General features: G+C 37.2%; 3 protein-coding genes, 1 non-coding gene and 2 pseudogenes across 4 annotated transcripts; 5 read left to right on the forward strand and 1 right to left on the reverse strand.

Annotated features, from left to right (window-relative positions):
- Positions 1 to 4,522: 4,522 nt before the first annotated feature.
- On the reverse strand, positions 4,523 to 4,629 carry LOC140497864 (U6 spliceosomal RNA). Its single transcript, XR_011964875.1, has one exon. It is a non-coding gene; the product is annotated as a U6 spliceosomal RNA (small nuclear RNA).
- A 20,476-nt stretch (positions 4,630 to 25,105) lies between these two features.
- LOC140531984 (olfactory receptor 6C2-like) lies at positions 25,106 to 26,048 on the forward strand (annotated as a pseudogene).
- An 8,403-nt stretch (positions 26,049 to 34,451) lies between these two features.
- LOC140534195 (olfactory receptor 6C2-like) lies at positions 34,452 to 106,561 on the forward strand (annotated as a pseudogene).
- Positions 39,958 to 40,551, forward strand: LOC140531985 (olfactory receptor 6C2-like). Its single transcript, XM_072650581.1, has one exon. It carries the CDS (start codon positions 39,958 to 39,960, stop codon positions 40,549 to 40,551), a length of 594 nt encoding a protein of 197 aa, XP_072506682.1.
- On the forward strand, positions 63,568 to 64,549 carry LOC140531412 (olfactory receptor 6C2-like). The gene has a single exon (XM_072650365.1). It carries the CDS (start codon positions 63,611 to 63,613, stop codon positions 64,547 to 64,549), a length of 939 nt encoding a protein of 312 aa, XP_072506466.1. The 5' UTR covers positions 63,568 to 63,610.
- An 18,913-nt stretch (positions 106,562 to 125,474) lies between the features above and the next one.
- On the forward strand, positions 125,475 to 126,413 carry LOC140531413 (olfactory receptor 6C2-like). The gene has a single exon (XM_072650366.1). It carries the CDS (start codon positions 125,475 to 125,477, stop codon positions 126,411 to 126,413), a length of 939 nt encoding a protein of 312 aa, XP_072506467.1.
- Positions 126,414 to 144,179: the final 17,766 nt, after the last annotated feature.

Here is a 144,179-nt window from a genome sequence, read left to right on the forward strand (position 1 = left end):
GGTGTGATGTGGCACCTCAGAGTTGTTTTGATTTGCATCTCTCTAATCAATAGTGAGTTATAGCATTTTTATATGACTATAGACAGCATTAATTTCTTCCTTTGAAAACTGCCTGTTCATATCCTTTGACCATTTATCAATTAGGGAATGACTTGTATTCTTGTAAATTTGATTTAGTTCTCCATATATTTTAGATATGACACCTTTACCACAGATATTAGCTGTAAAAATTCTTTTTCAGTTTTCTGCTTCCCTCCTAATTTTGGCTGCACTGTGTTTGTTTGTGCAAAAACTTTTCCATCTAATGTAATTAAAATTATCCATTTTGCACTTCATAATGTCCTCTATCTCTTATTTGGTCATAAATTTCTCTATTCTCCATCAATCTGACAAATACATTATCTCTTGTTCCCCTAATTTGCTTATAGTACCAGTCTTTATACATACATCATGTACCCATTTGTACTTTATTCTTGTGTATGGTGTCAACCATTGGTCTATGACTAGTTTCTGCAGCACTCTTATTCAGCTTTCCCAGCAGTTTTTGTCAGTGAGTTCTTATCCAAGAAGATGGGACCTTTGAGTTAATCAAACAGTAGAATGTTATACGTGTTTACTACTGTGTCTTGAGTTTGTAACATATTCCACTGATCTACCCAATATTACTGAGTCCGTACCAAGTTGTTTTGATGATTGCTGCTTTAATAATACAATTTGAGATCCGGTAAGGCTAGGCCACCTTCCTAGCATTTCTTTTCATTAATTCCATTGGTACACTAGATCTTTTCTTCTTCTAGATGAATTTTGATATTATTTTGTCTAGCACTAGAAAATAATTTTCTGGTAGGTTGATGGGTATGACACTGAATTAGTAAATTAATTTCAATAGAATTGTTATTTTTATTAAATTATCTCAGACTACCCATTAGCAACTGATGTTTTTCCAGTTACTTAGATCTGACTTTTTTACATGAGAAGTGTTTTGTAATCGTGTTCATATAATCCCTGGGTTTGTTTTGGCAGGTAGACTCCTAAATATTTGATAGTGTCTGCCATAACTTTAAATGAGATGTCTCTTTCTATCTCTTTCTGTTGGGCTTTGCTAGTAATATATAGAAATGTAGATTATTTATTTGGGTTTACTTTGTAACCTGAAACTTTTCCAAAGTTGTTTATTTCAGGTAACTTTTTACTTGAATCTCTTAGATTCTCTAAGTATATCATCATATTATCTGAAAAGAGTGATAACTTAATTTCTTTTTTGTCTATTCTAATTCTTTCAATTTCTTCTTCTTTTCTTATTACTAAAGGTAAAATTTCTAATACCATATTGAATAACAGTGGTGATATTTGAAATCCTTGTTTCACCCCTGATCTTATTGGAAATACATCTACTTTGTCCCCATTACGTATAATGTTTGCTGATGGTTTTAGGTACATACTCCATATTTTAAGAAAGGCTACATTTTTTCCTATGCTCTCCAGTGTTTGCAGTAGGAGTAGGGGTTGTATTTTCTCAAAAGTTTTTATGCATCTATTGAGATAATCATATTATTTCTGCTAGTTTTGTTGTTGAAATGATCAATAATGCTGACAGTTTTCCTCATGTGAAAACAGCCCTGCATTCCTGGTATAAATTCTACCTGATCACAATGTATTATTCTCATGATAATTTGCTTTAATATTTTTGCTATTATCTTATTTAAATTTTTGCAACTATATTCATTAGGGAAATGGGTCTATAATTTTGTTTCTCTGTTTTGACTCTGCCCAGTTTAGGAATTAGAACCATATTTGAGTCATAAAAAGAATTTGGTAGGACTCCTTCACCAATTTTCCAAAATAGTCTATAGAGTACTGGAATTAACTCTTGTTTAAGTGTTTGATAGAATTCACTTGTAAATCCATCTGGCCCTGGAGATTTTTTCCTAGAGAGTTCATTGATGGCTTGTTGAAATTCCTTTTCTGAGACGAAGTTATTTAAGTTTCTTACTTTTTCTTCTGTTAATCTGAGCAATTTAAAATTTTTTTAAAATATTCGTCCATTTCACTTAGATTGCCAAATTTATGGGCATACAGTTGGGCAAAGTAATTTATAATTATTATCTTAATTTCCTCTCCATTGGAGATGTGTTCACCCTTCTCATTTTTGATATTGGCAATTTGGTTTTCTTATTTCTTTTTTTAATCAAATTGACCAAAGGCTTGTCAATTTTATTGTTTTTTTCATAAAACCAATTCTTAGTTTTATTTATTAGTTCAATAGTTTTCTTAATTTCAATTTTGTTAATCTCTCCTGTGGTGTTCAGTATTTCTAATTTGGTATTTACTTGGGGATTTTCAACTTGTTCTTTTTCTAAGTTTTTCACTTGCATGCCCAATTCTTTGATCTCCTCTTTCTCTATTTTATTCATGTAAGCACTCAATGACATAAAATTTCCCCTAAGAATTGCTTTCACAGAATCACATAAGTTTGGTAGGTTGTCTCATCATTGTCATTCTCTTGAATGAAATTGTTGATTGTTTCTACAATATGTTGTTTAACCCACTAATTCTTTTGTAATAGATGAACTAGTTTTTAATTAATTTTTGATCTATCTTTCCATGACCCTGTATTATATATAATTTTTGTTGCATTATAATCTGCAAAGGATGCATTTACCATCTCTTCCTTTGTGCAGTGGACTGTGAAGTATTTATGCCCTAGTACATGGTCAATATTTGTGTAGGTGCCGTGTACCACTGAGAAAAAGATATATTCCCTTCTATCCCTATTTATTTTTCTCCAGACACACTATCATATATACCTCATCCAGAATTCTATTCACCTCCTTTTCTACTTTACGCTTTATTTTGAGGTTAGATTTATCAAGTTCAGAGATGGGGAGACTGAGGTCCCCCACTAGTATAGTTTTGCTTTCTATTTCTTTCTGTAACTCCCTTAACTTCTCCTCCTAAAATCTGCATGCTATAACACTTGATGCATGTATATTTAGTAATGAAATTACTGCATTGTCTATGGTGCCTTTTAGTAGGATATAATTCCCTTTCTTATCTCTTTTGATTAGTTTTATTTCTGCTTTTGCTTTGTCTGAGATTAGGATGGCTACCCTTGCTTTTTATACATCAGCTGAAACATAATATATTCTGTTCCAAAGGTTTACCTTCACCTTTTATGTATCCCCCCATTTTCAATGTGTTTCTTGTAAACAACATATAGTAGAATTATGGTTTTTAATCCATTGTGCTATCCACCTTCATTTTATGGAAGTGTTCATTCCATTCACATTCACAGTAATGATTACTATCTGTGTCTTTCTCTCCATCATATATCCCCCTGTTTATACTTTCTTTTCTCCCTTCTCTCTTCCCCTCCGTGATAGTTATATTTTTTACCACTGCTTCCCTCAGTCCTCCCTCGTCTCTATAAACACCCTCCCTTTGATTCCCTTTTTCCCTTACTACATCTTCCATCCCTTTTAACTGTCCCTCGCTTTTCTTTCCCCTTCCCCTCCTACAGCCTATAGGGCAAGTTAGATTTCTATACCTAACTATTTTGTTCCCTTCTTGTTCCTCTCCTCTCTTCTCCTCTTCTCTCCTCTCCTCTGTCCTGTCCTATCCTCCCCCAAAATCTTAAACCTACTGTACTCTGAAACTGGGACTCCAATGGGCCCCTGCCTAAAGGCTCCTCTGGACCTTCCTAGCTTTAGAGTAACTATCAATAATAACTGTTGCTGTTTCCCACCCAGCCTGATGTCTTTCTTTTTCTTGACCTCATTAAAGAGACCATGCCTTGGCTACTTCTTAAACAGACCTATTCAATGAATGGGTGTTGCCTTACCTTAAGTTAGTACTTCCAAAGACCTTGGCCTAAAGGGCCCAAGGTCTCCCAGTGCTTCCTGGGTCATCTTCAATCATCCTGAGGAATATCAGGTCATTGGATTTAGATGGCTCTGGAGGAGAAGCACAGCCTTCCCTCACTCAAAACAAAGTCAAATGCAAGTCATGTCATCATTTCTCTGATGGCATGGGCTTCTTCAGCAACGCAGGATGAACACAGTCCTTCCTTGAACCACATCAGGTGAGAGTAATTCTCAAACAGTGCTCATCTCTCTTCCATCTTTCCCTTGACTATAATATGTTTTTGTGCTTCTTCCTGTGATGTAATTTAGCTTTTCTTCCTCCTTCCTTCTTTTCTTTTCTCTCATTACAATCCTTTCTTACCCTTTAATCACATTTTTATCATCACATCAGTTAATTTATACCCATTTCCTCTATGTATATCCCTTTTAAATGTCATAATAAATACATAATTCTTAAGGTTAGCAAGTATCATCCTACCATACAGGGATGTAAACTGTTTTTCCATATTGAATAATAAGTTTCTTTCCCCGTTTACCTTTTTCTGCCTCTCTTGATTCTTGTTTTGAAGATCAAGTTTTCTATTGAGCTCTGGTCTTTCCTCAGGAAGGTCTGGAAAGGACTTATTTTATTGAATATCAATCTCCTTGTCTGAAATATTAAAAATATGGGATGCTTCATAAATTTGAGTGTACTCTTTGCACAGGGGCCATACTGATCTTCTTTGTATTATTCTAATTTTAGTATATGTGCTGCTGAAGTGAGCACCAATTCACCTAGCATTACATTCAGTATAGCAATAACCTCAGAATCTGTCAGGTACCTTGTGAAAATAATTCACTGCACCTTCATAGTTGAGTTTATTAGATTTCTTTATAAGCATGTATGACTGATAGGTGTCTACTTCAGTGGCCTCTAAAGAAGAGAGACTACCACTACTAGTTGAAGAAAGTCTATGTCTCAGAAATAGATATTGTAAGTGAAGATGAAGATGAAGTAAAGTACTAAAATAAACAGCAGTTCAAAAATGGAAAGAGAATTAAACCCATATGCAGCATCTTCTCCTAGAACTTCGGCTTCAGAGATTACTAGAGTACAGACACAGTGAACAGATCATATGAAAGCTACTCTCTGTCCTGGGTCCACCACAAGGTCAAGTTTAGGGAAACGATTATAGCTCAGATAGTTCTGACTACCCATACCAGCAAATTAGTCAATAGGTCTCAGAGAGTTAGGATTATTAGACTGACAATCAGGCTAAGTTATCATTTTACAGGGAACTCTGTAAGTAGATGATAGTACTCATGTAATATGCTCTCTTGTATGTAACTCCACATGATAACTAAAGTATGTGCTAATTGCTGTATTTTTGAGTATGCTGAAAAATTATTTTAATGTTCATATTCATATCTATTTGCTTATATTTAAATATATATAATGTAAGTATATATATATATATATATATATATATATGTCCTATAAATACATAGCAGGTTCACCTGTTTATAGTTATGTATAGCTCTGATAGTTATTTTAGAGCAGCTATTTCAGTTTTGGTATTTATAACCTCTCTATTTAGCACAGTGCCTAACATAGAATAGGAGCCAAGTAAATATTTTTTCATTGTTTTGCATAAACACTGCTGTTTCTGCGTGTTGTCTGGGACTACTAAGATGATTATTTCTTTGATTTTGCTTTTTCTCTCTGCTAGGATAGATGTTGGCCAGTTCAGTAATTCAGACTTGGAGTGACAGAGTAACAAAATACAGTAAATACAACCTTATGATAAGATTAAAAAGGATACAATTCTTAATTTAATTCAAATAAAACATTACTCCATTTCATGTCTGCATTCCTCATTGCAATGGAAAATACTTAAGAATATGTCACTAAATTCAATTTATTTCCTTCCTTCTGATTGTTTTTACTTCTTTGGATTTATTTGTGCAAAAACTTTTAAATTTTATATAAAAACATTTTGGTCATTTTATTTTGTGGAATCCCCTCTATGACTTACTTAATCTTGAACTTGTCCTTTAGTCATAGATAGGAAAGGTTATTTCTTCTTTTCTTATCCAGTTCAAGACATGACTTCTCCTGTCTAGCTCCTGTATCCATTTTGAACTTACCTTGGTGTGTAGTGAAAGGTACTGGTCTAGTGAGAGCTTGGGAGAAAAGAATTGTCTTTCATTTCTTGTTATTAACGAATTGGAGCATTTTGACGTGGCTGTTGATGACTTGGATTTATTCCCTTGATAATGATCATTCTGAATTCTATTACTATTTTTACTTTGGTGATGGTAGTTCTATTTTTACTGTATTTGACCTAAGGTTTTTTAATATATCTTAGCTATCAAAGATTTATCAGAGAAACTATTATAAAGGTTTTCTTTTTCCAACTGGTTGATTGTTTCCTTATTAATGATGCAGAAACTTTTCACTTTTATGTAATCAAATTGGACCATTTTATCTTTTTCAACCTTTCCTATCCTTTTTTTAGTCATGAACTCTCCCTACCCACAATTTCTGTGATTGTTCTATAATATCACTTGAAAATATTTAGATAATGTTAGAATTTGAAACTTATTGTGATATATAAAGTGAGATCTTTGTCTAAGCCTAATTTCTTTCAGACTGGTTTCCATTGTGTCCTCCCCAACCCCGTAGTTTATTTGGAAGAATGGGTCATTCTAGTAATTGTACTTAATTGTCCTTAAAAAATATGATAATTTACAAATTGCATTCCTATATTGTATAACTAATTTTTTCTACTGATCAGATTTTCTAATTTTCAGCCAGTACCAAAGGGGTTTTTTACTTATCTCCTTACATTATTGTTTGAAATATAGTAATGCTATATCTCTTTCCCACTTTTTCATTATTTCTCTTGAGGTTTTGGCTTTTTTAGGGGACTAAATCAATATAATTCACTTCTGTCATCTTTTCTCTGAGTAGAGCACTCAGCATCAGATGCCCATCTCCCACCTTCCCTCTTGAGTGGAATCAAATTTTGTCTTGGAGAAGGGTGATTGGAGGAAACTCTAAAGCTATCTATTTATGCCTCTATGGGAACCACATTTAGACAGCTCCATATGAACACATAACCTGTTGTTGTTGTTGTTGTTGTTGTTGCTGTGTTTGTCCGTTCTCAAAGAGGACCATGACATCGAGATGATGACATGACTTGCAAATGACTGATTTGAGGGAGGGAGGGCTATGCAAGGTCACCAGCCTCACTTTCTTCTCCTGAGTCATCTGGGTCCAGTGGTCTGATATTCTGACTTTGACTTTGACCCTATCTTCATGTATTTCTTTGGGGAACTAAACTTTTGAACTCCCAACTCTATGACTTTCTGTGTAACTTTAAATCTCTCTCTATCCACAATCTATGTCACTGATGCATTAAAATTATGTGTGCCTTTCCTCCCTTTCACAGTTTTTCATACTGAGTCTATAGAAAGCCATGTACAGCCATTGTTATACACTTCCTCTCCTTCCATTAATTTTTGAGTCCCTTACAATCTTGCTTTAGGCTTCACTACTCAACTGAAATTAGTTGCCTTTCTAGGGATACTGATGAACTTATGACTCTATCATGCTGAATTTGAGTTTTTCAAAATTGATAGTTTCATAGTTATTATGTTTACTTGTGTCTTTTAATGAAACTCCTCTGCATGTTTGTGTGTTTGTTTTTGGAGTTGGGAGGCAAGGTAATCAGAGTTAAATGACTTGCCTAAGGTCATACATCTAGTAAATGTCAAGTGTCTGAGCATTATTAACTCAGGTGCTCTTGACTCCTGGACCAGTACTCTATTCACATAGCTTCACCATATGCATGTACAAAACAGGCAGCCATAGGGCCAATAACACAAGGAATGGAAAAGCAGGAATAGCATCAGAAAGTGACTTGGTACATGGCAGTGAGCCAGGTGATGAAGGAAGAGGGACATCTCTTTGCTTCTTCCCACACAGTCTAAGATAGTGGCCTCCAAAATTCTTTGATCTTCCATCTCCCTCAGTTAAAAAAATGAGTATGCACTCCACATGCACACATACGTATACTCATTTATATTATATATTACGTGATCTACTAAATTATTAATCTATTAAAATCACTCAAATAGAATAGTTTTTGTCTTTTGCCAAAGTTGATTGTACCATAAATACTTTAATATTTTAATTGAATCATTATATAAATATGACATAATATAAAAATAAATAATTGTAAAATATAAAAATAAACTAAATAAAAAAATAATTAAAGCTGTACTGAAGGATTTTGGAGAGATGTCAGGCTAGTCCCTGTCTTTACAATGTCATCTTACTCTACTTCATTTGGGATCTTTTTTTATTGGTTTTTCTCTTTTTTTCAAATTTATTCAGTTATTTATTTTCAATTTTTTAAATTCCCTCCCTCTCTTTCCCCTTTTCCTCAGCACTGTATGCAATCTTATATGGCCTCTACACATGCATTCTTATTAATCACATTTTCACATTAGTCACATTGCAGAGAGAAGTTGAAATGAATGGTAAACTGCATGAGTAAAACTAAACAAAACCACACATAACAAAAGATAAAATAGTCTAAGTCATTCTGTACTTAGTTCATAGCTGTTTCTGTGGATGTGGATAGTATGTTGCACCATGAATCCTTTGGAAATGTTTTAAGTCCTTGCCTTGCTATGGAGGATTAAGTATATCCTAACACCCTGTGGCTGTTACTGACATACAGTAACGTTTTCCTGGTTCTGTTCACTTCATTCAGCAATAGTTTATGTAATTCTATCCAGGTTTTTTCTAAAGTCTGATGTGCTCATCATTTCCTATAGCATAATAGTATTCCATTACATTCATATACCGCAACTTGCTAAGCTATTCCCAAATTGATGAGCGTTCCCCTGATTTTCAGTTATTGGCTATAAACAAAATGAGCTGCTATAAATTTTGTTGTACATGTGGGTCCTTTCCCCCTTTTAGTGATCTGTTTGGGATACAACCCTAGAAGTGGTATTGCTAAGTGAAAGGGGATGCACAATTATAGCCCTTTAGCCTTAGTTCCAAATTTTTCTCCATAATGGTTGGATCAGTAAACAGCTCCACCAACAACAAATTAGTGTTCCAACTCTCCCATGTTTTGTCTACTATTTTTCATTTTCTGGGTTTTTGACATGCTGACCAATATGATAGATGTGATGTGGTACCTCAGTGTTGTTTTGATTTTTATCTCTCTCTTCAATAGTGATTCAAAGGTTTTTTTTCATATAACTATAGATAGCATTAATTTCTTCCCCTGAAAACTGCCTGTTTATATCTTGCGACCATTTACCAATTTAGGGAATGACTTGTGTACTTGCAAATTTGACTCAGTTCTTTATATATTTTAGAAATGAGGCCTTTATCACAGACACTAGTCTGAAAGAAAAATTCTTTCCCAGTTTTCTGTTTCCCTCCTAATCTTAGTTGCATTGCCTTTGTGCAAAAACTTTCAATATAATATAATGAAATGTAATGAATTACTATTCAATGTAATAAAAATAATCCATTTTGCATTTTAAAATGTTCTTGTTGTGATGACCATTGTTAAGCCATCAGTTTGGGGATATATTTTAAAGAGATTATTTTTTTGGTTTTTTGTTAAGATCATCTAATAAAAAGTTTCAAAATGCTTATAAGGTCTTCTGCCCATTCATATACATATATGATTGGCCAGGGCCAAACAACTGGCATCTGGCTAGTGTCTGAGACTGGATTGAGCTCAGGATGTGCTGATTCCAAGGAGGATGTTCTATTCACAGTGCCACCTAGCTGCTGCAGTTCAGTAATATATATATATATATATATATATATATATATATATATATATATATATATATATATATGTATACATATATATATATATATATATGTATATATATATATATATATATATTGCTAACAATCTTAAAGAAAAAAATAATGGGATGGAGCCAAGATGGTGGAGTAGAAGGAGGGACCTGCTCTAGCTTTGCTCCCCATAACCCTTAAAATACCTGTAAAAATGACTAAACAAATTCTAGAACACCAGCTTCTATATCCAAAGCCTCCAAAAAAGAAGATGGAATGGCCTCAGGCCATGAAAGAACTCAAAAGTATTTTGAAAATCAAGTAAGAGAGCTGGAGGAAAAATTGAGAAGAGAAATGAGAACAATGCAAAAAAAATCATAAAAAGGGAGTGAATGGCTTGGAAAAGGAGACCCAAAGAAATGCTGAAGAAAATAACACCTTTAAAAATAGACTAACCCAAATGGTAAAAAACGTCCAAAAAAGTCAATGAGGTGAAGAATGCTTTAAAAAGCAGAATTAGCCAAATGGAAAAGGAGGTTATAAAGCTCAGTAAACAAAACAATTCTTTAAAATTTAGAATGTAGCAGGTGGAAGCTAATGACTTTATGAGAAACCAAGAAATTATAAAAAAAAAATAGAAGACAATGTGCAATACCTCACTGGAAAAACAACTGACCTGGAAAAGAGATCCCGGAGAGATAATTTGAAAATTATTCTCAACATTTGCTCCTAAGGCTTTGAGTTCCAACGTCTCTTCCTTCCTCCCTCCCCACCCATATCCACTGAGAAGACAAACAATCCAATATAGGCTATATATGTGTAGTTTTACAAATGACTTTCATGATAGTTATGTTGTATAAGACTAACTATATTTCCCTCCATCCTATCCTGTCCCTCATTTCTTCTGTTCTTTCTTTTGAGCTTGTCCTTCTGCAAGAGTGGTTACTTCTAATTGCTCCCTCCTCCCATTTGCCATCCCTTCCATCATCCCCCCTCCACCCTGTTTATCTCCTTCTGCAGTGCTTTCCTGTAGTGTAAGGTAGATTTTCATTCCAAATTGAATGTGCATGTTATTCCTTCGATGAGTGAAATATGATGAGAGTAAACTTTACTTTTTCCCTCTCACTTTCCCCCTTTTACCCTCCATTGAAAAATTTTTTTCTTTACCTTTTTATGACAGATAATTTGCCCCATTCCACTTCTCCTTTTCTCCTCCCAATATATTTCACTATCACCCCTTAATTTTATTTTTAAAATGTGATCCCTTCTTATTCAACTCACCCTGTGCTCTCTGTCTATATGTGTGTTTGTGTGTGTGTGTGTGTGTGTGTGTGTGTGTGTATAATCACTCCAACTACCTGAATACTGGGAAAAGTTTCAAGAGTTACAAATACTATCTTTCCATGTAGCAATGTAAACAGTTCAACTTAGTAAGTCCCTTATGATTTCTCTTTCATATTCATCTTTTCATGCTTCTCTTGATTCTTGTGTTTGAAAGTCAAATTTTCTTTTCAGCTCTGGTCTTTTGAGCAAGAATGCTTGAAAGTCCTCTGTTTCATTGAATGACCCTTTCTCTCCTAAAGTATTATACTCAGTTTTGCTGGAAAGGTGATTCTTGGTTTTAATCCTAGTTCTTTTGACTTCTGGAATATCATATTCTGCTCTCTTCAGTCCCTTAATGTAGAAGATGCTAGATCTTGTGTTATCCTGATTGTATTTCCACAGTACTAGAGTTGTTTCTTTCTATTTGCTCACAATATTTTCTTCTTGACCTGGGAACTCTGGAATTTGGCTACAATATTCCTAGGAAGTTCCCTTTTGGATCTCTCTCAGGAGGTGATTGGTGGATTCTTTCAATATTTATTTTGCCCCCTGGTTCTAGAATATGAGGGCAGTATTCCTTGATAATTTCATGAAAGATGATATCTAGGTTTTTTTTTTTTTTTTGATCATGCCTTTCAGGTAGTCCCATAATTTTTAAATTGTCTCTGCTGGATCTATTTTTCAGGTCAGTTGTTTTTCCAATGAGCTATTTAACAATATATTCTATTTTTACATTCTTTTAGTTTTGTAGCTTCTTGGTTTCTCATAAAATCATCAGCTTCCATTTGCTCCATTCTAATTTTTAAAGAACTATTTTCTTCAGTGAGCTTTTGAACCTCCTTTTCCATTTGGTTAATTCTGCTTTTTAAAGCATTCTTCTCCTCATTGACATTTTGTACCTCTTTTGCCAATTGAGTTAGCCTATTTTTCAAGGTGTTATTTTCTTCAGTATTTTTTTGGGTCTCCTTTAGCAAGCTGTTGACTCCCTTTTAATTATTTTCTTGCATTTCTCTTCCCAATTTTTCCTCCGCCTCTTTTACTTGATTTTCAAAATCCTCTTTGAGCTCTTCTATGGCCTGAGACCATTGCATATTTACTTTGGAGATTTTGGAAAACTCTAAAAAGTATGCATTGTTCTTCCTCATCCAAAAGAATGGACGAAAATACCTGTTCATGAAGAAAGAAACCTTCTATAGTCTTTTTTTTCCCTTTTTTGGGGGCATTTTCCCAGCCAGTTCCTTGACTTTTGAATCCTTTGTCAGGATGAGGGTATACTCTGGGGACCTGTAAGTTCTCAGTTCCTCCAAAGTGACACAATCAGGGGAGAGGAGTTTACTCCTTTCCTGGCCTGCACACTGGTCTTGGAGAAACCAACAACTTTTCTACCCAGAATAGTAGTAAAAGTAGTAGTAGTAAAATTCCCTCTGCACTACCACCTCCAGCTCCACCACACTAGCCTTTTTCCTGTAGAAGTGTTCCCAGGACCATGCTCAGGGCTGAGATTCAGATCAGCTGCTCAATTTCCCCAGGTGCTTTAGGTGGAGGGCATGACCTACCACTCAGGGCTGAGGTATGGATCAGCTGCTCAATTCCCCCAGAGGCATTAGGCTGAGTGCTGCACAAATGGACACCTCTGCTGCCGCCTCTTCCTCTGTCACCACCAAGGACTGGGGCTAGGAGAGGACCTTGCTCCCTTCTCACCCAGTTGGAAAAGCCCTTTCTCTGACCTTTGAAGCTGCTTTTGGTGTTTGTGGCTTGAGGGATCTGAGAACATCTACCTCTGCTGGAGATCCCACTCCCAAGGGCTATTCTGGTCGTGTTCCTCCTGATGCCATGTGACCAAGTCTGGGATGTGCTCCTCTCCGTGTCCAGCGCAACAGACCTTTCCTGTCGTTCTTCCAGGTTACCTATGGCTGGAAATCTCTTTCACTCTGCCATTCTGTGGCTTCTGCTGCTCTAGAATTTCTTGAGAGTCATTTTTTACAGGTATTTTATAGGCTATGGAGGAAGAACTAGAGTATGTGTGTCTTTTTACTCCACTATCTTCCATTTAGGACATTTTTAATTTGCCATTCACATAACATAAGTAATTTGAGGTGTCAAACAAAAATTGCAAATGGAAGTCTAGACTGGGAAGTAGTCTGACAATAGATGTAACTGGACTCATGGAACCTGATGAGATTGAGAGAGGCTGTTAAGAGAGAGTTGATGAAGACATAGGACAGATCCTTATGAAAAACCTAAAGGTAGAGAATAACAAGGCAATAAAAAACACTCCACATATTTTAAGAGGTGATAAGGAAAGAGAAAGCCTCGGGGCAATGAGTATTTTTAGGGACATATGGTCAACAATGTCAAATACTAAAGTGATGTTAAGAAGGCTCAATATGGTCAACAGTTTTAGCACTGAAAACATCATTGAAATGCTTCCATTTAGATGACCACTTGGTAGATGACATAGCAATTCACCTTTCCCACTTTTTCCTCCTTTAGTCACATAGAAGGAGCACCAGATTAAATGATGATTAAGAAATCCAAAGAAAAACCTCAGTAAGGTTATTCATCCTATCCAGGACTGAAAAAATAAAAAATCCCAGACAAAAGCTATAGACAAAATGGAAGCATAGTTCTATCAGAGAAGTATCAGAAGTGCAAGTAACCAAACTGGAAACTTGAAGCCCCAGAAAGTAGAGAAACCACCCACTATCCTAATAGTGGAAACCATAGCACTAGAGTAATAAAAGTAACAATCTACTTAAATAGATGAGTCACAGAAGAGAATGAATGACCAAACAGCACCCTGATGTTCGAAGACTTGACTCATAGTACAATTACTAGCAAAACTTCAAAGGAGACAGAAGATGCAACAAATCTAGGGAAACATTAGTTATGAGAAGCAATCTACCCAGGACTATAAGGAAGGCAACCTTGAAAAGAATGTGGCACCCTGATCAAAGAAGACTCATTGGAACCAGAAACCACTCTGGACAAAGGAACCTTCAGAATTTTGTTCAGTGGTTTTTCATACATGTCTCACTCTTAAAGATCCCTTTGGGGATATTCTTGGCAAAGATGCAAGAATGGTATGCCCTTTTATTATCCAGCTCATTTTAAAGGTGAATAACCTGAGGTAAAAAAGGTTAAGTGATTTGTCCAAGGTCACACAGCTAATAAATGTCTGAGGTAGAATTTAAAACTCAGGTATACCTGACTCCTAGCTAAGTAGTCTATTCACTATCCAATCTACTTTTCTGGTCCTCAGAATAAAGTCTGTAAAATGTCCTTATCTAGGAACACTCCATGCAGACAGAAGACAAAGTAGTGCCCTGAATCAAGAATAGCAAATTGCACAGCACTAAATGAGATATTGATGCCTGACAGTTCTTTGTAAGCAGACAATTGGAAGGAAGGAGAAACCAATAGCAAGAAAAGAGAAAAACAAAATCAAGGCCAAATAGAACTTGACAATATCATGAAAAATATTTTAAAAGATTGCACATCATGACCAGATTTTACTTAGAAAGGGAATGAAGAGTTGGTTCAATATGAGAAAATTCTAAACATAATATACAATATTAGTAACAAAAAACAACAAAAAGTAAAAAAATTCTGTCAACAGATGCAGAAAAAGTTTTTCTCAAAACATGGAACTTATTTATACATTTAAAAAACATGAGAACAAGTGAAATATTTATTAATATGGCAAAACCAAGAGGTAACATTACATGTAATGGAGAAAAGTTAGGCTTTCTCATAACATCAGAGATAAAGCAAGTGTCCATTTATCATTATTATATGACATATTTTCAGAAATCCTATCTGCAGCAATGTAATGATTAAGAATATATATTTGTAATGACATTATATTGCCAAAGAGGGAATAATCACTTACAAAGAGATAAAGAAATTGACATATTTTATAAAAATGATGGTCTACTTCAGAAATGCTAGAAATTCAACTAAAAATTCATTAAAAAAACAGCTTTAACAAAGTAGGAGGATATAAATAAAAACAAAATTCATCAGTTTTTTCATACATTAGGAACAAAATGTTCTATTCAAACAACTGCAAAATGTATAACATATTTGAGAGTCCACCTACCTTGAGACAAAGGAACTAGGTGAATACACCTACAAAATACTCTTCACAGAAATAAACAGATCTAAATAATTGGAGAAATATAATTGCTGAGCCTTGGGTCATGTGAATATAATTAAAATGACAAAACTTCCTAAATTAACTTATTTACTCAGTTGCATAGTGATCAAGGTAACCGAGAATTATTTTGGAAACTAAGAAAATAATAATAACAAAATGAATCTGGATAAACAAAAAGTCAAAATCTCGAAGGAAATAATGATTTTAAAAAAATGTGAACGAGACAAAAGTAGTGCCAGATCTCAAATTATAATTCAAGGAAATAAGCATCAAAACTACTTGGTATTGACTAAAATGTAGAAAAACTTATCCCCGGAAGAGATTAGTTACAATGTAAATCAGATTAATAACTTGATCTTTGATAGGTACATTTTCCCACAGAAACTGTTAGTGGTGGAGACCATAGAACAAAAAGCATTCTGACACAAGTTAGATTTAGGATAAGATAAAATACTATTAAATGGGGAAAAATAAAATATAGAAGACCCAAAAAAATAAGTAAGAAATTAGGCTTAGACTAAGATTTCACTTCATATATTACAATAAACTCCAAATTCAAACGTGATCTAAATATTTCTAATCACATTAAAGATAAATCAAAGAAACTGTGGGTAGGGGAAGAGTTCATAAAAAAAAAAAACAAGGGGGAGAGAGGATTGCAAGAGATAAAATGGTACAATTTGATTATATAAAATTGAAAGAGGAAAAAAAATCTTTGTGGGAGTTTTTCTGACTAATGCCTGATAGGTAAGACAGACAAGAAATGAGGCAAAATACAGCAAAACAAGAACCACCACCACCAAAGAAAAAATAGTAAAAGAATAGAAAATGGTAATTTGCAAGGGAATAAATCCAAGTCATCAATAGCATGTCAAAATGCTCCAAATCATTGAGAACAAGAGAAGATGAAACTAAAACCATCTCTGAAGTATTTTTTTTCTTCTTATACCTATTCAACTGTAAAATATAACTAAAAGAAGAAAAAAGACAATTGTTGGGGAGACTATAAGAATTGTTGGAGGAATAGAATATTTTGTTATGGTGCTATGAATTTTTGCAGTGATTCTAAAAGAAATTTGGAAGTGTAACCAAAATATCACTGAACTTTAACCCAACAGTAGCTCAAATTATAGCAGTATCTTTATGTTGTAACAAAAAAATTAAAAGAATGTTCATTAATTGGTAAGGGTTGAACAATTATGGTATCTAAAAGTAGTGGAAATTATAATACTCTAAGAAATCAGAAAAAATATTAATAAAAATGAGAAGTATAGAATAATGGAAAGTGAAATAAGCTGATTCAGAAGAAAAGTTTTACTACTGACATTGCAAAGAAAACAACTTTGAAAGACTTCAGATCTCTAATCAATGCAATTGAAAAATGAAATTCTATCCCCAGAAATCCACTTTTGAAGCATGCTTCTCACGCCTCTCAGAGAGTTGACAGAGACCATGTGCAGAAGAGAACATTCATTTTTCAGAGATATCCAATGTGTGAATATATTCTGCTGGATTAGTCTCACTTGTCAAATGGGAGGATAATATTCATGCCAGAATTTTGAGAGGTTTGAAGAAGGTGAAAGAGAGGGTGGAGGGAAGGAGGAAGAAGGGAGGGACACAAAGAGGAAGACACCTGAGAAAAAACATGAAAAATAAGAAAAAAGAATAGAAAATCACTAAAACTTTTTTAAAAATGCAAATAGGGTAGCTTGGTCATCCAGTGAATAGAGTCCCAACACTGGAGTTAGGGGATTCAAATACAGCTTCAGAGACTTGACACTTACTAGCTGGGTGACCTTGGGAAAGTCACTTAACCCTGATTGCCTTGCCACTCCTTACAAAAATTGAAAATTTAAAAAAAAAAAAAAAGCTCAAATGTTGAGCGTTCTGTTCTACTCAGAAAAAAAAAGAAAAACATGATAGGCCTGAATTATACTGATTTAATTCCATAAAGATCAATAGTTTAGGAGATTAGGTTCAAGATGGATTCCTGATTGTTATCCCTTAATAGAGAAGTACTCTAAACCAAAGTTGGAATTCCTTCCTATCAAATACCAGACTTAAAATAAACATACATATAAAAAATAACAAATCATTTATCAAAGCTAATGGCAAATAAAAACAGTGAAGGTGGATAGATGAGAATAAACCAGAAAATACAGAGTGAATGAACTCTGTGATGGAGAGAGATATCTCAGTTCAACCAAGAGACTTCCAAATCTCACTCAAAGGGAAATTCTAAAAATGTCTCTGTTGAGATAACCTGGGAATGAGGACATGACTAATATTCTACCTCCGCTACATGTTGACTTCTTCCTAAAGTATTTCTTGCCCTTTATTAACTTGAAAAGAATCTGCAAACATGTCTTGTTTTTCAAGCCAGAAGAAGAGTTCTCTTCTCCCAAGCTCTCACCAACTTGTTCCTTCATGAGGCATAGAATATTGAGTAATTCCTAGAGTTCAGACACGTTGTATAGATATGCCAAGAAGTTAATAAATGCTAGGTGACTAACTTTCTAAGACATTAGTAAAGCAGCACATTGTGTAACATATAATATATAAATAAGTATATGTGTGTGTGTGTGTTTGTGGAGTGCATACTGTTAGAGACGAACTTGACTGTTTGTCAAAAGAGGTATCAAGAAAAATTTATCAAAAATGGAGTTCGCAGGAGGGAAGGCTATTTAAAGTTCCCCCCCTTAAGGAACGAGTAGCTTCCAGCATGGCTACCAGAAGAATTATGACCAGGTCACAACGAGGAACCTTATATATTTCCAAACTTTTGATCTCCCGTGATACTGTCCCCTGGACATGTGACTTCATGTTCTCCTCTGATAGAATTTCCTTCAAACAACTTATTAAGCATGCACAGCAGTTTTCTCACCTTCACCTCACTGTACTAGGTCACACACACACACACACACACACACACACACACACACCTTCTATCAATGGGAAGTGTGGAAATAAAACTCACTCACTGTTTTCCACCCATATTCATTTTTTTTAACTGATGGAAGTGGAAGATTCAAAAATTTTGGAGGCCAGCATCTTAACCAATGTGGGGAAGAGCAATGAGATGTCCGTCTACCTCCATTACCAGACTCACTGCCATGTACCAAGCCCCTCTCTGATGCTATACTCACTTTTCTACTCCTTGTGGTACTGGCCCAGCAGCTGCCTACATTATGTCTTTTGCCAAAATAGATTACAATAGAGATTCATTAGTAACTTTTGAAATTAGGTTCCCCAAGGGTCCTTTCATTGTGAACTCAGTTGATCCCCATGCACCTGCAGCACACTGGACAGATGAAAAAAATATCCTCAGCTGTTAGTGTACAGTTTGGAAGGAAAGCTGTATCTCTGCCCATACAGGTCAGATCATGACATCCATATAAATTTAAGATGTGAGAGGCCATTCTTTTTCCAAAGTTTCAGTCATTCTTTAAGCAATATACAGCTCATCAAAATATTTCCTGCATTTATAATACAGGACAGGATATCTGATTCTGCCTCATTTTAGAGTTGGTAGTGAGAAAAAGAATTGGTATATTTCAGAAGATGAGAACCTAGGAAGAACTCCATTACACCTGTTATTGTGATGTTATGGGTTTGTGAGATAAAGTGGCCAGAAGTAGCTATATCTTCTTTCATCAATTTGTGACTGATCAACTTTGAGGAATTCCAGGGAAAATTGGACAAAAAGTGCTCACTGAGACCTGAAGTATGGACAAGAATGTAAGTAAAATAGTGGATGGTAATATCACTACTTCCCACCCTTTTTTTAAAGTTGTGTTGTTAGAATAGGTGTGACAGGTTCCCTATAGAGGAACACAGAAATAAGATCTGTCAAAACAAAGAATGAAAGGAAGGAAGGAAGGAAGGAAGGAAGGAAGTAAGGAAGGAAGGAAGGAAGGAAGGAAGGAAGGAAGGAACGAAAAAAAGAAGGAAGGAAGGAAGGACACAAAGAACAATGGAGTGAAAGAAGGAAGGGAGGGAGGGGGAAGAAAGGAAGAACAAACAATAAAAGAAACCTATCATATATATTTTATGGTTCAGATAGAAAATGAATAGTCATTTCTGAGATGCTAAGTTTATTGTGTATGATGTGAACTTTGACCTGTACTCTGTGTGGAGAGTACTTTCATAGCACCAGCTTCATTACTGCATGTCTTTACAATTTGACGGGTGTATGAGAGGCTCCCACCAAAAGCTATCTCCCCACTCTCATGGTGCACACATTCAAAAATTTCACATTATTATTATTTCCTTTGAATGAACAAGCATCTTCACTGAAAAAATAAGCATCCCTAAGAGGACTGAAATATAAAGTAGTTTGTTAATTGCACAGAAGAATGAACTAGCTAAAAGATACTTTTTAGCCAGTATCTAGTTAGAAACAAAGCTCAGAGAGAAAGAAGGAATGGAAGGAGGGAAGGTAACTTTGAAAGTGGGGGAAATTGGGTAGGGTCCACAGTGGGCAGGATGAGGTGACTAGGCTCCAGGAAATGGGGCTTACAGAAGAAAGGGGTAAGCAGGACCAGAGATAAACCTCTTGAAGGCTAGAGTTTTGCACAGGTGGCCTCTATGTGATCTTCCTTTGAAGCAGTACTGTTGGGGGAATAATTCATCTTTCATCTCATCATAGCTCTAGTCTACCAAAGTCAGATCACCTTGCTTGTGAGGGTGCCTTGAACTTTGGATCCCGCATTATGTGACATGAACACTTACCCTTAGGTGATCCCAATATCTTAGCTTCAAGGGTCAAGGTCCATTTCACCAAGTTCAGGGGAAAAATCCCTCAAGGTTCTTGGTGGGTAATATATTATCACAGTCACGGAAAACCTATCCCTATAAACTAATTGAGATCTCCTGAGGAAACCTATTCCAATGCAGAATGGAAGGAAATTATCTGAGCAGCAGCTGGAAAATCTTTGTTTAGCTACTGAATGTCATAAATTAGTGATTATTGAAAAACAGTTGTGGGGTATCCTGGAGCACTGGCTCAGGAGTCAAAAGCATCCGAGTTGAAATCCAGCCGCAGACACATACTCACTGTATGACCTTCAGGAAGTCATTTTACCCTGTTTGTTTCACATGCAAAAAAGAAAAAAAGAAAAGAAAACCATTGTGACCAGATCCTATACCAAATGGAGGGACAAGTTCTGTCCTCTGGCCTTAGAATCCATGTCCATACAAACTGAACACAGGCAACACCATGAAAAAGACAAAATCATTGCTGAAAGGTGATGCCTAACTATCTCTGTGGCCAATTACAATGCCAACAGTAATGGAACAGATGAGTCCATTCTGCCTTAGAACAGGATAGAAAATACAGTTATAAGATAGAGTGACCCAAAGCACAAAAATCAGTACAAACTTCCAGAATTCCCTTTCTTATACCACATACAAGACATCCTGGAACTCTGCAAAAGAAAAAGAGGAACTCCATGCTTAGGACAAAAAGGACATTTTAAAAATCTAACAAATACTATGCATTTTCCAGAATGAAATTCAGCATCATTATCTAAGATGTTTTTTGGAATTGCATGGACATTAACTCCTGCCCTTTGATGGAAGCTGGGTCAGGCTTAGAACTTCATAGTTAGATGGGTTTTCAGTAAGATGTCAGTGGTGCAGGGAGCTTCCTGTTTTACCATGAGCTACACATTTCTTGAGCTTCCTCTACTATAGTTATTTCCTTTGAATGAAAGTTTCCTTACAGAAAAGGGAAGCAGCCCTAAGAGACATTAAACACAAGGGTAATTTTTAAGTTTGTTTTTTACTGAGAAGGGAATATGTTGAAGGAAGAAGGAAGCACAATGCTCCTCAGAGGAGAAAGAATTGTTAAAGGGCACAGTGAACCCCAGGGGTCAAAGGACTGAGTTTGATAAACTCAAAGACAAATTTCTACTGGACCTCAATTTTTTTTCCAGAAGTCACTCTGTGTGGAATCTTTCCTACAGAGCCTAAGCAAAAGAGAAATTACCTCTCCAATAATCATGGATTCAAGAATCCCAGGTCATTTTGCTAGGCTTTGTTGGTGTCTGCACACTGAATTCCACACTACATGAATTGGTGATTCTTGGATACAGAATTCTCACTTCTCCAAACTCAGGAGAAATTCCCCTATGGGATCTTTGTGGGGAATGTTTTACAGCAACACAACTAATTAGGTTTACCAAAGGAAGCCTAATCCAGGAAAGTTGGGAAACATTTGTATAACAACTTAATAGAAATAACATATGATTAATGAGGAACAATTGTGACTGATCCTGCTTAAAGCAAATTAGATTGCTCTTCCTTAACCCTGGAACCACAGGGACAGAGTGATTTGGTAGAGATGGTAATTATGAAAATGCCAAGCATCACTGGAAAAGGTGATGCTGGACCATAGATACTTCTCATTGCAAAGCTACACTGAGATGGAGCAAATAGCATGTTCCTCTCTGAAAGGAAGCTACAAAATACAATGATCACAAAAAGGATCTTGTAATACAGACAGAACCCCACTGGGAACCTTTTTACAACACACAAGATGCCACCACTAAATAGAGAAAGAGAGAATGCTAGGTTTTATTCTCCAATATCCAGAGATTTTGCAGAAATAAGTAAACCTCAGCTTCTCTCTCCTACAAAGCTAAAGACACAAAGATGTATGTATCCTATATGGCTAACAGTCTCATCATCATACATAGAAATTGGTTAACATTCAGTTACTTTAAATGATAGCAAAAGAGTTAATTGGGGAGAAATATCCATTAGTCAGTATTCCCCACTAAGGCCAAGCTTCTGCTGAAAAAAAGTAGATAGCAGTTTTAGAAGTTTCCACTTCTAAAAACTTCAGTGAACTTACAAATCATAATAACATGTCGCCTTCTCAAAGTTAAGCTATTTTTTGGAAATGGTCATTATCAGCTATCTATTACTTACTGTGCTTTCCTTTATTAGGTCTAGGAAAGAAAGAATTAAAGAGTGCAGTGCCAGGATGTAGTGGAGATGCTGGTAGAGGGAAAGAGGAAAAAGCAAAAGAAGACTGGAGAAATCCTTAGGAGGCAGCGTGGAGACTGGAGAGAAGTCCCCTTAAAACTCTAATGGAAACCTTTGGTAATTGCAATTTTTCTTAAGCAAAAGCTTCCCTTTAGTTTTTTGAAAGGACTCAGAAATTAAATAAGTCCAGAGGACATCCAGGAAGTACAGAACAGGGCAACTGATGAGCTAAGGTAATAGAGATGCTAGTCAGTCATATTCAACTCTTCAGAACTCAATGGATCATACTGTCAAAAGTGTTCTATTAAAAAATGAACTTGAAATGATTTGCCATTTCCTTCCCTAGTCGAGCCTTTTCTCAAGAAAATAGAGGTTAAGTGACTTTTCCAGGGTCACAAAGCTAGGAAGAGTCAGAGGATGGATTTGAACTCAGTTCTTTCTGATTCCAGGCCCAGCTCTTCATCCACTGACCCACCAACTTCCTCTAAGGTAAGAGAGAAGCATGCAGAAGAGTTGGTTCACAATCAAAATGATATGGCAACTAGACATGAGGGGAAAAAAGAAGAATAGTGTTAGTTGCAGCTGTGGGTGGAGATTCAATGGCTGTGTACTTGTCCAGAGGAGAGTAATTTTCTTCATTCTCAATGGAAAAAATATCAAAGGTAACTAGCAAACCACCTTAGTGATTGTGGATGCCTTATGAATGTAATTGAGAGTGGAGAGATGCATTCTATTGAGGCTGACTTAGACAGAATGGCCTCAAAACAAATGTGCCTGTACCCTGGGATGTCCTCATCTGGGATGGATGTGTTGGGAACAGGTGGGGTCCCTCCTTTGTTGTGGGTAGCTCCTTTCTAGGAGATTGGGTTTCATCTCAGAAAAAATGACTGTCCCCTCCATCACTTTTTCCTCCTCTAGCAACAAGCTGAACACCTGGACCCCCCCCCTTCCTCAGTCCTATTAACATTTTCCCCTTTCCTAAGTGTTCTTTCCTCTCTCATACTTCATTGACCTAATTCTCAAAGCATTTGATGATTTAACCTTCCATAGGAAGCCTTTCCCCTCCATTCACACCAGCAGCATTTGTAAGACAGACCTCTGCTCCACCATCACTCCTTCCAATGACAAATTTGCATCAAATACTATAATGGTTCTGCTTCCCATTATAGAACCAGATAATAGATTTGCTGTGACTATGCTTGCTAGTCTGGGACTGTAAGGTCTTGTCTTGGTGAAATATTTTGTGAGAAAATATGTGTTCAGATAGAGTAGAAAGATAAAAGGAGATCAGGTCTCCTAGGGATTAGACAAGACAACAATGAGCATGGATGAAAGATTGTACATGGTAGACTCAGTCAGGTGCAGGTGGCTTAAGGTAGCTATTTCTAGTGGACTTCTGTTACTTTAGTTACATGCACCTAAAGGATATTGGAATGTGGAGAGAATGGTTGCTGGGGCTGGTGGGAACTGATGCTTTCCTCTAAGATTTAAATGTCAACATTTACTATTTCTCTAAGTCCTAGCCCTGATTTCCTGTTGCATCACTACCCCACCCCAACAATCCCAGCATTGCCTGGGTTATAATAGATAAACCCTGGACAGATAATATGTCTGTGATGCACTTTTCTGAGCTATGCCACCTTATGAAGAGATATAGTCTCTTCAAGGAGAAGGTATAACAACTTAGAGGATGTGTGGTCAGTTTGAATAGCAGCCTGATTTTATGACAGAGAAAAGAGCCCATAGGTGGTGGGAAGTTAAGGAGAAAAAACTGGGCATTTGGAGGAGATGAACAGAAGCACAGAATTACTCATGGAACAAGTTAGCCAAGTTCAAGGTGAGGAAATATATAAAACACCAAAAAGCATTTTCCTGTTTCAATAATAGTTCACATGCTAACAATTGAATACTAACAATAACAATTAAAATGCTAAAAAAATTAAATAAAAGATTTTCAAATTAATAGAACTTATTGAGACTCTGAGACTTGATTTCACAGAGTACATTTAGTGCCAAAGATAAAAAAAATAAACTACCTAATTTAGAAGGGATCTGGAAAAACAATTACACTAAGGTTTGAATGCTATAAGTAAAGGTTGGTTGGAAAAATCTATAAAACAATTTCAAATTTTCTGCCAAAAGTGAAAAAAATATTCATAGTCTGTGAAGCAGTGACCTCACCATTGTACATATATCCAAAGGAGGTCAAAAACAGAAAGAGTCACCACATATATTCCAAGATATCATGGCATTTTCTGTGGTACCAACGAAGTGGATACGCAGTGAGTGTCTGATTGAATGGCTGAGAACGTTGTGGCATGTGAACAGAAGTGTATTTGGCATACACTGTCATAGATGATCACTGCATTGGTGTTGTTAAACTATTTTTCTGGTTCTCAAAGAGATTCAGTGAAGGAGGTATATCTGCAAGTAAGTACTGTAGGAAAATGAAAGGAATCAACAAAATCTTTTAGAAAATACAAAGTACAGTTGAGGAAGATTTGGAGTGGAAGAAAGGAACTGGGATGGGGGAAAAGACAGGTAGGGGAAAAAAGTTTTTACAAAAATGGCAAGCTCAGTGCCTGTTATACAAGTCAAAACCATCCCAGATAAAAGAATCATGTGGATATGATCATTTTTTAATCACTAAATGAAAAAACGGACCAAGAGGGAGTGAATTCTGAGCATTTATATACAAATTGAATTGACAACTTATTTAATTATGGCTCTTCTCAGTTGCAATCTCTCTCTCTCTCTCTCTCTCTCTCTCTCTCTCTCTCTCTCTCTCTGTCTCTCAGTTTCTCTTTGTGCCTCTCACTTTCCTTCTGGCTCTCTGTCTCTATTTTTCTCTCTCTCTACCTTTCTCTGTCTCTCTCTCTTTCTGTCTCACTCTCTTTCTCCATGTTCTTCTGTCTTACCTACAGATCCATCAAAAGACAGAGGTAAAAAATGAGAAACCATACAGGAATAACATTTTTCATTTTGGGGGGATTGACAGATGACCCATAGCTTCGAGTTCTGCTTTTTATCTTTCTGCTTCTGACCTATATGCTGAGTGTAACTGCGAACCTGACTATCATCACCCTCACCTGGGTGGACCCTCACCTTAAAACACCCATGTATTTTTTCCTTAGAAACTATTCCTACTTAGAAGTGTCATTCACAACTGCCTGTATTCCCAGATTCTTATACCATATGTCAACTGGGGACTATACTGTGACCTATAATGCATGTTTCACTCAATTATTTTTTGCTATTCTCCTTGGAGTCTCAGAATTTTTTTCTCTTAGCTGCCATGTCTTATGACCATTATGTAGCCATCTGTAAACCCTTGTACTATGCAACCATTATAAACAGCAGAGTCTGTAACCAGCTTCTCCTTGGCTGTTGGTTACCTGGGTTGATGATAGTCCTTCCAATACTTGGTGGGGGTCTTAAACTAGAATTCTGTGACTCCAATATTATTGACAATTTTGTCTGTGATATAACACTATTGCTGGAGATCACATGCTCTGATATACAGGTGCAAGAAAGAATAATTTTAGTATGTGCTGTGTTGTCACTCATCATCACCTTAATGTTAGTGGTTCTGTCTTATGCCTTTATTGTCAGGACAATCCTCAGATTCCCCTCGGCTAAGCAAAGGAAAAAAGCCTTTTCCACTTGTTCCTCCCACATGATTGTCGTCTTCATGACTTATGGCACCTGCATCTTCATTTACATCAAGCCTTCTGCAAAAGAAGGGGGGACTTTGAATAAGGTGGTGTTATTGCTGACAATTTCAGTGGCACCAGTAATGAACCCCTTTATTTACACCCTGAGGAATAAACAAGTGATACAGGCTTTTAGAGACACATTCAAAAGGATTGTACTTGTATTCTTGTACATTTGACTCAGTTCTCTAGATATTTTAGAAGTGAGGCCTTTATCATTGACACTACTTGTAAAAATTCTTTCACAGTTTTTACTTCTCTTCTAATCTTGGTTGCATTGGTTTTGTTTGTGCAAAAACTTTTCCATTTGATATAATCTAGATTACCCATTTTGCATTTCATTATGTTTATCTCTTGTTTGGTCATAAATTTTTGGAGACTATTTCTTCCTTTTTGGCTAAACTGACCTTATAAAAAGTTTAAAAAATGATTATAAGCTCCTTTTGCCCAGTGGTAGATATAGATATATGTGTGTGTTTGTACATACATATGTGTGCGTGTGTGTGTGTGTGTATATATATATATATATATGTACACACATAGTATATATACATATTCACACACACACACACACACACACACACACACACATAATTGCCCAGGGTCAAACAGCTGGTGTGAAACTAGTATCTGAGAGTACTTCAGGTTGATCTGACTCCAGCAAAGGTGTTCTATCCACTGAGTCACCTAGGTGGCCCTGCTCAGTGATATATTTTGCTAACAATCTTTAAGAGAAAAAATAGATTTCCTAATAACTACTATGCAACTACATTTCTTGAATTTTATTGGTGTTGCCATGTTGTTAGTTAGGGTACTTCAAGATTTAGTTAATTACCAGGCAACTTGATACAGAAACCAACTGAATAATTCTCCTTGTCACCCTGGGCCAATATGCAGAGAAGAATATTTTTACATAAGAAAAAGAAAGGCAAAGTGATGGATATAATAGGAATTCTAAAGGAAATCAAGAAAATTTTCAAGTTGATGAATAGTGACAGAGAAAGGACAGAGAAGACCAAAAGGTAACTCCAAAATCATGAACGTAGTGACTATAAAATGAAAAATCCCATGAAAAGAAATGTAAACATCTGGAAAAGAGATAGATTTAGGGAAGAAAAGAATTATCCATTTGGGTAATTTTTATTTTGACATTCCTGTAAGATAGGTACTCTAAGCTGAAGTTGGAATTCCTACTCATTAAATGCCAGACCTACAAAAAATACACATGTATTAAATAAGAAATAAATCATTTATCCAAGCTAATGGCAAATAGAAATCAGTGAAGGTGGATAGATAAGAATAAACAAGAAAATACAGAGTGAATGAACTCTGTGATGGAGAGACATACCTCAGTTCAACCAAGAGACATCCAAATCTCACTCAAAGGGAAATTCTAAAAATGTCTCTGGTGAGATAACCTGGGAATGAGGACATGACTAATATTCCACCTCCTCTACATAATTGACTTCTTCCTAAAATATTTCTTTCCCTTTATGAACTTGAAGAGAATCTGCAAATATGTCTTCTTCTTCAAGCCAGAAGAATTCTCTTCTCCCAAGCTCTCACTAACTTATTCTTTCAGGAGGCACAGAACACTGAGTAATCAATCTGCACCAATAAGAAGAGTTCCATAAACATGAACTCTGAGCTTCATTGTAAATGTGGAATAATTTGTGGTTCCTCTAAAGATGAATGATTTTGTACTTTTTAAAAAGAGATCAGTCAGTGGAATAGATTGTGTATACAACATACAGAAGTGAGCAAACACAGTAGCAAAATGTTCAGTAAACTCAACGACCTCAGTTACTGGAAGATGTATTCAGTAATTGACAATAACTGCTGGGAAAACTGACAAAAACAAGATTTCAAGGAGTACTTTACATCATATATTAAGGTAAGTTCTAAATGGATACATGTTAGACAGGAAAAGTCATACAAACAAATTCAAAGAGGAAAGAACAAATTACCTTTCAGATTTATGACTAAAGGAAGAGTTTGTGATTAATTAAATGATAGAGGGTATCACACAAGACAAAATGGACAAAACTCTTATGTAAAATTTAAATGTTTTGCATAAATAAATCCAAAGAGTTAAAATGAGAAGGGAGGCAAGTAAATGGACTTTGGTAACATATTCCTGAGTGTTGCCCACTGCAATGATGAATACAGACATAAAGTGGAGTAATATTTTATTTTAATAAAATTAAGAATTGTATCTTTTTTAATCTTATCATAAATAAGGTTGTACTTACCATATTTTATCACCCAATGCATTTAAACTCCAGGTATGAATTGCTGAACTGGCCAAAATTGATCCTAGCACTGGAAAAAATAAAAGCAAAAACAAAGCAGTAATAACCTTAGTAATTCTAGAAATTATGCACAAACAGCAGTATATATGCAAAACAATGCATAGGTACTTTCTAGGCTCCTATTCTATATCTGGCACTGTGCTAGACAGAGGGGTTGTAAATACCAAAAAAGAAAAAAAAAGAAACATCTTTTATTAAATAACAAGTATCAAAGCTATTCACAACACAAACAAGTGAACTGGAGTATATAAATATGAAAAATAGCATAATTTTTCAGCATACTCAAAAATAAAATAAACATATACTTCAATGATCATGTGGTATTACATACAAAACATGCATTATATAAGTAAACATTAGTACTATCATCTAACCACAGATTCCCTGGTAACAATTTAACTCAGTCTGGACACCAGTCAAATAATGGTAACTCTCTGAGACCTATTGACCAATCTGCTACACTTGACCTAGTTGATGATATGAGTTGTCAGAGTCTTTATCATAACTATAGTATTGTTTCCCTAAACCTGACCCTGTGGTAGACTCAGATTAAGTAGTAGCTTTGAAATTATCTATACAATGTTTCTGTATTCTAGAAATCTCTATAGCTGAAGTACTAGGAAGAGATGTGACTTAGAAGTTTAATTCTCTCTCCATATTTGAATTGTTATTCATTTTAGTATTTACTTCATCTTCACCTTCACTTGAAATGTCTGTTTCTGAGGCTTGGGTTCTTAACACCTTTCTACATCTGGCAGCTGTTAGTCTCTCTTCCTAAGAGGTCATTAAAGTAGACAACTATCAGTCAGACTTATTCTTACAGGCCTCTAATTAACTCAATTATGTTGTATATAAGCAGTAGCAGTGAATTGTCTTCACAAGGAACCTGACAAATTCTGGGGTTATTAGGGCACCTGGATGTAATAATAGTTAAATTGCCTAGTCTCTTCACATTTATCTGTTTATTTGAATGTACCATGAGCACCAAGATTTCTCAGCAAAACTCCATCTTCCTGTTGAAGGAGTTATTTCCAATGATTCCTTACTACCTCCAGGATCAAATATAAAGTCCTCTGTCTTTTAAAAAGACAGTCATTGTCTGTGAATAGATATATCTATATTTAGACAGACAAACAGACAGACAGACAGATAGATAGATAGATAGATAGATAGATAGATAGATAGATAGATAGATAGATAGAATTTGTAGATATGTACTCAATGATTTAGTGACAGTGGCTGTATTATGTCCCACACAAGAAATAGGTTATATCCCAAATCTGGGCACTTTCACTGGCTATGTACCATATCTGAAATTTTTTCCCTCTTACCCCCTTTAATTGGAGTCTCAGATAAAATACAACCTTATACAAGAAGACTTTCTCTCTCTTCTTAATACTAAGTATCTTTCCACTGAAATTATCTCCAGTTTATCTTGTATATACATAGTTGTTTGCATGTCGGACTGTTGGTTCCTTGATAATGATTTTTTTTTAAGTTTGCTTAGTGCAAAGTCTGACACATTGTGGCTACTTAATAAATACTCGATTGCTTGAATTGAAGATCTTCACAATGCAATCATGTATCATATTGTTATTTGTTCTTTAAGTGCTTCTCTAAGCCAAAGTTGGAGCAGGATAATCAGCATCTTTCAGCTTCATTCTCAGACAAGAAATATACTGGTTGTACATATCTACAGCCATTTCACACTCAAAACACAGGTCAAAGGCTCGTTGTGTTTCTTATCCATAAATCTGAAGGTTGTATTTCTTATTTAAACAAAAATCTGTGCTGTTTCTTACCCAGAATACCCTATCTCTCAACTCTGTGCCTTTGACCTGGAACTCCTCTAAGCCCAGAACACAGTGCCCTCCCTCATTTCCATCTCTTATTTTCCCCCAAACCTGGTCAAATCCCTCGGGGGGGGGGGGGAGTAGAAAGATGCACATACACTACCTCTTCCCCCACAGTCCATAAAATACCTGTAAAGACAGACCCTCAACAAATTCTACCGCAGCAGAAGCCACAGAACAATGGAGTGGAAGAGATTTCCAGCCCAGGGTGACCTGAAAGGCCTACGGGAAAGTTTTGTCGCACCTGACTCAGAGCAGAGACAAGCCTTGGCAATGTGGCATAGGGCCAGGAGAAAGAACCTAGCAGGCAGTGGTATGCAGATCCCTCAACCCACAGGTGCCAAAGGTCAGTGAGAAGCTTTTTCAGTTGGCCTAGAAAGGAGCACAGTCTTCACATAGCTCCAGCCTCAGGTGGCAGCAGGAGAGGCTGCACTGGACCTCAGCAGGTCCCACAGAAACCTGCATCCATTGCTGGATTGTAACACTCCTGGGGAAACTGAGTAGCTGATCCTTACCTCAACACTGTGTGGCAACCCTGCCCGCCCCCCCCCTCACCCCCACCGAAAGCCCCTTGCAGAATTGAGGAGCTTATCTGAATCTCAGCCCCATTCCTGGCTTGGTGGAACTGGAGGACAGGGGGTTGTGGAGAGGAAACTCTATTACTCACAGATTCTGGGCACAAAAGTTTCTTGTTGCTCCCAGATCAGTGTACATGTTTGATTGTGCCACGTTGGAGGAAATGAGATCTTACATAGCCACAGAGTATAACCTACTCTTCACAAAGGACCCAAAAGTCAATAACTGGTTGGGGAAATTGCCGAAAAAGGGAAAAAATAAGACTATAGAAGGTTAATTTCATGGCGAAAAGATATCTTCTCCCATCCTTTCAGGTGAGGAAGAACAATGCTTACCATCAGGGAAAGACATAAAAGTCAAGGCTTCTGTAACCCAAACATTCCAAATAAATATCCAATGGTCTCTGACCATGAAAGAGATCAAAAAGGATTTTGAAAAGCAAGTAAGAGAGGTGGAGGAAAAATTGGGAAGGGAAATGAAAGAGATGCAAGAAAATCATGTAAAGTGAGTAAACAGCTTGCTAAAGGAGACCCCAAAAATGCTGAAGAAAATAACACCTCTAAAAATAGGCTAACTCAATGGGCAAAAGAGGTTCAAAAAGCCAATGAGGAGAAGAATGCTTTAAAAAGCAGAACTATCCAAATGGAAAAGGATATTCAAAAGCTCACTGAAGAAAATAGTTCCTTAAAAATCAAAATGGAACAAATGGAGGCTAATGACTTTATGAGAAACAAAGAAATCACAAAACAAAACCAAAAGAATGAAAAAATGAAAGATCATATGAAATATCTCATTGGAAAAACAACTGACCTGGAAAATAGAGACAATTTAAAAATTATAGGACTACCTGAAAGCCATGACCAAAAAAAGAGCCTAGACATCATCTTTCATGAAATTATCAAGGAAAACTGCCCAATATTCTAGAATCAGGGGTCAAAATAAATATTCAAAGAATCCACAGATCACCTCTTGAAAGAGCTCTGAAAAGAGAAACTCCTAGGAACATTGTAGCCAAATTCCAGTTCCCAGGTCAAGGAGAAAATATTGCAGGCAGCTAGAAAGAAACAATTTAAGTATTGTGGAAGTACAATCAGGATAACACAAGATCTAGCAGCTTCTATATTAAGGGAGGAAAGAGTTTGGAATATGATATTCCAGAAGTCAAAGGAACTAGGATTAAAACCAAAAATCACCTACCCAGAAAAAGTGAGTATAATACTTCAGGGGAAAAAATAGTATTTCAATGAAATAGAGGACTTTCAAGCACTCTTGTTGAATAGACCAGAGCTGAAAAACAAATTGACTTCCAAACACAAGAATCAAGAGAAGCATGAAAAGGTAAACAAGAAAGAAAAATCATAGGGGACTTATTAAAGTTGAACTGTTTACATTCCTACATGGAAAGACAATATTGGTAACTCTTGAAACTTTTTTCAGTATCTGATTAGTTGGTGGTATTATACACACACACACACACACACACACACACACACACACACACACACAGACCCAGCACATACATACACACAGACAGAGACAGAGAGACAGAGAGAGACAGACAGAGAGAGAGAGAGAGAGAGAGAGAGAGAGAGAGAGAGAGAGAGAGAGAGAGAGAGAGAGAGAGAGAGAGAATGAGAGCACAGGGTGAACTGGATAGGAAGGGATCATATCTTAAGAAGTGAAATTAAGGGGTGAGAGAGGAATATATTAGGAGGAGAAAGAGAGAAATCGAATGGGGCAAATTATCTCTCATAAAAGAGGTAAGAAAAAGACATTTCAATGGAGGGAAAAGGGGGGAGGTGAGAGGGAAAACATGAAGCTTACTTACACATTTGACTCAAAGAAGGAATAAAATGCACACTCATTTTGGTATGTAAACCTATCTTACAATACAGGAAAATGGAGGAGAAGGGGATAAGCGGGGGGGGAGGGGTGATGGAAAGGAGGGCAATGGGAGGAGGGAACAATTAGAAGTCAACACTCTTGGGGAGGGACAAGGTCAAAAGAGAGAATAGAAGAAATGGGGGGCAGGATAGGATGAGGGAAATACAGTTAGTCTTACACAACATGGCTGTTATGAAAGTTATTTGCAAAACTGCACATATATAGCCTATATTGAATTGCTTGCCTTCCCAGTGGGGATGGATAAGGAGGTAGGAAGGAATATAAGTTGGGACACAAAGTTTTAGGAACAACTGTAGAATATTGTTCTTGCATATCACTGGGAAACAAGAAATACAGGTAATGGGGTATAGAAGTTTCTCTCTCCCTACAGGACAAAAGAAAAGATGGGGATAAGGGAAGGGAGGGATATTAGAAGGGAGGGCAGATTGGTGGTAGGAATAATTAGAATGCTTGGCACTTTGGGATGGGGGAGGGGAGAGATGGGGAGAAAATTTGGAACTCAAAATTTTGTGGAAATGAATGTTGAAAACTTAAAATAAATAAATTATTTTAAAAAAAATCCCACCTTCAGTAAGAAGCCTTTTCTGATCCTATCTCAACTTCTCTACCCAAGTGCCTTCCCTCTGAGATTACCTTCCTTTTACTCTACATAGATCTTATGTGTCCATTTATTTACATGCTGTGTCTTCCATTAAAATGTCTTTTAGGATGAAAACAAAGTTTTTATGTTCCTTTGTAACCCAGTCCTGAATTCAGTATCTGAAATATTCTAAGCAGTTAATAAATGCTAGGTGACTAACTTTCAATTACATTAATAAAAAAGTACATTGTGTACTACATAATATATAAATGAGTATATGTGTGTGTGTGTGTTTGTAGAGTGCATACTGTTAGAGAAAAACTTGACACATAAAAAAGGTATCAAGACAAATTTATTAAAAATGAAGTTCAGAGGAGGGAAGGCCTTCTAAGGTCCTCCCTCTGAAGGAACAGGTAGCTTCCAGTATGGCCACTAGAAGGACTATGACCAGGTCAGGATGTTGTAGGAGCCTTAGAGAATTCCAAACTTTTGATCTCCTGTGATACTGTCCCCGGGACATGTGACTTCATGTTCTCCTCTGATAGAATTTCCCTCAAGCAACTTATTGAGCATGCACAGTAGTTCAGAAGTAACAGAAGTTACCTTCACCTCACTGTACTAAGTCTCACACACACACACACACACACACACACACACACACACACACTCCTTCCATCAATGGGAAGCGTGGAAATAAAACTTACTTCCTGTTTTCTGCACATACTCATTTTTAACTGATGGAGGTGGAGGATTCAAAAATTTTGGAGGCCAGCATCTTAATCAATGTGGGGAGGAGCAATGAGATGTCACTCTTCCTCCAGCACCTGACTCACTGCCATGTACCAAGCCCCTCTCTGATGCTATTCCCATTTTTCTATTCTTTGTGGTACTGGCCCTACAACAATGTACTTCATGTGTTTTGCCAAAGTTGATTACAATAGAGAGAATCATTAATAACTTTGAACTTAGGTTCCCCAAGGGTTCTTTCATTTGTGAGCTCAGTTGGTCCCCATGCACCTGCAGCACACTGGACAGATGAAAGAAATGTCCTCTGCTGTTGGTGTACAGTTTGAGGGGAAAGCTGTGTCTCTGCCCAGACAGGTCAGATCAGGAGATCCATATAAATTGAGGGCTTGAGAGGCCATTTTCTTTCAAAAGTTTCAGTTTTCTTTAAGCAATATACAGCTCATCAAAATACATCATGCATTTAATGCAGGACAAGATAATTGATGCAGTTACATTTTAGAGCTGGGAACGAGAGAGAGCATTGGTATATTTGAGAAGATGAGAATGCAGGAAGAACTCCATTTCACCTGTTATTGTGATGTCATGGGTTTGTGAGATAAAGTGGAGAGAAGTACATATATGTTCTTCCATCAATTTGTGGCTGCATTCCAGCAGTTTTGAGGTATTCAAGCAACTATTGGACAAAAACTGCTCACTGAGACCTGAAGTATGGACAAGAAAGTAAGTAAAATAATAAATGGCAATATCACTACTTCTCAATCCTTTTTTAAGTTGTATAGACAGAACAGATGTGACAGGTTTCCTATATAGGAACATAGAAATGAGACCTGTCAAAAGAAAGGAAGGAAGGAAGGAAGGAAGGAAGGAAGGAAGGAAGGAAGGAAGGAAGGAAGGAAGGAAGGAAGGAAGATAGAGAAAGAAAGAAGGAATGGATACAACAATGGAATGAAAGAAAGAAGGGAGGAAGGGGGAAGAAAGGAAGAAGAAACAATCAAAGAAATCTATCAAATACAGTATATGTTTCAGATAGAAAATGAATAGTCATTTCTGAGATGCTACTTTTATTTCATACGATGTGAACCTTGACCTGTACTCTGTGTTGAGAGTACTTTCGTAGAGCCAGCTTCTTTTCTGCATGGATTACATACTGGTCTTCACAATTTGAGGGGTGTATGAGAGCCTCCCATTGAAAGCTGTCTTCTCACTCTCATGCTGCACACTTCCTAAAATTTCACAATTGTTACTATTTCTTTTGAATGAACAAGCATCCTTACTGAAAAAATAAGCACCCCTAAGAGGATTGAAATATAAAGTAGTTTGTTAATTGCACAAAAGAATGAACTAGATAAAAGATACTTTTTAGCCAGTATCTAGTTAGAAACAAAGCTCAGAGAGAAAGAAGGAAGGGAGGGAGGTATGGAAGGTAACTTTGAAAGTGGGGGAAATTGGGTAGGGTCCACAGAGGGCAGGATGAGGTCACTATGCTCCAGGAGATGGGGCTTACAGTAGAAAGGGATAATCAGGACCAGAGATAAACCTCTTGGAGGCTACAGTTTTGCACAGGTGGCCTCTATGTGATATTCCTTTGAAGCAGTATTATTGGGGGATATTTTATCTTTCATCTCATCATGGCTCTAGTCTACCAAAGTCAGATCACCTTGCTTGTGAGGGTGCCTTGAACATTGGATGCTGCATTATGTGACACGGGCACTTAACCTCATGTGATCCCAATATCTTAGCTGCAAGAGTCAAGCTCCATTTCACCAAGTTCAAGCGAAAAGCCCCTCAAGACTCTTGATGGGTAATATATTACAACAGTCATGGAAAACCTATCCCTGTAACTAATTGAGATCTCCTGAGGAAGCCTATTTCATTTCAGAATGGGACAAAATTACCTGAAAAGCAAATGGAAAATATGTGTTTAGCTACTGAATGTCATTAATTAGTGATTATTGAAAAACAGTTGTGGAGTACCCTGGAGCACTGACCCAGGAGTGAAAAGGACCTGAGCTGAAATTCAACCTCAGATGCAAACTCATTATATGAACTTTGGCAAGTCGCTTTACCCTGTTTGTCTCACACACAAAAAAAAAAAAGAGAAGAAAAGAAAGAAAAAACAATTGTGACCAGGTCCTATACTAAATGGAGGGACAAGTTCTGTCCTCTGGCCTTATAACCCATGTACATACAGACAGAACATAAGCAACATCATGAAAAAGACAAAATCATCGCTGAAAGGTGATGCCTAACTATCTCTGTGGCCAATTACAATGCCAATAGTAATGGAACAGATGAGTTCATTCTGCCTTAGAACAGGATAGAAAATACAATTATAAGATAGAGTGACCCAAAGCACAAAAATCAGAACAAACTTCCAGAATCTTCTTTATTGTGCCATACACAAGACATCCTGAAACTCCGCAGAAGAAAAAAGGAATTCCATGCATAGGACAGACAAAAATAATGTTTTAAAAATCCAACAAGTACTCACATTTAAGCTATTCCTTGGAAATGGCCATTGTCAGTTATTTATTACTTACTGTCCTTTCTTTTATTAGATCTTGAAAAGAAGCAATTAAATAGACAGTGCAGTGCCAGAATGTAGTGGAGGTGCTGGCAGAGGAAAAACCTTTAGAAAACTGGAGAAAGCATTAGGAGACACAGTAGAGAGTGGAGAGAAATCTCCTTAAAATTCCAATGGAAACCTTTGGTAATTGGAATTTTTCTTATGCAAATTCTTCCCTTCAGTTTTTTGAAAGGACTCACAAATAAAAAGTTCAGAGGATATCCAGGAAGTACAGAAGAGGGCAGCTGATGAGCTAAGGTAATAGAGATACTAGTCAGTCATGTCCAGTTCTTCATAACTCAATAATTCATTCTGCCAAAGGTATTTTCTTACAAAAGAACTTGAAATGATTTGTCATTTCCTTCCCTAGTGGATCCATTTCTCAAGAAAACAGAGGTTAAGTGACTTGTTCAAGATAACAAAGCTAAGGAGAGTTGGAGGATGGATTTGAACTCAGTTATTTCTGATTCCAGGCCCAGTTCTCTGTCCACTGACCTACCAACTGCCTCTAAGGTAAGAGAGAAGCATGCAGAAAAGCTGATTCACAATCAAAATGATATGGCAACTAGACATGAGGGAATAAAAGAAGAATAGTGTTAGTTGCAGCTGTGGGTGGAGATTCAATGGCTGTGTACTTGTCCAGAGGAGAATAATTGTCTTCATTCTCAATGGAAAAAATATCAAAGGTAACTAGCAAACCACCTTAGTGATTGGGGATGCCTTATGAATGTAATTGAGAGTGGAGAGATGCATTCTATTGAGGCTGACTTAGACAGAATGGCCTCAAAACAAATATGCCTGTACCCTGGGATGTCCTCATCTGGGATGGATGTGTTGGGAACAGGGTGGGGTCCCTTCTTGGTTGTGGGTAGCTCCTTTCTAGGAGATTGGACTTAATCCCAGAAAAATGACTGTCCCCTCCATCACTTTTTGCTCCTCCAGCAACAAGCTGAACACCTGGACCCCCCCTCCCTCCTGGGTCCTATTAACATTTTCCCCTTTCCTAAGTGTTCTTTTCTCCCCCACAGTTCATTGACCTCGTTGTGAAACCACTTGATGATGTAACCTTCCATAGGAAGCCTTTCCCCTCCATTCACACCAGCAGCTTTGGTAAGACAGACCTCTGCTCCACCATCACTCTTTCCAAAGAGAAATTTGCATCAGATAACATAATGGTTCTGCTTCCCATTATAGACCCAGATAACAGATTTGCTGTGAATATGCTTGCTAGTCTGGGACTGTAAGGTCATGTCTTAGTGAAATATTTTTTGAGAAAATATGTGTTCAGAAAGAGTAGAAGGATACTAGGAGAACAGGTCTCCTAGGTATTAGACAAGGCAGCAATGAGCATGGATGAAGGATCGTACATGGTAGACTCAGTCAGGTGTAGGAGGCTTAAGGTAGCTATTCCTAGTGGACCTCCAATACTTTACTTACATGCACCTAAAGGATATTGGCATATGGAGAAAATGGTTGCTGGGGCTGATGGGAACTGATGCTTTCCACTAAGATTTCAACCTCAACATTTAATATTGCTATAAGTCCTAGCTCTGATTTCCCCTTGTATCATCACCCCACCCCACCCCAACAATCTCAACACTGCCTGGATTATAATAGATAAACCCTGGACAGATAATATGTCTGTGATGCACTTTTCTGAGCTATGTCACCTTAGGAGGAGATATAGTCTCATCAAGGAGAAGGCACAAGAATTTAGAGGATATGTGGTCTGATTATATAGCTGCCTGGTTTTATGGCAGAGAAGAGAGCCCAGAGGTGGTGGGAAGTTAAGGAGAAAAAATTGGGCATTTAGAGGAGATGAATGGAGGTACAGAATTACTCATGGAATAAGTTAGCTAAGTTCTAAGTGAGAAAATATATAAAACACCAAGAACCATTTTGCAGTTTAAGTAATAATTCACAAGGTAAGAATTGAATATTAACAATAACAATTAAAATGTTAAAAAAATTAAATAAAAGAATTTGAAATTAATAGAACTCATTGAGACATTGAGATTTGGTCTCACACATAACATTTAATGCCAAAGATAAAAAAAATAAATTACTTAATTTAGAAGGGATCTGGAAAAATAAGCATACTAATGTTTGATTGCTAAAAGTAAAGGTTAGTTGAAAAGATGCATAAAGCAATTTTAAACTTTCTGACAAAGCGGAAGAAAATATTCATTCTGTGAACCAGTGACCTCACCATTATACATATATACAAAGGAGGTCAAAGACAGAAAGAGTCACCACATATATTCCAAGATATCATGGCATTTTCTGTGGTGTGGGTGTGTTTGTCCTTTGTTGCCGAAGAAGACCATGCCATCAGAGAAATAATGACATGACTTGCACTTGACTTTGTTTTGAGTGAGGGAGGCCTGTGCAGGTCACCAACCTCACTTCTCCTCCAGAGCCATCTGAATTCAGTGACCAGATATTCATCAGGATGACTGGAGATGACCAAGGATGAGGTAATTGGGGTTAAGTGACTTGCCCAAGGTCATACAGTTAGTGAGTGTCAAGTGTCTGAGGTGAGATTTGAACTCAGGTCCTCTTGACTCCTGCACTGGTACTCCATTGCCTTCTCCACCTAGCTGCCCCTATTTTCTGTGGTAGAAACAAAGTGGATAGGAAGTGAGTGTCTAATGGAATGGCTGAAAGCATTGTGGGATGTGAACAGAGGTACATTTGGCATACATTGTCATAGATGGTCACTGCATTGATGTTGCTAAACTATTTTTCTACTTCACAAAGGGATTCAGTGCAGGAGATATATCTGGAAATACGTGTTGTGGGAAAAAAATGAATCAACAAAACCTTTTAGATAATACAAAGTAAAGTTGAGGAAGATTTGGGGTGGAAAAAAGGAACTGGCATGGGGGGAAAAGACAGGTAAGGGAAAAAAGTTTTTACAAAAATGGCAAGCTCAGTACCTGTCACACAAGTTAAAACCATGCCACATAACAGAATCATGTGGGTATAATAATTTTTTTAATCAGTGATTGAAAAAATGGACCAAGCGTGAGTGAGTTCTGAGCATTTATATCCAAATTAAACAGCCAACTTATTAAAGTATGAATTATGACTCTTCTCAGCTGCAGTCTCTCTCTCTCTCTCTCTCTCTCTCTCTCTCTCTCTCTCTCTCTCTCTCTCTCTCTCTCTCTCATATACAGAGTCATCAGAAGACAGAGGTCAGAAATGAGAAACCATACAGGGATAACATTTTTCATTTTTGGGGGACTGACAGATGACCCACAGCTTCGAGTTCTGCTTTTTATCTTTCTGCTTCTGACCTATATGCTGAGTGTAACTGCGAACCTGACTATCATCACCCTCACCTGGGTGGATTGCCACCTTAAAACACCCATGTATTTTTTCCTTAGAAACTATTCCTTCTTAGAAGTGTCATTCACAACTGCCTGTATTCCCAGATTCCTATACCATATGTCAACTGGGGACTATACTGTGACTTATAAAGCATGTTTCACTCAATTATTTTTTGGTATCCTCTTTGGGGCCTCAGAATTTTTTCTCTTAGCTGCCATGTCTTATGACCGTTATGTAGCCATCTGCAAACGCCTGCACTATGCAGCCATCATAAACAACAACAGTTGTAATCAACTTCTCCTTGGCTCTTGGTTGTCTGGGTTGATGATCGTCCTTCCAATACTTGTTGGAGGTCTTAAACTAGAATTCTGTGACTCCAATATTATTGACCATTTTGTCTGTGACATATCACCATTGCTGGAGATCACATGCTCTGATATACAGGTGCAAGAAAGAATAATTTTAGTATGTGCTGTGTTGTCACTCATCATCACCTTAATGTTAGTGGTTCTATCTTATGCCCATATTATCAGGACTATTCTGAGATTCCCCTCGGCTGAGCAAAGGAACAAAGCCTTTTCCACTTGTTCTTCCCACATGATTGTCGTCTCCATGACATATGGCACCTTCATCTTCATCTATATCAAGCCTTCTGCAAAAGAAGGGGGGACTTTGAATAAGGTGGTGTTAGTGCTGGCAACCTCAGTGGCACCAGTAATGAACCCCTTTATTTATACCCTGAGGAATAAACAAGTGATACAGGCTTTTAGAGACACATTCAAAAGGATTGTCCTGATTTCAAAGCTATGAGAGGCAATAGACATTCAAGTAAAATTAGTAAAATAAAACCTAAATAGTTCTGAATTCATTGTTCTGGGTACCATGACCCAATTTTATTCTATTACTAAGGTCACCTTAACCACAGACCCAAATTACCTAATTCCTTTTTCTCTCTTATCCAGAAATCCTCACCAATTGAGGCTTTCTCCTCCCCACTCCATGGATCTTTCAAAGGTTTTCACTTCCTTTCAACCACCTCACTCAATTCTATAAGATGCATGGAAGATTTGGATTTAGAATCAACTATGTATGAGACACTTATTATCAAAGAATTTTCCAGCACCTACTTAATAATACAGACATTATTAAATTTCTGTAACATAAGATATAAATATGAAAAAAGAAAGACTATCTCTACCCCATAGGAAGTTTAAATCTAATTAGAAACACAACACATGCAAAAGAAAGCCGGAAATTAGGAGGGAGAGGAAAGGCAGCCTGCATGAGGGAATGGTAAAGAAGTCAATCAGAGAAGTCCCAAAGTAGTGCAGTCAGATGAGAAATGAGGAAATGTTTGAACTCAGCTCTCTGCTTAACTGGAGGTTTCGGGTTCTTGGCTCCACCAGACAATCAATCAGAGGCAGAGAATAGGGTTGAAGTGGACTACAAAGGCAGATGAGATCCTTCAAGATGATGACGTCTTCCCAATAGTAAGCTTCCTGGAGCAGAGTAGACATGGCACTGGTAGAATACTCAAAGTACTGCAGTCAAGGGAGAAATCAATTTTGCCTGTCCATTCATTTTATAAAACTTGAAAGCCCAAATACTGGGATCTCCTGCCTGAATGCTAAAATTAGCCCTGTGTAAATAATCATAAGGGGCTTTTACCTTGAATTCTTTCAAAGTAAAAGCCAAAGTCCCAAAATAAAACAAATCTTCTAGGCCAAAAATCTTTCATTAATTTAAAATTATTCATTTTATTAAATATTAAAATTATTCTCATTTACCTTCTTATTTACCTTCTCTTATTTTTCTTTGCAATTAGTTTGAGTAAAAAGTTTATTTGATAATTGTCATATCTATGTTTTTATTGGATCTGGCATTTGATGGGAAGGGATTCCAGCTTTGGACTTGGACTACCTCTATATTAATGGGTAACAACCAGGAACTTAGCTTGAATCTGGTCCCCTAAACTAATGATTTTAGGGGACTGAACAGATATAATTCAGGGCCTGTTATATTTTTTCTAAGTAGAGCAGAGCACTCAGCAACTGTTGCCGATCTCCCTCCTTCCTTCTTGGAAGGAATCAAATTTTGCATTGGGGAAGGGGTGGCTGGGGGAGACTCTAAAGCTATCTGTGCCTCCCTCTGAACCACATCCAGACAGCTCTATGTGAACACTTAACGTACATGGGCAACAGACAACTCCCTGGCTCTGGTCCCTTTCCTTTTACACCTTCCTGTTCCCTACATCTCGCACTTGTACTGTGGTCACACACACACACCTTTTAATTAATTAGTTTAGCTAAAGGTCCTTCTGTACTCTTGCCTTATTATCCTACCCCTAATCATTTCCTGTGAAAATCCTGCCTAGTCTATCTCTACAATCTTCTTTTACTGCTCGTGCTCATGTGTTGCTTCATGCCATTTCAAGTTACAAAACCGTGCCAGTGGAGGCCACTCGCAATTTATGTTACCTTATCAAATGAATGATTTTCCATTTCTGCTCTCTTTGGCCTGCTTACTCCACTCTCCCCCCTCATTCTCAGCAAAGCAACTTTTTACTTTATCAAAAAAAGAAAGGACATCCTTTGGAGATTTCTTTTGTCCCCTATTTTAAACTTCAAATTGCACATTCCTCCACTGTCAACACTATCCTGGGTATGTATTTGTTGTTGTTCAGTTGTTAAGTTGTATCAGACTCTTTGTGAGTCCATGGAGTTTGCTTTTGTCTTTTTTGGTGAAGATACTGGAATGGTCTGACATTTACTTCTCCAGTATGTCCCTAGTATTGAGGATGAAAAACTGAGGGTTAAAAGACACCCAGGGTCACCCAGCTAGTAGGTATCTGAGATCAGATTTGAACTCAAATCTTCCTTATTACACCCTGCAAGCTATCGACTCGATCATCTATCTGTCCCCATACATTGTACTTCTTTCCCCTTATAAAGTCTTTGAGGGCAATGACTGCCTCATTTTAAGTAGTTTATTCCATAGATTTACCACAGTTCTGGACACATAGTAATCACTTAATAAATGTTCTTTTCTTTCTTTTCTATTCCTTCTTTACATACCTCTCCTTTTTCCCCTAATACCTTTCACTTATAATCTGGCCTCTCGTTTTCGCTTCATAATCTTGACATGTGCTTAATTAGTTCAACTAAATATTTTCTACTCTTGCTCCCTTATCAATCCATCCTTCCTTCCTTTTCTACATACATACATACATACACACATCCTTTGTTACTTTATTTTTTCCTTCCTTCTTTCCTTTCACTCTATTGACTATCACTAGCTCTTGTCCCTGAAGATCAGAAGATCCCTCGCCTTACCAAGGTCAAACCCTGAACTTTTTCTTTGATATTATATTTAACTATGTCTTTTGGGAACTAACCCTTTTAACAACTGTCTCTCCCTCAACCCTAGGACTTTCTATGTAACTTTGCATCTCTCTCTATACACTATCTACTTCCCTGATGCCTTAAAATTATTTTTGCCTTTCCTCCCTTTCACAGTCTTTCACACTGGGTCTATAGAAAGCCATGCACAGTCATTAGTATACACTTCTTCTACTTCCATTCATTTTTGAACCCCTTTCAATATTGCTTTAGACTTAACTACTCAACTAAAATTAATTGCCTTTCTAGGGATACTAGTGAAATTTCAATGTATTTTTTAAATTTAATTTTTATTAGTCTCGACTAAAGTATCATCAAACATGAACCCTTCCATACACAAAAATGGAGAAAGAAATATACATCAAATTATAACTCTGTTGTGCCCAATTAGATTTTTTTTAATTTTTAGTTTCATAGTTGTCATGTTTGCTTGTGTGTCTTAATGAACCTTCTCTCCATGACATTTTTTTGGAGCTGGGATACAAGGCAATCAGAGTTAAATGACTTGCCCAAGGTCACACAGCTAGTAAGAGTCAGGTGTCTGAGGTTACATTATTAATTCAGGTGCTCCTAACTCCAGGACCAGTACTTTATTCATTACATTAACTATATTCCCCATGTGTATGTACACAATAGGCAAATGTAGGACAAGTAACAAAAGGAATGGAAAAGTAGGAATAGTATCAGAAAATGACTTGGTACATGGCAAAGAGGCAGGTGATGAAGGAAGAGGGACATCTCTTTGCTCCTTCCCACATAGTCTAAGACAGTGGCCTCCAAAATTCTTTGATCTTCCACCTCCCTCAGATAAAAAGAATGAGTATGCTCTCTCTCTCTCTCTCTACACACACACACACACACACACACACACACACACACACATATTCATTTATATATCATATTTTACACAATGTACTACTTTACTAATGTATTAAAAAGTCACTCATCTAGCATATTTTATGTCTTTTTCCAAAGCTGATTATAACATTAATAGTCAGTATTTTAATTTAATCATTAAATAAATAAATAAAATAATACAAAAATAATTATGAAAATATTGAAATAAAATAAATAAAAATTAGTTAAAGACATTTTGAAAGATTTTGGAGAGATGTCAGGCTAGTCCTCACCTTTACACTGGCATTTTACTCTACCTCACTTGGGTTATTTTTTATTCCTTTTTCTTTCTTTCAGATTCATTTATTTATTTGTTTCCAATTTTCAACAATCACTTCCATAAGTTATAAATTTTCTCTCTCCTTTTCCCTTCTTTCCTCAAAATGGTATGCTTATTTTAAATGGGCTCTTCACATATATTCTTATTAGACACAATTTCACATTAGTCATGCTGCATAGAAAAATTAAAATGAATGGGAGAAAGCATGAGAAAACTAAACAAAATTGAACATGAGAAAATAGTCTTCTTCATTCTGTGTTACAATCACACAGCTCTTTCTCTGGATGAGGTTAGGATTTTGCATCATGAGTGCTTTGGAAATGTTTTAAGTCCCTGTCTTGCTATGGAGTACTAAGTCTCTCAAAAACAGTCCTCACACACTGTGGTTGTTACTGTGTATAATGTTTTTCTGATTCTGCTCACTTCACTCAGCATTAGTTCATATAAGTTTATCCAGTATTTCTGAAGTCTGCCTTTACATCATTTCTTACAGCACAATAGTATTCCATTACATTCATATACCACAACTTGCTCAGCCATTCACTAATTTATGGGCATTCCCTCAATTTCCAGTTCTTGGGCCACCACAGAAAAGTGCTGATATAAATATTTTTGTACATGTGAGTCCTTATCCCATTTTTATAATCTCTGGGATATAGCCCTACATATGGTAGTGCTAGGTCAAAGGGAATGCACATGTTTATAGCCATTATTTATAGCCATATTTATTTATAGCCATAGTTCCAAATAGCTCTCCAGAATAGTTGGATCATCTCCCAGGTTCACCAACAATTAATTAGTGTTCCAAATCTCCCACATCTTCTCCGGCATTTAAAATCTTCCTGTTTTGTCATGTTATCAATCTGATAGGTATGATGTGGTATCTCAAAGTTGTTTTGATTTGCATTTCTCTAATTAATAGTCATTTAGAGCATTTTTTCATATTTATTCCTCTGAAAATTACCTGTTCATATCTTTTGACCATTTATCAATTGGAGTATGACTTGTGTTCTTGTACATTTGACTCTTTTCTCTATATATTTTAGAAGTGAGACCTTTATCACTGACACTAGTTGTAAAAAATCTTTCCCACTTTTTGCTTCCCTTCTAGTCTTGGTTGCACTGGCTTTTTTTGTGCAAAAACTTTTCAGCTTAATATAATCAATATTGCCCATTTTGCATTTCATTGTGTTCTCTATCTCTTGTTTAGTCATAAATTTGGGGAGATTATTTCTCTGCTTTCAGTTAAAATTACATTATAAAAAGTTTAAAAAATGATTATAAGCTCTTTTTTGTCCAGTGATAGACAACTAGATGTGGATATATGTGTGGGTTTACACATATATGTGTGTATATATATATATGTATGTATGTATATGTATATATGTATATATACATATGCATGGATGCATGCAAGTGCACACACACAAATATATATATAATTGCCCAGGGTCAAACAGCTGGTGTGTGGCTAGTGTCTAAGGGTAGATCGAGGTCAGGTTGTTCTGACCCCAGACAGGGTATTCTATCCACTGAGTCACCTAGCTGACCCTACTCAGTGATATATTTTGACAACAAAGTTTAAGAGAAAAAATAGATTTCCTGATAATTACTATGCAACTGCATTTCATGAATTTTGTTGCTGTTTCTATGTTGCTGGTTAGGGTACTTCATGACTCAGGAAATTATCAGGGAACTTGATACAGAACCCAACTGAAAAATTCTCCATGTCACCCTGGGCCAGTATGCAGAGAAGAATATTTTTACATGAGAAAAGGAAAGACAAAATGATGGATATGATGTGAACTCTGAAGAGAATCAAGTAAATGTGTAAATTGAGGAATACAGGTGGATAAAGGACAGAGAAGACTTACTTAAGGTGACTCCAAAATCATGAAGGTGGTGACTAGAAAAAGAGAAGCGCCATGAAAAGAAATGTAAACATCTGAAGAAGAGATAGATTTAAGGAAGAAAAGAATTAATTCAATTTTGGTCATTTTTATTTTCATATTCCTTTAAGATAAGAAATTTGTGGCTGTCAGATAGATGGAACTGTGGAACTGGAAGTCTATGTATAGACTGGGAATTAATCTTATGATAGATGTAATTGAACTCATGGGAGCTGATGAGACCAAGAGGGGCAGTTAAGAGAGGATTTAAGAAGATATAGGACAAACCCTTATGAAAAACCTAAAGGTAGAGAATTACATGGGGATTAAAAAAATACTCTTCATATAATTTAAGAGATGATGAAGAAAGGGGAAGCCTCAGGGCAATGAGTATTTCTAGGAGGAGATGGTCAACAACATCAAATACTGAAGTGATGTTAAGAAAGCTCGATAAGATCAATAGTTTTAGCACTGAAAAGATCATTGAGAGAGTTTTCATTTAGATAGCTAGCTGGTAGATGACATAGGAGTCTAGCTTTCCCACTTTTTCTCCAATAGTAACAAAGAAGGAGCACCAGATTGAATGATGATTTAGAAATAGAAAGAAAAACCTCAGTAAGATTATTCATCCCACCCAGGACTGAAAAAAAGAAAAAAAAATCGAAAGAAGAAGCTATAGACAATGGAAGCAAAGTACCATGAGGAAAGCATCAGAAGTGCAAGAAACTAAACTGGAAACTTGAGGCAATACCACATGGGAATCCCAAAAGCATAGAGAAACCACCCAGTGCCCTAATAGTGGAAACCAAAGGAGTACTTTAAAGTACCTTTTAAATAGGTAAGTCCCAGAAGCGATTGAATGAACATACAGTGCGCTGATGTTGAAAGAGTTGAATCATGGCTCCTAGTGCAATGACTAGAGAAACCTCAAAGGATACAGAAAATGCAATATATCTAGGGAAACATTAGTTATGAGAAGAATTTTACCCATAATGAAGGCAACCTTGGACAGGATAAAGATTATGTAGCACCCTGATCAAAGAAGATTCAGGGAAACTAGAAACCACTCTTTATCAAGGAATCTTTAGAAATTTGTTGAGTAATTTTTCAGTCATGTCTGACTCTTCAAGACACCTTTGGGGATTTTCTTGGCAAACATACAGGGATGGTTTGCCTTTTTATTCTCCAGCTCATTTTCATGATGAATAACCTGAGGTAAACAAGTTTAAGTGATTGGCACAAGATCACACAGCTAGTACATGTCTGAGGCAGAGTTCAAAACTCAGGTCTACTATCCTCCTAGCTTAGGTACTCTATCCACTATCCAACCTAGCTGTCCAGTACTCAGAATAAAGTCCCTAAAATATCTTTATTTAGGAATCCTCCATGCTGACAGAAGACTAAGGAGTGCCCTGAATAAAGAACAGAAAATTGCAGAGCACTAAATGAGATATTGAAGATTGATGGTTCTTTGTAAGCAGACAGTTGGAAGGAAGTAGAAACCAATAGCAAGAATAGAGAAAAGTAAGATTAAGGCGAAATAGAACTTGATCATATCATGAAAAATATTTTAAAAGACTGCACATCATGACCAGGTTTCCTTTAGAAAGTGAATGAAGAGTTGGTTCAATATGAGAAAATTCTAAACATAATATACCATATTAACAAAAACAATAAAAATCAAAAAATCCTTCAACAGATGCAGAAAAATTATTTGTTGAAATATAGAATATATTTGTATATTTAAAAAAACATGGAAACAGGTGAAACTTTTATTAATATGACAAAACCAAGAGATAATATTAGATGTAATGGAGAATAGTTAAAAGGCTTTCTGATAACATGAGAGGTAAAGTAAGGGTGTCCATTATCACTCTTATAAGATTTAATTTCAGAAATCCTACCTGCAGCAATATAACACATAACGATATATATTTGTAATAACACTATATTGGCAAAAAGGAAATAATCATGTACAAAGAGACTGTGAACTTGACATATTTTGTAAAAGTGATGATCTACTTAAGGAATGCTTGAGATTCAACTAAAAAGTCATTAAAAAAAACAACTTTACTAAAGTAGGAGGATATAAATAAACTCACAGGATTCATCAATTTTTCCATAAATTAACAACAAAATACTGAAGGAAGAGATATAAAGAGAAATTCTATTCAAACAATTGCAGAATGTATAACATACTTGAGAGTCTACCTACCTTGAGATCAAAGAAGTAGGTGAATACACCTACAAAATACTCTTTACAGAAATAAACACATCTAAATAATTGGAGAAATATTAATTGCTGAAGCTTGTGTCATGTGAATATAATTAAAATGATTACATTTCCAAAATTAATTTATTTCTTTAATTGCATAGAAATCATAGTAAACAATAATTACTTTATAAACTAAAACAATAATAACAGCAAAATTCATCTGGATAAACAAAAAGTCAAAACTTTGAGGCAAACAATGATTTAAAAAAATGGAAAAGAAGCATAGCAGTGCCAGATCTCAAACTACATTTCAAAGAAATAACCATCAAAACCCACTTGGTACTGACTAAAATGTAGAAAAACTGATCCCTTGAAGAGATTAGTTACTATACAACACAGCAAATCAACACAATAGCTTGGTCTTTGATAAGTACATTTTCCCACAGAAACCATTGGGGGTGGAGACTGCAGAACAGAAAGTAGCCTGACAGAAATTCAATTTAGGATCAGATAAAATACTATTAAGTCGGGAAAATAAAGTATAGAAGACTGAAAAAATAAATAGGAAATTAGGTTTAGACTAAGATCTCACTGCATATATTAAAAATACCCTCCAAATTCAAAGGAAGTCTAAATATTTTTAATCACATTATAGACAAATCAAAGAAACTGTGGATAGGGAAGAAGTTCATAACCAAACAAGGGATAGAGAGGATTGAGAAAGATAAAATGATCTAATTTGATTATTTAAAATTGAAAGATTTCTGTTTCATGCAGTTAAAATCAAAGGGAAACAATCAACAAATAATCAACAATCCAAAAAATCTTTGTAGTAGTTTATCTGATAAATGCCTGATATCTAAGATAGACAACAAATGAGACCAAATACAGAAAAACAAGAACTACAACCCCCAATGAAAAAATAGTAAAATAATAGAAAATGATTTTTCTCAAGGGAATAAATCCAAGTCATCAATACCCATGTCAAAATGCTTCAAATCACTAAGAATAAGAGAAGATGTAAATGAAAACAGTTCTGAGGTTTTTTGTCTTATACCTATTAAATTGTAAAACTTAACTAAAAGAGGAAAATGGCAATTATTGAGAGGACTGTAAGAATTGTTGAAATAATAGCCTATTTTTCTATGCTAATATGAATTCTTGTTCTTACTCTAAAAGAAATTTGGAAGTGTAATCAAAATCTCACTGAACTTTAACCCCAAAATACCTCTAATTTTAGCAGCATCTTTACTTTGCAGCAAAATAATAAAGGAGTGTTCATTAGGTGGTAAGGGTTGAAGAAATTATCCTGGGCAAAAGTAATGGAGTATTATAATACTATAAGAAGTCACAAAAGGAACAGATCAATTAACTTGAGAAAAGTTATATAAAATAATGCAAAATGAAAGCAGCTCATTCAGAAGAACAATTTTACAATGTTTGACTTGTTGTAAAGAAAAACAAATTTGAAAGACTTCAGAAATCTGATCAATGCAATTGAACAATGAAGCTCTGTCTCCAGAAATCTACTTCTGAAGTATGCTTACCCCACCTTTCAGAGAGTTGATGGAGAATGGGTACGGGAGAGAATATTCATTTTTCGGATATCCAAGGCATGAACATATTTTACCTGATTAGTCTCACTCCTCAAATAGGAAGATATTATTCATCCCAGAGTTTTGGGGGTAATATTTGAATTGCTGTGAGAAAGAGAGGGTGGAGAAGAGGAAGAAGGGAGGAACACAAAGAGAAAGACACCAGAGGATGAAAAGGAAAAAAAAATAGGCAATCACTTAACTATTTTTAAATATGAAAATAGCTTGGTGGTAGAGTGAATAGTCCACCAGACCCAAAGTCAGGAGGACCTGAGTTCAAATGCAGCCTCAGAGATTTGATGCTTACTAGCTGTGCTACCTTGGGCAAGTCACTTAACCCTGATTGCCTTGACTCCTCCCTCCAAGAATTAAAAAAAAACAAAACATGCACAGATGCATAGTGCTCTGCTCTACTCAGAAAAAAAATGACAGGCCTGAATTATATAAATCTAGTCCCCTAAAAATCATGAGTTTAGGGGACTAGGTTCAAAATGGGCTCCTGGCTGATACTCCTTAATGGATAGGTGCTCTAACTCCAAAGTTGGAATTCTTTCCCATCAAATGCCAGACCTACAATAAACATCCATATAACATAGAAAATAACCCATTTATCCAAGCTAATGACAAATAGAAATCAGTGAAGATAGATAGAGAATAAACCAGAAAATAAAGAGTGAATGAGTTCTCTCATAGGGAGAGAGAGATATCTCAATTCAATCAAAAGACGTCAAAAGAGAAATTTTAAAAAATTCTCTGGGGAGGTAAACTGGAGTTATGAATATGACTAATCTCCCAGCTCTTCTACATGTTGTCTTATTCCTAAAGTACTACTTTCCTACTAGGAACTTGAAGTGAATCTGGAAACTTCTGTTTTTTGAAGCGAGAAGAAGAAGAATTCTCTTCTCCCAAGGTCTCACCAACTTCTTCCTTCATATAGATACAAAACACTGGATAATCAATCCGCATCAATCAAAAGAAGTCCATAGACATGAACTTTGAGCTTTACTTTATACGTAGAATAATTTGAGGTCCCTTTGAAGATGAATGATTTTGTACTTTTTAAAAAGAGATCAGTCAGTGGAAGAGATTGTATATACAACATCCAGAAGCAAGCAAACACAGTAGCTTGATGTTCAATAAACTCAAGGACTCCAATTGCTGACTGATGTAGTCAATAATTGAGAAAACTGTTGGGAAAACAGTCTGGCAAAAATAAGATTTCAACAAGTACCTTATACCATACACCAAGGTAATTTTCAAATGGATACATGAGTTAGATATGAAAAGTTACATCATAAATAAATTAGAGAAGAAATGAAGAATTACTTTCAGATCTATGGCTAGAGGAAGAGTTTGTGATGAAGTAAGTGATAGAGGTGATCATACAAGAAAAAATGAACAAAAATCTTATGTAAAATTTAAAAATCAGAAGGGAAGCAAATAAATTTACTTTGGTGACATATTCCTGAGTGTTAGCCATTGCAATGATGAATACAGACATAAAGTGGAGTAATGTTTTATTTTAATTAAATTAAGAATTGTATCCTTTTTAATCTTATAAGTAAGGTTGTATTTACCATATTTTATCACTCAATGAATTTAAACTCCAGGTCTGAATTGCTGAACTGGCCAAAATTGATCCTACCAGAGGGAAAAAAAAGCAAAAGCAAAGCAATAATAACCTTAGTAGTCCTAGATAATATGCAGAAACAGCTGCAAATATGCAAAACAATGAACAAGTACTTACTAGGCTCCTAGTCTATGCAAGGCAGTGTGCTAGATATAGGGGTTATAAATACAAAAAAATGAAACAGCTCCTCTAAAATGACAAGTATCACAGTTATTTACAGCTACAAACAATTGAACAGAAGCAAATAAATTGGAACAATAAAATAATGTTTCAGCATACTCAAAAATACAATAATTAACATATACTTCAATGATCCTGTGGTATTACATGCAAAGAATACATTACATGAGTAAACATTAGTACCATTATCTAACTACAGATTCCCCTTTAACATTTTAACTTAGTCTGGACATCAGTCATATAATCATAACTCTCTGAGTTCTATTGACCAATCTGCTGCACTTGGAGTAGTTGATGATATGGGTAGTCAGAGTCTTTATTAGAATTATAGTATTATTTCCCTAAACATGACCTTGTGGTAGACTCAGTCTAGATAGTAGCTTTCATATAATCTGTACAATGTATCTGTACACTAGGAATCTCTATAGCTGAAGTTCTAGGAAGAGATGTTGCTTTCAGTTTTAATTCTCCCCCCATGTTTGAATTGTTGTTCATTTTAATACTTTACTTCATCTTCACCTTCACTTGAAATGTCGATTTCTAAGACATAGGTTGTTAACACCTTTCTACAACTGGTCAGGGGTAGTCTCTCTTCTTTAGAGGCCACTGAAGTAGGCACTATCCGTCATTATCTGTTCATAAAAGAGTCTAATTAATTCAACTCTGTTGGATATAAGGAGTAGAAGTGAATTGTCTTCGCAAAGAACCTGACAGATTCTGGGGTTATTGCTGCACCTGGTTTTAAGAACAGTTAAAATGGGGGGAGGAGCCAAGATGGTGGAGTAGAAAGATACACATATTCTAGCTCCTAACCCACAGGCTATAAAATACCTGTAAAGAAGAAGTCCCAACAAATTCTGGAGCAGCAGAAGCCACAGAACAATGAAGTGGAGGAGATTTCTGTTCCAGAGAGATCTGAAAAACTGACAAGAAAGATCTGTTGCACCACAAACCCAGAGCACAGCACAGCCCTGCCTTGGCTGAGCAGCACCAAGGGGAGCAGGTCCAAGTAGGCTTCAGGGACAGAATCTCCAGCTGCAGCACAGGTCCCTCCACCCACAGGTGACAAGGGTCAGTGAGAGGGTCTTTTCAGCTCACTGAGAGGGGAGTAGGGTGTCCCTATAACTCAGGCCCCCTCAGGAGGCAGCAGTGGAGGCAGCAGCAGACAGGGGCCCCTAAAGCAGGCAGGAGCTCAGATCCATTGTTGAAGGTCTCCACATAAACCCCTGAGGGAACTAAGTCCCTTGTGGTGGCCCTGCCCCCTCCTGAGCACCTGAACTTAATCTCACACCCCTGCCAAAGGTCCTGAGGCTGGAGAGCAGCATTTGAACCTCAGACACCAAGCTCTGGCTGAGCAGATCTGGAGGCCATGTGAGTGTGGAGAGGAAACTCAGAAGTCAAGCAACTGGCTGGGAAAATGCCCAGAAAAGGGGGAAAATAAAATAAGACCAGAGAAGGTTACTTTCTTGGTGAACAGATATCTCCTCCCATCCTTTCAGATGAGGAAGAACAATGCTTACCATCAGGGAAAGACATAGAAGTCAAGGCTTCTCTATCTCAAACATCTAAAATAAATATTCAATGGGCTCAGGCCATGGAACTCAAAAAGGATTTTGAAAATCAAGTTAGAGAGGTGGAGGAAAAACTGGGAAGAGAAATGAGACAGATGAAAGAAAAGCATGAAAAGCAGGTCAACACCTTGCTAAAGGAGACCCAAAAGAATGCTGAAGAAAATAACACCTTGAAAAATAAGCTTATTCAATTGACAAAAGAGGTTCAAAAAGCCAATGAGGAGAAGAATGCTTTAAAAAGCAGAATTAGCCAAAAGGAAAAGGAGGTTCAAAAGCTCACTGAAGAAAATAGTTCTTTCAAAATTAGAATGGAACAGATGGAGGCTCGTAACTTTATGAGAAACCAAGAAATCACAAAACAAAACCAAAAGAATGAAAAAATGGAAGATAATGTGAAATATCTTATTGGAAAAACAACTGACCTGGAAAATAGATCCAGGAGAGACAATTTAAAAATTATGGGACTACCTGAAACCATGATCAAAAAAAGATCCTAGACAACATCTTTCATGAAATTATCAAGGAAAACTGCCCTGAGATTCTAGAACCAGAGGGCAAAATAAGTATTCAAGGAATCCACAGATCACTGCCTGAAATAGATCCAAAAAGAGAAACTCCTAGGAACATTGTGGCCAAATTCCAGAGTTCCCTGGTCAGGGAGAAAATATTGCAAGCAGCTAGAAAGAGAAAATTCAAGTATTGTGGAAATACAATCAGGATAACACAAGATCTAGAAGCTTCTACATTAAGGGATCGAAGGGCATGGAATAGGATATTCCAGAAGTCAAAGGAACTAGGACTAAAACCAAGAATCATCTACCCAGCAAAACTGAGTATAATACTTCAAGGGAAAAATTGGTCTTTCAATGAAATAGAGGACTTTCAAGAATTCTTGATGAAAAGACCAGAGCTGAAAAGAAAATTTGACTTTCAAACACAAGAATGAAGAGAAGCATGAAAAGGTAAACAGCAAAGAGAAGTCATAAGGGACTTTACTAAAGTTGAACTGTTTACATTCCTGCATCGAAAGGCATTATTTGTAACTCTTGAAACTTTTCAGTACTGGGTAGTTGGTGGGATTACACACTCACACACACACACACACACACACACACACACACACACACACACACACACATAGAGCACAGAGTGAATTGAATAGGATGGGATCATATCTTTAAAAAATGAAATTAAGCAGTGAGAGAGAAATATATTGGGAGGAGAAGGGGAGAAATAGAATGGGGTAAATTATTTCTCATAAAAGAGGCAAGCAAAAGACTTGTTAGTGGAGGGAAAAAGAGGGGAGGTGAGAGAAAAACATGAAGTTTACTCTCATCACATTCCACTAAAGGAAGGAATAAAATGCACACTCATTTTGGCATGAAAACCTACCTTACAATACAGGAAAGTGGGAGAGAAGGAGATAAGCAGGGTGGGAGGGATGATGGAAGGGAGGGCAATGGGAGGTGGGAGCAAATCTAAGTCAACACTCTTGGGGGGGGAAAGGAGCAAAAGAGAGAACAGAAGCAATGGGGGGCAGGATAGGATTGAGGGAAATATAATTAGTCTTACACAACACAACTATTATGGAAGTCATTTGCAAAATTACACAGATATGGCCTATATTGAATTGCTTGCCTTCCCAAAGGGAATGGGTGGGGAGGGAGGGATGAAAAGAAGTGAGAACTCAAAGTTTTAGGAACAACTGTCGAGTACTGTTCTTGCTACTAGGAAATAAGAAATACAGGTAATGCGGTACAGAAAGTTATCTGGCCCTACAGGACTAAAGAGAAGATGGGGACAAGGGAAGGGAGGGATGATAGAAGAGAGGGCAGATTGGTGATAGGGGCAATTAGAATGCTTGGTGTTTTGGGGTGGAGGGAGGGGACAAATGGGGAGAAAATTTGGAACCCAAAATTTGTGAAAATGGATGTTAAAAGTTAAATAAATAAAGTAAAAAAAAAGAATAGTTAAAATACTGTGTCTTTCTACAATTATCTGTTTATTTGTATGCAGCATGGGCACCAAGATTTTGCAACAAAACTCCATCTTCTCATTGAAGGAGTTACTTCTAATGATTATTTTTAATCTCCAGGACTGAATATAAAATCCTCTGTCCTTTTAAAATACATTCATTGTCTATGAATAGATGTATCTATATTTAGACGGATAGACATATAGGTAATCTAACAGACAGAGAGATAGAGAGAATGAGATAGAGAGAGATGTACAAGCAGATAGAAATATAAATTTGTACTTGTATACTCTATGATTTAGTAACAGGGGCTATATTATGTCCCACACAAAAGACACTTTATAACCCAACTCTGTGCACTTTCACTGGCTATTCTATACCTAGAATTTTCTCCCTCTTCACCTCCATTTCTTGGAGTCTCAAATAAAACCCAGCCTTATAAAAGACAGCTTTCCCTCTCTTCTTAATATTAAGTATCTTCCCTCTGAAATTATCTCGTTTATCTTGTATAAGTCTTGTTTATATACAGTTGTTTGCTTGTCAGACTGTTCCTTGAGAATGACTTTTTTTTAAGTTTGCTCACACTCACAACCCCAGTGCTTAGTGTAAAAGCCTGGCACAGTTTAGCTACATAATAAGTACTTGACTGCATTACGTGAAGATCTTCCCAGTGAAATCATGGATGACAGTGTCTTTTGTACCTTTAAGTGCTTCCCTCACCTAAAGTTGGAGGAGGAGAGTCAGCATCTTTCAGCTTTATTCTAAGACAAGACATATACTGGTTCTAGGTATCTACAGCCATTTCATCCTCAAAGACATCAAAACACAGGTCAAAGGGTAGGTATGGTTCTTCTTCACACATTAGAAAGTTGTATTTCTTTTTAAGGCAAAGTTTGTGTTATTTTTGCCCAGAACGACCTATCGCTGAACTCTGTTGAACTGGGTTGCTCCCAAGGCTGGAATACTAGTTCCCCCAACTTCCATCTCTTACCTTACCTGGTTGCTGCTCAAATCCCACCTTCCGTAAGAAGCCTTTTCTGTCCTATCTCAACTTCCTACTCAAGAGCCTTCCCTCTGAGATTACCTTCCATCTACTCTACTTTGATCTTATGTGTTCAGTTATTTACATGTTGTCTCTTCCTTTACAATGTCTTTTAGGGTGAAGACAATGCTTTTGTCCTCCTTTGTAATCCAACCCTAAAAATACTAACTGACATATACTAAGCATTTAATAAGTACTGCCTGATTAACTTTAAAATACATTAATAAAGTAGCATATTGTGTAATATATAATATATAAATGAGTGTGTGTGTGTGTGTGTATGTGTGTGTGTGTTTGTGGAGTGCACATTCATTGTTTAACTGATGAAGGTGGAGGATCAAATAATTTTGGAAAACACTATCTTAGACAATGTAGGGAGGAGCAATGATGTGCCACTCTTCCTCCATCAACTGACTCACTGCCATGTACCAAGCCACTGTCTGATGCTATTCCTAGATTTCTGTTCCTTGTGGTACTGGCCCTACAGCAATGTACTTTAGGTCTTTTGCCAAAGTTGATTACAATAGAGATTCATTAGTGACTTTTGAATTTAGGTTCCCCAAGGGTCATTTTTTTTGTGAACTCAGTTGATCCCCATGCACCTGCAGCACACTGGACAGATGAAAGAAATATCCTTTGCTTTTAGTGTACAGTTTGGGGGGAAAGCTGTATCTCTGCCCAGACAGGTCAGATCAGGAGATCCAAATAAATTCAGGACCTGAAAGGCCATTCTCTTTCAAAAGGTTCAGTTTTCTTTAAGCAACATACAGCTCATCAAAATACTTCATGCATTTAATGCAGGACAGGATAACGATGCAGTCTCATTTTAGAGATGGTAATGAGAGAGAGGATTGGTATATTTCAGAAGATGAGAACGTAGGAAGAACTCCATTGGGCCAGTTATTGTGATGTCATGGGTTTGTGAGATAAAGTGGCCAGATGTAGATATATGTTTTTCCATCAATCTGTGGCTGCTCAGCTTTGAGGCATTCCAGGGACTATTGGACAACAACTGCTCACTGAAGCCTGAAGTATGGACAAGAAAGTAAGTAAAATAATGAATGGTAATATCACTACTTCTCCATTTTTGAAGTTGTGTAAATAGAACAGATGTGACAGTTTCCCTATATCGGAACACAGAAATGAAACCTGTCAAAAGAAAGGAAGAATGGAAGGAAGGAAGGAAGGAAGGAAGGAAGGAAGGAAGGAAGGAAGGAAGGAAGGAAGGAAGGAAGGAAGGAAGGAAGGAAGGAAGGAAAGAAGGAAGGAAGGAGGGAGAGAAGGAAGGAAACAGAGAAGGACACAAAGAACAAGGGAATGAAAGAAAGGAGGAAGGGAGGGAGGGAGGAAGAAAGGAAGAAGAAGCAATAAAAAAAAACTACCAAATATATGTTTCAGATGGAAAATGAATACTCATTTCTGAGATGCTACTTTTATCGTGTATGATGTGAACCTTGACCTGTACTGTGTGTTGAGAGTACTTTCATAGGATCAGCTTCATTTCTAGATGCATTACACACTGATTTTAACAATTTGAGGAGTTTATGAAAGACTCCCACAAAAAGTTATCTCCCTACTCTTATGCTGCACACTTCCTAAAATTTCACAATTGTTATTATTTCCTTGAATAAACAAGCATCCTCACTGAAAAAGTAAGCATCCTTAAGAGGATTAAAATATAAAGTAGCTTGTTAATTGCACAAAAGAATGAACTAGCTAAAAGATACTTTTTAGCCATTATCTAGTTAGAAACAAAGCTCAGAGAGAAAGAAGGAAGGGAGGGAAGAAGGGAAGGTAACTTTGAAAGTGGGGGAAATGCGTTAGGGTCCACAGTGGGCAGAGCGAGGTCACTAGGCTCCAGGAGATGGAGCTTACAGAAGGAAGGGGTAGGCAGGTCCAGAGACAAGCCTCTTGAAGGATATAGTTTTATACAGGTGATCTCTGTGATCTTCATTTGAAAGAGTACTATTGGGGGGATATTTCATCTTTCATCTCATCATGGCTTTAGCCAACATAGGTCAGAGCATCTTGCTTGCCAGGTGGATCCTGCCTTATGTGAGATGTGTACTTAGCTGGAGCAGATTGCAACATGTTAGCTGCCTGAGTAAAGCTCCATTTCACCAAGTTTAGGAGAAAAACCCCTCAGGGTTCTTGGTGGATAATATATTACAACAGTCATGGAAAACCTTTCCCTACAACTAATTGAGATCTCCTGAGTAAGCCTATTGTAATGCAGAATGGGAAAAAATTAACTGGAGTACAGATGGGAAACATTTGTTTAGCTACTGAATGTCACTAATTAGTGATTATTGAAAAACAATTGTGGTGCACTCTGGAGCACCGGCCCTAGGTTCCAAAGGACCTGAGTTGAAATCCAGCCTCAGACACATATTAACTGTATGTCCTGGGGTGAGTCACTTTACCTTGACTGCCTCTTAAAAAAAAAAAAAAAAGAAAAAGAGAAGAAAAGAAAAATAAAGCAATTGTGATCAGGTCCTACATCAAATGGAGGGAAATGTTCCGTCCCACGTACTTAGAATTCATGTACAGATAGACTGAACAGAGGAAACATTAAGAAAAAGACTAAGATCATCAGTGAAATATGTTGCCTAACTTGCTCTGTGGCCAATTGCAATGCCAACAGTAATGGAACAGATGAGCCCATGTTCTGCCTGAGAACAGGGTATAGAGTGACCCAAAGCACAAGAATCAGTACAAGCTCCCAGAATTCCCTTTATTATAACATACACAAGACATTCCCCAAATTCATGGAGGAAAAAAAGGAACTCCATGCTTAGGACAGACAAAAAGAATATTTTAAAAATCCAGCAAGTATTATGGATTTTCCAGGATAAAATCCAGAATCTGGATTTGAGATATTCTTTGTAATTACACAGACATAATTTCTGCCCTTTGATGGAAGCTGGGTCAGGCTTAGAGCTTCATATACAGGTGAGTTACTTGTATGATGTCAGTTTTACAGGGAGATTTCTCTTTTACCATGAGCTGCACATTCTTTGAGATTCGCCTACAGTTGTTATTTCCTTTGAATGAAAGTTTCCTTACTGAAAAAGAAAGCATCTCTAAAACATATTATACACAAAACGGCAAGTTTTGAATTTTCTTTTACTGAGCAGAAGGGCATACTGTTGGAGGAAGAAGGAAGGGTAATGCTTGCCAGAGAAGAAAGAATCATTTAAGGGACACAGTGGGTCCTAGGGTCAAAGGATCGAGTTTGACAGACTCAGAGATTCAGAGATTCTGTTTGCTTTTGTCAAGAAAACAGAGGTTAAATGACTTGTCCAAATTTCTACTGGGCCCCAGTTTTGTCTCCAGAAGTCACTCTGTGTGGAATCTACAAAGTCTAAGCAAAAGAGAAATTGCCTCTCCAATAGTCATGAATTCAAGAATCCCAGATCATTGTGCTAGGCTTTGTTGGTTTCTGCAAAACTGAATTCAGTACTATGTGAGCTGGTCATTCGGGGATACAGAAGTCTCATTTATCAAGACCTAGAAGAAATTCCATTTGGGGTTCTTTGTAGGGAACGTTTTACAGCAACCAAGGAAATCCATTGCTACTACTAAGTGTGTTCTCCTAAGGAAGTCTAATTCAGGGGAGAATGGAAGAAAATTGAATGAAGTTGGGAAACATTTGTATAGCTACGTAACAAAATTAATTTGTGATTAGTGAAAAAAAAATTGTGATCAAATCCTGCTTGAAGAAAATTAGATTGTGGGTCTTTAACCCTGGAACCACAGGGACAGAGTGAGCAGGCAGAGATGGCACATATAAAGATGCAAACTATCACTGGCAAAAGGTGATGCTGGACTACGGTTACTTCTCTTTGCAATGCTCCACTGTAATGGAGTAAATAACATGTTCCTGTCTGAAATGAAGCTAAAATATACAATGATCACAACAAGGATCCTGAAATACAGGAAAAACCCTATTAAGAAATTTGTCACAACACACAAGATGCCACCTCTAAGTAGGAAAAGAGAGTGCTAGGATTCACGCTCCAATATCCAGTGTCTTTGCAGAAATAAGCTCATCTCAACTTCCCTCTAGATTATATTCCCTCTAGGGCAACCTGTCTCATCATTGTACCTAGAAATTGGGTTAACATATGGTTATTTTAAACAATAGGAAAATGGCTAATTGGGGAGAAATATCAATTGGCCAATATTCTCCACTGAGGTCAAGCTTCTGCAAAAGCAAAGTAGATAGTTTTCATGGTGGAAATATATATATATACATTACCTACACTTCCAAAATCTCTAATGCCTCTACCAGATAAGAATAGTACATCAACTTATAAAAGCTAAGACATACTTTGGAAGTATCTGCTAAGCTATTTATTACTTACTTTATTAGTTCTTCTGCTACTTCACTGCAGAAAGAAGTAATAAAACAGAGAGCACAGTACCAGGATGTAGAGGAGGTGCTAGGTAGGGGGAAAGGGGAAAAAAAAAAAAAAACATTCCAAGACTGGAGAAAGCATTGTGGAGAGTGGAGAGAAGCCCCGTTAAAACTCTGATGGAATCCTTTGGCAATTGAAATTTTTCTTAAGAAAAATCTCCCCTTTAAATTTGTGAAAGGATTTGCAGATAAAAAGTCTGGAGGACATCCAGGAAGTACAGAAGAGGGCAGCTGATGAGCTAAGGTAATAGAGATGCTAGTTAGCCAGGCGCAACTCTTCAGAACCCAATGGATCATATTGGCAGATATGTTTTCTTACAAAAAGACCTGAAATGATTTCCCATTTCCTTCTTCAGTGGATGCTTTTGTCAAGCATTGTCCAGGATCACAAAGCTAGGAAGAGTCAGAGGATGGATTTGAATTCAGTTCTTTCTGACTCCAGTCCCAGTCCTCTGTCCACTGAGCCACCAACTGCCTCTATGGTAAGAAAGAAGCATGCAAAAAAGTTGGTTCACAATCAAAATAATATGGCAGTAATAAATACGGCAAAAAATAAAGAAGAATTGTGGCCCTGCACTTGTCAAGGGGAGAGCAATTTTCTTCACCGCCAAAACAGATCACATCAAAGGTGATGAGCGAACCAGCAGAGTGGTTATGGATGCCTTGCGAATCTAATTGGGAATGGAGATATGCCTTCTCTTATAGGCTGACTTAGAATGAACGGGCTCAAAGCAAATGGTCCTGAATCCTAAATGTGCTCATCTGGGATGGGTGTGGTGGGAACAGGGGTGCTCCCTTCTTGAATGTGGGTGCCTCCCTTCTAGGAAATTGTACTTCCTTCTAGCCAAATTACTGCCCCCATCACTTTGTGCTCCTTCAACAAGTTGAACAACTGTCCCCCTGCTTCCTGGGTCCTATTAATATTTTCCCCCTTTCCTAAGTGTTCTTTCCTCCCCCACATTTCATTGACCTAATTCCCAAAGCAGCTGATGATTGAACCTTCCATAGGAAGACTTTCCCTTCCATCCACATCAGCAGCTGTGGTAAGAGAGATGTCTGCTTCACCATCACTCTTTCCAATGACAAATTTCCATCAAATATCATAATGGTTCTGTTTCCCATTATGGACCCATAGAATAGAATTCCTCTGATGGTGCTTGCTAATCTGGGACTGTAGGTCATGTCTTGGTGAAGAATTTTTTGAGAAAACATGTTCAGAAAGATTAAAATGGTACTAGGAGATCAGGTCTCCTAGGTATAAGACCAGGCAGTAAAAAGCATGGATGTAGGATAGTGCATGGTAAACTCAGTCAGGTGTATGTGGCTTAAGGTAGCTATTCATAATTCACTCTTGTCACTTTAGTTGCATGTGCCTAAAGGATATTGGGATGTGAAGAAAATAGTTGCTGGGGCTGGTGGGCACTGATGCCATCCACTAAAACTTCGACCTGCACTCTTATTTTTGGTCTAAGTCTCAGTCCTGATTTCCCCTTGCATCACCACCCCACTCCACCCCAACAATCTTAGCATTGCCTGTGTTATGATAGATAAACCCTGGACAGATAACACGTCTGTGATGGGCTTTTCTGAGCTATGTCACCTTAAGAGGAGATAGAGCCTCCTCAAGGAGAAGGCACAAGGACTTAGAAGATGTGTGGTCTGTTTGTATAGCAGCCTGGTTTTATGACAGGGAAAAGAGTCCAGATGTGTTGGGAAGTTAAGGAGAAGAAACTGTTCTTTCAGAGGAGGTGAATGTATGCACAGAATTACTCATGGAATAAGTTGGTTTAGTTCAAAGTGACCACACTGAGGAAATATATAAAACACCAAGAACCATTTTCCTGTTTAAGTAGTAGTTCACAATATAAAAACTGAAAATTAGCAAAACCATTTAAATGCTAAAAAATTAAAAAAAAGATATTCAAATTGATAAAACTTATTAAGACTCTGAGATTTGATCTCACAATACATTTAATGGCAAAGGTAAAAAAAATGAAACTACCTAATTTACAAGGAGTCTGGAAAAATAAGCACACTAATGTCTGATTGCTAAAAGTAATGATTGGTCAAAAGGATCCATAAAATAATTTGAAATTTTCTGACAAAAGGGAAGAAAATATTCATAGTCTATGAACTAGTGATCTCACCACTGTGCACATATATCCAAAGGAGGAAAAAGATAGAGTCACCATATATATATTTTCTCTGGTAGCAACAAAGTGAATACGAAGTAAATGTCTTATAGGTAGGGCATGGTTGAAAACACTGTGAAGAGATGTGTAGAGATGTGTATTTGGCATACACTGTCGTAGATGGTCACTGCAATAGTCTTGCTAAACTTTTTTTTCTACGTCACAAAGGGATTCAGTGAAGAAGGTATACCTTGAAAAAAGTACTGTAGGAAAACAAAAAAAAAATCAACACAACCTTTTAGATAATACAGAGTAAAGTTAATGAGGAACATTTGGGGTGGAGGAAAGGAACTGGGATGGGGGGAAAAGAGAGGCAGGGGACAAAAGTTTTTACAAAAGGGCCATGCTCAGTATCAGATACACAAGTCAAAGTCATTGCACATAATAGAATCATGAGGGTATGATCATTTTTTAACCAGTGATTGAAAAAATGGTCCAAGAGTGAGTTCTGAGAATTTATGTCCAAATTGCATTGCAGACTTATCTAATTATGGCTCTTCTCAGCTGCAATCTCTCTCTCTTTCTCTCTCTGTCTCTCTCTCCCCATGTTTTACATACAGATACATCAAAAGACAGAGGTCAGAAATGGGAAACCACACAGGGATAACATTTTTCATTTTGGGGGGATTGACAGATGACCCACAGCTGCAAGTTCTGCTTTTTATCTTTCTGTTTCTGACCTACTTGCTGAGTGTAACTGCGAACCTGACTATCATCATCCTCACTTTGTTGGATCCCCACCTTAAAACTGCCATGTACTTTTTCCTTAGGAACTATTCCTTCTTAGAATTGTCATTCACAACTGTCTGTATTCCCAGATTCCTGTACCACATATCAACTGGGGACAATACTGTGACCTATAATGCATGTTTCACTCAATTATTTTTTGCTATCTTCTTTGGGGCCTCAGAATTTTTTCTCTTAGCTGCCATGTCTTATGATCGCTATGTAGCCATCTGCAAACCCCTTCACTATGCAGCCATCATAAACAACAAAGTCTGTAACCAGCTTCTTCTTGGTTGTTGGTTGTCTGGGTTGATGATCATCATTCCAATACTTGTTGGAGGTCTTAAGCTAGAATTCTGTGATTCCAATATTATTGACCATTTTGTCTGTGATATATCACCATTGCTGGAGATCACATGCTCTGATATACAGGTACAAGAAAGAATAATTTTAGTATGTGCTGTGTTGACACTCATCATCACTTTAGTGTTAGTGGTTCTATCTTATGCCCATATTATCAGGACTATTCTGAGATTCCCCTCAGCTGAACAAAGGAAAAAAGCCTTTTCCACTTGTTCCTCCCACATGATTGTTGTCTCCATGACTTATGGCCCCTGCATCTTCATCTATATCAAACCTTCTGCAAAAGAAGGGGGGACTTTGAATAAGGTGGTGTTAGTGCTGGCAACCTCAGTGGCGCCAGTAATGAACCCCTTTATTTATACTCTGAGGAATAAACAAGTGACACAAGCTTTTAAAGACACATTCAAAAGGATTATATTTATTTCGAAGTTATGAGAGGCAATAGATATTCAAGTGAAATTAGTCAAATGAAACCTGAATAGTTTTGAATACTTTGTTCAGGGTCCTATGACTTAATTTTATTCTCTTACTAAAACCACTTTACCCAAAGACCCGAAGTTTACAATTCCTTTTCTCTCTTATCCAGAAATCTTCACTGATTGAGGCTTTCTCCTCCCTACTCCATGGGTCTTTCAAAGTTTTTCACTTCCTTTCCAACAAATGGCTCACCATTTCATTACTATCAAATCCATGGAAGATTTTGTTTTAGAACCAACTATTTATGAGACACTTATCATCAAAGAATTTTCCAGCCCCTTTCTTAATAGTCAAGATAAATTTGTTAAGTGTTCATTACATAGCAGGCCCTGTGCTAAGCAATAAGAGAAAGATATGAAAAAAGATGATATCTGCCCAATTGGAAGTTAAAATCTAATTACAAAACAGCACACGCAAAAGAAAGCTGAAAATTAGGAGGGAGAGGAAAGGTAGCCTGCATGAGGGAATGGTGGAGAAGTCAATCAGAGAATTACCAAAGTAGTACAGTCAGATGAAAAATGAGGGAATGTTTGAACTCAGCTCTGTCCTTAACTGGAGGTTTGGGGTTCATGGCTCCACCATCCAATCAGTCAGAGGCAGAGAACAGGGGTGAGGTAGACTACAAAGGCTTGTGAGATCCTTCAAGATGATGAAGTCTTCTCAATAATAAGCCTCCTGGAGCAGGGCAGAGATGGCACTATTAGAATAATCAAAGTAGCACAGTCAAGTGAGAAATCAATTTCGCCTGTCTATTCATGTTATAAAACCCAAAAGCCCAAATTCTGAGATCTCCTGCCTGAATTCTAAAATTAGCCCTGTGTAAAGAGATGAAGGGCCTTTTAACTTGAATTCTTGCAAGGTAAAAGCCAAAGCCTCAAAATAAAACAAATCTTCAAGACTAAAAGTCTGTCATTAATTTAAAATTATTTATTTTATTAAATAGTAAAATTACTCTCATCTATTTACCTTCTCTTATTTCTATTTTCAGTTAGCTTGGGTAAAAGGTTTATTTGCTATGTGTTATATCTATATTTATTGTAGATCTGGTACTTGATAGGAAGGGATTCCAACCTTGGACATAGACTACTTCTTTAAACTATTGATTTTAGGGGACTTAATAGAAATAATTCAGAGCCTGTCATATTTTCTCTGAGTAGAGAAGAGCACTCTGCATCTGATGCCAATCTCCCCACCCCTCCGGTCTTGGATGAATCAAATTTGCATTGGGGAAAGGATGGCTGGAGGGGAGTGTAAAGATGGCTCCTTTCCTTTTAGACTTTCTCTGTCCCTACATCTTGCATTTGTACTGTGGCCATTTTTTTCTCCTTCACAATTTTCACCCTTTAATTAGTTCAGCTAAAGGTCCTTCTCTACTCTTACTTCAATATCCTATCCCCACTCATTCCCTGTGAAAATCCTGCCTAGTCTATCTCTACAATCTTCTTTTTCTGTTCATGCTCAAGTGGTGTTTCATGCTATTTCAAGTTATACAACTGTGCCATTGGAGGTCACTACCAATTTATGTTACCTTATCAAAAGAAGGATTTTCCTTTTCCACTCTCTTCAGCCTGCTTACTCCACTCTCACTCCTTATTCTCAGGAAAGCAACTTTTTACTGTATCAAAAAAAAAAAAAAAAAGACAGGACATCCTTTGGAGCACTCTTTTCTCCACTATCAAACTTCAAAGACACATGACATGATGTCATTTTCATACTGAACACCCCTCCTTTGACAACACTCTCCTAAATAGGTGTTGGTTGTGGTTCAGTTGTGTTAGTCTCTTTGTGACCCCATGGACTTTGTCTTTTTCTGTTTTGGCAAAGATATTGGAATAGTCTGACATTTTCTTCTCCAGTACATCAGTAGTTTTGCAGATGAGGAACTGAAATAAATAAGGGTTAAAAGACTTGCCCAGGGTTACCCAACTAGTAGGTATCTGAGATCAGATTTGAACTCAAATCTTCCTGACTAAACACAGTAAACTATCCACTGTGCTATCTAGTTCTCCCCACATGTACTCCTTTCCCCTTATAATGTAAAGGGCAGAGACTGCCTCATTTTTCGCATTTTATTATCTAGATTTACTACAGTTCTGGGCACATAGTAATCATTTAATAATGTTCTTTTCTTTCTTTTCTCTTCCTTCTTAACATATCTCTCCTTTTTCCCCTCAATATATCTCACTTATATTCTGGCCTATCTTTTTTTATTTCATAATCTTGACATGTGCTTAATTAGTTCAACTAAATATTTTCTACTCTTGCTCTCTTATCAATCTATCCGTTCTTCCTTCTCTACATACATACATACATACATTTGTTCCTTCATTCTTTCTTTCCTTCTTTCCTTTCACTCTGCCACCTATCACTAGCTCTATTCTCTGACAATTAGAGGATCCCTTTCCTTACTAAGGTCAAACCCTGAACTTTTTCTTTGATCCTATTTTTTCTATTTCTTTTGGGAGCTAACATTTTCAACAACGGTTCCTCCCTGAACTCTATGACTTTGTATGTAATTTTAAATCTCTTTCTATCCATTGTCTACTTCCCTGATGCCTTAAAATTATTTGTGCCTTTCCTTCCTTTCACAGCCTTTCATACTGGGTCTATAGAAAAACATGTAGAGTCATTGGTATTCACTTCCTCTCCTTCCACTCATTTTGAGGGACTTATAATCTTGTTTAAGAGTTCACTACTCAGTGGAAATTGTCAAATCCAAGATTCCTAATGACCTTTTAATGTATTTTTTAAATTTAATTTGTGTTATTCAATACTAAAGTATGATCCAACATGAACATTTCCATACACAAAAATGCAGAAAATATTATGAATGGAATTATGACTCTATCATGCCCACTTTGAGTTCTTCAAAAATGTTACTTTTTCCTGACTCAGTTTCCCCACTGACACCTGGCAGACTTTAAGCTTAACTGAATGCAAGTTTACAATCTACTCCTGCCTGTAACTGATATGTAGTTGGGGTGATATTGTTTCCCTGCAATGTCCCCACTCTTAGTGGCAATTTCCTATAGTCAAAAGGTTTATAAGCTTAATACCAGATCTCTTAAATTATAGATTGGTGGTAGGGGAACATTCAAAGTTAAGACTGAAATTAAGCTATTAAGCTTAGGACTTTAGACCAACAACAATAATTTAGGGTCCTTTAATTCTTAATAATAGTGTGGAAACAATTAGGTCAAGAGCTTGTGAAGTCAGCATACATATTTATTATGTGTGTCTCAGTTGGCTAATGTTTAAAAAAAATCATTTGTGGTTTATATTGTAAATACTTTAAAAGAAGTATCACCTGACCAAAAGTTGGAAATGTTTTATGTGATATGAACTGTGTTAAAAATGAAAAAAAAAACAAAAAACAAAAAAAACAAGAATCTCTTTCCAGAACTGATTGTTGGATTCTTTCCATTTCTATTATACTTGCTGGTTCTAGAATATCAGGGCAATTTTCCTTGATAATTTCTTGAAAAATGATGTCTAAATACCTTTTTTGATCATGGTTTTTAGTTAGTCCAATATTTTTTGAATTACATCTCTTGTATCTATTTTCCAGGTCAGTGGTTTTCCCCATATTTCACATTGTCTTCTATTTTTTTTTCATTCTTTTGGTTCTATTCTATAATTACTTAATTTCTTATAAAGTCATCAGCTTCCATTTCCCACACTCTACTTTTTAAAGAATTATTTTCTTCAGTGAAGTTTTGCACCCCCTTTTCCATTTGGCCAATTCTGTTTTTAAGGTATTCTTCTCTTCATTGAGTTTTTGGAGGTGTTTTGCCATTTGAGTTAGTCTGTTTTTAAGATGTTATTTTCTTCAGTATTTTTAGGGTCTCCTTTAGCAAGCAGTTGACTTGCTTTACATTATTTTCTTATATCACTCTGATTTTTCTTCCCAATTGTTCCTCTACTTTATTTGATTTTCAAAATCCTTTTTGAGCTCTTCCATGGTCTGTGAGCAATTCATATTTTTCTTGGAGGCTTTCAATGTAGGAGCTTTGACTTTGTCTTGTTCTGGCTGTATGTTTTGATCTTTGTCACTAAAGTAATATTCTACAGTCTGAGGTCTTTTACTATGTTTATTCATCTTCCCAGTCATATACTTGACTTTCTATCTCTTGGTTCAAAGTAGGACTCTGCTTCAAGTGGGGCTGGGAGTGGGGAGGGATGTGTTGTCCCAGGCTTCAGAGATTTTTGTATCAGCCACTCAATTCCCCACTGTCTGTGGTCCCAGAGTTATGAAAACAGCCTTTAACACTGCTGTTGCTGCTGCCTCATTATCACCCTGGGGCTGGGGCCAGGCTAGGCCAGATGAAGTGTTTCTATTTCACACAGGTCCCACAGAGTTTTCCCACTGACCTTTCTGGAATTTGTGGGTTGAGAAGGATGGAAACTGCCACAGTTACCAACCATTCATTCCCCTGAGGACTGCTCCAGCTGTCTCTGATGGTGCAGCCCACACCACACTGCTCTCTGCTCCCTACCTGGTGTGATCAACTGTTCCTGTTGACTTTCCAGGTTGTCTTTGGCAGGGGATTTGTTTCAGTGTCATTTTGTGAGTTCTGTCACCTTAGATTTTGTTTGGAGTAAATTTTTCCCAATTTGTTTATTTATTTTTAGTTTTCAAGATTCATTTCCACAAGATTTTAAGATTCAAATTTTCTCTCCATCTCTCCCCTCCCCCTACTCCAAAACACCATGTGTTCTTAATACCCTTCCCACCAATCTACCCTCCTTATCTTACCCCTACCTTCCCTTATCCCCATCTTCCTTCTTTTCTTGTAGGGCAAGATAGATTTTTATACACCACTACCTGTATTTCTTATTCCCTAGTTACATGCAAAAACAATCCTCAACATTCATTCCTAAAATTTTGAATTCTAACTTCTCTCCCTTGCTCTCTCCCCACCCACCCCCACTGAGAAAGCAAGCAATTCAACACAGGCTATATATGTGTAGTTTTGCTAATGACTTCCATTATAGTTTTGTTGTGAAACACTACCTATATTTCCATCCATCCTATCCTGCTCACCCCATTATTCTATTCTCTTGTTTGACCTTATACCTACTCAAAAGTGCTTGCTTCTAATTACGCCCCTCCTTTCATTTGCCCTCCCTTTGTCACCCCCCACACAAGCAACTTAGCCCCTTCTCCCCTACTTTCCTGTAGTGTCAGATAGATTTTCATATCAAATTGAGTGTGTATGTTATTCCCTCCTTAAACCAAATGTGATGAGAGTAAGCTTCACTTTTCTCCTCCCACCTGGCCCTTTTCCCGTCCATTGAAAAAGCTTTTTCTTGCATTTTTTATGAGAGATAATTGGCTCCATTCCATTTTTCCTTTTCTCCTCCCAACATATTCCTCTCTCACTCCTTAATTTTATTTATTTAGATACCATCCCTTCCTATTCAACCTACCCTGTGCCCTCTGTCTATGTGTGTGTGTGTGTGTGTGTGTGTGTGTGTGTGTGTGTGTGTGTGTGTAATATGTCCAGCTACCCAAATACTGAGAAAAGTTTCAAGAGTTACAAATATTATCTTTCCATGTAGGAATGTAAACATTTCAGCTTTAGTAAGTCCCCTATGATCTCTCTTTCCTGTTTACTTTTTCATACTTCTCTTGGTTCTTGTGTTTGAAAGTCAAATTTTCTATTCATCTCTGGTCTTTTCATCTAGAATGCTTGAAAGTCCTCTATTTCATTGACTTACTATTTTTTCCCTTGAAGTATTATACTCAGTTTTGCTGGGTAGGTGATTCTTGGTTTTAATCCTAATTCCTTTGACTTCTGGAATGTCATATTCCAAACCCTTTGATCCCTTAATGTAGATGCTGCCAGATCCTGAATTATCCTGATTGTATCTCCACAGTACTCTAATTGTTTCTTTCTGGGAGTTTGTAATATTTTTTCTTTGACCTGGGAATTCTGGAATTTGATTACAATTTTCCTAGTTTTTCTTTTTGGATATCTTTCAGGAGGTGATTTGTGAATTCTTTCAATATTTACTTTACCATCTGGTTCCAGAATATCAGGACAGTTTTCCTTGATAATTTCATGAAAAATGATGTCTAGGCTCTCCTTTTGATTATGGCTTCCAGGTAGTCCCATAATTTTTTGTAGCATCTCTCCTGGATGTATTTTCCAGGTCAGTAGTTTTTCTAGTGAGCTATTTCACATTGCCTTCTATTTTTTCATTCTTTTGGTTTTGTTTTGTATTTTCTTGGCTTCTCATAAAGTCATTAGCCTCCATTTAATTTTTATTGCATTCTAATTTTTAAAGAACTATTTTCTTCAGTGAGCTTTTGAACCTTCTTTTCCATGTGAGTCATTCTCCTCTTTAAAGCATTCTTCTCTTCATTGGCTTGTTGGACCTTTTTGCCATTTAAGTTAGTCTATTTTTAAATGTGTTAATTTCTTCAGCATTTTTTTGGTCTCCTTTAGCTAGCTGTTGACTTGCTTTTTATGATTTTCTTGCATCACTCTCATTTATCTTCTCATTTTTTTCCTACACTTCTCTTACTTGATTTTCAAAATCCTTTGCTTGTATGGCCTGAAACTATTGCAAATGTATTTTGGAGGTTTTTGGATGAAAATACAATAACTTTTAGGTCTTCCTGTGGTGGTATGCATTGTTCCTCCTCATCTGAAAGGGTGAAAGAAAATGCCTACTCACCAAGAAAGTAATCTTATCTTGTCTTATTCTTTTTCTCTTTTTTGGACATTTTCCCAGCCAGTTATTTGACTTTGAGTTCTTTGTCAAGGGAAGGGTATACTCTGGGGACCTATAAATTCTTGATTCCTCCAAGGTGGCACAATCAAGGGAGAGGAGTGTATTCCTCTCCTGGTCTGAGCTCTGGTCTGTGAGCAAGATTCCCTCTCCAGAGCCTTCACCAGCTCCACCAGGCCAACACTCCTCCTCACCCCAAGGCCCCTACTAAGGGATGACATCCAGATCAGCTGCTCCATTCCCCCAGGGGATTTAGGCCAGGGCTCCAAAAATGGATGCTGCTGTTGCCTGGGACCAGGGGTAGACCACTGCATTCCCTTCTCACTTAAGTGAAAGAGCTTTCTCATTGACCTTTGAAACTGTCTTTGGGATTTGTGAGTTGGGGAATCTGGTACACGCAGCTCCTCTTGGTTGGTGCCTTGAAGCCTCTTTAGTCCTGTCCTTTCCACAGTGAGACCCATGCTGTGCTCCACACCAGGTATGGTAGACCTTTCCTCTCAGCCCTCCAGGCTGTCTTGGGCTGGAAATCTCTTTCACCCTATCGTCTTATGTCTTCTGCTGCTCTAGAATTTGTTTAGAGTCATTTTTTACACGTATTTTATAAGCTGTGTGAGGAAAGCTTCCAGAGGTTGTGTCCTTCTTCTGCTCAGCCATCTTGGCTCTATCCCCCTAGAGTCATTTTTAAATGTATTTGGAAAGCTTTGGTAAAGATCTCAGGAAAGTTCCTGCTTTTATTCTGCCATCTTGGCTCTGCCCCTCTGCTTGTGTGTCTTAATGAAACTTCTCTACATGTCTAAAAATTTAAATGATTCCTTATTCTTTCTTTTTTTTTCTTTTCATCCTTCTTTCTGGTGTCTTTCTCTTGGTTTCTGTTCCTTGTTCTTCCCTTCATTTACTCTATCTTTTTCTTTCCCCTCACTGGGTAGCACCCAGCCACATTCTAGGAACAGTAATATTCTCCCTTTTAACAAGTTAGTCTAATCAAGCAAAATATATTCATACACCAGATATCTCTGAAAAATGAATGCTCTGTTCTCCACTGACTCTCTAAGAGAGGTGGGAAGCAGGCTTTGTCAGCAGATTTCTGGAGGCATTAGTTCATTAATCCATCACATTGATCAGAGTTCTGAAGTCTTTGAAAGTTGTTTTTCTTTCTAATATGTCAGACATTGTAAAACTTATTTATAATGAGCTCATTTCGTTTTGCTTTACTTCAAATAACTCTTCTCAATTTTATTAATCTGTTCCTTTCATGACTTCTTAGGGTACTGTAATATTCCATAACTTTTATATGCAATAACTTGTTCAACCCTTACCAATTAATAAACATTCCTTTAATTTGAGGAGTTTTTTTGCTGCACTATAAAGATGCTGCTTTAAATAGAGGTACTGCTGGATTACAGTTCAGTGATATTTTGGTAACACTTCAAATTTCTTTTAGAATTACTGAACAATTCATAGAATTAAAAAATAGTCTATTCTTTCAACAACTTTATAGTCCCTCCAATAATTGTATTTTTATTTTTTTAGTTATATTTTACAACTTAATAGGTATAAGACAGAAAAACTCTGAACTCTTAATTTTCAGCTTTTCTTGTTCTTAATGATTTGAAACATTTTGACATGGCTATTGATGATTTGGATTTATTCCCTTTAGAATTATCATGTTCCATTTTTTACTACTTTTCTTTGGGGGTGGTGATACCTGTTTTGTTGTGTTTGGCCACATTTTTTGCCTATCTTAGTTACCAGCCATTTATCAGATAAACTACTACAAAGATTTTTCCCTCTGGTTGATTGTTTCCCTTTTAATTTTACCTACATGAAACAGGAAACTTTCAATTTTAAGTATTCAAATTTTATCATTTTATCTTTTTCAATCCTTTCTATCCCTTGTTTGATTATGAACTTTTCCTCTATCCATAGTATATTTCATTTGTCTATAATGTTATTTTAAAAAATTTTCTATCACATTTGAATTTGGAGCTTGCTGTGTTATATGGAGTGAGATCTTAGTCTAAACTTAATTTCTTGTTCATTTTTTTCAGTCGTTTATATTTTATCTTTCCTCACTTAATTGTATTTTATTCTATCCTAAATGTAATTTCTGTCAGATTGCTTTCTGTTATGTGGTCTCCATCACCAAAAATTTCTGCGGGAAATGTACTTATCAAAGACCATGCTACTCTGCTGATTTGCATTTCTTTGTTTCCACAGTAATTAATCTCTTCCAAGGATCAGTTTTTGTACATTTCAGTCAGTACCCAGTGGTTTGGATGCTTATTTCCTAGAATTATAATTTGAGATCTGGAACTGCTATACCTCTTTCCCATTTTTTCCATTACTTCCCTTGATATTTTCACTTTTTATTTATCCAGATCACTTTTATTTTTATTATTGTTTTTGGTTTCTGAAGTAATCCTTGTATACCTTGGTGGCTATGCAACTGAGTAAATAAATTCATTATGGATATATTATCATTTTAATTATATTCACATGAGCAAAGCATCAGAAATTAATGTTTCTCCAATTGTTTAGATGTTTATTTCCGCAAATTTTATAGGTGTATTCACCTAGTTCTTTTGTGTCAAGATAGGTAGACTCTGAAATATGTTATGCATTCTCTACTTGTTTGAATAGGTTTTTTCTTTCTATCTCCTGCTTCAGCATTTTGTTGCTAATGTGTGGAAAAAAATGATGAATTGTGTGAATTTATTTATATCCTCCTATTTTGTTACTGTTGTTGTTTTAATGAATTTTTAGTTGAATCTCAAGCATTCCTGAAGTAGACCATGATTTTTACAAAATATATTAATTTCATTATTTCTTTGGGTATGATTATTTCCATTTTGACAACATAATGTTATTACAAATATGTAAACATTATTAGATTGCTACTGATAGATTTTATAAAACTATATCATATAGTTGCAGTGATACTGGACACCCTTGCTTTATCTATGATCTTATTTGAAGGTCTTCTAACTTTTCTCCATTACATCTAACATTTCCCTTTGGCTTTGCCACATTAATTAATGTTCTTCTTATTCCAATGTTCTTTTTAATTTTTTAAATATATAAATAGGTTCTATATTTTGATCAAAATATTTTTCGCATATATTGAAGCAATTTTGTGATTTTATGGCTTTTTTATTAATATGGTATATTATATTTAGAATTTCATCATATTGAACCAACTCTTTATTTCCTTTCTAAATAAAATCTTATCATGATATGCAGCCTCTCAAAATATCTTTCATTGTATACTTAAGTTCATTTTGGTCTTAATCTTTCTTTATTCTTCCTATTGGTTTCTACATCCTTTTAATTTTCTCTTTACAAAGAACTATCAGACTTCAATATTCTCATTTGGTGGTGGAGACAAAACTGCAGAATGAAAGGAGGAACTCACCTGAATTCTCCCACCAATGATAAGCAAGCTGGGAGAGCAAGGAATAGTTTGCCTTCAGATTTATGGATAATGGAAGAATTTATGACCAAACACGAGATAGAGAACATTATGAAATGCGAAATGGATAATTTTTATTATTATATTGTATTGAAAATTTTTTTTGTAAAAACAAAGGCAATGCAACCAAGATTCCGAGGGAAGCAGAAAACTGGGAAAGAATTGCTAAAACCAGTATGTCTGGTAAAGGTCTCACTTCTAAAATATATAGAGACCTGAGTCAAATTTATAAGAATACAATTCATTCCCCAGTTGACAAATGGTCAAAGGATATGACCAAGTGGTTTTCAGAGGAAGAAAATAAAGATATCTATAGTCATATAAAAATGCTCTAAATCACCATTGATTAGAGAAATGCAAATCAAAACAACTCTGAGTTACCACATCACACCTATCAGATTGTCTAACATGGCAAAAGAGGAAAATCATAAATGTTGGAGAAGATATAGGAAAATTGGAACACTAATACACTGTTGGTGGAGTTCTGAACTGATCCAACCATTTGGGAGAACAATTTGGAACTATACCCAAAGGTCTATAAAAATGTGCATACCCTTTGACCCAGAAATACCACTTCTAGGACTGTATCCCAAAGACAGGATACAAAAGCCAAAAAAGACCCACTTGTACATAAATATTTATGCCAGCTTCTTTTGGTGGCAAAAAATAGGGAACTGAGGGGAAGCCCATCTAATGGGGAATGGCTGAACAAGTTGTGGTATATGAATGTAATGGAATGCTTTTGTGCTACAAGAAATACAAGAACATGTGGATTTCAGAAAATTCTGGACAGACTTGTATGAACTGATGCTGAGTAAGCGGAGCACAACCAGGAGAACATTGTACACAGTTACAGTCACGTTGTGCTATGACTAACTTTGATAGACTTGGCTGTTTTCAGCAATGCAAGAATCTAAAACTCCAAAATGCTCATGATGGAAAATGTTATCCCCATTCAGAGAAAGAATTATGGAGTCAGAATACAAATCAAAACATACTATTTGCTCTTTTTCTCTTTTGTTTTGATTTTATGTTTTTGTTATGTTTTGTTTCTCATTTCTCATGGTTCATTCCATTGGTTATAATTCTTCTTTTCAACATGACTAATGTAAAAATATTCTTAATGTGAAGGTATATGTAGAGTCTGTATCAATCTGCAAGCCATACTGGCACAGGGGAGAAAATTTGTAACTCAAAAATTTGTGGAACTAAATGTTGTATACTAACAGTAAATAAATGAATGAATGAATGAATAAATAAATAATAAATGAATGAATGGATGAATGAATGAATGAATGAATAAACAAACAAATAAACAAACAAACAAACAAACAAATAAATAAATAAAGATGAAGCCATTCTGAAATGCCGCTTCACATCAATCAGATTGGCTAGTATGAGAAAAAAAGAAAACTGATAAATGTTGATAAATGAGAGGTTTGGAAAATAGCAACACTAACGCTCTGTTGGTGTAGTTGTTAAAGTTTTGAACTGATTGAACTGTTCTGGACAGCAGTTTGGAACTATGCCCAAAGGTCAACGAAACTATGCATCCAGGGATCCCCTTGATCCAGTAATATCACTGCTAGGTCTGTATCCCAAAGAGATTATATAAAAAGGAAAAGGACCTACATGTGCCAAAATGTTTATACCATTGTGACAATTCATTGTGATGTGAATGACAATCCATTCCAATGTCACTATTCATTGTGATAAAATATTGGAAATTGTGGAAATGTCTATTACTTGAGGAATGGCTGAACAAGCTGTGGTATATGAATGCAATGGAATAATATTGTGCAATAAGAAATGATGAACAGGAAAATTTCAGGGGGAAAAATCCTTGAAAAACTTATGCAAAGTAAACTGAGCAGAACCAAGAATACATTGTACATGGTATCAGCAACACTGGGTGAGAATCAACTTTGAATGACTCAGCTATTCTCAACAGCACAATGATTCAAGTCAAGTACGAAAGATTCATAAAAGAAAATACTATCCAAATCCAGATGAAGAATTGATCGACTCTGAATGCAGATCAAAGCATTTTTCACTTACTTTATTCTTTCTCATGTTTTTTTCTTTTGATCTGTTTCTTCTTCCAAAATTGTGATGAATATGGAAATATTCTTTATATGATAGCACATTTATAAACTATATCAAACTCCCTACCATTTTCAGAAGAGGGGAGGGATAGGATAGAGGGGGGAAAATTTGAAATTCAAAATGTTTTAAAAATTAATGCCAAACATTTCTTTTCTTGGGGAAAAAATAAAATACTAATTAAAAAATATTCTCATTTAGTGCTCTGCAATTTTCTATCCTTGATTCAGGGCACTAGTTAGTATCCTGTCCACATGGTAGCTTTCAAGATAAGGACATTTTAGGCAGTCTGTTCTGGGGACTGAACAGTTACATTGAACAGTGGATAGACTACCAGGGTAGGAGTCAACAAGACCTGACTTTTAAACTCTGCCTCAGACACTTACTGTGTGATCTTGGGTTAATCACTTAAGCTTGCATGCCTCAGGCTCTTCATATTTAAAATGAGTTGGAGAATCATATGGAAAACCACTCTTGTATCTTTGTCAAGAAAATCTCAAGAGAGGTCATGAAGCATCAGACATGACTGAAAAACTACTCAATAAAATTCTGAGGGTTCCTTGATCAGGAGTTGTCTCTGTTCACCCTGAGTCTTCTTTGATCAAAATGTTGAATCCAATTCAAGGTTGCCGTCATTATAGTTCTGGGTGAATTCCTCCTTATAACCGAGATTTTCCTAGTTGATATGTTGCATATTCTGTCTCCTTTGAAGTTTCTCTAGTCATTGCACTAGGAGCCATGAGTCTTCAATTATCAGGGTGCTAGATATTCTTTCATTTCCTTCTGGACTTATCTACTAAAGTGACTGTTGCTTCCATCAGTCTACTGCTGTGGTATCCATAACTGGGTGGTTCTCTACACCCTAGGGCTTCCCATGTGATGCTGCTTTAAGTTTCCAGTTGGTTTACTTGTGCTTCTGCTGCTTCCCTGATAGCACTTTGCTTCTATTGTCTATGCCTTCTATCTTTTTTATGCAGTCCTGGATGGGATGAATAATCTTACTGAGGTTTTTCTTTGTATTTCTTAATCATCATTTAATCTGGTGCTCCTTCTTTGTTACTACTCGAAGAAAAAATGGGAAGGCTAAACTCTTATGTCATCTACCAGGTGGCCATCTAAATGGAAACTCTCTCAATGATCTTTTCAATACTAAAACTGTTGATCTTATTGAGCCTTCTTAACATCACTTCAGTGTTTAACATTGTTGACCATCTCTTCTTAGAAATACTCATTTCCCTGAGGTTTTCTCTTTCCTCATCATTTAAATTATATGAATTTTCACAGTCTCCTTTTCTAGATGGTCATCCATATGTTGTTCTCTGCCATTCTCTTTCTTTTCAGTCTCATTTCTAAATGATCATCCATATGTTATTCTCTCCCATTAGGTTTTACATAAGGTTCTGTCCTATGTCTGATTCAATTCTCTCTTAACAGTATCTCTTGATCTCATCAGGTCCCATGAGCTCAGTTACCATCTATAGTCAGATCACTTCCCATTCTATACATAGACTTTCAGTTCCACAGCCCCAACTCCCTGTTAGATACTTCAAGTTTCTTATCTTATAGGAATGTCAAACTCCAAATGGCCAAACTGGAATTACTTATCTTCTTCCTTAAATCTATCTCTCCTCCAGATATTTCCATTTTATGTTCAGGACATTCCTATTTTTCTAGTCACTACCTTCACGACCTTGGAGTCACCTTTACCTCTTCTCTTTCCTTTATCCACCAACATCTATCAATTTGCAAATTTTCTTGATTCTCTCTTTACAATTCCTGTCATATCTATCCTTTTGCCTTTCCTTTTCTCATTTCACTATTACCTTACTTCTGAATTATGGCAACTGCTTCTAAATTAGACCGAGTTTCTAGTCTTCTCCACCTTGAACACATCCTTCATATGGTTGCCCACATAAGCTTCCTGAGGCAGAAATCTAGCCATTTCACTTCTCTGCTTAAGAAAAGTTCAGTCTCAGAAAACACTTTTGTGGAAGGTCAAGTCAAAGGAGAGAATAGAATAAATGGAAGGTGGAACAGGATAGACGGAAATGTAGTTAGTCTTTCACACCATGACTGTTATGGGAGTGATTTGCATGACTATACATATATAACCTATATTGAATTACTTGCCTTCTTAATGAGAGTGAGTGGGGAGGAAGGAAAGGAGGAAATATAGAGCCAAAAGCTTTAAAAATGAATTTTAAAATTGTTTTTCCATGCAACTGAGAAATAAGACCTAAAGGCAATGGGGTATAGAAATCTATCTTGCCCTACAAGAAAATAGAAGAGAAGGAAATAAGGGGGTGGGGGTGATAGAATGGAGGGTAGATTGGAGGAAAGAGTAATCTGAATGTTCTGGGATGGGGGAAGGGTAGAGTTGGGGAGAAAAATTTAAAATTCAAAATCTTGTGGAAGTGAATGAGGAAAAATAAAAATAAAATAATTAAAATATGTAAAACAGTTCAGTGTCTTCTCATTGCCTATCACATCAAATTCTCTAATTTTGTATTTAATGGCCAGCTTAATTATACATGTTGATTCCACAAAACTGTCTACACACACTGTAATTCAGTCTTCTTGTACTTCTTGCTTGTCATTTAGCAGTAAATGCTTTTTGAGTCATTTTTGGGGTAAACCAATGGACACACCAAAGAAATGGAAGACAGTTGATGTCAAAAATGTGTACATCTGAAATTAATCCTTTGAAGGATATTTTGGAATTCATTTTTCCTTGGTTATGAATAGGCTAGCAGAAAGCATTTGAAAGCCAGATACTTTATGGGCTTCTAAAAGAAGTATGATCCCCTAGGCCTTTATGAGACTCTGACTTTAGCCCCTCTGATCTCACCATTAGAATAGAATATATTCAAATAACTGGGAAGCAGACCAGAGAAAAGAAAACTAGCCCAAAGATGGTGAGTGTAGGCATTGCACATATATAGTAAATTATTCTGTGTCATTTTTATCGATATTCCATATGTCTAAGATCTATATAAATTGATCTCAGGGGTCAGAGGTAAAATTTAACATTTTCTTTCATAGTAATTCTTCTTGGACCTACATGTGTGAAAAAACCATTCTCTGCATATTGGCCCAGGGTGACAAAGAGAATTTTCCAGTTGTATATTTTATCTACTGATCTGCAAATTTCTTGAGCTGTGAGCAACATAAAAATAGCAATATAATTCAAGAAATGTAATTGCATAATGATTATCAGGAAATCAATTTTTTCTCTTAAATATTATTAACAAATATGTCACTGAGTAGAGGCAGCTAGCTGGCACAGTAGACAGAGCACATTCTCTGGATTCAGGAGTACCTGAGTTCAAATCAACCTCAGACACTTGCAACACATCAGCTGTTTAACTGTGGGGAAGTTTAAGCCTGATTTCATCAATATACATATGTTTATATCTATCTATCTATTTATATATTTATCTATATCTATATTTATATATCTATCACTGGGCAAAAGGAGCTTATAATCTTTTTTTAAACTTCTTATTAGATCATTTTAACCAACAACCAGAGAAGAAATGTCCTTTAAAATACCCCAGAGTGGGCAGAGTCAAGAGGGAGGAGTAGAAAAACAGACCTGCTGTAGACCTCTTCCTATAGCCCATGAAATACCTCTAAAAATGACTCTAAACAAATTCTAGAGCAGCACAAGCCACAAAAAGACCAAGTGAAAGAGATTTCCAGCCCAAGGCAGCGTAGAAGGCCAACAGGAAAGGTCTATCAAACCAGTCTCAGAGAGGAGTGCATCCCATAGAGCGTAGCTCAGCCTTGGACAAGCTGTACAGCACATACAGTACAAGAGCAGGCCTCAGGGCATGGAATAATGGGCAACAGCTGCAGTTCCCAGATTTCTCAATCCACAAATGCCAAAGACAGCTTCAAAGGTCAGTGAGAAAGCTCTTTCACCTGGGTAAGAAGGGAGCAGGTTCCTGCCCTAGCCCCAGCCCAAGGCAGTCAATAGTAGCATCCATTTTAGAAGCCTCCACCTAACACCCTGGAAGAAATGAGATGCTGATCCTGGATCTCAGTTCTGAGTGATGGTTCTTGGATGAGGAGGAACACTGGCTGGTGCAGCTGGTGGAGGCTCTAGAGAGGGAATTCCACTCTCAGATCCTGGGCAGAAGAGTGCTCGTGGTTGTTCCCAGAGAAGAGCACAGGCCAGGAGAGGAGTAAACACCTCTCCCTTGATTTTGCTACCTTACAGGAACTGAGAACTTTTAGGTTTCCAGAGTATACCCTCTACTTGACAAAGGACTCAAAAGTCAAGTAATTGGCTGGGGAAGTGCCCAAAAACTAGAAAAGAAATAACACTACAAAAGGTCATTTTCTTGGTGAACAGGTATTTTCTTACATATTTTCAGATGAGGAAGAACAATGAATGTCATTTCGGGAGGATATAAAATTCAAGGCTTCTGCACCCAAAACTTCCAAAAATAATATGCAATGGTCTCAGGTCAAGGAAGAGCTCGAAAAGATTTTTGAAAATCAGGCAAGAGAGGAGGAGGAAAAATTAGGAAGAGAAATGAGAGCAACGCAAGAAAATTTTGAAAAGTGAGTCAAAAGCCTGCTAAAGGAGACCCCCCCAAAATGCTAAAGAAAATGATACCTTTAAAAATAGACTAACATAAATGGCAAAAGAGGTTCAAAAAGCCAATGAGGAGAAGAATGCTTCATAAAGCAGAATTACCCAAATGGAAAAGGAGTTTCAAAATGTCACTGAAAGAAATCACTCTTTAAAAATTAGAATGGAGCAGATGGAAGTTAACGACATTATGAAAAATCAAAAAATTACAAAACAAAACCAAAGAATGAAAAAGTTGAAGACAATGTGAAATGTCTCATTGGAAAAGCAATTGACCTGGAAAAGAGATCCAGGAGAGATAATTTTTTTAATATTTTTTTATTACTATTTTTTAAAATTTATTTATTTGACATTCATTTTAACAAAATTTTGGGTTCCAAATTTTCTCCCCTTTTGTCCCCTCCCCCCCCAAACACCGAGCATTCTAATTGCCCCTATCACCAATCTGCTCTCTCTTCTATCATCCCTCTCTGCCCCTGTCTCCATCTTCTCTTTTGTCCTGTAGGGCCAGATAACTTTCTATACCCCTTTACCTGTATTTCTTATTTCCTAGTGGCAAGAACATTACTCGACAGTTGTTCCTAAAACTTTGAATTCTCACTTCTTTTCATCCCTCCCTCCCCACCCCTTCCCTTTGGAAGGCAAGCAATTCAATATAGGCCAAACCTGTGTAGTTTTGCAAATGACTTCCATAATAGTTGAGTTGTATAAGACTGACTATATTTCCCTCCATCCTATCCTGTCCCCCATTACTTCTGCTCTCTCTTTTGATCCTGTCCCTCCCCATGAATGTCGACCTCAAATTGCTCCCTCCTCCCCATGCCCTCCCTTCCATCATTCCCCCCACCCTGCTTATCCCCTTATCCCCCACTTTCTTGTATTGTAAGACAGGTTTTCATACCAAAATGAGCGTGCATTTTATACCTTCCTTTAGTGGGATGTGATGAGAGTAAACTTCATGTTTTTCTCTCACCTCCCCTCTTTATCCCTCCACTAATAAGTCTTTTGCTTGCCTCTTTTTTGAGAGATAATTTGCCCCATTCCATTTGTCCCTTTCTCCTCCCAATATATTTCTCTCTCACCGCTTGATTTCATTTTTTTAAGATATGATCCCATCCTCTTCAATTCACTCTGTGCACTCTGTCTCTATGTGTGTGTGTGTGTGTGTGTGTGTGTGTGCATGTGTGCGTGTGTAATCCCACCCAGTACCCAGATACTGAAAAGTTTCAAGAGTTACAAATATTTTCCTTCCATGGAGGAATGTAAACAGTTCAACTTTAGTAAGTCCCTTATGACTTCTCTTTGCTGTTCACCTTTTCATGGTTCTCTTCATTCTTGTGTTTGAAAGTCAAATTTTCTTTTCAGCTCTGGTCTTTTCATCAAGAATGCTTGAAAGTCCTCTATTTCATTGAAAGACCAATTTTTCCCCTGAAGTATTATACTCAGTTTTGCTGGGTAGGTGATTTTTGGTTTTAGTCTTAGTTCCTTTGACTTCTAGAATATCCTATTCCATGCCCTTCGATCCCTTAATGTAGAAGCTGCTAGATCTTGTGTAATCCTGATTGTATTTCCATAATACTTGAATTGTTTCTTTCTAGCTGCTTGCAATATTTTCTCCTTGACCTGGGAACTCTGGAATTTGGCCACAATGTTCCTAGGAGTTTCTCTTTTTGGATCTCTTTCAGGCGGTGTTCTGTGGATGCCTTGAATATTTATTTTGCCCTCTGGTTCTAGAATGATGTCTAGGCTCTTTTTTTGATCATGGCTTTCAGGTAGTCCCATAATTTTTAAATTGTCTCTCCTGGATCTATTCTCCAGGTCAGTTGTTTTTCCAATGAGATATTTCACATTATCTTCCATTTTTTCATTCTTTTCGTTTTGTTTTGTGATTTCTTGGTTTCTCATAAAGTCATTAGCCTCCATCTGTTCCATTCTAATTTTGAAAGAACTATTTTCTTCAGTGAGCTTTTGAATCTCCTTTTCCATTTGGCTAATTCTGCTTTTGAAAGCATTCTTCTCCTCATTGGCTTTTTGAACCTCTTTTGCCAATTGAGTTAGCCTGTTTTTCAAGGTGTTATTTTCTTCAGCATTTTTTTGCGTCTCCTTTAGCAGGGTGCTGACCTGCTGTTCATGCTTTGACTGCATATCTCTCATTTCTCTTCCCAGCTTTTCCTCCACCTCTCTAAGTTGATTTTCAAAATCCTTTTTGAGCTCTTCCATGGCCTGAGCCCACAGGATATTTAGTCTGGATGTTTGGGATACAGAAGCCTTGACTTCTATGTCTTTGCCTGATGGTAAGCATTGTTCTTCCTCATCAGAAGGGAAGGGAGGAGATGCCTGTTCACCAAGAAAGTAACCTTCTATAGTCTTGTTTCTTTTCCCTTTTCTGTGCATTTTCCCAGCCAGTGACTGGACCTCTGAATATTCTCCTCACACCCACCTCGCCTCCTGATCCTCCCAGCCAGCACTTGGGGTCTGAGATTCAAATGCTGCTCCCCAGACTTGGGGCTTCGACAGGGGCATGGCTGCTATTCAGTGTGAGATTAAGTTCAGGTGCTCAGGTTGGGGCAGGGCCGCCTCTCAGGCTCAGTTCCCTCAGGGGGTTTATGCACAGACCTTCAACAATGGATCCAGGCTCCTGCCTGCTTGGGGAGTGAGCCCTGGTCTGCCACTGCGTCAGCTACTGCCTCCCGAGGGGTCCTGAGTTATGGGGGCACCCCACTCCCCTCTCAACCTGCCAAGAAGACCCTCTCACTGACCCCCGTCACCTGTGGGTGGAGGGACCCGCGCGGCCGCTGGGGATCCCGTCCCTGAAGCCCGCTGAGATTTTCTCCTCTCCGTGCCATGGCCGTGGCAGGGCTGGGCTGGGCTCCGAGTCCACAGCGCGACGGACCTTTTGCGAGAGGTTTGCAGGTCCCTCTGGAACAGAAATCTCCTTTGCTCCACTGTGCTGTGGCCTCTAGTACTCCAGAATTCGCCATGAGTTCCTTTTTACCAATGTTCTATGGGTTTGGAGCTATGTGTATTTCTACTCCGTCTTTCTACTCCGCCATCTTGGCTCTGCCCCCCCGGAGAGATAATTTTAAAATTATTGTTGTACCTGAAAACCATGATAAAAAAAGAGCCTACACATCATCTTTCATAATATTATCAAGGAAAACTGCCCTGATATTCTAGAATTAGACCACAAAAGGAATATTGAAAGAATGCACTGAATGCCTCCCGAAAAAGACCCAAAAAGAGAAACTCCTAGGAATATTGTAGTCACATTCCAGAGTTCCCAGGTCAAGGAGAAAATATTGCAAGCAGCAAGAAAGAAACAATTCCAGCACTGTGGAAATACAATCAGGATAACACAAGATCTAGCAGCTTTTTCATTAAGGGATTAGAGGACTTGGAATATGATATTAAAAGGAATTCTAATTAAAATCAAGAATCACCTACCCAGTAAAACTGAGTGCTTTAGGGGAAATATGGTCATTCAATGAAATAGAGGAAATTCAAGCATTTTTGATGAAAAGACCAGAGGTGAATAGAAAATTTGATTTTCAAACATAAGAATCAAGAGAAGCTTGAAAAGTCAAACAGGAAATAGAAGTCATAAGGGACTTACTAAAGTTGAACTACTTACATTTCTACATGGAAAGATAATATTTGTAACTCTTGAGACTTTCCTCAGTACTAGTGTAGTTGGAGGGATTATTTACATACATGCATAAATACATTCATAAATACATATACATAGTATAGTATATATACATAGACAGAGTGCACAGGGTAAGTTAAATAGGAAGGGATGATATCTAAAAAACTAAAATTAAGGGGTGAAATGAATATATTGGGAAGAGAAAGGGAGAAATGGAATGGGCAAATTATCCCTCAGAAAAGAGGCAAGAAAAAGCTTTTACAATGGAGGAGGAAAGGGGGGAGGTGAGAAGGGAAAAGTGAAGCTTACTTCATCACATTTGGCTTAAGGAGGGAACAACATGCACATTCAATTTGGTATGAAAATCTATCTTACACTACAGGAAAGTAGAGGAGAAGAGGATAAGTGAGGTGTGGGGGTGTATAATAGAAGTGAGGGCAAATGGGAGGAGGGAATAATTAGAATTAAACAATTTTGGGGAGGGACAAAGTCAAAAGAGAGAATAGAATAAATGGGCATGAGAGCATGGAGAGAAATAAAGTTAGTCTTTCACAACATGACTTTATTATGGAAGTCTTTACATGACTACACATGTATGGCCTGTATTGAATTGCTTGTGGGGATAATAGGGAGGAAGTGAGAGAAGTTGGAACTCAAAGTTTTAGGTACAAATGTTGAGAATTGTCTTTTCATGCAAATGGGAAATAAGAAATACAGATAGTGGGGTATAGAAATCTATCTTTTGCTACAAGGAAAGAGAGAGATGGGGATAAGGGATCGGAGAGGTGTGATATAAGGGAGGGTAGATTGCAGCTTGGAAGGGGTAATCAGAATGTGTGGTTTCTTGGGGTGAGGGAGGGGAGAGATGGGGATAGACTTTGAAACTCAGAATCTTGTAGAAATGAATGTTGAAAAGTAAAAATGAATGAATAAATTAAAGTTTCAAAAAAATACCTCCAGTGAGGTAGAATAAGATGGTAGCATAAAAGTAGGAACTAGCCTGATTTCTCTCCAAAGTCTCTCAAAATACCTTTAAATAATTGTCAAATTAAAATATTAAATAATAATATTGTAATCAACTATGGAAAAAGATATAAAATAGGCAATTGTACAACCTCTACCACAAGGAATGGAAAAGTACAAATAGCATCAAACAGTGCTTTGGTACAGATAACTAAATAATGATTACAATAGAGATTCATTAGTGACTTTAGAACTTAGGTGTCCCAAGGGTCCTTTCATTTGTGAACACCGTTAGTCCCTATGCACCTATAGCACACTGGACAGATGAAAGAAATATCCTTTGCTGTTAGTGTACAGTTTGGACGCAAAATTGTCTCCGGACCCAGACAGGTCAGATCATGAGATCCAAATAATTTTCTTTCCAAAAGTTCAGTCTTTCTTTGTAGCAATAGACAGCTCATAGAAATATTTGCTGCATTTAATGTAGGACAGGATCTCTGATGTAACCTCATTTTAGAGCTGGTAATGAGAAAGTGGATTGGTATATTTCAGAAGATGGGAACCTAGGATAGACTCCATTGGGCCTGTTATTGTGATGTCATCGGCTTATGAGACAAAGTAGCCAAAAGTACATACATGTTTTTCCACTAATTTGTGCCTGCTCAGCTTTGAGGCATTCTAAGAGTGACTGGGTACAAAACTGCTCACTGAGATCTGATGTATGGACAGGAGAGTAAGTAAAATGATGAATGGTAATATCACTAATCCTTCTCCCCACCTTTTTTTAAGTTGTGGGGATAGAATAGATGCAGCAGTTTCCCTATACTGGAATACAGACGTGTGACCTGTCAATAGAAAGAAAAAAGAAAGGAAGGAAGGAAGGAAAGGCTATCAAATACATTATGTGTTTCAGGCACAAAATGAATAGTCATTTCTGAGATGCTACTTTTGTTTTTCACCAAGTGAACTTTGACATGTACTCTTTGGTGAGAGTATTTCACAGGGCTAGCTTCATATCTTCATGGATTGCATAATGGTCTTTGCAATTTGAGGGGTGTATGAGAATCACCCGCCAAAGCTGTCTCCCCACTTTCATGAGACACACTTCCTAAAATTGCACAATTTTTTTTACTTGCTTTGAATGAACAAGTTTCCACACGGAATAAATAAGCATCCTGAAGAGGATTAAAACATAAAGTAATTTTTTAATGGAACAGCAGAATGAATGAACTAAATGATACTTTTAAGCTAATATCTAGCTTGAAACACAGCACAGAAAGAAACCAGAAAGAGAGGGGAAGGGAAGGTGACTTTAAAAGTGGGACATTCAATACCCAGGGAAGGAGGAGAACAGAGTAGGGCCCACAGTGGGCAGTGCAAGCTCATTAGGCTCCAGGAGGACAAGTTCAGAGATTAGCCTCTTGGAAAGGTTTGCACAGGTGGTCGAACCCTACCTGACCTTCTTCTGAAGCACTAGTGATGAGCAGATATTTCACCTTCCATTTAATCATGGCTCTCATCAACCTAAGTCAGAGCACCTTGCTTGTGAGGGTGCCTTTAACACTAGATTTGGGTGATCTGACATGGACACCTAGTCTGAGGGGATCCTGACATCTTAGATGTCAGAGTGAAGCTTCATTTCCCCAACTTCAGGGGAAAAATTCCTCAGGTTTTTTGGTGAATAATATATTACAACAGCCAAGTTCATTTTATTCTCATAACTAATTGGGGGTTCTTGAGGAAGCCTATTCCAATGGAAAATGAAAAAAAAATTAATTGAATGACAGATGGGAAACATTTATTTAGCTACTGAATATCATTAATTAGTGATGATTCAAAAAATTATTATGAGGCAAAGTGGATAGAGCACTGGTCCTAAAGTCAAAAGAACCTGAGTTCTCAAGCATGTATGACCTTGGCCAAATCACTTTAGTCTCTTTGACTCCAAAAAAACAAAACCTTCAGGACCAGGTCCTACACCTAATGGAGGGAAATGTTCTTTCCTCTGGTCTTGCAATCACATTTACAAATAAGCTAAATAGAGGCAACATTAAGTAAAAAATAAAATCATCAGACAAAGTTAAACTATCTCTGTGACAAATTGCAATGGCAACAGCAGTGTGAGAGATGAACCCATTCTGCCTGAGACAATAAAATTATCAGATAAAGTGATCTAAAGCATAAGAATCAGGGCATGCTTCCAGAATCCCCTTTATTGTACCATACATAAGACATCCCCCAGCTCCATGGAGGAGCATGAGGAACTCCATACTTAGGACAGATAAAGAGGCCACTGTTAAGATCCAGCAGGCAATATGGATTTTCCAAAATGAAATCTCAGCATCTGTATCTGAAATATTCTTTATAATTACATAGACATTGACTCCTGCCCTTTCACGGATCCTGGGTCAGGCCTAGAGTTTCATAGATAAATGAGTTGCCTGTTACAGGGAACCTTCTCTTTTACCATGTGTTTCATGTTTCTTGAACTTCCTTTATCATAGTTACTTCCTTTGAATAAAAGTTTCCTTAATGAAAAAAGGAAAACAACCTTAAGAGATTTGACACATGAAGGGGTAATGTTTTCAAGTCTGAGAGTATAAATTACTGAAAGGAAGGGCATACGCTTGAAGGAGGAAGGAAGGGTAATGCTTCATAGAGAACAAAGAATTGTTGAAGGTGGCACAGTTGGCCCTAGCGTTTAGAGGACGGAGTTTTCAGGAAGACAAAATCAGAGACAAGTTTCTACTAGGCCACAATTCTGTCTCTGAAAGTAACTCTATGTGGAATCATTCCTATAAAACCTAAGCAAAAGAGAAATTGCCTCTCCAACAATCATGGATCCATGAATCAAGGATCATTGTTCCAGGCTTTATTGGTATCTGCCACACTGGAATTCACCTTGTGTGAACTGGTCACCATGGGATACAGAATCCTCACTTTTCAAGACACAGGAAAAATTCCCCTTAGGAATTTTTAAAGGGAATATATTATAGCAACAAAATAAAATGCATTCCCACAATTAATTGGGTTCTCCTAAGAAAACTTAATCCAGGAGACTATGAAGGAAAATTGAATGCAGATGTGAAACATTTGTATAGATACTGAATATAATTAACTCAGGATTAGTGAGAAACAGTAGTAACCAAATCCTGCTCAAAGCAAGTAACATTGCCTGTCCTTAACGTTACAGAATAAGCTAACAGAGAGGAAATCTACAAAGATGCAGAGTATCACTGGCAACACTGGATGCTGGTTACTTCTCATTGCAATGCTCACTGTGATAGAACAAATGATTGGTTTCTCTCTGAAAGGAAGTTAGAATATACAATGACCTCGAAAATTCTGAAGTACAGGGGAAATCCTATTATGAACTTTGTCACAATGCACCAGATGCCACCACTAAGTAGAGAAAGAGGGAATGCGAGGTTTTACTCTCCAAGTCTTTGCAGAAATAAATGCACCTGAATTTCTCTGCTCTACGGAACTAAAGACAGAAAAAATTCTATTTCCTCTATGGCAATTCCTCTCTCCTCATTGTACAAAGAAATTGATTAACATACTTTTACCTTAAAAATAGGAAAAAGAATAATGGAAGAAATATCAATTAGCCAATGTTACCCATTAAAGACAAATCTTCTGCAGAAGCAAAGTATATAGCACTCTTCATGGGGGAGATATCCATGCATTGCCTCCAATTCCAAAATTGTCAATTCCACTTCCTAATAATAATAATATCACTTCCTAGTAGTTAAATTATTCTTTGAAAGTGGCCATTACCAGTATTTTTTAGTTACTGTGGATTATTATTAGTTCTTCTTTTATTTCACTACAGAAAGAATTAATTAAATAGTGAGTCTAGTGCCAGGATATATTGGAGGTGCTAGGTAGGGGAAAGAGGAAAAAGCACTAGAAGACTGGGGAAAGCATCAGAGACCTGGTAGAGAGTGGAGAGAAGCCCCATTAAAACACTGATGGCAACCTCTGGTAACTGGAACTTTTCCTTAAGCTAAATCTTTCCTTCAGTTCTTTGAAAGAACTCACAGATAAAAAGTCAGGATGATATTTAGGAAATACAGAGGAGGGCAGCTTATGGGCTAAGGTAAAAGAGATGATAGCCAGGCATGTCCAACTCTTCAGGACCCAACGGACTATACTGTCAAAGGTGTTTTCTTGCAAAAGAACCTGAAATGATTTATCATTTCCTTCCCTAGTGGATCCTTTTGTCAAGGAATCAGAGGTTAAGTGACTTGTCCAAGCTCACAAAGCTAAGAATAGTCAGAAGATGGATTTGAACTCAGCTCTTGCTGACTCCAGGCCCAGCCCTCTGTCCACTGAGCCACCAACTGCTTCCAAGGTAAGAGAGAAGCATGTGGAAAAGTTGGTTCAAAACGAAAAAATATGGCTAGTAGAAATGAGGCAAAAGATAAAGAATAAAAGGGTTAGGACTCAGGGTTTGCAGATGTGGGTACAGATTAAATGGCCCTAAAGTTAGTTGTCCACAGGAGAGTAAGTTTCTTCATTCCCAACAGAAGTTGAAACAAAGGTATCAAGGAAATCACTAGAAAGTTTGTGGAGGCCTTGTGAATATCGTTGAGAGTAGAGAGATGCTTTCTGAGCAGAGAGTCACTTAGAACAAATGTGCCTGTGTCCTGGAATGTACTCATCTGAGATGTATGTGGTAGAGATAGATGGACTCCCTCTATAGGAGACTGTACTTCCTCCCAGAAAAATTATTGTCCCCCCCATCACTTCATGCTTCTGCAGCAACATGCTGTACAACTGTCCTCCCTGGGTCCTATTTAACATTTTCTCCTTTCCTAAGTATTCTTTCCTCCACCACGTTAATTGACCTAATTGTCAAAGAAGTTTATGATTTTACCTTCTATAGGAAGAATTTCCCCTCCCTTCACACTAGCATTTCTGGTAAGACAGACATCTACACTATCTCTCCAATGATAAATTTACGCTATACACCATAATGGTTCTGTTTCCCATTGCAGACACAGAGAATAGATTTCCCTCTGGCTGTGCTTGCCATCTGAGTCAGTAAGGCCATGGCTTGGCAAAGCATTTTTAGAAAACATGTGCTCAGAAAGAGTAAAATGAAACTAGGAAATCAGGTCTCCTAGGTCTTGGACAAGGCAGCAATGAGCATGGAACTAGGATAGTGCATGACAGACTCATTCAGGTGCAGGTGAATTAAGGTAGCTATTCCTAATGAACTTCTGGTACTTTAGTTGTATGTCCCTAAAGGATACTGGGATGTGGAGAGAATGGTTGCTGGAGCTGGTGGGCACTGATGCTTTCCACTAAGACTTAGACATCAATATTTATTATTGCTCTAAGTCCTAGTCCTGATTTCCCCTTGTAATACTACCCCGCCCCACTCTCCAGCAATCTCAGCATTAAATAACATGTCTGTGATGCTGTTTTCTGAGCTGTCACCATGAGAGAAGCTAAAGCTTCCTAAAGAGAAGCCACAAGAACTTAGCATATGGGTGGTCTGGTTATACAGCAGTCTGGTTTTGTGATAGAGAAAAGAGCCCAGAGGTGATGGGAAGTTAAAGAGAAGAAGTTGAATTTTCAGAGATTATTGTATGCACAGAATTACTCCTGGAACAAGTGAAGTTCAAAGTGTGTACACTGTGAAAACATATAAAACCAAGAACCATTTTCCTGTTTAAGCAATCCCAAGATAAGAATTGAAAATTAGCAATAACCATTAAAATGCTAAAAAAAATTAAATGAAAGACATTCAAAATAAAAGAACTCATTAAGACTCTGAGGTTTTATCACACACAGCCCATTTAGTGACAAAGGTGAAAAAATTAAAAGTACATAATTTGGAATGGATCTGGAAAAATAAGCACATTAGTGCTTGATTGCTAGAAGGAAAGAGTGGTCGAAAAGATCCACAAAACAATTTGAAATTTTCTGATAAAATATTCTGAAGGAAATATTCATAGTCTGTGAGTCATTTATGTCACCACTGTGCATATATCCAAAGGAGGTGAAAGAGGGAAAGTCACCACATACATTCCAAGATGTCATGGTACTTTCTATGGTAGCAACAAAGTGGATATGAAGTGAATGAATGTCAGACGGGCAATGGCTGAAAACTTCGTGGGATATGAACAGAAACATATTTGACATAGATAATCCCTGTGTTCATCTTCCTTCACTTTGTTTTCTAACTCACAAAGTGAATCAGTGAAGTGGGTATGCTTGAAAATAAGTGTGGTGTGAAAACAGAAGGAATCAACATAAACTTTTTAGAGGATACAAAGTAAATTGGATTGGGAAGAATTGGGGCAGATGCAAGGAGCTGGAGTTGAGGAGAAGGAAGATAGCTGGGGGTCAAAAGTCTTAAGAAAAATGCTGTCCTCAGTAGCTGATGTTCAAAGTCATTGAGGAAAATGGTATAATTGGTTTTTAGCCATAGAAAGAAAAAAGGGACTTCTTAGCATTTTTACCCAAATTGCATTGCTGACTTATTTAATGATCTCTCTCTCTCTCTCTCCCTCTCATACAGATCCATCAAAAGACAGAGACCAAACACGAGAAACCATAAAGTGATAACATTCATTTTTCGAAGACTAACAGATGATCCTCAGGTGCAAGTTCTGCTCTTTATCTTTCTTTTTCTAACCTACATGCTGAGTGTTACTGGGAACTTGACCATTATCACCCTCACCTGGGTGGATCCCCACCTTAAAACCCCCATGTACTTTTTCCTTAGAAATTATTCCTTCTTAGAATTGTCATTCACAACTGTCTGTATTCCCAGATTCCTGTACCATATGTCAAGTGGGAACTATACTGTGACCTATAATGCATGTTTCACTCAATTATTTTTTGGTATCCTCTTTGGGGCTTCAGAATTTTTTTCTCTTAGCTGCCATGTCTTATGATCGCTATGTAGCCATCTGCAAACCCCTGCACTATGCAGCCATTATAAACAACAGAGTCCGTAACCAGCTTCTGCTTGGTTGTTGGTTGTCTGGATTGATGATCATCCTCCTAATACTTGGTGAGGGTCTTGAGTTACAATTCTGTCAAAACAATATTATCGATCATTTTGTCTGTGATGTATCACCATTGTTGGAGATATCATGCTCCAATACACAGTTCCTAGAAAGAATGCTTTTAACCTTGGCTGTATTGACACTCATCATCACCTTAGTGTTAGTGGTTCTATCTTATGCCTATATTATCAGGACTATTCTGAGATTCCCCTCAGCTGAACAGAGAAAAAAAGCCTTTTCCACTTGTTCCTCCCACATGATTGTTGCGTCCATGACTTATGGCACCTGCATCTTCATTTATATCAAACCTTCTGAAAAAAGAAGGGGTGGCTTTGAATAAGGTGGTGACAGTACTAGCAACCTCAGTGGCACCAGTAATGAACCCCTTTATTTATACCCTGAGGAATAGACAAGTGATACAAGCTTTTTGGGACACACTGGAAAGGATTGTACTGATTTCAAAGCTGTAAGAGGTCAGTGAAATTGAGGTGTAATTACTGAAATTCTTTATTCTGTGTCCTATGACCCAATTTTATTTTCTTACTAATGCCACTTTACCCACAGATCCAAACTTCACAGCTCCTTTTCTCTCTTGTCAAGAAATCCTCACCTATTATGGATTTCCCCTCCCTACTCCATCCCTCTTTCAGATGTTTTTACTTCCTTTCCAACTCCCCACTCACTCCTTCATTTAAATAACAACCTTAGAAGTTTTTTAGAAGGAACTATTTTAACAAAGAATTTTTGAGCCCCTTACTTAATAGTCAATATAAATTTATTGTGTCTATTATATATCAGGTACTGTGCTAAGCACAAAGATATAGATATGAAAAAACAACGCAATCTCTGCCCCACCAGAAGTTAAAATCTATTTAGGAATACAGACACAATAGATACCTGAAAAGTAGGAGGGGCAGTAAAAGTACCCTGAATCCTTAAGGGCAGGTTGCAGAAGTCAGTCAAAAATCACAATCTCAGTCAGCTGAGAAATGTATGATCAATATTTGAAGTCAGCTCTCTCTTTAACTGATGATTTGGAGTTCATGGCTCCACCACCCAATCAATCAGAGGTAGAGAAGAGGGATGAGGTAAACTACAAATGCTGATGACATCCTTTAGGATGATGAAGTCTGCCCAATAAGTTTCCTGGAGCATGGTGGGCATGTCAGTCAGAGAGAACACAAACTAGTACAGCCAACTAGTTTGCTTGCCAAGTCATGTTATAAAACATGAAAGCCCAAATACTGAGATCTCCTGCTTCACGTGGAGCTTTTGGTTTTAAACCTTGGAAGAAAAAAGCCAAAGCCTCAAAATAAAACACATCTTCAAGACTGAAAATATAGAGGGTACCCCTAAAATAAGAAATCCAAACTCGTTACTTTCCAACTTTTAAGAGCACATCTGTTTTTCCTTGAGTAGCAAACTGTGAATTTTTCTCCTTCCTTTAAAAATAATCCCTTCTCCTTGCATTCCAGACTGACTCATTTTTAGCAGGATGTTTTTCTGATCTGTATTGTTGTTCAGATGCTCAAAAATTAAAATTGAATAAGGGCCATAGAAGATTTTTCTTACTTTCCTCAAAAAAAAATGCATTTTGGGGGCTGTTCCTTAAGGTCCTAGAGAAGGGTGCAGCAATCAACCCAGTGTTCAATCACCTTCATCCAGACACCTCTTGCCAAGATCACCAGACCAAGGATCCAATAAGAAGATTCTTTCCAGACCTCACCACATTAGAGTCCTTCACCAGTGAGTGAGCAAACATGGCTCCCTGGAATTAGGTAGGGCAGCTAAAAGAATGCTCCATGGGATAAACCCCAATTCACTACTGAAGTACAAAAGCGATCTGGTTTTTTGTTTCATTGGGGAGTGGTTTGTACATGCTTTTCAGAATCAGGCCTTTACATGTAGGAAGAGATTCTTTAACCCAATTACCAAGCTCTAAACAGGAAAATGGCTTAATTTTGAAGAAGCTGTAGGAAACAAACATAGAAATACGCCATTTTTGGATGGATAAATCTCTCCAACGATACTTGAATGCAACTGGGATCTATGTCACTAAATGGAGCAATATCACACTATGCATGTATCTCAAAAGAGATCAAAGAAAGAGAGAAGGGAGCCCCACCTATAAAAGTAGTTTTAGCAGCTCTTTTGGCAGCAAAAGCTCCTGAAAACCAAGGGAGCATAAATCTATCAGAAGAAAGCTAAATAGATAGTGATTATATTGATATGATGATATAATATTGTGCCATAAGAAAGAAGGAAATGAGTTGTTTCAGAGAAAATTGGTAAGACCTCTGTGAACAGCTGGAGAGTGAAAACAACAGATCTAGGCCAATATATATAATAACAACTTTATGGAGCAAATCAACTTTGAAAGACTTTGAGAGACTTTGAGACTCTACCAAATGCAATGACAAATCACAGTTTCAGAGGATTTAATGTGGAGGATAGTACTCAACTCCTACCAATGAGGTGATATGAACATATGTTTTTGACCATGGTCAGTGTGGGAATTTACATATTTTTCTTAGTATTTCTTTTTTTAATTGTTCAATGATGAAGAAAAGAAAGAAAATAAATGATTACTAATTGGAAAAATAAATTTTAAAAATTCAATTTTTAATTTTAAATTTTAAAAAGAACAGAGAGCCAGGTCATTCTTAGTTAAATAGCTACTAATATAACTTGATCTCTTTTTTAAACTTTAATTTACTGAGGTATAGTAAGCGATTTAATTCCTCATGTCTCCCTACTTGCCTCTAATAAGTACACCAAAGATCCAGGGATAATGAGTTTCTCAGTTCCAGGAACACTTCTCTTCTATGCATATAAGGATATTTAGAAAAGACATAAGATACAACAGTTAAACTATGAGATAGCTAGTTTGTGCAGTAGATAGAGTCATCAGTCAAGGAGTCAAGATGATATGAGTTTATATCTGGCCTCAAAGTCTAGTTCTGTGATGCTGGGTAAGTTATTTAACCCCTATTTCCCTCAGTTTTTCATCTGTAAAATAGAGACTCACTGGAGAAGGAAATGGCAAGCCACTCCAGTAACTTTTGTAAGAGAACCCCATGCACTTGTCCATGGGGTCGTTAGAATCACACATGACTAAATGTCTGCACACCACCACCAACAACAAAAGGTAGAGATGATAGTGGACATGAGGGAAGGAATAGAGACTCCTTGCCAATCTTATTACTACCTTTACTATGAATATTTGACCAGAAAAATCTATATCATTTTCAGGTTTACATCAATAAGGGTGGTTGTAGTGGTGGTAGTTGCTGTTCAGTTGTTTCAGTCTTGTTTCTATTTGTGGTTCTATAAGAGGAAAACTCAAAATATAGTATACCATATTAAATAAAAAAATTAAAAAATCACAAAATTGTTTCAATAGAAGCAATACACTGCTTTTGTCAAAATACAGGATCTATTTATGAATTTTAAAATGTAGGAATAAATGGAACATTTAATAATATCATAAAGCCAAAAGGCAATATTAGATATAATGGAGAAATGTTAGAAGGCCTTTCAATAAGATCAGAGATAAAACCAGTGTATCTATTATACTAATATTATTTGATAAAATTTTAGACATTCTTGTTTCTGAAATACAAGAAATAATGTTATATATTTGCAATGACCTCATTTGGCAAAAAAGGAATAATTATGGACAAAGAAAGAATAAAAGGGACATGTTTTACTGAAATGATGGTCTTCTTTGGGAATGCAGGGGATTCAACTAAAAATCATTAAAACTACAACTTTAACAAAGTAGAGGGATATAAATAAACTCACACAATTCATCAAATTTTCCACACATTAACAGCAAAATTCTTCAAAAGAGAGTGAAAGAGAAATAGAGAATATGTAACATACTTGAGAGTCAACATACCAAGAGACAAGAGCACTATGTGAATATACCCACAAAATATTCTTCACAGAAATAAACAGATCTAAATAATTGCAGTGACATTAACTGCTACTGCTTGGGTCATTCCAATGGAAAAAAAAACTGGCAATACTTGTAAAATCAATTTATTTATTCAGTTGCATAGCAATCAAGCTATTCAAGGAATACTCTATAAATATAAAAACAATAAAAATAACAAAATTTAGCTAAAAACAGTCAAAATCTCAAGACAAATAATAAAAAAGTAGGAAAGATCTCATACTATATTTGAGATCTCAAACTATAATGCAAAAAGATAAGCAACAAAACTACTTTGTACTGGCTGAAAACTAGAAATACTAATCAGGAGAAAGGATTAGTTATGCAATATACAAAAGCAGTCATCAAAGTATTATAGTCTTCTTAAAGTACAATTACTAAAATGGACCCATTCTTTCACAGAAACTGCTGGGGTTGGGGAGGACAGAATGGAAAGCTGTCTGAAAGAAATTAGGTTTAGACAAAAATCTCACTCAATGTATCACAATAACTTTCAAATTCAAGCATGGTCTAAATATTTTTTAAATGACACTATATACAAATCAGAGAAATTGTGGCTAGGGGGAAAGTTCATAACCAAACAAGGGACAGAGGAGGTTGAAAAGGGCAAAATGGTCCAATTTGATTACTGAGAATTAAAAGGATTCTGCATCATGTGGTTAAAATTAAAAGGGAAACAATGGGGAAAAGTGTTGTATTAGTTTCTTTCATAAATGCATAATAGCTAAGATATGTTTAAAAAAATTCTAGGTCAAATATAGTAAAAACAAAAATTACCACCACGAAAGAAAAAATAGTGAACGAATAGAGAATGATAATTATCAAGGAGATAAATCTAAGTCAAGCATAACCATATCAATTTGCTCCAAATCATGAATAACAAGAAAAGGGAGATTATTCTCTTCTCCCAAGCTCTCCTTAGACCAGTACCTTACACCACACACTGAGGCAAGTTCAAAATGGACACATGAGCTAGAAATGAAAAGTCAAATCAAAAACAAATTGGAGGAGAACAAATTACCTCTCTTATCTATGACTAAAGGTAAAGTTAATGAATAATTAAAAGTCATAGAGAGAATTGCACAAGACAAAATGAAAAAAAAACATTTTGTATAAAATTTAAAAGGTTTTCCACAAATAAATCCAAAGAAGTAAAAAATCAGAAGAGAAAGCAATAAATTGAATTAACAACATATTCTTAAGTGTCATCCATTGCAATGAGGAATGCATATGTGAAATGAAACAAAGTTTTATTTGAATTAAATTAGGAATTGTATCCTTTTAAATCTTAAGTAAGGTTGTATTTACAATGTTTAATCACCCAATGCATTCTCACTGTAGGTCTGAATTGCTGAACTGTCCAGTATGAATACTAGAACAGCACAAAAGCAAAATCAAAGCAATACTAAGCTTAGTAGTCCTAGAAAATATGCAGACCCAACCATGTATATGCAAAGCAATGAAAAATTATTTACTAGGCATCTATTCTCTGCTAAGCACTGTGATAAACAGAGGGGTTACAAATACAAAAACTGAAATAGTTTCTCTAAAAGAGAAAGTACCAAAGCTATACATAGCTACAAATGGGTGAATCTACAATGTATTCATAATGTATATGTGTGAGTGTGTTTGTGCGTGTGTGTGTAAATAGGAAGAAATAAATATGACCAATAAAATAATTTTTCAGCATACTCAAAAATGCAGTAATTAACATATGCTTCAGTTATCATGTGGAATTACATGTAAGTCACACATTATATGATTCACTTTAGTACTATCATCTAACTATAGATTTCTCTGAAACATTTTAACTTAGTGTGGATGCCATTCTAATAATCCTAACTCTGAGACCTATTGACCAATCTGCTACACTTGAAACAGGTGATGGTGTGAGTAGTCAGAGTCTTTATCATAACTATAATCTGTCTCCATAAACCTGACCTTTTGTAGAATCAGGCTAGAGAGTAGTTTTCCTGTGATCTGTACAGTGTATCCATACTCTAGGAATCTCTGAAGCTGAAGTTCTAGGAAGAGATGTTGCTTGTAGAATTAATTCTCTGTCCATATTTGAGTTGTTCTTCATTTTAATACTTTAATTCATCTTCACTTTCACTTGAAATGTCTGTTTCTGAGACATAGGTTCTTACTACCTTTCTACAACTAGCAGATGGTAGTCTCTCTTCTTCAGAGGTCACTGAAGTAGACTCCTATCAGTCATACCTGTTCATAAAGGAGTCTAATTAACTCAAGTATGGGCAAGAAGGAGTGGCGGTGAATTGTTTTCACAAGGCACCCTACAGATTCTGGGGGTATAGCTACACCTGGATGTAATAATAGGTGAATTGCCTGGGCTCTCCACAATTATCTGTTTGTTTGAGTGTACCATGAGCACCAAGATTTCCCAGCAACACTGTCTTCTTGTTGAAGGAGTTATATCTAATGGCTCTTTTTGACTTACAGGATGAAATATAAAATCCTCTGTCTTTTTAAAAGATAGTCTTTGTCTATGAAAAGATATATCCATATCTGCATAGATGGATACTTATATACATAGATGGATAGACAGACATAAAAACACATATAAACATTGATTTGTAGATGTGTACTCTGATTTAGTGACATTGGCTGTATCATGTCTCATATAAGAGACATGCTATCTCCCAACTTGGGCACTTTCACTGGCTATCTTCCACATCTGGAATCTTCTCCCTCCTCATATCCTTTTCTTGGAGTGCCAAGTAAAATCCAACCTTATACAAGAAGACTTTCCCTCTTCCCTTAATACTAAGTATCTTCCCTCTGATTTTATCTTCAGTTTATTTTATGTATAAATTATAAATATAAACATATATATATAGTATATGATTTATACAGGACCGTTTGCATCACAAACTGTTGGTTCCTTGAGGTTGGACATTTTTTTAAGTTTGGTTTTAATTGTATCTCTAGTGCTTAGTGCAAAGCCTGGCACATGGTAGCTGCTTAATAAATAATCGATTGCTTGGCTGGAAGATCTTGCCAATGAATGTATGCTTCATATTGTCATTTGTTCATTTAAGCGCTTCCCTATGCTAAAGTTGGAGCAGGAGAGTCAGCACCTTTCAGCTTTGTCCTCAGAGAAAGGATATACTGGTTGTACGTAAATCCAACCAATCCATCCTCATAGACATCAAAACATGGGTCAAAAAGGTAAGAGTAGATCTTACCCAAACATCAGAATGTTGTATTTCTTCTTAAGGAAAAGTCTGCCCTGTTCCTTGCCCAGGATACTCCATCTCCCAGCTCTGTGACTTTGCACTGGGATACTCCCAAGCCTGGAACACAGTGCTCCCCTCCTCAGTTCCAAATCTTAGCTTCCCTCAATGCGCTCATATCCCACCTTCAGTAAAAAGCCTTTCTAATCCTATCCCAAATTCCCAACCCAAGTACCTTCCCTCTGAGATTCCCTTCCATCTACTCTCTGCGTACTTTATATGTAGAGTTATTATGATGTTGCCTCTTCCATTAAAATATCTGTTAGGATGGGGACAATGTTTTTGTCCTCCTTTGTAATCAAGCACTCAAACTGCTATCTCACATATACTAAACATTTAATAAATGCTAGGTGACTGACTTTCTAATTCATTAAGAAAGCAGTACATTGCATGATATACAATATATTAATGAGTACATGTGTGTATATGGAGTGCATACTAATGTTTTACCTGATGGAGTTGGAGAATAAAATAATTTTGGAGGCCACTATCTCAGACAATGTAAGGAGGAGCAATGAGATATCCCTCTTCCTCCATCACCTGACTCATTGTCATGGACCAAGTCATTGTATGATGCTTTTCCTGGTTTTCTATTCCTGGTGGTACTGGCCCTACTACTGCCTACTTTATGTCTTTTGCCAAAGTTGATTACAATAGAGATTCATTAGTGACTTTTGAACTACCTCAAGGGTCCTTTCATTTGTGAACTCAGTTGGTCCCCATGCAACTGAAGCACATTGGACAGATGAAAGAAATATACTCTACTGTTAGTGTATAGTTTGGAAGAAACCTGTTTCCCTGCCCAGACAGGTCAGATCATGAGATTCAAATAAAAGCAGGAGCTGAGAGATCATTATCTTTCCCAAGGTTCCAAATTTCTTTTTGTAACATTCAGCTTATCAAAATACTTGTTGCACTTAATGCAGGACAGGATCTCTGATACAGCCTCATTTTAGAGTTGGTAATGAGACAGAGAGGATTGGTATACTTCAGAAGAGGATAACCTAGAAAGAATTCCATTGTGTCCGTTAGGGTGATGTGGTGACATTGTGAGATAATGCAGACAGAAGTAGATATATGTTTCTCCACTAATTTGTTGCAGCCAAGCTTTGAGGCATTCCAGATACTGTTGGGCAAAAACTTCTCAGAGACCTGAAGTACGGATGGGAAAGTAAGTAAAATAATGCATGGTAAAATTATTATTTCCCCTCTCCCTTTTTTAAGTTGTGGGGATAGAAGAGATGTGGAAGGTTCCCTATACAGGATCACAGAAATGAGGCCTGTGAAAAGAAAGAAAAAAGGATGGAAGGAAGGCATAGAAGGAAAGAAGGATGGAAGGAAGGAAGGAATATAAGGAAGGAAGTAGGGAGGGACAGAAGGAGTGAGGGAGGGAGAGAGGAAGGGAGGGAGCTAGATAAAAAGAAATCTGTCAAATATATGTTTTAGACCAAAAATGAAAAGTCATTTCTGAGATGCTAGTTTTATTCTTTATCACAGAAATCGTGACATTACTCTTGGGTGAGAGTACTTTCATAGGGCCAGCCTCATGTCCACATGGATTACATCCTGGTATTTGCAATTTGAGGGATGTATGAGAGCCTCCCACCAAAAGCTATCTCCCCACTCTCATTCTGCACACTTCCTAAAATTTCACAATTGCTGTTATTTCTGTTGAATGAACAAGCTTCCTCACTGAATAAAGAATCATCTCAAAAAATGAGAACATAATTTTTAATGCCACAAATGAATGAACTAGACAAAAGATGCTTTTTAGCCAATATCTAGCTTGGAAGAGAACTTAGTGTGAAAGAAGGAAGGGAGGAAAGAGAGGAAAGTAACTTTGAAAATGGGGCATTCAATACGCAAGAGGATTGGGAATGGGGTAGAGTCCATAGTGGGCAGTGTGAGGTCACTACACTACTAGAGACTGGGCTTACAGAAAGGGGATAAGAGAGGTTCAGAGTTAAGCCTCTTGGAGGCTCCACTTTGCACAGGTGGTCTCTATGTGATCTTCCTCTGAAGCATTAGTGTAGGGTGGATAATCCATCTGCCATCTAATCATGGCTCTCATCAACCAAGGTCAGAGCACCTTGCTTGTGAGGGAGCCTTGAATGATGGATCCTGTATTATGTGACATGGCCTCCTAGTCCAAACATTTTAACTGCCAGAGTGAACTCCATTTCACCAAGATCAGGGGGAAAACCCTTCAGGTTTCTTGATGGCTAATATATTACAACAGCCAAGTAAATTCTACCCCATAAATAATGGGGTTCTCCTGAGGAAGCCTATTCCAATGTCAAAAGGAAAAAAAATAATGAAAAGTGCAGATGAGAAACAGTTCTTTAGCTACTGAATATCATTAATTAGTGATTGTTGAAAAAAAGTGGGGTACAATGGATAGATCATTGGTCCTAGAATCAAAAGGACCTGAGTTGAAATGCAACCGCAGACACATACTAGCTGTGTGACCTTGGACAAGTCTACCCTGATTGCTTCCAAAAAAAAAAAAGAAAGAAACAAAGACAGGAAAAGAATCAAAAACAATTGTGACCAGGTCCTACATTAAGGAGGGGAATGTTCTGTCTTGTGACTGAAAGACTGAAAGACTGAAAAGAAGCAACATTAAGAAAAAACAAAATAATCAGAGAAAGGTGATACTTATCTTTCTCTGTGGTCAATTGCAATGCCAACAGTAATGGGATGCATGAGCCCATTCTCCCTGATAACAAGGTAGAAAATAAAATTATTAGATCCAATGATCCAAAGCACAAGTACCAGGCCAAGCTTCCATAATCCCCTTTATTATATCATACACAAGACCTCCCCCAACTCCATGAAGGAGAAAAAAAGGAACTCCCTGGTTAGGACAGACAAAAAGCCTATTTTAAAAATTCAGCATGTGCTGTGGTTTCTCTGGAATGAAATCCAGGAACAGTATCTGAGATATTCTTTGGAATTATATAGACATTGACTCCTGCCCTTTGATGGAAGCTGGTTCAGGCTTAGAGCTTCATAGATCGGTGTGTTACCTGTGTGATGTCAGAGGTACAGGGAGCTTTCTCTTTTACTATGAGCTGCACATTTCTTGAACTTCCTTCATCATCGTTATTTCTCCTAAATTAAAGTTTCCTTACTGAAAAGGAAATCAACCCTAAGAGACTTGACTCATGAAAGAACATGAGAGTATATGTTACTGAGAGGAAGGGCATACTGTAAAAGGAAGAAGGAAGGGTAATGCTTCCCAGAGAAAAAAAGAATTTAAGGGATGTAGTGGGCCCTAGGGGTAAGAGGAGGGAGTTTGTCAAGGAGATAAACTCAGAGACAAGTTTCTACTGGGCCACAATTCTGTCTCCACAAGTCACTCTATGTGGTATTTTCCCTACAAAGCCTAAGTAAAAGAGAAATTGCCTCTCCAATAATCAAGGATTCAGAAATCCAAGATCATTATTGCAGACTTTTCTGGTGTTTGCAACACTAGATTCTGCACTGTGTGAATTGGTCATTTGAGGATGCAGAAGCTGCACTTCTCAAGACTCAGAAGAAATTCCCCATAGCAGTTTTTGTAGGGAATATTACAGCAATCAAGCAAAATCCATTCCCACAACTCCATCAGTTCTCCAAAGGAAGCCTAATCTAGGGAAGCATGGTGGAAAATTGAAAGCAGTTGGCAAACTTTTTTATAACTTCTTAATAGAATTAACTCTGGATGAGGGAGAAACAGTAGTGACCAGATCCTGTTGAAAGCAAATTAGATTGCCTGTCCTTAACCCTAGACCCACAAGGACAGAGAGAGTAAAGAAAGAGGGCATCTACAAAGATGCAGTGTCACTGGCAAAAAGTGATGCTGGTGTATGGTAACTTCTCATTGCAATGCTCCATTGAGGTGGAGCAAATGATATGTTTCTGTCTGAAATGAAACTAGAATATACAATGATCACAACAAGGATTATGATATACAATGCATCCCCATCAGGAAACTTGTCACAATACACAAGCTGCTACCTCTATATAGGGAAAGAGAGAATTCTAGGTTTCACTCCCCAACATACAGACCTCTTGCAGAAATCAACCCAAATCAACTTCCCTACCCTACAGAATTAAAGATGTAAGGATTTATATTTCCTCGCTCTGAATATAGCCTCTGGCATAGTACATAGAAATTAGCTAACATATAGTTAGTTACTTTAAAAGATACTGAAAGGGATAACCGGGAAAATGTCAATTAGTCAGTATTCCCCTCTACGGACAATATTTTGCAAAAGCAAAGTAGATAGTTGTTTTCATGCTGGAATTCTACCTGCATTACCTTCATTTTCAAAAACTACAATGGCATTTACAAGTAATAATAATATATCACTTTTAAAAGTTAACTATTCTTTGGAAGTGGCCATTATCATCCATCTATTGCTTACTGTGATTTCCTTTATTAGTTCCTCTGTTACTTCACTGCTGAAAGAAGTAATTAAATAAGGAATCAAGTACTAGGTAGGAGGAAAGGGGGGAAAAGCATTAGAAGCCATAGGAAAAAATTAGGAAACAATGTGGAGAGTGGAAAGAAGTCCCCTTACAATTCTAATGAGAACCTTTTGAAATTGGAATTTTTCTGAAGCTAAAACTTCCCTTCATTTCTTTGAAAGGATTCACAGATAAAAAGTCCAGAGGATTTCCAGGAAATACAAAAGAGGGCAGTAGATATGTTTAGGTAATAGAGTTGCTGTTGAGTCATGCCCAACTCTTCAATATCTAATGGAAAATACTGGATTTTTTCTTGGAAAAGAACCTGAAATGATTTGCCATTTCCTTCCCTATTGGATTCTTTTGTCAAACAAACAGAGGTTAAGTGACTTGTCCTTCATTGAAGGAGGTGCCTCTGGGAACAAGTATGGTGTGAAAATAGAAGGAGTCAACAAAACTTGTGTAGATAATACAAAGCCAAATTGATTGGGAAGAATTTGGGTGGAGACAAGGAACTGGGGGTTGGAAAAGAAAGATAGATAGGGGACAAAAGTCCTTACAAAAGTCCTATCTTCTGTAACTGATGCACAACTCAGAGCCATTGAGGATAATACAGTGATGTGATGTGGGTATGATTTTTTTTTTTTACTCAGTGAAAGAAAAAAAAAAGACTAAGAGTGACTTCTGAGCATTTATATCCAAATTGCGTTGCTGACTTATTTGATGGCTCTTCTCACCTACTATCTCTCTCTCTCTCTCTCTCTCTCTCTCTCTCTCTCTCTTACATACAGATCCATCAAAAGACATGAGAAATGAGAAACCACACAAAGACAATATTATTCATTTTTCGGGGACTGACAGATGACCCACAGCTGCAAGTTCTGCTTTTTATCTTTCTGTTTCTGACCTATATGCTGAGTGTAACTGGGAATTTTACCATCATCACCCTCACTTGGGTGGATCCACACCTTAAAACCCCTATGTATTTTTTCCTTAGAAACTATTCCTTCTTAGAATTGTCATTCACAACTGTCTGTATTCCCAGATTCCTATACAACATGTCAACTGGGGACTATACTGTGACCTATAATGGATGCTTCACTCAATTATTTTTTGGTATCCTCTTTGGGGCTTCAGAATTCTTTCTCTTGGCTGCCATGTCTTATGACCGCTATGCAGCTATCTGTAAACCCCTACTTTATGCAGCCATCATAAACAATAGAGTCTGTAACCAGCTTCTCCTAGGTTGTTGGTTGTCTGGATTGATGATCATCCTTCCAATACTTGGTGAGGGTCTTGAGTTAGAATTCTGTGACTCTAATATTATTGACCATTTTGTCTGTGATATATCACCATTGCTGGAGATTACATGCTCTGATACACAGTTCCTAGAAAGAACAATTTTAGCATGTGCTGTCTTCACACTCATCATCACTTTAGTGTTAGTGGTTCTATCTTATGCCTATATTGTCAGGACAATTGTCAGATTCCCCTCAGCTGACCAAAGGAAAAAAGCCTTTTCCACTTGTTCCTCCCACATGATTGTTGTCACCATGACTTATGGCACCTGCATCTTCATCTATATCAAACCTTCTGAAAAAGAAGGGGTGGCTTTGAATAAGGTGGTGACACTGCTTGCAACCTCAGTGGCACCAGTAATGAACCCTTTTATTTACACCCTGAGGAATAAACAAGTGATACAAGCTTTTAGAGACACATTAAAAAAGATTATATTGATTTCAAAGCTATGAGAGGAAATAAAGAGGTAAAATTAGTGAAAGAAAACCTGAAGAGTTTTGAAATCTTTGTTCTCGATCTTATAACCCAATTTTATTCTCTGATGATCATGACCAGTGTCAGATCTATCTGTACAGACCCATCACATTTTTTTTTATTTCTGGCCACAGAAGAGTCCCCCAATATTGGTTTGCCAGCCTCCATAATCATGGTAGTCATTTTGGCCTCCTCTCACCAAATGATCATTTTGGCCATGCAATCGTTAAATGGGAACCTTTTGTTGATCTAGTTCCCACAGCAGTAGAAAGGTACCGTGTGAGTGATGGTTGAAACTAGATTCATCTTCCTGGTAGTTGTGGGGACCCAGCTAGCTGGGTAACCCAGCTCATCCTCTCCCTTCTGCCTCTCTCTACCTTTCCTTTGTGGTATACAGTCTAGATGTCCTTCCTTCCTTTCTTGTCATTCCCAAAACTGTAAACCCAATGCACTCTGAAGGTTATAGGTTGGACAAGAATAGATTCCTGCCCAAGCTTCACTTAATGGCTGCCTTAGAGTGATTATCAATAGTAACAGTTTCTCTTTTCCTCTCAGCATGATTTAGTTATTTATTTTTCTTTTGCTCATTAAAAGGGTCATTCCCTGACTAGTTCTTAAATAGGCCTATTCACTCAAGGGTTTATCTCGCTCTAAATGACTACCTGAAAAGGCTAGGGTCTGTCATTGAATACTGGGTCATTTCCAGTCATTCTGATGACTATCTGGTCACTGGATCCAGATGGCTCAGGAGGGGAAAGTGAGGCTGGTGGCCTTGCACAGCCCTCCTTCTTTCAAAACAAAGTCAAGTGCAAGTCAATTCATCATTTCTCTGATGTCGCTTTCTTCTTTGAAAATGAAGGATGAACACAACACAAGCTGTGGGCCCATATAGCCAGATGGTGTGCTTCTTGTATTGTTGCCAAGGCCATTTCACTATGATCTTGAGAGTGATGAGTCGGTGATAATTGTTGATCCTGAGCAGTTGGGAGATTTTATTTTTGGGTGATGTCTCTGATGGGTAGATTTCCAATCAGGCATTACTCAGCAGATTTGGTCAATAGCATTTCTGCCTGTGCATTATCGAGTGCAATGCACACCTGTCAAAATATGGATGAGGTTGCTTGGTATCTCCGATAAGAGGCTTTGTCTTCCTGCAGTCACAGCTTCTCTGATGTGGTGCCCTGCTCCACCAGCCTGTCCACTAAGCTAGAATAATTTTGAGTTGCTTTGTTAGCAATTATGGCTGCAGCTCCATCAACATGCATAGCATGGTTAATGTCTGTCTTTGTCCACTCTTTAAACAGCCATCTCCCTGCTAATCATGTTTATCATGCAGTTTCTGAGAGAGGTGGTATTCGTCTAGCTCCATGGTACTTCAGGCTGTTTTTTAATTAGAAGGTAGTTGTATATGTAGCTCATCTCAACAGATTTTTTCTGCTTGCCTTTTCAGGTTTTGATCACCACAATACAATCTGGGATGCACTTTCAATTCCCGCATAAATTTCACTGATGCCTTACAAACAGACCCTAATTTTACGCTCCTTTTCTCTCATCCAGAAATCCTCACTTATTGAGGCTTTCCCCTCCCCACTCCATCCCTCTTTCTGAAGTTTTCACTTCTTTTCAACCACCTCATTCACCACTTCATTTTTGTAAAATCCATGGAAGATTTTTTTTTGAACCAACTATGTATGAGACACTTATCAAAGAATTTTCCAGCCCCTTACTTAATTGTCAGTGTAAATTTGTGAAGCCTCTATTACATACCAAGCACTGTGTTACCGACAAAGATACAGTTTGGGGGAAAAAAAAGACAATCTTTGCCCCGTAAGGAGTTAAAGTCTATTCAGGAAGACAACATGCACAAAAGAGAGCTGGTAAGTAGGAGGGAAAGGAAAGGTAGCCTGCATGAGGGATTGGTGGAGAAGTCAATCAGAGAAGTCCCAAAGTAGGGTAGAGAGGTGAGAAATATTTGAGGAATGTTTGAGCTCAGGTCTCTTTTTAACTGGAAGCTTGGAGGTCATGGCTCCACCATCCAATCAAAACAAAGGTGAAGAAGAGGGATGGTTTGGACTACAAAGGATCATTTGATTCTTCAGGGTGATCAAGTCCTCCCAATAATGAGCTTCCTGGAGCATGGTGGAGATGTAAGTCAGAGAATACTCAGACTTGCCTCAGCCATGAGAGAAATCAGTTTTGTTTGATAATCACATGATAAAACATGAAAGTACAAATATTGAGATCTCCTTCCTTAACACTGAAATTAGCCCTGGTTAAATTGTCATGCGGGACTTTTGGCTTAAAACCTTGGAAGATAAAAGCCAAAGCCTCAAAATAAAACATGTTTTCAAGAATGAAAGTGTAGAGGGTACCCTGAAATAAGAAATCAGAAGTCATTACCATTCAGATTTTACTAACATTTCTATTTTTCTCTTAGTGGCAACCTGCATATCTTTTACTTTCCCTTAAAAATATCTCTTTCTCCTTGCATTCCAGACACATTGATTTTGAGCACATTTTGCTGACTTGTAAGAGACAAATTATTGTTCATATTCTCAAAAAGAAAAACTGAATAAGAGCCATAGAAGGACTTTGTTACTTACTTTCTTCAAAACAAAACAAAACAAAACACAATTTTCTTTTTGCATCTGGCAGCATATAAAGGAAAACAGCATTTTCTGTTACAATTTACTCTTTCCTTGCAGTTAGTAATTTTTTTTTAAATATTATCAATGACGTTTATTCACATGCATTATTTCCTCTAATCAGACCTTTGAATATATTGGCAAGTATTTTCAAGCTGTTAAATATTCTATTGTTTTCTCTTCCCTCTGAGACAATTGCTTGAGGGGAAAGTTGACTAGATTCTTGGAATTATATTTAAGCAGCAGTTGGAGGCAGGGATATAGCCTACAAAGTGAGGCCCCTGGATTGGTTATCCTATTTATGGGGGGGAGGTTATTTTTACTTTTCTTTTGATTCTGTCTCATTACATGATATTGTTTTGAATTAATCATATTTTTTGTCTGATTAATAAAGGCAAACACATTGGTGGCGGCTCCTAAGTTATTATGACCTATACTTTTGAATGAAGCTACTACCACTTTATAGCACCTGAAGGTACTCCTCTAACTCACAAAATGAGTTCCCAGACCAGCCTACATGAGGTCTGAAGCATTCTAGATTTGCATCCACTCAAAATAGGAATTCTCTACCTCCCACCAATATATTTAGTTTTAATACTCAAGCAGAGAGCACATTTAGTTCAATAAATAATTAATAAGATATCATGTTAATAAAAGTAATAATATATTCCTCACATAAAATAGACACATTATCCTTGGGAAGAGTAATTATACACCCAAGGAAGCTAGAGGAAGAACACATACATGGTCAGTGCTTATGCATGGTGGGGTAGCTGAGTCAGGCCTCTTATGCCGCAGTGCTACTGTCCTTACTCAGTGATGTTATTATTGCACTGATCCCTCTACATTGGCTTCCTGTTTGTGTCTATTAGGTTCATATTATGGAATAATTGACTTGGTACTTTGATTTTTTTCTGGCTTAACCTAGACATTGCACTTCATTTTTCATTATTCAAATGGGAGAGATTTTCAAACACAGATACAGTCTTAGTGTCATTATGATGTCTGTCTTCCAGGTTGCGAAGAAAGTAATTTTATTTACTGTCAAAAAGTGAGTTGTTCAGAGTAAAACTGAGAGACAGAAATATGAAGGGAGCAAATTTATGAGAGTATACGATGCTGAGAGTTAGTCGTATTAAGTAACCAAGTGGAACTTTTGTTATATTCTGAGAAAGATATAATATAAATACAATTGATTACATCTGATCAGATAGGTGATTTGCCATTATTCTGCCCAGAGGAAATAAGACTTTTCATGGAAAAAATGTTTCCCTTAACCATTGGTTTATTTGGGGGGATGAAGGCATGTGGAACATACTGTCAAGCTCTCTAGAAATACAATAGTCATTCAGGGCTAGAATCCCAATTTTGTACTTGCTTTCGAAACACCTTTACCGGATATGTTGTTTTCATCATATATATCATCCCTGCTGAATGAATGCCTTGTCTACACTTGTTGCATTGCTTATAACAAACAATCCTTCATTAAACGCAAAAGCAATCCTGAATGATTCTCCATGGAATTTGAGATCACCACTGGACAAACTGCACTGAACATGTGGTTATTTGGCTCTTCTCTGATTCCAGCATTCAGTTTCACCTAGACTCCTTAGTTACTGGGTCATCACCTTCTTTGTGTGAAAGTTGAACATTGCCATGTACTTTTAGTCCACCAGCCAATTTCCCTTTCCCTCTCTGTATAAGTCATTGGCTTTGCTTTTCAAATTGGACATTTCTCAGGAAATCATTTCTCCAAAGAGCAGGATGCATTACCAAAGCCCATTCTCCATGACCATGAATTATCCTATTGAACCAAGAAAGTAGTGTTATTCTGCCTCTTTCATGTCTATCTACAGGAAATCTCTCAGCACCCTGATTGTTGCCATCTCTTAGTCTGGACTTATTCATTCTCAGGCTGCCTACAAACACAGTATAATAATTATATGCCTCTTCCTCAAGGCAGCCCTTTTCAGTTTGTGGATGAAAACCTCTTCTCATATAGGTGTATCCCCATTAGAGTAAAATACCAGTATGCTCCACATTGCTCTGATTCCTGAACAGGACAAGGCAAAGGATAGTTATAACAAAAAATATAACTAATCGGCCTCTACAGGGAGAGACAAAAGTGGAGAAAACAGCCTGTACTTCTTCACTAAGTGGCCTCTCAATGCTGGACTCTGGGATATATGGCTAGTTTCAGACTTTTGGGTAACTTGGGCCCAAAAAAAAGGGGTCACATTTCCTGACATTTTTCTTCCTCATACTAGATTACTGGGGGAAATAACATAACATTAGGTCTGCCTCTTTTCTGCAATTTCCAAAAAAAGGTAAATAGAAAAGCAGTCAGTGTGTTATGTGAGTGTATGTTTTTGTATAAATATAATAGTGCATGTATATATAGTATAAGATAACTTTTTGTTTCCCCTATACAAAAATTTCACATGGTCACAGTAACAAAAAATGACTTATAACTACCAGTATACACTCCTGGTAGATTGAGCCTTAAAATATAAAAGTATCAATCATTTTGTAGGAGAACTCAACTAGCATTTCACTTTCAGTTAGGATCTGTACTAAGAAACAATTCCCTCCCAGTCTACTTTTTGTTTTTTTTGCAAGCCATCCAAGGGTTGCTTTCATCCTCTTGAGTCCTGTCCAATAAGCACTGTAGTAGTTGATGGGGATCTTCCCAAAGTGAAGCCAGCAATAGCTGAGAACAGAAAACTAAAGGATGGGGCCATTGCTTTTAAGCTCCTTGAAAAGAGCCACACCCCTTGACCCAGTAGCTAATCACTTTCATCCAGACACCTCTTGCCAAGACCAACAGACCAATAAGAGGATCATTTCCTGATCTAAGAGGACACAGTCCTTCATCAATGAGTCAGCAAACATGGTCCCCTGGAAGTAACCAGAGCACGTCAATGATGCTGCATGGGATAAACTCAGATTCACTATTCCAGTACAAAAGTGATCTGGCTTTTTGGTTTTTTAGGGAGAGATTTGTTTATACTTTTCAGAATCAGGCTTTACATTGAGCAAGAGATTCTTTGACCTAACTATGTAATATTAAAGAGGGAGTTTTCTTAATGTTGGCAAACCTATAGTAAACAGAGACAGAAATACACCTTTGGTGGTGGGAGAGATCTCTCCAACCATGCTTGAATTCAATTTGGAACTGTGTCACTAAATTAAGCAATATCACTTCTATGCATACATCACCAAAAATATCAGAGAAAGAGGGAAAGGAGCCATAGCTACAGATATATTTTAGCAGCCCTTTTGGCAGCAAAATTCCCCCAAAACCAAGAGAGCATAAATCTAAAAGAAGGCTAAACAAATTATGCTCTTATTGCTATGATTCTATATTATTGTGCCATAAGAAAGAAGGCAATGAATAATTTCAGAAAAGACTAGTAAGATGTCTATGAACTGATACAGAGTGAAGTGAGCAGATCTGAAATAATAAATGTGACAACAATACTATAGAGAAAATAAATTTTGAAAGACTTTCAAATATTGCCCGTTGCAATGGCAGAAGACTTGATGTGAAGTACCCTTCTCCTACCAGTAAGGTGATATGAGCATATGCTTTTGAATATGGTCAACATGGGTATTTACATATTTTTGTGACTATTTTTTTAATTGTTCAATATTCACAGAAAGAGGGAAAGAAATAAATTATTCCTATTTGAAAAATGAAATTGAATTTAGCAAACTCAATTTTTAATTTTAATTTTTAAAAAGAACAGAGAGCAGAGTCACTCTCAGTTAAATAGCTAATACTCTAATTTTGTCTCTTTTTTAAACTTTAATTTACTGACAACTGGGTCTCTACTTCAGAGGTCTAATTTGTTATGTCCCCCTATGTCTCTAATGAGTAGACCAAAGGTCTAGATTCCAACAGTTTCTCAATTCCAAAAACACTTTTCCACACATATAAATATATTTAGAAAACACATAAGGTACAGTGGTTAAGATGTAAGGCAGTTAGCTGGTGCAGTGAATACAGCATCCCTCCTAGAATCAGGAAAAACTGAGTTTACATCTGGCCTGAAACAATAGCTGGGTGATGCTGGGCAAGTTACTTAACCCCTAGTTGCCTCGGTTCTTCATTTGTAACATAGAGACTCACTGGAGAAGGAAATGGAAAGCCACTCCAGTAACTTTTCTAAGAGAACCCCATTCATGTGTCCATGGGGTCGTTAGAGTCAGACATAACTAACAGACTGTATACCACAACTGACAAAAAAAGGTAGAGAAGATAGAGGACAGGGTGAAAGGAATGAAGACCCTTTGTCAAGTCTTAATCTTGCCTTTACTATGAATATTTGACCAGAAAGGATCATATTCTTTTCTGTCTTTGAACTCTCTTACATCAATAAGGGTTACTGTGGTAGTTGGAGTTGCTGTTCAGTTGTTTCAGCCTTGTTTCCATTTGGGGGTTCTATTGGCAAAAACACTAGAATAGTTCGCCTTTTCCTTCTCCAGCTCATTTTAAAGATGAGGAACTGAGGAAAACAGGGTTAAGTGATTTGGTCAGGATCACACACAGCTAGTAAGTGTCTGAGGCCAGATTTGAACTTGGAAGGATTAGTGCTCCTTACTTCAGGTACAGCACTTTATCTACTGCATGACCTAGCAACCCTACTTCTACAACACTATGGGACTATTTTATGATTTTAAAACCTAGAGCTCATTGTCCCTCATTAAAAATAAAACAACAAAGTTTTGTAAATGTTTCTTAAATGTATATTTGCATCATCCTAATATTTCATGAATAATTTTATTTCAATCTAGCATTATAATTGAATGAATATATATTGCTTATAAGTTATTTTAAACAAACCATGTAAAAACAAAAAAGTCTAACTTTGGGATTGTTTCCTACCTCACTGCCCCAATGGAAAGAACTTAATAATCCATCTCCTTAAATAGGATTTTTTAAAAGGAGATTTCTTCTCTGCTTTTTGGTGCAGATGACCTAATCCATTCATTTACAATTTGGCCCTGTGGTTCATTTTTTGCCAATAATCTTCATGAGTAAAAATCAGATTTCCTTTAACTATTACACAACCGTATTTTTTGTATTATCTTGCTAATTCTATGTTTCTTATTATGGTAACTGGCTTGCTCATAAAAATTGTAAGTCACTATATAAGGCACGCAGTGGAAAATGTCCCTTGTCATGATGGGCCAACATGCAGAGAATGTTCTTTCACTGATCCAAATCTAAGAAGAATTACTGTACAGGGAAATCTTAAGCTCTACTTCTGACTCCTGGGAGCAATTTGAATAATTTTTAGACAAATAGAATATTGATGAGAATGACACAGAAAAATTTAGGATGTTAGACCCCTTTCTGTGTATATGGAAAGCCTTCAGATCCCCCTTTTGTGCTATTTTTCTTTTCATTGGTCTGTTTCTAAGTTATTGGCATTTATGCTACTGAGAGCAGGAGCTCCAAAAACCAGGGATCCATAAAGGCCTAGAGGATTGTACCCCTTCTAGAAGCCCTTAAAGGACCTATATTTCAAAAGCTTTATTCTTGCTATTCAAAAACAAGGAAAAACAAATTGAATTCCAAAATATCCTTCAATAAATTAACTTCAGATATATGCATTTTGAATATTAACTGTCTTTTCTTTGGTGTGCTCACTGGTTTACACCAAAAGTCACTCAAAAAGTATGTATTGCTGAAGGGCAGACAAGAAGAATAGTAAAGCTGAATTACAGGGTGTATTCAGTTATGTAAAATCAACCTAGCAAAGGCGGCTGGACATTGAATGTCAAATTTAAGGACAGAAATTTTACATGATAGACAATAGGAAGACATTAAACTTCTCCTGAGCAGGGAAGTGAAATGGTCTGATTTCTGTTTCAGGAAAATTATGTGGGCAGGTGTGAAGGCTAGATTGGAGATGAGAGAGACTAGAAAGTGAGTCAAATTTGGAAACAGTTGAATAATCCAGGTGAGAAATGATGTGGATCAGAAGTAAAGCGACAGTTATATAAGAGAAGGATAAGCAGGGGGATAGATATGAGAGGTACTGCAAAAAGAGAATCAAGAAAAATTGCAAATTGCTGGATGCTGGCATATAAAGGACAAAGAATAACAAAAGGCAACTCCAAGGTCACAAAACTGGTGAGAAGAAATATGAGAACACCCTGAACAGAAATGGAAATGTTTGTAGAAGAGACAGGTTTAGAAAAGAAACAAATTCTTTCCATTGTGATTATTTTGAGTTATAGATTCCTATAAGATAAGAAATTTGAGATTTCAAACAGGTAGTTGGGGCTGTTGACCTGGAAGGCTGCATAAAGACTAGATAGTTATCTGGCTATAGCTCACAGAAGCTGATGAGACCAAAAGAGGCTATTAGAAAGAACTGAAAGAGACATGGGATAGAATCTTAAGGAAAACTACAGTTACAGGATGACCCATGGACAATAACCTAGAAAAGAAGACTGAGAATCATTCTTCATATAATTAAGAGGTGAAGATGGGAGAGAAAATCTCAGGGAAAAAAGTATTTTTACGAAGGAGGTTGTGAACAATATCAAATACTGAAGTGATGTTAAAAAGGTTGAGGACTGAGATAAGGTCAACAGCTTTAGAATTGAAAGGATCATTGAGAGAGCTTCCATTTTGACGGCCCCCTGATAAATCACACGAATCCAGCTCTCACATGTTTTTCTCTAGCAATAACAAAGGAACATTGACTAAATGATGACTAAGAAATTCAAAGAAATACCTCAGTAAGATTATTCATCTTATCCAGGACTGCACAAAAAAACAGACAGAAGCTATGGACAATGGAAGCTAAGTGGTGTCAGGGAAGCAGGAAAAGCAAAAGTAAACAAACTGGAAACTTGAAGCAACACCACATGAAGAGCCCCAGGGAGTAGAGAAACCACCCAGTGCCCTAATAGTGGAAACCACAGCAATACAGTGATGGAAGCAACTGTCCCTCTAATAGGTAAATCCCGGTAGAGAATGAAAGATCACACAACAACCTGATCAGGGAAGACCAATGGCTCCCAGCACTATGACAATAGAAACTTCAAAAGAGATAGAAGATGCAACATAGCAAAAAAGGAAATATCAGTTATAAGCAGAAATACACCCAGCACCATAATGAAGACAATCGTGTAAAGGACAAAGACTATGTTGCACCCTAATCAAAGACTCAAAGGAAACAGAGACTGATCCTGATCAAGAAACCTTAAGAATTTTTTCAATAATTTTTCAGTTGTCTTTGACTCTACATGACCCCTTTTGGGATTTTCTTGACAGTGATATGGGTATAGTTTGCCCTTTTATTCTTCAGTTTATTTGAAAAATGAGTAATCTGAAACAAACAAGGTTGAGTGACTTGCCCAGGGTCACACAGCTAGTATAGCAGTATTTCCCATTAAATACCAGATCTGCAATAAATGTGCACAAAACAAATGGTAAATAAACAATTAGTGAAGCTAATACAATGTAGAAATCAGAGAAGTTAAATAGATGAGAGTAAACCAGAAAATATAAAGTGAATGAGTTCTTTCATGGAGAGTGAAATATCTCAGTTTAATCAAGAGACTTCTAAATCTACCCAAGAGAAATTCTCCAAAGTCTCTGGTGTGCTAAATTGAGAATAGGAACATGATCAATCTTCCAGCTCCTATGTCTTTTGATTTCTTCCTAAAGTCTTTCTTTTCCTTTAGGAACTTGAAGAAAATTTGGAAACAGATGTCTTCTTTTTCAAGTCAGAAGAATGATGTTGCTCTTCCCCAAGCTCTCACACACTTGGCCCCTCATGTAGACACAGAACATTGAGTAATTAATGTGGACCAATAAGAAGAGTCTGATATACATTGACTTTGAGCTTCAAATTATAAGAGAGATAATTAGAGGTCCCTGTGAAGATGAATGATTTTGTACTTTTTTAAAGAGATCAAGCAGTAGAACAGACTATGTACTATGTACAACTATAGAAGCAAAGGAATACAGCACCATGATATTCAATAAACTCAAAGACCCCAGTTACAGTAGAAGTATCTACTATTTAACAAAAAGTGTTGGGAAAATAGTCTGGCAGAAATCTGATTTAGTTAAGTACCTTATACCATACACCAAGGTAACATTGCATTGTGGTAGACATGGGCTAGATAGTAGCTTTGAAATGATCTATACAATGTGTCTGTACTCTAGGAATCTGCATAGCTGCAGTTCTAGGAAGAGAAGATGTTGCTTAGAAGTTTAATTCTCTCCCTATATTTAAATTCTTGCTAATTTTTGTATGGTGTTCATATTTACCTCATCTTCACCTTTCCTTGAAACATGAATTTCTGAGACATAGGTTCTTAGCAGATGATAGTCTCTCTTACTTAGAGGCTACTCAAGTAGACACCTATCAGTCATACATGTTCATAAAGGAGTCTCATTAATTCAACGATGGTCAATAAAGAGTTGCAGTGAATTGTTTTCACAAGGCAACGGATGGAATCTGGAGTCATTGCTGCACCTGGATGTTGTACTAAGTATATGGCTCAGTATCTTCACCATGATCTACTTATTTGTGTGTAACATGAACACCAAGATTTCCAGCAAAACTCCATCTTCTTGATGGAGTTAAATCTAATGGTTCTTATTATTTCTAGAATCAAATACATAATTCCCTGTCTTTTTTGAAAGACAGTCTTGGTCTATCTGTACATATATATCTATATGCCTATGTATATATCTATATCTATCAATATACTTATATATGTACTTACACAGAAACACACATATATACATAAATATCCATACATACATATCCATACTCACAGATACATATATGTGTGTGTGTAAATATAGCTAGGTATACATATACTCTACAATTCTACAGTTAAGTGACAGGGGCCTTCTGATGTCTCTCACACCATACATTCCATCTCCCAACTGTGCATACTTTCACTGGCTATCTAACAGATCTGGAATTTTCTGTCTCCTCATCTCCATTTCTTGGTTTCCTTAAGTCCCAACTAAAATTTCACTTTCTACAATAAGCTTTTCCCTCTACCCTTAATATTGTGTCTACCCTCTGATGTTATCTCCAGTTTATCTTATATAATTATGTATATATGGTTCACACATAATTGTTTGGATATTAGACTGTTGGTTCTGTGAGGATGGACTTTGTTTTAAAGTTTACTCTTATTTGCATCCCCAGTACTTAGTTCAAAGCCTGGCACATTATGGATGCTTAATAAATACTTGATTGCTTGACTTGAAGGTCTTGACAATGAACTCATGGTTAATACTGTCATTTATTCTTTTCAGTGCTTCCCTGAGTTAAAGTTGTAACAGAAGAGTCAACACCTTTCTGTTTTACACTCAGAGAAAAGACATACTGGCTGTAGGTATCTGCAGCTACTCCATCCTTAGAGACATAAAAGCACCACTCAAAAGGTACTTGTGGTTCTCATCCAAACAACCAAAACTCTTGCTTCTCCTTAAGGCAAAACCTATTTCTTACCTAGGCTATCCCATCTCCCAACTCTGTGATGTTGCACAGGGATTCCCCCAAGCCTAGAACACAGTGCCCCCATCATCTCCTTCTCTAAGCTTGCCTAGAAGCTGCTCAAATCCCACTTTCAGGAAGAAGCATTTTCTGGTCCTCTCTCAACTTCCCTACCCAAATTCCTTCCTCTGAGATTACTTTATCTACATTTATTTATATGTTGTCTTTTCCATTAAAATATCTTTTAGGATAGGGAGAAAATTTGGGTCCTCCTTTGTAGCCCAAGACTCAAACTAACGCCTGACATATACTAAGCATTTAAGAAATGCTAGCTCACTAATTGACTTCCTAATACATTAATAAGCAGTACATTCCATAATATGTAAAGGTGTATTTGTATAATGTGTACTCAAATTTGTTTACTGATGGAGTTGGAGGATCAAACAGTATTCAAGACTACTATATTAGAAAATTTGGAGAGAAGTAATGAGATGTTATTCTTTATCACCCAACTCCCTGTTGTATACCAAGACTGTGATGGATACTATTGATAATTTTTCTATTCCTGGTGGAGACTGGTCCCACAGCTGACTATTTTATTTTTGCAAAAGTTGATTACAATAGAGATTCATCAGGAACTTTCAGATTTGTGTTCCCCCAAAGGTTCTTTCATTTCTGAACTCATTGGTCCCCATGCAGCTATAGCACTTTGGACGGATGAAGCAGATGTCCTCTGCTGTTAGTGCACAGTTTGAGAGAAACCTGGTCAGGACAGTGGATCCAAAGAAAGGCAAGAACTGAGAGGACATTTTCTACCCAATGGCTCTCTTTTTCTTTCAACAACATACAGCACATCAAAATATTTCCTGCATTTAAAGCAGGACAGGATCTCTGATGCAGGATCATTTTAGAAATGGCAATGAGAGAGAGAGGATTCATATATAACAGAAAATGGGAACCTGGGAGAAATCTATTCTGCCTTTTAAGATGAAGTCATGGGATTTTAAGATAATGTGGCCAAAAATAGATGTGTGCTTTTCCATTAGTTCGTTGATGCTCAGTTTGAGGCATTCCAGGGACAAGTGGGCAAAAACATCTGAAGTACAGACTGGAAAGTAAGTAAGATGTTGGATTACCATATTGATACTTTTTTTTTTACCTGTGGGTATAGATGTGACTGATGTTCTATACAGAAACACAGAAATCAGATCTGTTGAAGGAGGGAAGGAGGGAGAGAGGGAAGGAAGAAAGAAACCCTGTAAAGTACAATATATGTTTCAGACAGAAAGTGAATAGTTATTTCTGAAATCCTATTTTTATTCTGTATTACATGATTCTTGACATGTACCCTTTGGTAAAAGTACTTTCATAAGGCTAGCTTAATTCCTGCATGGATTACATACTGGTCTTATTAATTTGAGGGGTACATGAGAGCCTGCCACCAAAAGCTATCTCTATTCTCATGTTCCAAACTTTCTAAAATTTCACAATTGGAGATATTTTCTTTGAATGAACAAATAGCATCCCTGAGAGGATTAGAACATGAAATAATATGATAATTGCACAAAAAATGACTTAGCTAAAAGATCCATTCTAGAAAATATCTAGCTTGAAACAGAGTTCAGATAGAAAGAAGAAAGGGAGGCAGGAGGGGAGAGTAACTTGGAAAGTGGGATACTCACTCCTAAGAGAGGGGGAAAATAGAGTAGGGTCCAGAGTGGGCTTTCAGGTCACTAAGCTCCTGAAGATTGTGCTTACAAAAAGAGTGGGGTAGGCAGGTCCAGATTTAAGCCTCTTGGAGGCCAGAGTTTTGCACAGGTGGTCTCTCTGTGATCTTCCTTTGAAGCATTAGTGATGGAGTGATATTTTATTTTCCATCTAATCATGGTTCTAGTCAACCTAGGTCAAAGCACCTTGTTTGTGAGGGGATCTTTAACACTGCAACAGGTGACATGAGCACTTAGCCCAAGGTGGACCAAATCACCTTAGCTGCCACAGTGACATTTTGTTTCTCCAAATTCAGGGTGGGGGAGAACTCCCTCAGGGTTCTTGGTGGATAATATATTGCATATATTACAACGATCAAGCAAATTTGATAACTAATTGAGGTCTCCTCTGGAAGCATATTCCAATGTAGAATGGGAAAAAGTTAACTGAAGTTCAAATGGGAAACATTGCTTTGGCTAATGAATATCACTAATTAGTGATTGAAAAACAGTTATGGGGCACAGTGGATAGAGAACTGGTCCTAGAGTCAAAAGGACCTGAGATGAAATCCAGCCTCAGATACATGCCTGTGGGACTTTGGGCAAATCATTTTGCCCTGATTATCTCAAAAAAAAAGAAAGACAAAAAGAAAAAATAGAAAACAATTGTGACCAGGTCCTATGCCAAAGAGAGGGAAATGGTCTGTCCTCAGTGTGTAGAACTCATGTACAGAAAGACTGAACAGAAGCAACGTCAAGAAAAAGACAAAATCATCAGTGAATGGTTATACCTAACTATCTCTGTGGCCAATTACATTGCCAACAGCAAATCCAAGGAGGAAAAAAGAGAACTTAAGGCTTGGCCCAGACAGACACTCTATTTCAAAAATCCAACAAGCATGATAGATTTTCCAGAATTAAATCCGGGATCTCTATCTGAGACATTCTTTAGAATTACACAGACTTTGACTCCAGCCCTTTTTATAGATGTGGGGCCAGGCTTAAAATTTCATAAATAGGTGAGTTAACTATGTAATGTCAGTGTTACAAGAAGCTTTCTCTTTTACAATGAGCTGTACATTTCTTCAGCTTTCTCTATGAGAGTTATTTCATTTAAATGAAAGTTCCTTACTGAAAAGAAAAGCAACCCTAAGAGACATGACACACAAAAGTACAACAGGTCATGCCTGAGAGTATAAGTTTCTGATAGGAGGGGCATCCTGTAAAAGGAAGAAGGAAGGGTAATGCTTCCCAGAGAAGAAAAAATTGTTTAAGGGTCCAGTGGGCCCTAGGGATGAAAGAAGGGAGTTTGTCAGGAAGACAAAGTCAGAGACAGGTTTCTACTGGGCCACAATTCTGGCTCCAGAGGTCATTGTGTGGAATTGTTCCCACAAAATGTAAGGAAAAGAGAAATTCTCTCCAATAATCGTGGATCCAAGAATCCACGATCACTGTTCCAGGCTTTATTAGTGTCTGCAACACTGGATGCTGCACTGTGTAAACTGGTCATTCAGGGATACAGAATCCTCATTTCTCCAGATCCAGAAGAAATTCCCATTAGGGTTCTTTGTAGGGAGCATTTTACAGCAACCAAGCAAATCCTTTCCCACAAGTAAGAGGGTTCTCCAAAGGAAACCTAATCCAGGGGACCACGGTAGAAAACTGAATGCAGATAGAAAACATTTAAATAGCTATTGAATAGAATGAACTCTGGATTAGTAAGAAACAATTGTGACCAGATCCTGCTCAAGGCAAAAGAGATTGCCTGTCCTTAATCACAGGGACAGAGTGAACAATCAGACAGGGCATCTACAAAGATGCAAAGCATCCCTGGCAAAAGGTTATGCTGTTAATGGTTGCTTCTCCTTGCGATGCTCCACTGAGATGGAGCAAATGACATGTTCCTGTCTGAACTGACCTAGAGCATACAATAATCAGAACAAGGAACTGAAATACAGGGGATCCCCATCTGGAACCTTACCACAACTCACAAGTTGTCACCTTGATGTAGGGAAAGAGAGAATTCTAAGTTTCACTCTCCAATATCCAGAGCCTTTCTAAATAAACCACCTCAACCTCCTTTCCCTGCAAAATTAAAGATACAAAGATTTATATTTATTCTATGGTGATTTCTATCTATGCCTAGGGCCTCCATCACTGTACACAGAAATTGGATAACATACTTTTACCTTAAAAATAGTAAAATGGAAAGCAAGGAAGAAATGTCGGTCAACCAATATTCCCCACTGAGGTCAAGCTTCTGCAGAAGCAAAGTAGATAACAGTCTTTTACCTACACTTCCAAAAACTCCCATGTCATTTCCAAATAATAATAATTATATTCCACTTCTAAAAGGTAAGCTATTCTTTGGCAGGGGCCATTACTGGATATGACCTACAGTGGTTTCATTTATTAGGTCTTCTGTTCATTCATTGCAGAAAGAAGTCATTAAATAGAGAGTCCAGTGCCAGAATGGAGTGGACATGTTAGATAGGGGAAATGGGAAAAAGCATTAGAAGTCAGGAGAAAGTATTAGGAGACAATGTGGAGAGTAAGAAGGAGCCACTTTAAAACTCTAGTGAGAACCTTTTGCAATTGGGACTTTTCTTAAGTTGAATCTTCCATTTTGCTCTTTGAAGGGTTTCATAGATTAAAAAAAAGCCAGTGGATATCCAGGAAGTAGAAGTCATTCACATCCTACTCTTTAGGATCAAAAGGACTATACTGTCAATGAGGCTTTCATGCAAAAGGAACTGGAATGATTTGCCATTTCCTTCCCTAGTGTACCCTTTTGTCAAGCAAAAAGAGCTTAAGTGACTTGTCCAGGATCTCACTGCTGGAAAGAGTCTGAGGCTGTATTTGAACTCAGCTCTTTCTGACTCCATTCTCAGCCGTCTATCAAATGAGTCACCAACTGCTTCTAAGGTAAGAGAGAAGCAAGCAGAAAAGTTGATTTGCAATCAAAATAATACAGCAACTCTAAATGAGGCAAAAAATAAAGAGTGTTAGAGCTTAGGGTTTGCAGCTGTGGCTGGAGGTGAAGTGCCCTTACAGTTGTCCAGGGGAAAGGAATTTTCTTCACTCCCAAAAGAAGTCAGAACAAAGTTGTCAAGGAAAACATCTGAATGGCTGTGAGGTCTTATGAATCTAATTGGAAGTAGAGAGATGCCTTCTTAGCAGAGGCTGATTGAGAATGAATGCCTTAGGACAAATGGATCTGTGCCCTGTGATATCCTCATCTGGGATAGTAATGGGGGGAACCTCACTGGTTGTGGATGCATCCTCTCAAAGAGATTGTGCTTCCTCCTTGAACAATTCCTGTCTACCCACATCACCTTGTTCTCCTCCTGCAACAAAGCTGCACACATGGGCCACTCCTTCTACCCAATTAACATTGTCTACCTCTCTTAAGTGATCTGCCCTCCCCCACCCTACATTGACCAAATTTCCAAAACAGTTGATAATCTTAATTTCTATAGCTAGATGTCCCCCTCCCTTCACTACAGCACCTGCAATAAGACTGTCCTCTACTCCAACAACACCCTTTTCTATGAAAAATTCGCACCAGACATTCCAATGTTTCTACTACCTTCCCATTCTGGACCCAGAGAATTAATTTCCTCTGAATGTACTTGTTAGTCTGGAAGTTCAAAGTAGTGCCCTGGTGAAGTATTCCTAACATTAACCCTAAATAAATAAACATATGTGTGTATATGTGTGTATGTGTGTCTGTGTGTGTGTATATGTGTGTGTATGTGTACCCTGCCAGCAACTGATAGATCAGAAGGCCAGGTGGTGATAGAAAAGAAAGAGACAACAGCAGTAGGGGCTGTCATTCCCCTACTGCAGATACTCACCAAGTATCTTTGTTGTTGCTACCACACAAAGTACCAATATTCTGCTGTGCACATGGGGATGTTTTTTTTTTCTTTTCTTATTTTTGTATTTAAATTTGGTACTTGAGTTTATACTATGTTTCTTTTTTTCTTTTAGTATATTTCAGTATTTAACTATAAAATAAATTAATAAAAAAAGAAAAATACCACAAAGCATTAAATAAAATTAATCTAAATTAAAACAATTCATTATAATTCAGAGGTTTTAGTGCACACAACTAATATATTGACAAAGGCCCAAAATAGGTGAATTTTGGATATAGGTACAAATGTCAAAAAAATGTAAGTATAAATAGGTACAAATTTCAAAATTTACACAATTTTGAAGGGATCTGGATAAGCAAGCACACTGTTTGATGGGTAGAAGTAAAGATTAGTCAAAATGATCCATAAACAATGTGGAATTTTTTGAGAAGAGTGAAAGAACTATTCATAGTCTTTGACTCAGCAGTCTCACATGTATCCAAAGACACAAAGAGACACCACATATATTCCCAGGGACTGTGGTACTGTCTGTGGTAGCAACAAAGAAGATACTTGGTAAGTATCTGACAGTAGGGGAATGACTGAAAACTTTGTAGTATGGAACAGAGGTGTGTCTGGCATTCACTATCATAAAGGGTCACTATGTTGGTCTTCCTTAATTTTTTTTCTAAATCACAAAGAGATTCAGTGAAGGAAGTGTATCTGGAAATGATATGGTGGAAAAACAAAGGGAATCACAACCTTTTATATAGTACAATGTAGGCTGATTTAGAAGGAGTGGGGTGGAGTCAAAGACCTGAGGGGAAAAAAAGAAAGATAAATAGAGGACAAAGGTCTTTATAAAAATGCTATGCTCAGTAGATGATACACAGCTAAAAGGCACTGAGAATAACAGTGTTGGTGAGATTCTTTCTTTAGTCATTGAAAGAAAGAAGGGTCCAAGAGTGCATTGTGAGCATGTATATCCCAATTCCATTGCTGACGTTTTTTATGATGACTCTTTTCAGTTTCTCTCTGTCTCCCTCCTTCCCTCCCTCCCTTTCTCTCTCTCTCTCTCTCTCTCTCTCTCTCTCTCTCTCTCTCTCTCTCTCTCTCTCTCTCTCTCTCTCTCTCTCTCTCTCTCTCTCTCTCTCTCTCTCTTTGTCACCCAGATCCAATGAAAGACAGAGGTCACAAATGAGAAACCATACAGTGATAACATTATTCATTTTTCGAGGACTGACAGATGACCCACAGCTGCAAGTTCTGTTTTTTATTTTTCTATTTTTCACCTATATGCTGAGTGTAACTGGGAACTTGACCATTATCACCCTCACTTGGGTGAATCCCCACCTTAAAACCCCCATGTATTTTTTCCTCAGGAATTATGCTTTCTTAGAATTGTCATTCACAACTGTCTGTGTTCCCAGATTCCTGTATCACATGTCAACTGGAGACTATACTGTGACCTATAATGGATGTTTTACTCAATTATTTTTTGGTATCCTCTTTGCGGCCTCCGAATTGTATCTCCTGGCTGCCATGTCTTATGACCGTTACGTAGCCATCTGCAAACCCCTGCACTATGCAGCCATCATAAACAACAGAGTCTGTAACCAACTTCTACTGGGTTGCTGGCTGTCTGGATTGTTGATCATTGTTCCTGTACTTGGCATGAGTCTTGAGCTAGAATTCTGTGACTCTAATATTATTGATCATTTTGCCTGTGATGTCACACCATTGCTAGAAATCACATGCTCTGATACACAGTTCCTAGAAAGAATAATTTTATCCTTGGCTGCATTGACAATCTTCCTCACCTTAGGGTTAGTGGTTCTCTCTTATGCCTATATTGTCAGGACTATTCTCAGATTCCCCTCAACTGAACAAAGGAAAAAAGCCTTTTCCACTTGTTCCTCCCACATGATTGTCGTTTCCATGACTTATGGAGCCTGCATCTTCGTCTATATCAAACCTTCTGAAAAAGGAGGAGTGGCTTTGAATAAGGTGGTGACACTGCTTGCAACCTCAGTAGCACCAGTAATGAACCCCTTTATTTATACCCTGAGGAATAAGCAGGTGATACAAGCTTTTAGAGACACATTAAAAAAGATTATATTGATTTCAAAACTATGAAAGGCAATAGACATTCAGGTGAAATTAGTAAAAGAATACCTGAATAGTTCTGCATTCTTTGTTCTGTGTCCTATGATCCAATTTAATTCTCTTACTAATGCCACCTTACCTACAGATCCAAATTTCACAGCTACTTTTATCTCTTATCCAGAAATCCTCACTGAATGAGGATTTTTCCTCCCCACTCCATCCCTCTTTCAAAGATTTTCATTTGTTTTCTATGACCTCATTCAACAATTCCTTGCTATGAAAGTCAGTGAACATTTTTTGGAACTATCTGTGTCTAAGAAAATTATTATCAAAGAATTCTCCAGCCCCCTGTTTAATAGTCAGTAGACATTTATTAAGCATTTATTACATACCAGCCACTAAGTTGAGTACAAAGATAGTAATATGAAAAGAGAAAGACAATCTCTGCCCCACAGGAAGTTAAAATCTAATTAAGAAGACAACATACACAAAAGATAGCTGAAAATCAGGAGGGAAAAGAAAGGGACACTCAATGAGGGCATGGTGGAGAAGTCAGTCAGAGAAGTCCCAAAGTAGTGCAGTCACATGAGAAATGTTTTGAGGAATGTTCGAGCTCAGCACTCTCCATACCTGGAGGTTTGGAATCCATGACTCCACTATCAAATCAATCAGAGACAGAGGGTATTATTGATGTGAATTACAAAGACTGATGAGAACCTACAGGATGATAAAGCCTTCAAAGTAATGAGCTTCCTAGGCCATGGTGGAGATGGCAGTCAGAAAATACTTAAAGTAGTGAAAAATCAATTTTTTTCTGATGATCCATGTTATAAAACATGAAAGCCCAAATACTGAAATCTTCTACATGAACACTGAAATAAGCCCTGTAAATATTGTCATCTGGGGCTTTTGACTTAAAACCTTTGAAGGTGAAAATCAATGCTTCAAAATAAAGCAAGTCTTCAAAGTTGAAAGTCTGAAGAGTTCCCTGAAAGAAGAAAGTGTTACCTTCCAGCTTTTACTAAGATGACTGTTTTATCTCTTAGTGGTAAACTATAGATTTTCCACTTTCTTTAAAAATATCTCCTCCTTGTATTCCAGACACACTCATTTCTAGCAACACGTTTTAATGACCTGTAAGACACAAACTATTGGTCATATACCCAAAATAAAATCTGAATAAGGGCCATAAAAGAATTTTGTTAGTAACTTCCACCACCACCCCCTCAAAAAAGGTAGTTTTTTGTGTCTCACAGCATATAAAGGGGAAAAAAAATTTTTCTGTTAAAATTTCCTATTTCCTTGAGTTCAATCATTTAAAAAATTGTTATTAATGACATTTATTCACATGTATCATTTCCACTGCTCAAACCTATGGATGTATTACCAAGTAGTTTCAAGCCTTTAAGTACTCTATTGTTTTATGTTCCCTTGAAGACAGTTACTTGAGAAGAAAGTTGATAGACTGCTGGCATTACACATATGTAACATTTAGAGGTATTTCTACAGTCTAGAACATGAGCCCCCTGGACTGGTTATCCCATTTAAAGTGGGAAAATATTTTATTTTTACTTTTCCTTCTGTTCTATTCATTAAATACCTTTGTTTTGAATTAATTTTATCTTTTACCTGGTGAATAAAAGCAAACACATTGGTGGGAGTTTATAAGCTACTATGACCTCTGCTTTTGAGTGAAGGAACACCTACTGTGTGGCACCTGGAAATACCCCTCTAACTCATAAAATGGGTCCCAAGATCAGGCTACATGAGGTTTGAGATACTCTATTCCTTTGCATCCACTCAAAACCATAATTCCCTTCCTTTCACCACATATCATTTTATTACTAAAGCAGAGAGAACAGTTAGTTCAAATAAAAAATATTTAATAAGACACCACATTAATAAAAATAATAATTACATATTCCTCACATAAAATTGAGATACAAATGGACATGTTATTCATGGAAAGAGTAGAAAAGCACCCAAAGAAACCTCTAGGAAGTCAACATACATGGAGGGATAGGTGACTTGGGCTTCTAATACTGCAGGACTACTGTGCTTACTTAATGATACCATTACTTAAAGATATTATTACTGCATCATTCACATTACATTTACTCCCTACCAGTGTCTGTGGGGTTCATAAGGTTGAAGAACTGACTTAGTATTCTGCATTTTTGTGGTTTACCCAGGACATTGCTCTTCATTATTTATAATTCAAATGGGAGGGATATTCAAACGCAGATGTAAATTCTTAGTGTCATTATGGTCTTTTTCTCCCAGGTTTAGCAAGGAAGTAATTTTAATTACTCTGTCAAAACAAAAATAAATGCAAGTGATTCAGAGCTAACTGGGAGAGAAAGGAACAAAGGGAGGAAATTTATAAGAGGATATAATGCTGAGAGTTAGTAATAGTAACCAGGGAGGTTTTTGAAATATTGTGAGAAAGATAACATAATTGATTATAACAAATCAAATAGTTGCTTTTCCATTATTCTGCCTAAAAGGAATGAGATTTTCCATGGAAAAAGTGTTTCCATTAAGCACTGGCCTTTATTTGAGGGAATGGAAGCAGGTGGTATGACATAATGTCAAGCTCTCTAGAAATACAATAGTCAGTCAGGACTACAATCCTGATTTCAAAGTAGCTTTCAAAAAGACTTTGCCAGATATATTGTTTCCATCATATGTATCATTCCTGCCGAATGTATTGTATATATATACACTGTTTGCATTACTTCTGACAAACCCTCTTTCATGAAATGCAAAACCAATTCTGGATGATTCTGCATGGAATTTGTGATCACCACTGGGCAAAGCTCCACTGTACATGTGGCTATAGGTCTCCTTTCTGATTCCAGCTTCCAGCTTCCAGCTTCATCTAGACTCCTGCACTATTGGGTCATCATCTTCTGTGTGGAAAGCTTGAAAATTGCCCTGCTCTTTTGGTCCACAGGTTGATTGGAACTGATCATACCTGTCCTCTGGCTTTCCCTAGTTCTTTCACAATTTTTTGTTGTTCAGTCACTTCAGCGGTATCTGACTCTTTGTGTCCTCATCTGGGTTTTTTTTTAGCAAAGATATTAGAGTAGTTTGCCATTTCCTTCTCTAGCTCATTTTATAAATGTGGAAACTGAGGGAAACAGTAAAGTGATATACCCAGGATCACATATCTAGCAAGTACCTGAGGCCCATTGTAAACTCAACAAAATGAGTCTTCCTGACTCAGGGCTTTATCCACTGCAGCGAGTAGCTGCCCTTCTAGTAATCTTTAATAACACTAGACAATGCATAGAAAATGTCTTTCCTAGATGGACAGAAAACACTTTCTTTTTCACTTTCTCTTATATCTTTTCTTTTCCTTTCTTTTCTTTTACTACATGATAAAAAACTCCCTAATTTCACCCACTCCAAAAATGCAGATGTAAAGTGATCAGGGAAGGCCACAAAAAGACACTGAAAGATCCAAATAGTCTAATAGTCTGAGAAGGAATTGAACTTGATACTTTGGTGGAACCCTCACCTTGCTACAGGGCCCTTACACAATCCCACCCAAATCCATCCTGTAACCATGTAATTCTGTATTCATCCCATAAGGCAAACACACTTTGTTGTAGCTGCACAAGGATCCTCCTTCCTAGCAGACCTGCACTGTCTGTATAATTCATTGGTTTTGCTTGTAGAGTAAGACATTTCTCAGGAATGAAATGAGTGAAACTCCTTTTCACAAGAGCAGGATTACTACATCTCATTCTCCATCACCATGAATTACCCTTTTGGACCAACAGAATAATGTTAGTCTGCCTCTTCCATGTCCTTCTACAAGAAATCTCCCAGTTCCCTGATTGCTGCCATCTTTTGGTCTGGACTTATTTATCCTCAGGCTGTTGACAAACACAGTACAATAAGTACATACCTCTTCCTCAAGGCAGAGGGATTTATGGGATACCCATCTGCGGGATAAAAGATCATTCCCATATAATTCTCACCTATAAAAAATTTAAAATAATTTAATATCCTGGATATTGGTAGGACTTCTGAACAAGAAAAAGCAAAGAACTATTATTACAATAACTATTGAGTTTCCAGAGAAATAATGAAAGTGGGGAACACATTCTATACTTGTCCACTAAGGGGTCTCTTTTAGTTCTAGACTCAGTGATATATGACTAGTTTCATCCTTATACTAGATTCCTGGTGGAAATAACTTAAAGTTTAGGTTTGACTCATCTATAATCTCCCAAAAAAGGCAAATATAAAGGTAGTCAGTATACCACATGAGTGTGTATATGTATATAAACATACTATTGTGTGTATATGTATGTATATATATTATAGGAAAGCTATTTTTTTCTCTATAAAAAAGAAAAGCACACTGACAAAAAAAATTACTGAAACATGAAGAGTTACTTATATCTACTACTCTATACTCTTGGCAGATGAAGTCTTACAATATAAAAACATAAATCATTTCGTAGGAGTATTCACTTGACATTTCATCTTCACTGTGTATCTGTACTATCCGAACAATTCCCTCTCAGTCTACACTTTTTTGGCAATTCAGTCAAGGGTTGGTTTTATCTTCTTGAGCCTTGGCCAATAAGCGCTGTAGTAGGTGCTGGGGATCTTCCCAACATGAAGCCAGTATTAGCTAAGGACAGAAAGCTAGAGGGTGAGGTCATTCCTTTTAAGGTCCTTGAGAAGGACCACATCCCTTAACAATGTGTCCAATCAGCTTCATGCACACACCTTTTGCCATGATCTAGAGACCAAGAGGATTGTTTTCTGATCTCACAAGGACACAGTTCTTCATTAATGAGCCAGCAGACGTGACCTTCAGGAAGAAACCAGAACAGCTCAATGAATGCTCCAGGGGATAAACACCAATTCACTATTTCAGTATGAAAGTGATCTGGTTTATGTGTCCTTAGGGTGCAATTTGTATGTTCTTTTCAGAGTCAGGATTTTTCATCTAGAAAGAGATTCTTTCACCCAACAACCAAGCTCTAAAGAGGAATATGGCTTAATGTTGGAGAATCTAGAAGAAACAGGCACAGAAATGTACCACTGGTGAAAGGACAAATCATTTCAAACATACTTGAAAGCAATTTGAAACTATACTCAGAGTCACCAAACTGAGCAAGATCACTATTATGCATGTATCTCCAAAGAGATCAAAGAAAGGGGGGAAGAGCCATAGCTAAAAATATATTAGCAGCTCTTTTGGTAGCAAAAAATCTCGGAAAACCAAGGGAGCACCCATCTATCTGAAGAAGGATAAACAAAATATGCTTCTATTGATATAATGGTATATTACTGTGGCATAAGAAAAAAGGAAGTGAATAGTTTCAGAGAAAACTGGGAAGACCTCTGTGAATTGACCCTAAGTGAAGTGAACAGATCTAGACCAATCTACATTACAACAATATTATAGAGTAAATCTATTTTTAAAGACTTTCAAATTTTGCCCAATGCAGTGACAAACCACAGTTTCAGATGACTGAATATGAATGCCATGATCCACCTCCTACCAGAGAGGTGATGTGAAGATTTACTTTTGAACATCATCAAACTATGAATTTTCTTTGTTTCTATAAATATTTTTGTGAGGGCTCTTTTTAAAAATTGCTCAAAGAGAGAAGAAAAGAAACTAAATAATTATTAAGTGGAAAAAATAAATTAAAAAAACAAAAATAAAATTTCATTTTAATTTTGAAAGAGAACAGAGAGCAGGGTCACTTTTAGGTACATTGCTAATAATCTAACTTAATCTCTTTTAAAACTTTAATTCACTGAGAATTATGTCCCTGCTTCAGAGACTCACTCTCATTCAGGGTAGGTGCTGGGGATGGAAGCTCGATTCCATGTGGACAGTCTCGGGCGGGTAAAGGTGGGAACTTCTAAATCTTAGAGTTCTCACGAGGTCCCCCAGGAAATGGCTGGGAATCGAGGTGAACCAAGCAATCTCGTGTATTTCCGCCTCTTCCCGTGAGAAACGTGATGGGAGGAGCATCCCCCTCGAGACTGTCCCGGATCTGGGCACACCTATTGTTATCTAACAGGCACGGTATTCAGGTGCAAACTATGCGGCTGGAGAGCTTAATTAGGATCAGGAAAGCCTGAAAGCGATCTTAGCGGCGCAGGGGCGCGGACAGGACAGAAGGCTCTGCTTTCCCTCTCTTCGCTCTTCCCTCCCCCTCTCTCCCCACTTACACTTCTGCTTCCAATCTCTTATTGTAAGATCTTTGCCTCCTTGGGAGATTCTTCGCTCCCTCCTAAGGAAGAATTCCCCTGCACTTGTAACCAGAACCCTGAATAAAGCTTAACCCTTGTTCGACTCTGAGAGGTCTCTTCTCTCATAAGACTATCCGGTTTGGCCAGCCGAAAACCTGCGAGAAGTAAGGTAAGAAGACTCGGGTAGCCCACAGGCCTCTAGGCCTGGCAGGTAGGCAGTCCATATGTCTCCCTATTTGCCTCTAATGAGTAAACCAAAGATCCAGGATCTCCTATTCTCTCAATTCCAAAAACACTTCTCTTTCATGCAGGTGAGTATGTTTAGAAGTAAGGTGGTTAAGATATAAGGAAGCTAGCTGGTATAGTGGATAGAACACCAGTCCTGGAATCAGAAAGATCTGAGTTTAAATCTGGCCTTAAACACTTACTAGCTGTGTGTTGCTGGACAAGTTGCTTAACCCCTATTTGCCCTTCTTCTCTGTAAGACAGAGACATAGTGGAGAAGGAAATGGCAAATCACTACAGTACATTTTTCAAGAGTACACTGAACAACAACAAAAATGGTATAGAGGATAGTGACAATAGGAAAGCCATCTTGCCAAGTCTTATTCCTGCCTTTTCTATGAATATTTGGCTAGAAAAAACTACATCCTTTTCAGGCTTCGAACTCTTCTTTAACCATTAGAGTTATGGTGATGGTAGGAGCAGGTAGGTGGTGCAGTGGATAGAGCACTAGTGCAGGACTCAGGAGGATCTTTCTCGCCTGAGGCGCCTGACAGTCACTAGCTGTGTGACCTTGGGCAAGTCACTTAATCCCAGTTGCCTCCTCCTGGGTCATCTCCAGTCATCCTGATGAATATCTGGTCACTGGATTCAGATGGCTCTGGAGGAGAAGTGAGGCTGGTGACTTGCACAGTCCTCCCTCACTCAGAACAAATCAAGTGCAACTCATGTTATTATTTGTCTGATGGCATGATCCTCCTTGAAAATGAAGGACGAACACCCACATATGGTGGTGGTGGTGGTGGTGGTGGTCATTCATTTGTTTCAGCCTTGTTTACATTTGAGGTTTTCTTGGCAAAGATAATAGACTAGTTTGTCATTTCCTTTTCCAGATCATTTTATATATGGGAAACTGAAACAAACAGAGTTAAATGATATAACCAGGGCCATAGAGCTAGTAAGTGTCTGAGGTCAGTTTTGAACTCGGGAAAAAGGGTCTTCCTTTGTTCAAACCCAGCACTCTATCTACTGCCCTACCTTGCTGCCACTATTTCTATATCAATAAGTTACTATTACATTATTTAGAAGCAAAAAGCTTGTTATCTTTCATTAAAAATAAAACAACAGAATTTCTGGGAGTCAACAGGGTAGAATAAGCAATAAACTGATGCAACTCTCCTATAATCTCCCCCAAACAACTGCAAAATAAAGCCCCAAATCAAAATCTGAAATAAACAATATCAAAAAGACAGAGTGAAAGAATATCTTAGCCTAAGAAACTTGAAGGAGCAGAAAGAAAGGTCCATATGACTTGACTGAAAGGGGAGCACCACCGAGGATGAGAAGAGTCTCAGTAAGCCAGCTGTTAGCTTTACCTCAGCAAACCAATGGCAGATGCTGAGCTGAAGCGTGGTGGAGCACACAAGTGCCAACACCAGGACCCCTCCCCACATGCCTTAAAGTAGCCAAGGGAACCTACAGATACCAGATACAACAACCACCAAGTGTTTCAGTATAGCCTTGTGTGTACACTTGTCCTTCATCTGTTGGATCTCTACCTTCTTTGGTGTAATCCTGAGGAAACACAGGAAAAATTCCACCTAGCCACAGTAGATGGCAGTCTTTGCAGCAAGGAACTAAGCTCAGCACCAATAAGCTGCCAGACCCCTACAGTTTCCAGAAGTACCAGCCATGCCTCACCCACCTCATACAGTACAGTACCATACATGAGGGTCCCCAGGACAGCATCAGTACAGGACTGGGTAAAGAGCCATAGCTTATAGAAGCTAGCACAAGAAGATGGAGACAATACCCCTTCAATCCTGGGAACAATCTTAAATTTAAGGAAAGAAAAAAGGTGGGGTCGGGGATGAGCAAAAAATAACAATGACAAAAAATAATAATAATCTGACCATAGAAAGTTATTATGTTGATAGGGAATACCAAGACACAAACTCAGAAGAGACAACAATGTCAAAACATCTATGGGAAAAATCCCAAAGAAAAATTGGAAGTGGTCTCAATCTCAGGAAGATCTCATGGAAATGTTAAAAAAAAAAAGCACTTAAGAATCATATCAACTAGATTGGAGGAAAATTGGGAAAAGAAATGAGAGTAAAAATGCAAAAGAATTATAACAAAAGAGCCTGGAAAATTGCTTTAAAAGTAGAATTGCCAAAATGAAAAAGGAGATATAAAAATACACCAAAGAAAACAATGCTTTAAAGAAAAATATTGGGGGAGGTGGGCAGAGCCAAGATGACAGAGTAAAAGAACAGACCTGCTCTAACTCTCCCTCCCATAACCCATAAAATACCTGTAAAAATGACTCTAAACAAATTCTAGAGCATCAGAAGCCACAAAACGACAAAGTGAAAGAGATTTCCACCCCAAGGCAGCCTGGAAGACCCATAGGAAAGGTCTATTGCACAAAGTTCAGAACACAACAAAGCCCAGCCTCGGCCATGTGTGGCAAGGAGAGGGCCAGAGCAGACTTCAGTGTGCAGAATCACAGGCAGCAGCTGTAGTTCCAAGATTTCTCAATGCACAAACACCAAAGACAGCTTCAAAGTTCAGTGAGAAAGCTCTTTCACCTGGGTGAGAAGGGAGCAGGTTCCTGCTCTAGCCTCAGTTCCAGGAAGTCAGTGACAGTGTCCATTTTAGGAATTGTGAGTCTAAAGATGCTCAGGGGATTGAGCTACTGATCTGGATCTTAGGCCTGAGTGGTGGTCCTGGAGTTAGGAGGACCACTAGCTGGTGGAGGTTCAGGAGAGGGAATTCTACTCGCAAATCCTGGGGAGAAGAATGCTTGTGGTTGTTCCCAGAGAAGAGCACAAGCAGGAATAAGTCTTGGCAAGATGTCTTTCCTCTTGTCACTATCCTCTATACCATTTTTGTTGTTGTTCAGTGTACTCTTGAAAAACGTACTGTAGTGACTTGCCATTTTCTTCCCCAGCATGTCTTTATTTTACAGAGGAAGAAGGGCAAATAGGGGTTAAGTAACTTGCCCAGCAACACACAGCTAGTAAGTGTTTAAGGCCAGATTTAAACTCAGATCTTTCTGATTCCAGGACTGGTGTTCTATCCACTATACCAGCTAGCTTCCTTATATCTTAACTACCTTACTTCTCTTCTAAATATACTCACCTGCATGAAAGAGAAGTGTTTTTGGAATTGAGAGAATAGGAGATCCTGGATCTTTGGTTTACTCATTAGAGGCAAATAAGGAGACATATGGACTGCCTACCCTGAATGAGAGTGAGTCTCTGAAGCAGAGACACAATCCTCAATGAATTAAAGTTAAAAAAAAGAGATTGTTAGATTATTAGCATTGTAACTAAAAGTGACCCTGCTGTCTATTCTCTTTCAAAATTAAAATGAAATTTTATTTTTGTTTTTTTATTTCAAATTTATTTTTTCCAATGAACAATCGTTGAGATTCTTTTCTTCTCTCTTTACCTCATCATTGAGCAATTTTGAAAAAGAGCCCTCATAAAAGTATTTATATAAACAAAGCAAATTCATACATTGAAGATGTTCAAAAGTAAATCTTCACATCAGTGTAGAATGTGTTCCCCACTTTTCATTATCTTTCTGGAAACCCAGTAGTTATTGTAATAATTGTTCTTTCCTTTTTCTAGTTCAGAAGTCATACCACTATCCAGGATATTAAATTATTTTAAATTTTCTAAAGATGAGACAATTATATAGGAATGATCTTTTATCCCACACATTGGAAAGGTCTGCTTTGAGGAAGAGGCACGTACTTATTGTACTGTGTTTGTCAACAGCCTGAGGATAAATAAGTCCAGAACAGAAGATGGCAGCAATCAGGGAACTGAGAGATTTCTTGTAGAAGGACATGGAAGAGGCAGACTAACATTACTCTTTTGGTCCAAATGGGAAGTTCATGGGATAGAGAATGAGATTTAGTAATCCTGCTCCTGGGAAAAAGAAGTTCACTCATTTAGTTCCTGAGAAATGTTTTACTTGGCAATCAAAACCAATGTATTATACAGACAGGGCAGGTCTGCTACGGAGAAGGATACTTGTGCAGCTACAACAAAGTGTGTTTGCCTTATGGGATGCATACAGAATTACATGGTTACAGGATGGGTTTGGATGGGATTGTGTAAGCATCCTGTAGCAAGGCAAGGGTTCCATCAAAATATCAAGTTCAATTCCTTCTCAGACTATTAGACTATTTGTGTCTTCCAGTGTCTTTTTGTGGCCTTCCCTGATCGCTTTACATCTGAACTTTTGGAGTGAAATTAGGGCATTTTTTATCATGTAGTAAAAGAAAAGAAAGGAAAAGAAAAGATATAAGAGAAAGTGAAAAGGTGAAAATGTTTTCCCTCCACCTAGGAAGGACATTTTCTATCCATGGTCTAGAGTGTTAAAGATTACTAGAAGAGCAGCTAGTCAGTGCAGTGGATAGAGCCCTGAGTCAGGAAGACTCATTTTGCTGAGTTTACAACTGGCCTCAGGTACTTGTTAGATATGTGATCCTGGGTATATCACTTTACCCTGTTTCCCTCAGTTTCCACATTTATAAAATGAGCTGGAGAAGGAAATGGCAAACTACTCTAATATCTTTGCTAAGAAAACCCCAGATGAGGACACAAAGAGTCAGATACCACTGAAGTGACTGGACAACAAAAAATTATAAAAGAACGTGGTAAAGCCAGAGAATAGGTATGATGAGTTCCAATCAACCTGTGGACCAAAAGAGCAGGGCAATTTTCAAGCTTTCCATACAGAAGATGATGACCCAATAGTGCAGGAGTCCAGATGAAGCTGGAAGCTGGAATCAGAAAGGAGACCTATAGCCACATGTACAGTGGAGCTTTGACCAGTGGTGATCACAAATTCCAAGGAGAATCATCTAGAACTGCTTTTGCATTTAATGAAGGAGAGTTTGTCAGAAGTAATGCAAACAGTGTATATATACAAGACATTCGGCAGGAATGATACATATGATGGAAACAATATATCTGGCAAAGGCTTTTTGAAAGTTACTATGAAATCAGGATTGTAGTCCTGACTGACTATTGTATTTCTAGAGAGCTTGACATTATGTCACACCACTTGCTTCCCTCCTCTCAAATAAAGGCCAGTGCTTAAAGGAAACACCTTTTCCATGGAAAATCTCATTCCTTTTGGGCAGAGTAACGGAGAAGCAACTATTTGATTTTTTATAATCAATTATGTTAATGCTATACCTGTCTCACAATATTCCAACAACCTCCCTGGTTACTGAGTATTACTAACTCTCAGCATTATATCCTCTTATAAATTTCCTCCCTTTGTTCCTTTCTCTCCCAGTTTCACTCTGAATCACTCGCATTCATTTTTGTTTTGACAGAGTAATTAAAATTACTTCCTTGATAAACCTGGGAGAGAAAGACCATAATGACACTAAGAATTTGCATCTGCGTTTGAGTATCCCTCCCATTTGAATTATAAAAAATAAAGTGCAATGTCTTAGATAAGCCAGAAAAATGCAGAATACTAAGTCAGTTCTTCAACCCTATGAACCTCTCAGACACTGGTAGGGGGTAAATGTAATGTGAATGTTGCAGTAATAATATCATTAAGTAATGGTATCATTAAGTAAGCACAGTAGACCTGCAGTATCAGAAGCCCAAGTTGCCTATCCCTCCATGCATACGGAATGGTCATAGATGGTTCCTTCCTAGAGGTTTCTTTAGGTGCTTATCAGTAGATAGTTTCCATAAATAACATGTCTATTATTATCTCAATTTTATGTGAGGAATACATAATTATTATTTTTTATTAATGTGGTGTCATTAAATATTTTCTACTTGAACTAACTGTACTCTCTGCTTTACTAATAAAATGATATGTGGTGAAAGGAAGGGAATTATGGTTTTGAGTGGATGCAAAGGAATAGAGTACCTCAAACCCCATGTAGCCTGATCTTGGGACCCATTTCATGAGTTAGAGAGGTATTTCCAGGTCTACACAGTGGGTGTTCCTTCACTCAAAAGCAGAGGTCATAATAGCTTATGAGTCCCCACCAATGTGTTTGCTTTTATTGACCAGGTAAAAGATAAAATTAATTCACCACAAAGGTATTTAATGAATACAATAGAAGGAAAAATAAAAATAAAATACATTCCAACTTTAAATGGGATAACCAGTACATGGGACTCATGTTGTAGACTGTAGTAATACCTCCAAATGTTGCATATGTGTAATGCCAGCAATCTATCCAACCTTCTCCTCAAGTAATTGTCTTCAAGGGAACATAAAACAACAGAGTACTTAAGGGCTTGAAAATACTTGGTAATACATCCATAGGTTTGAGTAGTGGAAATGATACATGTGAATGAATGACAGTAATAACATTTTTTTTTAAATGATTGCACTCAAGGAAATAGGAAATTGTAACAGACAAATTTTTTTTTCCCTTTATATGCTGTCAGACACAAAAACATGCCTTTTTTGAGGGTGGTGGTGGTGGAAGTTATTAACAAAATTCTTTTATGGCCCTTATTCAGATTTTATTTTGGGTATATGACCAATAGTTTGTGTCTTTTAGGTCATTAAAATGTGTTGCTAGAAATGAGTGTGTCTTCTCCCTTGATTGTGACACCTTGCAGGAACTGAGGACTATAGGTCCCTGGAGTGTACCCTCCACTTGACAAAGGACTCAAAAGTCAAGTAACTGCTTGGGAAAATGCCCCCAAAAGAACAAAGAAATAACACTATAGAAAGTTATTTTCTTGATGGACAGGTATTTCCTTCCATTCTTTGAGATGAAGAAGAACAATGCATACCATCAGAGGAAGATATAAAATTCAAGACTTTTGCATCCAAAACCTCCAAAAAATATGCAATGGTCTCAGGCCATGGAAGAGCTCAAAAAGGATTTTGAAAATCAAATAAGAGAGGTGGAGGAAAAATTAGGAAGAGAAAGGAGAGTGATGGAAGAAAATCATGAAAAGTGAGTCAACAACTTGCTAAAGGAGACCCACCAAATGCTGAAGAAAACACCTTTAAATGTAGACTAACTCAAATTGCAAAAGAGGTCTAAAATTACAATGAGGAGAATAATCCTTTAAAAATCAGAATTAGTACCATGGAAAAGGAGGTTCAAAAGCTCACTGAAGAAAATAGTTCTTTAAAAGTTTGAATGGAGCAGATGACTTAATAAAAAACCAAGAAAGTACAAAATAAAACCAAAAGAATGAAAAAATAGAAGACAATGTGAAATATCTCATTGGAAAAACAACTGACCTGGAAAATAGATCCAGAAGAGGCAATTTAAAAATTATGGGACTACCTGAAAACCATGATCAAAAAAAAGGGCCTAGACATCATCTTTCATGAAATTGTTAAAGAAAGTTGCCCTGATATCCTAGAACCAGAGGGCAAAATAAATATTGAAAGAATCCAATGATCACTTCCTGAAAGAGATTCAAAAAGAAAAACTCCTAGGAATATTGTAGTCAAATTCCCAGGTCAAGGAGAAAATATTGCAAGTAGCCAGAAGGAAACAATTTGAGTATTGTGGAAATACAATCAGGATAACACAAGATCTAGCATCTTCTACATTCAGACATTGAAGGACTTGGAATATGATATTCCAGAATTGAAAGAAACTAGAATTAAAATCAAGAATCACCAACCCAGCAAAACTGAATATAATACTTCAAGGAAAAAATGGTCGTTCAATGAAATAGAGGATTTTCAAGCATTCTTGCTAAAAGACCAAATCTGAATAGAAAATTTGACTTTTAAACATAAGAATCAAGAGAAACATCAAAAGATTAAGTACATATACAAAGAGGGCACAGGGTGAGTTGAATAGGAAGGGATGATATCTAAAATAATAAAGAGGTAAGAGGAATATATCGGGAGGAGAAAGGGAGAAATGAAATGGGGCAAATTATCTCTCATAAAAGAGGCAAGAAAAAGCTTTTTCAATGGACAGAAAAAGTTGGGAGGTGAGAGGGCAAAAATGAAGCTTACTCTCATCACATTTGGCTTAGGGAGGGAATAGCAAGCATACTCAATTTGGTATGAAAATCTATTTTACACTACAGGAAAGTAGGAGATAAGAGGATAAGTGGGTAGGTGGGAATGATAGAATGGAGTGTAAATGGGAGAAGGGAGTGATTACAAATAAACACTTTTGGGGAGGGACAAGGTCAAAAGAGGGAATAGAATAAATGTGGGGCAGGACAGGACAGAGGGAAATATAGTTAGTCTATCACAACATAATTATACAAGTCTTTTGCATAACTACACATGTATAGCCTATATTAAATTGCTTGCCTTCTCAGTGTGGATGGGTTGGGAGGGAGGGAGGCAGAGAAGCTGGAACTCAAAGTTTTAGGAACAAATGTTGAGAATTGTTTTTGCATGCAACTGAGAAATAAGAAATGCAGGTAATGGGGTACAAAAATCTATCTTGCCGTACAAGAAAAGAGACAAGATGGGGATAAGGGAAGGGAGGGGTGTGATAAAAGAGAGGGCAGACTGAGGAAGGGATAATTGGAATGAATTGTGCCTTGGGGCAGAGGAGGGGAGAGATAGGGAGAAAATCTGGAACTCGAAACTTTGTGGAAATAAATGTTGAAAATTAAAAATAAATAAGTAAAATTTAAAAAAGAATAAAATTGGCCAAATGGAAAAGAAAGTACAAAAATTAATTGAAGAAAATCATACCTTAAAAGTTGGAATTGGGCAGGTGGAAGCAATGAAGCTATGAGACATCATGAATCAGTTAAACAAATTAAAAAGAATGAACAATGGAAGAAAATGTAAAATGCTTAATGAATAAAAAAACTGACCTAGAAAAACAGATCCAGGATAGAGGAAATCAGAATCATTGAATGACCTGAAAGTCATAATCAAAAGGAGGACCTGGACAGCACCTTTCAAGAAATTATCAAGTAAATCTGCCTTGATGTCCTGGAACTTGAGGGCAAAATAAGCATTGAAAGAAATCATCAATCACTTCAGAAAAGAGACCTCAAAATAAAAACCCTAAAGAAAACTGTAGCTAAATTTCCGAACTGTCAGGTCAAAAAAAATAATAATAATACTGCAAGTGGTTAGAAAGAAACAATTCAAATACTGGGAAATCACAATTAGGATCACACAGGACTTGACACTAGCAACATTAAAGAATCAGAGGTTATGGAACATATTTCAGTGGGCAAAGGAGTTAGAATTACAACCAAGAATCACTTACCTGGAAAAATTAAGCATACTACAACAAGGGGAAAATAGTCATTCAATGAAATAGGATTTCAAGCCTTCATAAGAAAAGGACCATAAGTAAACCAAAAATGTCACCTCCAATAACAAAACCAAAGAGAAGCATAACCAGGTTTAAAAGGGAGGGAGAGAAATATAAGGAATTGAATAGAACTAAACTATTTATATCCCTACATAGAAGATGTTACTTCTAACTCTTAAATATTGTAATGCTAAAACAGAAGGAATATACATAGACAAAGGGTACAGTTTTAAGGTGATTTGAGGGAATAACATAAAAAAATTAAGGGATGAGAAGGAGAAGTAAAATGGGAGATGAATAAGGGAGAGTTAGTGTTAGGATTAGAAGCTCAATTCCGTGTGGACAGTCTCGGGTGGGTAAAGGTGGGAGCTTCTAAATCTTAGAGCTCTCACGAGACCCTCCCAGGAAACGGCAGGGAATAGAGGTGAACCGAGCTATCTCGAGTAATTCCGCCTCTTCCCGTGAGAAACGTGATGGGAGAGAAATCTCCCCGCCCTCGAGATGGTCCCAGATCTGGGCACACTATTGTTATCTAACAGCACGGTATTGAGATGCAAACTGTGTGGCTGAAGGTTAAGTAGGATTGAGGAAGCCTGAAAGCTCTCTTAGCATGTAAGAAGCCAAGAGGACAGTAGGCTCCGCTTTCTTCTTTCCTCTCTCCCCTCCCCCTCTCTCCCTGCTTGTACTTCTACTTCCAATCCCTTAAGATCTTAGCCTCCTTAGGAAATCTCCCCCTCTTCCTCCTAAGGAAGACCCCCCTGCACTTGTAACTAGACCCTGAAATAAAGCTCAACCCTTGTTTGACTCTGGAACGTCCTTTCTCTCATATGTGCATCTGGCGTGGCCAGCCGAAGACCTTGGAGGTGAGGTAAGAAAGACTCGGGTAGCCCACACAGGCCTCTAGGCCTGGCAAGTTAGAATGGAGCAAATTATCTCACATTAATAGAAGAGAAAGACCTATTACAAGGGAGGGGACAGTAGGAGGGTGGACAATGAGCATTGCTTACAGCTTACTCTGAATATTGTCTCGAAGAATAATACAAACAATCAGTTGAATATAAAAATCTATCTCACCAGATAGGGAAGGAATAGGGGAGAAGATTAAGTAAAGATGGGGATGGGGGACTGATATAAGGGAGGTCAGTATCAGGGAAAGTAATAGACAGAAGCAAAATACTGGTAAGGCATGAAAGGGTGAAAAGAAAGAGTTAAAACAGAAGGAATAATAGGTTGGAGGAAAATACACAGGTAGTAATCATACCTATGAATGTGAATGGGATGACCTCTCTCATAAAATGAAAGTGGGTAGCAGAGTAGATCAAAAACCAAAATCCTACAATATTTTTCTTACAAGAAACACCCTTGAAACAAAGAGATGTATACAGAGTAAAGGTAAGGGTCTGAATCATGATCTATTATGCTTCAGTTGAAGAAAAAAAAAAAAAGCAGTGGTAGCAGTCCTGATCTAAGACAAAGTAAAAACAAAATAGACCTAATTAAAAGGCGCTATAGATCATGAAACACTTAAAATAGATGGGCAAGGAATTGGTTTACCTGTCGAGTCTATAGGGAAAGGTAGACCTCTTGATAAAATGAGATAGAGAGCACTATGAAATGTAGAATAAATAATTTTGATCAGAATAAACTGAAAAGTTTTAGTTCATACAAAACAAATGCAAAGAAGATTAGAAGGAAAGCAGAAAACAAAGTTCGACAAACAATTTTTAACACAAGTTTCTCTGATAAAGATCTAATTTCTCAAATATATAGAGAAATGAGTCAAATTTATGAGAATACAAGCCTTGTCCCAATTGATAAATTATGAAAGGATAAGAATACGCAGTTTTCAGATGCAGAAAACAAAGATATATAGTGGCATAGGAAGAAGTGCTCTAAATCACTTCTGATTAGAGAAATGAAAATTAATACAACTCTGAAATATCACCTGACACCAATCAGATTTTCTGACATGACAGAAAAAAGGAAATCATAAATGTTGGAGATGTGGGAAAATTGGGACATTAATGCATTGTTTGTGGAGTTGGGAACTGATCCAGCCATTCTGG

This window comes from Notamacropus eugenii, chromosome 3 (genome assembly GCF_028372415.1).
Source record: "Notamacropus eugenii isolate mMacEug1 chromosome 3, mMacEug1.pri_v2, whole genome shotgun sequence".
Lineage (NCBI taxonomy): Eukaryota > Metazoa > Chordata > Mammalia > Diprotodontia > Macropodidae > Notamacropus > Notamacropus eugenii.

What these genes read in the sequence shown, in the direction of transcription:
- LOC140531985 (XM_072650581.1), top strand. Translation starts at nt 39,958, where the DNA reads ATGTCTTATGACCGTTATGTAGCCATCTGCAAACGCCTGCACTATGCA.
- LOC140531412 (XM_072650365.1), top strand. Translation starts at nt 63,611, where the DNA reads ATGGGAAACCACACAGGGATAACATTTTTCATTTTGGGGGGATTGACA.
- LOC140531413 (XM_072650366.1), top strand. Translation starts at nt 125,475, where the DNA reads ATGAGAAACCATACAGTGATAACATTATTCATTTTTCGAGGACTGACA.